Source organism: Schistocerca nitens, chromosome 4 (genome assembly GCF_023898315.1).
Source record: "Schistocerca nitens isolate TAMUIC-IGC-003100 chromosome 4, iqSchNite1.1, whole genome shotgun sequence".
NCBI lineage: Eukaryota > Metazoa > Arthropoda > Insecta > Orthoptera > Acrididae > Schistocerca > Schistocerca nitens.
The window spans coordinates 136,171,453-136,293,348 of NC_064617.1; the positions used below are offsets into that span (position 1 = coordinate 136,171,453).

The 121,896-nt window shown below is 40.4% G+C and overlaps 1 protein-coding gene across 2 annotated transcripts; it reads left to right on the plus strand.

Annotated features, from left to right (window-relative positions):
- The first annotated feature begins 40,697 nt into the window (after positions 1-40,697).
- On the plus strand, positions 40,698-120,217 carry LOC126251605 (ATP-dependent RNA helicase SUV3 homolog, mitochondrial). Of its 2 annotated transcripts, none has more exons than XM_049952138.1 (13): positions 40,698-41,138; positions 41,216-41,438; positions 44,501-44,669; positions 52,602-52,713; positions 58,912-59,081; positions 60,464-60,738; positions 66,787-66,928; positions 78,180-78,338; positions 88,136-88,315; positions 88,415-88,563; positions 99,590-99,789; positions 99,923-100,038; positions 120,030-120,217. In XM_049952138.1, exons 1-13 carry the CDS (start codon positions 40,808-40,810, stop codon positions 120,108-120,110), a joined length of 2,307 nt encoding a protein of 768 aa, XP_049808095.1. In that variant the 5' UTR covers positions 40,698-40,807; the 3' UTR covers positions 120,111-120,217. The 2 variants fall into 2 exon arrangements, with proteins under 2 accessions (XP_049808095.1, XP_049808096.1); XM_049952139.1 differs by having other exon boundaries at positions 120,033-120,217.
- The last annotated feature ends 1,679 nt before the right edge of the window (positions 120,218-121,896 follow it).

The window sequence follows — 121,896 nt, forward strand, 5'->3', positions numbered from 1 at the left end:
GACACTACATGTAGACAGAAAGACATTAAAAACAATGTAAAGAAGAAAACATGGCGGAACATAGAAACAAAAAAGGTGGAACATGAGGGCATAAAAAAGCAGCCACTGTAAAATGGAGGTAAAAAATCTGAAAAAAAACCACACACATTTTAAGGATTAAAAGGCACCAGGCAAAGTATGGCCAGAGCATAAAAAGTTGCAAAACAATGGAAACAACCACGTTCTCGGATGGCGTAGCATGGAACAATCATGGACTATATACAGGTTGAGCACACAATTAAAACCACAGCACTGATGACACTGTATAAATGGCACCAGACACAACACTAACACAGCACACTTGATGATGAATAAAAACCTGGGAGGGTCTGCCAGTCTTGGGGGACGAGGGAGAAGGGAAAAGGAGGCAAAAAGGAGGGGAGAGAAACGTGGATGAAGTGGGGGGCGCACTGAAGGGGGGCCGTGGAGGGAAGGGATGGGACAGGAAAACAGCCGAGGGGGTGCAGAGACTCAGGGGGGGGAGGAGAAAAATCCGCTACAGGAGAAGGAAAAGGGGGGCCCTGGGGAGGGGGGCAACAAGGCCAGGCTATGGTTGGTAGGAAGGGTAGTTTTCACAGCAAAGTTCAACATCCAGGAGGGGGGGTGCTGGAAATTTCCCTGATGAAGGAGATGGAGGGTGTGGAAGTGGAGAGAGGGAGGGATGCAGCGATAGAGGCGCAGCAACGGGCGAGGACTGGAGAGGAAGGAGGAAACCAGGGGGTGGGGGGAATCGAGCCTGTGGACAGTGTATAGGATACGGAGATGCTGGAGGAAAAGGAGGAGGTGGGGACAAAGGATTGCTTCGCCGCACAATATATAGTGTGTTGGGAGTATTCTGCGCATGAATCAAAATCAAGTTGATAGGCAGAACATACTTCCTGGCGGCAGTACCCTGTCTGGTGGAACTGCGGAACACTGTGTATTAGCACTCGCCAAGGGCGTTGCCGAACTCTGTCGTCTTCAATCAGAAGAAATTGTGGAGATGATGGGTTTCCATACACAGTCCTACTCTAGCCGCTTTGTGGTTTATCAGCTTTCTCGCCAGGCATATTTCTACATCTACATAGATACTGCGAAAGCCAACGCACCGCACCGCACTTGTCATTTCCTTTCCTGTTCCTATCGCAAATAGAGCGAGGGGAAAACGACTGTCTGTATGCCTCCATAGGAGTCCTAGTTCTCGTATTTTACCTTCGTGATCCTTCCGCGCAGTGCATGTTGGCAGCAGTAGAATTGTTCGACAGTCAACTTCAAATGCCGGTCCTCTAAATTTTCTCAATAGTGATTCTCGAAAAGATCGTCGCCTACCCTCCAGGGATTCACATTTGACTTCCCGAAGTTACTCCTTAACACTTACCTGTTGTTCGAACCTACCGGTAACAAATGTAGCAGCCCGCTTCTGAATTTCTTCGATGATTTGCTTCAGTCCGACCTGGTACGGATCCCAAATACTCAAGCAGTACTCACGAATAGATCACACCAGCATCCTACATGCGGTCTCCTTTACAAGTGAATCACACTTTCCTGAAATCCTCTCAATAAACCTAAGTCGACTATTCGCCTTCCCTACCACAGTTCTCACATGATGGTTCCACCTCACATCGCTTTGCAACGTTACGTCCAGACATTTAAACAACTTGACTGTGTCAAGCAGGACACTAGCAATACTGTATCCGAACATTACAGGTTTACAGGTTTAATTTGCCTACTCATCCGCATCAACTTACATTTGTCCACATTTAGGGCTAGCTGCCATTCATCACACCAACTGGAAATTTTGTCTAAGTCGTCTCACATCTTCCTACAGTCATTCAACTTCGACACCTTACCGTACACCACGGCATCATTAGCAAACAACCGCAGATTGCTACCCACCATGTCCGCCAAATCATTTATGTATACAGAGAACAACAGTGGTCCTATCACACTTCCATGAGGTACTACTCTGATGAACACTCACCGTCGTGGACAACATACTGGGTTCTATTATTTAAGAAGTCTTCGAGGCACTCACATATCTGTGACCTTATTCCATATGCTCGTACCTTCATTAACGGCCTGCAATGGGCCACCGTGTCAAATGCTTTCCAGAAATCTAGAAATATGGAATCTGCCTGTTGTCCTTCATCCATAGTTCGCAGTATATGATGTGAGAAAAGGATAAGCTGAGTTTTGCACGAGCGATGCTTTCTAAAACCATACTTATTCGTGGACATAAGCTTCTCAGTCTCAAGGAATTTTATCATATCCGAACTGAAAACGTATTCAAGTATTCTGCAGCAAACAGAAGTTAAGGATATTGGTCTGTAATTCTGCGGGTCCATTCTTTTACCATTCTTATACAGGGTGAGTCACCTAACGTTACCGCTGGATATATTTCGTAAACCACATCAAATACTGACGAACCGATTCCACAGACCGAACGTGAGGAGAGGGGCTATTGTAATTGTTTAATACAAACCATACAAAAATGCACGGAAGTATGTTTTTTAACACAAAGCTATGTTTTTTAAATGGAACCCCGTTAGTTTTGTTAGCACATCTGAACATATAAACAAATACGTAATCAGTGCCGTTTGTTGCATTGTAAAATGTTAATTACATCCGGAGATATTGTAGCCTAAAGTTGACGCTTGAAACATTGTCCTCACTTCATTGCAGGGGCCCAAACAGCTGCAACATACGAGGGCGGTTCAGAAAGTAACCTCCGATTGGTCACAGTGCGGGTTGTGGGGGGAGTAGCGACGCCATCTGTGCGTTTACGCACTCAACAGGTCAGTCGGCATCAAGCCGTGGTCGAGTGAACGTCGTACCTGCGCTAGTTTAGTTTTTGTGGCAGTTTGAAATGTGTGCTGCAATAGAAAACCCCGCCAAATGTGAAGTGCGTGCTGTCATAAGGTTTTTAACAGCCAAAGGATATTCTGCAGCAGCTATTCATCGTGAGCTTTGTGCCGTGTACGGACCAAGAGTTATGAGTGAAGGAGTTGTCCGTGAATGGGTACGTTTATTTCAAAGTGGACGAGAAAACGTTCATGATGAAGAGAGGAGTGGTAGACCATCATTGGTGACTGACGAACTCGTTCAGACAGTTGATGCAAAAGTTCGTGAAAATCGACGTTTCTCGATGTCGGAGTTGTCTACTGGTTTTCCACAGATTTCTAAGACTCTCTTGTACGAGATAGTGACAGCAAGATTGGGTTACCGTAAGTTCTGTGCACGATGGGTGCCCAAAATTCTTACCGACCACCACAAAACTCAAAGAATGGCCTCTGCATTAGACTTTCTGTCACGTTATGAGGACGAAGGAGAACCATTGTTAAACAGAATCGTGACCGGTGACGAAACCTGGGTTAAGTACGTGAACTCTGAGACAAAAGAACAATGAAAGATGTGGGCACATTCAAATTCGTCTACCAAACCAAGAAAAGCCTCGCAAGATTTTTCTGCCAGAAAACTGATGGCAACGGTGTTTTGGGATGCCAAAGGGGTGTTGTTGGTTGAATTCATGGAACGTGGTACGACCATTAATCAAGACGTGTACTGTGAAACAATAAAAAAGTTACGACGGGCTATACAGAACAAACGCCGTGGTATGCTGACTTCCGGTATCGTTTTTTTGCACGATAACGCCCGTCCTCACTCTGCTCGCAGAACAACGGCCCTTCTTGAGTCTTTCAAGTGGGACGTTATCAACCATCCACCTTACAGCCCAGACCTGGCGCCAAGTGATTATCACCTCTTCATGCATTTGAAGAAATGGCTCGGGTCACAGCGGTTTGATGACGACGAAGAGCTCAAAGATGCGGTCACAGGCTGGCTCCAGGCACAAGCGGGTGATTTTTATGCAGAAGGAATTTCAAAGCTTGTGAAGAGATACGATAAGTGCCTCAATCGCTATGGAGACTATGTAGAAAAATAGTGCAAAGATGTAGTTGTAAGATGTATATATTAAAATATTTTTATTTAACTTGGTGTATTTTTTTAAATCAACCGGAGGTTACTTTCTGAACGGCCCTCGTACATCGCGTTTCTACAGAATGATCTGCCAACGTTGCTCGAAAATGTCCCACTGGAAACGCGTCGACGTATGTGGTATCAGCATGATGGTGCACCTGCACATTCCGCAATTAACACTAGGCTGACCCTTGACAGGATGTTCGACGGGCGTTTCATAGGACGTGGAGGACGCATAAATTGGCCAGCCCGTTCTCGTGATCTTACACTTCTGGACTTGTTTCTGTGGGGTACGTTAAAGGAGAATGTGTACCGTGATGTGCCTACAACCCCAGAGGATATGAAACAACGTATTGTGGCAGCCTGCGGCGACATTACACCAGATGTACTGCGGCGTGTACGACATTCATTACACCAGAGATTGCAATTGTGTGCAGCAAATGATGGCCACCACACTGAACATCTATTGGCCTGACATGTCGGGACACACTCTATTCCACTCCGTAATTGAAAACGGAAACCACGTGTGTATGTGTACCTCACCCCATTTGGTAATGTACATGCGCGTCTGTGAAAAAGACCAGTAAAAAGGTTTAGCATGTTGACGTAATGTGCTGTTCCAGTCTCTTCTGTACCTAAGGTCCATCACCGTTCCCTTTGGATCCCTACGTAATTCGGTGCTCTCAGATACACACGATCGAACAGAGGAGGAGTGGCACTCAAGCGTCAACTTTAGGTTACAATATCTCCGGATGTAATTAACATTTTACAATGCAACAAACGGCACTGATTACGTATTTGTTTATATGTTCAGATGTGCTAACAAAACTAACGGGGTTCCATTTAAAAAAACGTAGATTTGTGTTAAAAAAACATACTTCCGTGCATTTTTTTATGGTTTGTAGTAACCAATTACACTAGCCCCTCTCCTCACGTTCGGTCTGTGGAATCGATTCGTCAGTATTTGATGTGGTTTACGAAATATATCCAGCGGTAATGTTAGGTGACTCACCCTGTATACCTGAATCACCTGCGCTTTTTTACAGTCGCTTGGGACTTTGTGCCAGGCGACAGATTCATGATAAGTAAAAGCTAGGTAAGGGACTTGGTGATTTATCTCCTTTAAAATCTTTCTGTTGTTTCTCTACGCCAGGGGTGTTTACTAATATATTGTCCATACGGTAGTCTGTCCAAAGATCAAATGTCGGTATGTTTGTACGATTCTCCTGTATCTACATCTACATCTACACTTACATTCCGCAAGCCACCCAACGGTGTGTGGTGGAGGGCACCTTACGTGCCACTGTCATTACCTCCCTTTCCTGTTCCAGTCGCGTATGGTTCGCGGGAAGAACGACTGCCGGAAGCCTCCGTGCACGCACGAATCTCTCTAATTTTACATTCGTGATCTCCTCGGGAGGTATAAGTAGGGGGAAGCAATATATTCGAACCTCATCCAGAAACGCACCCTCTCGAAACATGGCGAGCAAGCTACACCGCGATGCAGAGCGCCTCTCTTGCAAAGTCTGCCACTTGAGTTTGCTAAACATCTCCGTAATGCTATCAAGCTTACCAGATAACCCTGTGACGAAACGCGCCGCTCTTCTTTGGATCTTCTCTATCTCCTCTGTCAACCCAACCGGGTACGGATCCCACACTGATGAGCAATACTCAAGTATAGGTCGAACGAGTGTTTTGTAAGCCACTTCCTTTGTTGATGGACTACATTTTCTAAGGACTCTCCCAATGAATCTCAACCTGGCACCCACCTTACCAACAATTAATTTGATATGATCATTCCGCTTCAAATCGTTCCGTAAGCATACTCCCAGGTATTTTACAGAAGTAACTGCTACCAGTGTTTGTTCCGCTATCATATAATAATACAATAAAGGATCCTTCTTTCTATGTATTCGCAATACATTACATTTGTCTATGTTAAGGGTCAGTTGCCACTCACTGCACCAAGTGCCTATCCGCTGCAGATCTTCCTGCATTTCGCTGCAATTTTCTAATGCTGCAACTTCTCTGTATACTACAGCATCATCCGCGAAAAGCCGCATGTAACTTCTGACACTATCTACTAGGTCATTTATATGTATTGTGAAAAGCAATGGTCCCATAACACTCCCCTGTGGCACGCCAGAGGTTGCTTTAACGTCTGTAGACGCCTCTCCATTGAGAACAACATGCTGTGTTCTGTTTGCTAAAAACTCTTCAATCCAGCAACACAGCTGGTCTGATATTCCGTAGGCTCTTACTTTGTTTATCAGGTGACAGTGCGGAACTGTATCGAACGCCTTTCTGAAGTCAAGGAAAATGGCATCTACCTGGGAGCCTGTATCTAATATTTTCTGGGTCTCATGAACAAATAGAGCGAGTTGGGTCTCACACGATCGCTGTTTCCGGAACCCATGTTGATTCCTACAGAATAGATTCTGGGGTTCCAGAAATGACATGATACGCGAGCAAAACACATGTTCTAAAATTCTACAGCAGATCGATGTCAGAGATATAGGTCTATAGTTTTGCGCATCTGCTCGACGACCCTTCTTGAAAACTGGAACTACCTGTGCTCTTTTCCAATCTTTTGGAACCCTCCGGTCGTCTAGAGACTTGCGGTACACGGCTGTTAGAAGGGGGGCAAGTTCTTTCGCGTACTCTGTGTAGAATCGAATTGGTATCCCGTCAGGTCCAGTGGACTTTCCTCTGTTGAGTGATTTCAGTTGCTTTTCTATTCCTTGGACACTTATTTCGATGTCAGCCATTTTTTCGTTCGTGCGAGTATTTAGAGAAGGAACTGCAGTGCAATCTTCCTGTGTGAAACAGCTTTGGAAAAAGGTGTTTAGTATTTAAACTTTACGCGTGTCATCCTCTGTTTCAATGCCATTATCATCCCAGAGAGTCTGGATATGCTGTTTTGATCCACTTACTGATTTAACGTAAGACCAGAACTTCCTAGGATTTTCTGCCAAGTCTTCACATAAAATTTTACTTTCGTTGAACGATTTCTTTAAAGTGAAATTTAAAACTGCGGCTTTCGTTTTGCGGTCTTCAAGTGCCACACCAGACTGGTCAACAAGGGACTGAATGGAAGCCTTAGACTAGCTTAGTGATTTTACATAGGGTCAGAATTTCCTCGGGTTCTCTGCGAGATTTTGCTAAGATGTGACGTTGGCAGTTGTTGTATGCTTTGCGCATAGATATTTTTACAAACGCACGAATCTCTACTAACCTTTGCTTTCGGCATTTGTGCGTTCTTGTTAGAGCTGAGAATGCAACAACCTCTGCTTTCTCAGCATCATCCGAATTTCGTTATTAAATCATAGTATGTCTTTTCCATCCTTATCGACTTACTAGGCACATAAGTCTCCAGATCGCGATTTACAATCTGCTCAAACTTTGCCTATAATTCCTCTGCTACAGCTTATTGGAACTAAGTGATGTCAGTTTACTGTCTAAGTGAGATGTTAACATCTGCTTTTGTGCTCTAGCTAGCAGAAACGCTTTCCTATCCTTCTTGACTGATTTATTAACTTTCGGTACCATAGTTACTACAATGACTTCATGATAGCTAATCCTTGTTTCTATACTGACATTGTCGATAACGTCAGCCCTATTTGTAGCGACAAGGTCTAAGATATTTCCATTGCGCGTGGGTTGCCGAGCTGGCTGCTTAAGACAGATTTCAGAAAACATGTTGAAGAGTATTTCGCAAGACTGTCTGTCTGTACCCCCGCAATGAATCCATGACATCCCAGTCTACATTCGGTAGTTTGAAGTCGCCTCCAAGTAGTATTGCAGATCTGGAAAATTACGAGCTACCGACTGTAGACTATCTCTGAATGACTCTAGAACTGTTACAGCGGAATCTGGTGGCCGGTAAAAACATCCAACAATTAGCTTGGCTTCACCTACATCTGTTATACGCTACCAAATGACTTCACTTTCACACTCAACTTCGACCTCTACAGAGGCAATATTTTGTCAAGTGCTGAGAGAGAGATGTTGCAACGATTTCTCTCTCAAGCGATTCTATAGGGGCATGCGCGACGTGTATAGCCCGCGAGCACGCAAATGCAGACTTCACAGCGTCTAGCCCGCACGTGCATTCTGACGTCACAGATCGTCTTCTAGAAATATGCAAGCGATTCTACAATGAACACTCCCCCCTCCTGTGGCCCCTTAATTTGTCTTTCCGGTATATATTCCACGACTCACTAAATATCTCAGAGCCTTTCACTTTGGGTTTCAGGCAGCTCTCAGTTCCAAGAATAATTTGAGCACGAGAACTTTCTTGGAATGAAGTAATTCGGAAACTTTATTACTAATACTTCGATAATTTACTGATAAAATTGTGACAGAAGAAGTGACGTTATTCTGAACGCTGTCTGATTTCCCTTGTTGCGTATCGACTAGCGAGTGTCCATCAGAGCACCTCAAACTACCATCTAGCCTAAAAAACCTTCATATGCACTCCACAAGTACTCTGCTACCCCAGTAGGTGCTCCCTTTGGGTAGTGCGCTCCTGACCTATCAAGAGGAGTCTTACAAATCCCCACACGATAACACAGGTCTAGAAATCTGCAGCCAAGACCGTCAAGGAGTCGACGAAGCCTTTGCTTGACACCCTCCACTCGGCTCCAAACCGAAAGACCACTATCGACTCTGGAAACAGTGCTTTAAGTTGCGAATTCTACTTGCAACCCACGCTCGAGGCCAGCACTCTTCACAGCTGCGCCAGCCGCCTGTATGAACTGAGGATGGCCTCAGGACCCATGCGACATGTATCGTTAGTGCCAACGTGAGCCACAACTTGTACGTTCGGTAGGTGCAGCAAAGCCGCATTCACATCTCAGATGAGGCCCCCAACAGTTTTTACATAAGTTATGCCGGCTATTATTCTGTTCTTCACACCTTCTATGTGATAAACACAGTTTCCTTCACATATGCCATCGCATGGGGTCATGTCTAGCGGCCTTGGAGGCCAAGAATGCAGGACAGAGTCTCGGGGTCCCGTGCACCATTTCCAGCGTTGAGGCAGAATGTCACTGAGAAACTGCGTACGCTGATGTGCCAGTATGATGGAGCTCCATCCTATTGGAAAATGAATTCATTGGAGTCCTACTGAAGTTGTGGAAACATATAGTTCTGCAGCATTTGAAAACAGCAGATACACTGTGTAAAGTTTTTAACGAGTTTCACTATCGTCTAGATCTTTCTCCTGCTGCTGGTGGACACACAGAGCATTCGTAATAGCATAGCTAAAACTTTAATATTTTGTGAGTATTTTGCAGTTCATCGCATATTTGTAGTACGTTTTTATCAATAGATACGGAATTTAGAAATCAGGTCATTCTTTTTTAAAGTCCCTGTACTTAAATCACAAGAAAATTATCGCTACGAGCCTAATCACGTTCGGTCTGCAGTCGCATTCGGCACTAAACACTTTTTGAATAATGTTTGCCATTACTGGTATGTTCCTTACGGTCATCCATAATTTAAAGTCATCCCCCCTCTACCCAAATAATTTTAGTTCCGTAAATTAATGCCTTTGTATTCCCGATCACGTAATGCGTTCACACTCGCGATCCTATCTTTATGAAAGCTCAGGCGGAACTCTACATGTTTGCAACTTCACAAAACTAATTCACTCTCCCCTGCAGGCTTGCTCAGGCTCGACTAACTCGCTTCGCGCATAATCGAACAGCGAGCACCAAGCCGCACCTTTGTACTAGAACGGGGCTTCCCCCATCACCGACACTGATTGACAGGAGCAGAGACGCGTAAGAGTAGATTCGATCTGTCCGGCACAGGATCGATATCTGAACACTACACTGTAGCGACAATTCAGTATCTCGTTTCGTAATTTCTGTCTCTTCAAGATGTAGTCAGTTGATTTTTGGACCATATTGACACATTAGTTATAGTCTTACACCAGCAGCAAAATGTGCACGTGCACCACCATGCATACCCAACATTCTGCAACGCAAGGTAGACCATGGGTGAAATTTGAACACAATTAGATAAGAACTTAATCGAAAAGTTTACATTTCAGATACGTTTGTACTAACGAGGACATTATTGCTTAATGAAGTAAATGGCGGCTCATAAGGGCACATTTGCATTTATCCCACAAACAGTTTGTTTGCAGATCCGTGTTTACTGCAACACATTTGCTTTTCTTATCATTTACGAGGGTTACAAATATAATAGTGGCAACTATTTATTTACAGCTCGTACAAAATAGAAACGTGTTTAAAAGTTGTACTGACCATCAAAGTAGTCGCCAGCATTGTGTATAACCCATTGCACAGAGCAAGCTGCTACTGATTTGTTGGACTGATGGGGCTGCTAAGTGCTACATTACTTACTGCACTCCCCTGACTTAAGCCCTCTTAATTTCAACTCGATTTCTGAACTGAACGAGCTGTAAATAAATAGTTGCCACTATCAAAATTCCAACACTCGTATTTTCACATGTGTCACTTTTCGCTTTTAACTGTGATGCAATATACACTGAAGCGCCAAAGAAACTGCTTTAGGTATGCATATTCAAATACAGAGATATGTACATAGGCAGAATACGGTGATGCTGTCGGCAGGATCAGACATCAAGTGTCTGGCACAGTTGCTAGATCAGTTACTGCTGCTTCAATGGCAAGCTATGAATATTTAAATGAGTTTGGGCGTGATGTTTAGTCGGCGAACGAACGATGGGACACAGCATCTCCGAGATAACGTTGAAATGGGGATTTTCCCGTATGACCATATCACGAGTATACCGTGAATAACAGGGAATCCGGTAAAACATCAAATCTCCGACATTGCTGCAGCAGGAAAAACATCCTACAAGAACGGGGCAATAACAATTGGAGATAACCGTTAAATGTGACAGAAGTGCAACCATTTGGCAAATTGCTGCAGACTTCAGTGCTGCGCCATCAACAAATGTCAGCATGCAAATCGTTCAACGAAACATCATCGATGTGGGCTGTCGGAGCCGAAAGCCCACTCGTACACCCTTGATGACTGCATGACACAAAGCTTCACACCTCCCCTGGGCTCGTCAACACCGACATTGGACTGTTGTTGACTGGAAACATGTTACCTGGTTGGATGAGCCTCATTTCAAATTGTATCGAGCGGATAGACGTGTACAGGTATGGAGACAACCTAATGAATACATGGAAGTATTGGGGCTAAGTTCGTTCTGAGCCACTCTGCGTTGTTATCAAATGTATCCATGATGGCGACGAAGACGTCACCCAAGATGGCGGCGTGTAGACTTGGCAAAATCGCATGACATTGTCCAAGATGGTGGCTGTGACATCATCCAAGACGGCGGATTTTGAATTTTGGTGGGAAGGATATCAAATGGGCTACATCCACTAAACTAACCCCCCTCCCCTCCCCCCAGAAAAATGGTGGGAAGTTCAAATTCCAGCAGGATAATGCAACACACCTCTACTAACCTAAGAAAATGGTGGGAAAGAAAGGTCACCTCCACTAACTTAAGTCACCTGGCCACCACCTCTTCCTAGGGATTCGTGGGAAAAGGACACAAGTCTTTATTTTGCATGCACCAGTCTCTATTTAAACAATTTGATGCAGTACAGCCATCCAATGTGTTCACCATGAGGTCCGGACTACAACTGACCTAGTACACACTATCACCAGCAGAGGGCGCTGACGTCCAAGATGACGGACATAACATCAGCTGATGACGCGAGTACCGTTATTCAAGATGGCAGCAAACAGAGTGTGCACCACGAAGTCTGGTACACAGTAACACCACCAGAGCACACACCCAATATGTAATTGAGTTGTCTGAGACATATTCTTTTCTTTCTATATGGTTCTATGGATAAGGAGGGAGTTACTGAGGGTGTCATGCAATCAGAGTAAGGCAGGGGTGAAATCCCTGATTGGATTCATGAGATGACGGCCGATGCAGATGAAGAAGAATCTGAAAGCCGCAAGAGTATGACCCTTTTAGATGAGGCGGAGTAAATACTGGAATGGGTGGGAAACCTCACTGAATGTGCTGATGAGTTGCTCAAGCCATGGAGCCAGAGTGGAGAAGGTGAATATTTTTGAACTTTATCATTAGAACAAATATTTACCATTATTTAGTCTTATTATTTGTTGTTTAAAATCTAGATCATTGACCTTATTTTTTTATTTGTGTTACATGCATATAACACAAAGGACATCGTGTATGTAGAGCAGTGTTTAGTGGTTATGGGGGGGGGGGGGGGACTGAACATGCAGCACAGAGACACGCAGTGTAGTGTATAGCGCCAATCACAGCCGTGCAAGAGGCGGCAGCAGCACCTAACCCTGCACCACTGCAAGCCCTCTGGTGCCCATGGGCAACTCAACCTGTGGAAGAAGAAGGGCACCTGTCTCCCACCTTACCAGTCGGTAATGGGAACACCAGACCCTGGGAACCGTTGCTGCAACCCAGTTGTTCCCACCAACCATCACCACCTCCGCCTTTTCAGACAATTCGCCCCCGCCGTCAGCGAAAGATGTGTGTACCAAAGCACATACCCCTCACTACGGCAGACGCACCATCACCAGCTCTGTTATCGAGAGGATGGACTCCTAGATGTAATAGGAGTAATATTGATTATTCTATGGCTACCAGTATTGCTCTCCCCCATGCTATTGATAGTGAAGGACATCAGAATAACCCCTGTAGAATACTCAGCAGTTGCTAGGGCTTCTGAGGGGCGTATCTCATTCACAAGAATTGAGAATGTGGGAGGGAGGTATCACGACTCTGTCGGGATTTTAGAAGTGTGCCTCCCTGCCTTGGAGACCAAGCTCCTCAAAGTCCTAGACGATCCGAGATTTAATGCCATTAAATGCAGTACAGTACTCTGCTGTGAGTTGAATCACCCACCTAAACATGCTGGTGATGCAAAGGCTACAACTCTGCACTATGTATGGGGTGATAATGGCGTTATTTCTGGGAGTACATCCATTGATGAGTGATATTATGAATCCACCTTGAGCACTGTTATGACTCGGTTTTCTGAGACGGAAGTTCGAGGATCCACTAAGGCGCTCAGCAATATACGACACCTTGACGTCCATATACATATCAATGATCCGGTTAATGGAGGCTCTAGCTATATCAAGCTCCCTAAAGATATAGCTAACAAGAAGGTGTGCATTCATGTCGAAAATAGAAAAGATGAAGCTTGTTTTGCATGGTCAATCCTGGCTTGCGAGAGAAAGTACAAACACACAGATCATCCGCAGTGTCCGAACAGTTACAAAGTCCATGATATTAAGACGTATTATAGCTCTGATGGTATAGAGTTCCCTGTAGAGATCCAAGGCATACCTGAATTTGAGGTGCAGAATACCAGAATATCAGTTCACGTTTATGATCTGGAGAAGAAAAGCAAGTCAGATGAGCAAGACAAGCACACTGTCGTCGGCCCCCTCCATTTCTCAAAATTTGCAGGTGAGTTTGAGTTGCATGTAAATATGCTGCTCTTTTCTGAATGTGATAATTATCATTATGTCTGGGTCAAAGACATGTCCCGACTCCTTTCTCCCAACTATCAACTAATCATCATGTAAAACATACTTGCTTAAGGTATCTGCATTATTTTTCATCAAACGAGTTATTAGTGATACATCTACTAGATTGTGCTTCCACAGACCCGGTATGTTTTATTATGCCTACAGAGAAAAATAACTTCATTAAATTTCAAAATGCTCACCACCATTAGATTAGGAAATGAGACGCTTAAAGTAGTAGATGAGTTTTGCTATATGGGGAGCAAAATAACTGATGATGGTCGAAGTAGAGAGGATATAAAATGTAGACTGGCAATGGCAAGGAAAGCGTTTCTGAAGAAGAGAAATTTGTTAACATTGAGTATAGATTTATGTGTCAGGAAGTCTTTTCTGAAAGCATTTGAATGGAGTGTAGCCATGTATGGAAGTGAAACGTGGATGATAAATAGTTTAGCCAAAAAGAGAACAGAAGCTTTCGAAATGTGGTGCTACAGAAAAATGCTGAAGATTAGATGGGTAGATCACATAACTAATGAGGAGGTATTGACTAAAATTGGGGAGAAGAAAAATTTGTGGCACAACTTGACTAGAAGAAGGGATTGGTTGGTAGGACATATTCTGAGGCATCAAGGGATTACCAATTTAGTATTGGAGGGCAGTGCGGAGGGTAAAAATCGTAGAGGGAGACCAAGAGATGAATACACTAAACAGATTCAGAAGGATGTAGGCTGCGGGAGATACTGGGAGATGAAGAAGCTTGCACAGGCTAGAGTAACATGGAGAGCTGCATCAAACCAGTCTCTGGACTGAAGACCACAACAAAAACAACAACACCAGCAGAAGATGTCCGTTTGTAGTGTATGCCGACTTTGAATGCCTGCTGGCTCCTATTACTCGCTGTGAAGGGAACCCCTTAGCCTCACATACAACCTTCAACAAAAACATGTACCTATTGCGGCAATGTTCAAACCTGTATGTGGATGTGATTCTAAACTTAACCGCTAGGAGTCTTATGTCGAGGACGATCCTGCAATTTGGCTTGTCACTGAACTTGAAAAACTTTCATGGAAAGTTGATAAGCTCTACAGCACCAACATTCCCATGACCAAATCAAAGGAAGATGATGAATTGTATGAAAAGGTGGTTATAACTGTCATATTTGTGAGCTGCCTCTAGATAGAAAAGCGGAACCTCCTCATAGAGATTACTGCCATCTTACAGGAAATGAAGTATAAGTCACCACGGCACATACCTGACTTTTTTCATAATTTCAGTGGGTATGTGATAATTTTCTCGTTGTGCACTTGGCTAATTTTGGTATGAAGAATGATCAGGTCAGTGTCCTGCCTGAAAATGTTGAGAAGTACATTTCATTCTCGAAACGAATGACGCCAAAAATTACGCTCCGCTTCCTTGACTCTTTACGCTTTATGCAGACTTTGCTCCAGAAATTCGTTAAAACTCTACCTCAGAATGATATGCATATCACTCGATCTGCATTTCCTTATGAGGAAAAGTTCCAACCTGCGACTAGGAAAGGAGTTTTCCCATATGAGTATCTTGATAGTATGGCGAAACTCAATGAAACCAGGCTTCCTGACATATCTGCATTTACCAGTACTCTCACAGGCGACGCTGTAACTACAGCAGATTATGAGCATGCCATGAATGTCTGGTGGGAATTCAACATCCCCAGTTTGGGAGAATATGCAAGACTATACATGTACACAGACGTGCATTTGCTTGCAGATGTTTTTGAAAAGTTCCGGAGTGTATGTATGGACACGTACTCTCTGGGCGGCACCTGAGTTGTCCTGGGACGCTATGCTCAAAAAAACGGGGCACAGCATTCAACTTTTGGCTGATACTGCAATGCTTCTATTTTTTGAGCACAGGATCTGTGGGGGACTTCGCCAATTCCACAGGCATGCCAAGGCAAATAACCCATGGATGGGTGTTGGGTTTAATGCATCCCTTGATTCGAGTTACATTATGTAGTTACATGTGAATAACTTGTATGGGCAAGCATGATTCAGCCACTGCTGGTTGATGGGTTTGGATGGGTGCCCGAAGATGAATTGAAGGGATTAGGTGGAAAAATAATGTGTCTTGCAGCCGATTCTGATATAGGGTGTGTGCTTGAGGCAGACATCACATATCCTAATAATTTGCATGGAGAGACAAGTCACTTGCCATTACGTCCAGAGCAACAAATTGCACGAGGAAGCACCATCCCTAAACTGCTGGCTACTGTTGAAGATAAGCAGAGGTAAATTATTCATTGTCATAATCTCCAGCAGTGCTCAGGTTAGGGATGAAGCTCATTAGAATTACTTGGGTTATATTCTTCAGGCAATCCCCCTGGTTGAGGAGTATATTGAACTAAATACCGAAAAGAGGGCGGTCGCGAGTAATGATTTTGAAAAAGATTTTTATAAATTAATGAGCAATTCCATTTTCGGGAAAACTATGCAGAATGTAAGAAATGAACGCGATATTTTGACTAGAACATCATGGGAATGGCGTTATGGCGTGAGAAAGTGTACCGCCAGGCAAAATTTTAAGTGTGCCACAATTTTCAACGAAAACTTTGTTGCTGTAGGGATGTCGAAGACTGCAGTAGAGTTTATGAAGCCTGTTTATTGGGGAATGTGCATACTGGATACCTCCAAATTCTACATGTACCGTGTTTGCGAGACCTCATTTCGTAGAAGTTGCTTTATATGGATACAGACAGCTTTATCTACTGGATCAAGAACTGTGGTTCATATGAAGTAATTAGGTGCCATGATAAAGAATTCGACACATCTTCTTATGAGGCAAATAATCCTTACGGTATTGTTCCTAAGAACAAGAAGGTTCTCAGTCTCCTGAAAGACGAGGCGAATGGTTTACTAATTGTAGAGTTTGTCGGATTGAGGTCCAAAATGTATGCATATTGTACAATAGACGGGGGGCACCCAGAGGCAGGCAAAGGATGTTCGACATGCGGCATCTCGTATCTCGTGCCCTCACGGTCGAAGACGATTTGCAGTGCCTGTACGGTTGCAGTGTTCAAGACGCTCCTCCACACATTGTTCAGCAAACTAATATTCCATCACAAGGTCACGAGGTGTATACTGTATGGCAGTCTAAAGTCAGATTGTCTCCTCATGACGATAAAAGAGTCATTTGTGAGGATGGGGTGGAAACCCACCCATACTCACACAGTTTACTTGAAGCGAAAGTAGGGGTGGGGGACTCTGATTGAGGGATAGAGGGAGAATGAGTGTGTGAATGGGGTGGGGGGGGGTTACGTATCATAGCGTAATTATTGGTTGTGTGTGTGATGTGTGATGTGAGTTTGTGTGCCTATGTGGGAGTGTAAAAATATGTATGAATGTGTGTGTGTATGTATGTGAGTGTAAAATATCTATGAATGTGTAAATACATCTAGTTTTATATATAGATAAACACCAAGTGCTGAAAAAACTAAATAAGTACAAAAATTATTTCCATATATTTTTCCCACATATATAAGCTTATGTGTTATGTATAAATAAAGACACAATCACAATATTTTTTTATTTTTCAGCACATGGTGCGTATATATATATATATATATATATATATATATATATATATATATATATATATCATGTGCTGAAAAATAAAAAATTATTGTGTCTTTATTTATACATAACACATAAGCTTATATATGTGGGAAAAATATATCTAAAAACAAAGATGCTTTAACTTACCAAACGAAAGCGTCAGTATGTTGATAGGTGACAATAAAAAAACACACAAACACACACACAAATTTCGAGCTTTCGCAACCCAAGGTCGCTTCATCAGCAAAAAGGGAAGGAGAGGGAAAGACGAAAGGATGTGGGTTTTAAGGGAGAGGGTAAGGAATCCCAGGAGTGGAAAGACTTACCTTAGAGGGTAAGTTACAGCATCTATAAGCACATGCTGGAAAATTATTATGTCTTTATTTATACATAAGCACAACGTGCTGAAAAAATTATTGCCTCTCTTTCGTTATTTATGTGTATGTGTGTGTGTGTGTGTAAATAGAGTAGTGTTTAAGCTTCACCTACCACTAGCCATCCAGTCAAAGTAGTTTGAATTCCATCCATATCATTTCTTTTTTTTTTAGTACAGCTGTTTGGATTGGATGCTTTAGAGCCACCCAATTAATTGTTATTATTAAAATATTTCAGCTGTCTGTAGTGGAAAATGTCTAGAGCCACTCAGTTAAAAAAAAATTAGAGCTGCTTAGTTAAGTTGTTGTTATTAAAGTATTTAATGATAAATGTATATTTCAAATATATATGTATATAGAACTTCTCTCATTAAGTTGAAGCCACTCAATTAATTAATTATTTCATGGAAAACATGTGCTTAAAAATATTTAGAGCCATCTAGTTAAGTAGGAGAACGTTAATTCATGGAGCAGCTCGGTTCAATATAGTCTGTTTGGATGGAATTTCATTAGTAATAGTATTTAGTGTGTAAGTTAGTCTATACCTCTGCTCTAGTTTTGAGTAAGACTCTATAAGAAAAAAAAATTCCCTTCGAGAAATTTCCAACATGTGTTAGATTCTAGTAATAAGTTGAAACTATCTCTGTGTTGAACTGAACTGTATCTCAAGACCTATATATCTATTGCACATCACTAACTAAATTGTAAACTCAAGAACTGGATTGAATTGAATAAAGGAAAAAAATTCGTTACCCTACATCACTTTTGTTATTTAAAAAGTACCTAATCATTTTTTTTTTTTTGCTAAGCCATATCTGTGAACATTCTGCTGTCACATCTGCATTGCGCATGCACATCTACAAGATGTAGCGCCTTTAACACACACATTTTCGGAGAATTCACTGTAGGCAACGGGAATGGAATGTGAAAGCGTACATATTAATAGCACAGGTACTGCTAGTCCCGTGTTGACAGCACACAAAGCTCTGATAAGTGGGTCACACAGTTCCAGTGGAATGCACGTATAGGTGGAAGCAGGTATAGTATCATGGTTAAACTTACATGCTAGGGACATAGGTCTAAAAAAAATGTATACAAGCATTGTTAGGGAAAAAATTCATTTATTTCTTAAAAGTAATTTTACATTTTCATAAGCAGATACAGCAACATTTTTTTGGTACATGTTCTTGAGTCGATGGAGAGGACACCAGTACAATTCCAGGTCTTGAATAGCAGCAAACTTAAAGATTCGACACATCCATGGGATCTTCTCCTTCCCCTTCATGTGGATAATGGTATCCATACGATCGAATAATTTAAGCGCAGTCTGTGGTGTCACCGCCAGACACCACACTTGCTAGGTGGTAGCCTTTAAATCGGCCGCGGTCCGTTAGTATACGTCGGACCCGCGTGTCACCGCTATCAGTGGTTGCAGACCGAGAGCCGCCACACGGCAGGCCTAGTCTAGAGAGACTCCCTAGCACTCCCCCCAGTTGTACAGCCGACTTTGCTAGCGATGGTTCACTGTCTACATACGTTCTTATTTCAGAAACGACAGTTTAGCATAGCCTTCAGCTACGTCATTTGCTACGACCCAGCAAGGCGCCACATTCAGTTACTATAAGTAATATCTTCAAGAATGTATTCTGAACAGATAATATTGTGACTCATGTATCGTCAAGAGCGACGTTCATCATTAATGGATTAAAGTTAAGTATCAAACTAATTACGTCCGCTTTCTGAATTCTCATTCCTTGTCATGTTCCAGACCTCACGTCAGTATAGTTCTTCCCTCCTCACGCCAGCCTGCGTGAGCTAAAACGCGTGCATTTCGGCCTCCACTCGTAACACGGTGTTGGCTCTTCTGCTAACACAAAACAGTCAATATCTTTATAGGGTATGCCAGGATCATTCCAGTGAATTCCATGGTAGAAATGTGTTAACCAATTTGCACTCTTCTGTGTCTTAGCACACCTCACATACTTGAATGACCTTGGTAATGCAATGTTTGCCGAGAATTCCAGCATCATGTTTGTACACTACAAATGCAACATCTTTAAATATGAACTGTCTATGCTCATCATCATAGAAACCCTGAGCGTCCGCAATGATGTTCACACCATGGGATGTCATTATGAAATGCTCTACGTATGGTACAGCACCTATTCATTTATACAGCTCATTGCACGACAACTGTGAGCAGGCAGTAGTTGATCACACGGTCATGTACAACTAGAGCATACACGACAGTGTGTTCTGGGAAATTTTTGATGATTCAAATTCAATTCACACATCTATAGGACCAGACTTAATTATCTCATTCTGTTTCGAGCAGTCTATTACAATGATCGGTGAAAGCTCCTTGAACTTAAGGTGGGCTGAGTAGACACCCTCCACCCTCTCCTTCGGCAATTTCATAGTAAGAAGCACGAAACCTTGCATACATGCCACACACTAGACTGTATACATTTTGATTCCACTGCAGATGTAAATTGTCCTATGGGTAGAATTCTGAATTGAGGTAGACTTTGGCATTAGTTAACTTGCAGCTGTCGAACACGGCGGAATCATTTGCTATATTACCTCTTCTATCAGTCTGAAATTCAAGTATGATGAATCTAGGCATCTCTAGGTGACAGGAGGTTTTAATAGCCCATGTTTGTCTGCTCGCAGTCAGTAACACTGGGTACTCGAAAACCTCCCATGAGCGAAATGTCAGTGACAGAAATGTACCTGAATTCAGGACTTTTAAAAGATTAAATCGCTCCTCGTCTGATACACTGATGTGAGGCATTTTCCATATTATCTTGCTGATTGTGATCATATTCTCCTCTTCACCTCCTTGAATGTATGAGTTATTGTCTGTCGCAATCCGCACCAGAATGATTTCCTGTTTAGCATTCATAATAATCTGTCTCATGTCCTCCAAGTACCCCATAAGCATTTTTAGAGGTACGCAGGCAGTAAGTCGCTTGTACTCGTCAACTGTTCTATCCTCTGGGTCATCTATGAACCATCCTGCATCTTCTAAACTATGCAAATCTGCGGGTGATGCCGAGACGTAATTTTTAAGGGTTGCTGTTGTGCCGACGTTGGGGGTACCATCGATCTCAGATCCATTGAGTTATTGAGTTCATAGCGTATCTCTTAGGACAGGAATGCTAAAGCGTTGTCAGCTTCGATCCCACTGTATCGCTGCCATCGGTTTTTTTGAATGACACCTTAAGTTATACGAAACTCTTGCATGAAACTGTGAGTGCGTCTTGGTGCTGGATGACAATCCTGATTTCATCGTTCTTGTTAAGTGTGGTTGAAGCGTGAGGTTTATGAGAGAAGTATTCCTGACATATAATTCTCTCATCATACTCTACTGGACTGGTCATATTGAGTGAGAATGTCATTACGCGGTTTCAAGCCAAATGATTTAAGAAACTCGTAGCTCGCACATGTTATCACTTTGCTGTTCGGTAGTGAAGTTGCATGCTGTGGATTGCATGCACTTGTTTTATACCGTATACCCATCCTGCCTTAGATATAATTGTACACTGATTTCCTCACCACGAAAGTCAACAAGTTGATTATCCTGGTCCACGATATGCAGCTCCAAAGAGTCCAATATCCGAGCTGTCACTGGAAGGTATATTGCATTGGCAGAGGTTTCAACGATCTTATATCCCGTTGCAACTGAGGGGAAGAGTCCATAAATAGTGTGAATCAGACTATCGTTGCAATGTCACACTCGATACGGATTGTGCTGACGGGGAGTATGTCCACTGTCCGATCTGACTTGTAAAATTTACTTGGATCCTTCTTCAAAACCTGCCCTTTTGTGAAACCCAGCAGACGCCCTATTGAACCTTTCTGGTTAAAGTAAATCGTTGCATTTACAGTCCGTATTTCGCATTTAAGTGTATAGATGTTTGCACATAGTTCAATACCTTTTCCAGACTGTTTTAAGACTTTGTTTAAATCATCAATATTGTATGCACCCGGTTCTATTTCCACAATATCTTTTTCACCATTAATATCCAGATGCAGTTTATTGTTAGTTTCAGTGATATTTGAGATTCTGTTGTACATCTCCAGTACAATCAATGCAATACTCCATTCACCAACGCTCAAATCAATTGGTGAGAAGTAATTTGCATGCAATACAGGTGATCACTCTTTTAATGTCAACGTGTGCGACATTGCATCTGAAACTCAGCTGATGAATGAATGTTTAAACCTCTTCCTTATATAGCATGTCAAGAGAAACATGATGCATAGATGTCCACAGAGGTGTGTATTAAGGTCCTGATAGCATCGTTAGTTGTAGAATACATGTCTTCTGTGAGTGAAGTATCGTTGTAATTCTTCTGGTGGTTTCAGGTCACCAAATGAGTCGAAATAGTAGACGGTATCCGCATTTTTCATAACATATGATACCCAGTGGGTGTCGGGGCCTCCAGGAACATCTAAATTCACAGTGCCACATTCACTAGTTTTCCACATAGTCTTCGGTAATGAATCCTATATAAACACACCAAGGAATCTTGGTATCTTGAATTTCACTCTAACAAACTTAAGAGAATCTGTATTTATGAGTGGTAGATCTGGTAGGACTGCTAATGGGAGTTTTTTTATTTATGAATAGACCAAGTCCTTTCCTGTACGGCTTCAAGTATAGTCCTTTTCCGATGGCTGCGACTTCCATCATGTGGTTATGTCTTCTTGCCTCTTCTAACTGTGCTTGGGAGTTTTGCACGTTCTTGACCGTTCGAGCGATAGCTGCAGCACCACCATCGAGGGAACCTATCGCCGAGAGCGCGGAGAGGGCCGGGATGAGAAATGGAATAAAACCGCCAGATGTCTTGGGTATTGGTAGAACTCTACGTGCTTTAACTGATCCTCTTCTTCTTCTTCTTGTTCTTCTACCCCTTCCTGCATCTTTCTACTTCAGTGCATTTTTAGCTGCATACAACGCTGTCAAGGTACAGTTCTTCAAACAGCTCTGCTTCCAGCCCTTGTCCTTCTTCTTCTTGTTGTTTAGTGCACAACGTGCAGCATTCATAACTCGCTTGAAATTGATCACTCCTAAACCCAACTTAATTTTTCCGTGCATGGTTTTATCAACTGCAAGTGCTGCAATGCGTTGACCTATACCAATATCCTTTCTTCTCCATACTGCGTAGCCTTATCACCTAAAATCCTTTCTGCAATGTGGCGACATGACTGATCTTTATTTGCAGCATATGCAATGTCACCCGCATCTCGTGGTCGTGCGGTAGCGTTCTCGCTTCCCACGCCCGGGTTCCCGGGTTCGATTCCCGGCGGGGTCAGGGATTTTCTCTGCCTCGTGATGGCTGGGTGTTGTGTTCTGTCTTTAGGTTAGTTAGGTTTAAGTAGTTCTAAGTTCTAGGGGACTGATGAGCATAGATGTTAAATCCCATAGTGCTCAGAGCCATTTGAACCATTTTGAACCATATGCAATGTCGTGTCCATACTCGCTTTGTCAAGCAGATTAATCCCCTTATCACCTCGTGGCAAGCGTTTCTGAAGCTTTGTCCCAGGTCCACAGTAGTTACACCCTGGGATGTGTAATTCCACTGGCAGTTTGTTTAGAATACCACCACCTCCTCTAATGCATCTCCTAGCACGCATGTTATGCTACTGCAGTGGTTTTGGACTATGCACGCCCATTATATAGCAAATCATCAGCATCAATCCAGCTGTTTTGTGTAGCAGGAAAACCAAGCCATTTGATTAGTGCTTTATTTCCCCAACGTCTTATGACTCTCTCTACAAGAAAAACATCCGGTTCTGAGCTTTTCTGCAGCTCCTCGGTGTAGAATCAGCCTGCAATTTCTTCACCTTTACTATCCTTCAATATATAAGTTATAAGATTCGTTAGTTGCACCATTGAAACTGTAAATATTTCAGTCGACCAATTCGGTAGGTATGATTTCTCAGATGCTGTCTTGTGTTATGAGATACGCACCAAATCACCTAGATTAAATTTCTGTTTGTGTGGATCCAGCATCTTAATGCATGAGTCCATGAGTCCATTATCACGAACATCGATTGGTCTCATTTTTATTGTGGTATGTTTGGTTCGATTATACTGAGCAATTATTTCTGGGAGGATATCTGTCCATTTGTATGAGCCACGAAGGTTAAAACGCATCCACATTCGACCTTTTATTGTTCTGTGCAGACGCTCCACGATGCTTGCCTTCAGGTGAGTGAATGTTGAATAGTGATGTATTCCGTACTGCTGCATTGTGGTCTTGAAATACCTATTGCAGAACTCCCCACCGTGATCAGTTAGGAGGTTGTCTGGGCATCTATTCGTCCCTGTCTGTAGCATATGCTCAAAAACATAGACCACATTTCTACCCGTTTTTGTTTTGACAGGTAATGCCCAGGTAAATTTGGAATATGTATCAATAACCATTAAAGTATATTTGAATCCATTATTCTCATGAGAATGTTCCCTCATATCTACAAGATCAGCTTGCCACATGTCGTCCAACCCTTTAATCATAACATATCTACGAGGGTATGTTTTGCGTGCTGGTTTGTGCATTTCTCTGACTACTGTCTCCATTCTTAACAATGATCTCTCTCTCTCTCTAAGCTCCGAGATAACTGAAACAACCTCATTCGAATGAGCTGTATTACCTGCAGCAGCTGATGCCATGAGCAGCCGTAGTCGACCTATTAGCCCGTTGGGGTCATCATAACACATATACTGCAGGATTCGATTGTTCACTGCTTTATGCTCAATGTCAATACCATCACTGCTGCTGCTGTTGCTGTTATTGTTGTTTTCGCCTTCAAGTATTGGTTTTATAATGGTCTTATATTTCTTGTTGCTCAGGCTTTTCGTGATCTTATGTACGCCAGTCATGTGCAGTATTTTAAGGAATGTTTCCCTATCATTAACTGAATAATTTATAGGTTTTTTGGTAGGTCTTAGGGAAATAAGATTCATTAAGCCGGGTGTTCTCTCACCAATCTGTATTGTGTCATCAGTTACAGTTATAGGATAAATATCCAACATGTATGGTCTTCCCCTGCTAACATCGAATGTTCTATCTATCTGACCGGGGATGTAACGGATAATGAATTCGTCAATGACAACACCCTCTTTATCATGTGTTTTTGTTTTTGCAGAGAGCTGTCAGAGAGAGTCAGTAACCGGTCTCTCTTAGCGTTTGCTGTCAATCCATATGCCCTAACCTCAGCAACCAAAATTTCTCACGCACTGCTCGAGGCGCTTGAATCGCTTTCTGCTTCATCGACATCTTGGTGTAAACTAATCTGACATCTCCGCAGGATGAGGCTTTATATGAAGGGCTTATTTCAATAGTGGTACAAGTCCATTTTTGTTCATTCTGAGATACAGAGTCCTAAAGTTAAATGAACGCTGAAACATCTGCAGTTGAGGTACCAGAAATATTCAGGTGTATATACTTGAATATTTCTGGTATCTCAACCACTCATTTAACTTTAGGACTCTGTCTCTCAGAATGAACAAAAATGCATTTGAACCACTATTGAAATAAGCCTGTCATATATCCGGTCATTTTCTTCTTCCTTTTACTAGGTACCTGCTCCCCCTTTTCAACAACAAGGAAGTCTACATCTATTCTCCCCTCAATAGCCTTGACCTTTTCAGTTTAGTCGGCTACTTGGTTATCGACTTCATTAACTCATTTAATACATTCAACATTCTCAAAAGAGTCTGGTAATATGTCTCTAGTTCCCTACAAATTTATGCACAATATCCTCAATTTTCGCATCCATGTACAGGCGAATGTTCTGTCTGTGTACACCCATTCTCTCGGTTTGAGAGCTAGACATATGAGTGAATTTGTCCATGGTGCGGCGTATACTGATATGCTAACCTCTCTTACCATGCTATATAAGCAAAAACTCTTGAAAGTTTCGCCTGTACCTACCATCACGCAGTTTTTTTTTATCAGTAACGAGAAACCCATACTGTGAATGATTCCAGCAATCAGCTCATATCTTTACAAAATCATTGAACGATATCTCAGTTCCGACATATGCTGTTAAATGTGTTTTAAATTCAGGTTGTCTTGTTTGAAGCCTGTAATGAGGTTTGTGTTATCCCTAACCAACTGTTTGGTGATTCTGGAATATGTCTGTCTTAGGTGAAATACATCAACACCCATACGCTGACCGAAACAGAAATATTTTCGAATTTGGTCTTGGTTTTCCACAGCAACACCATCAAATAAGAGGACAATGTTTGGCTTTTCTTTTTCAGGTGGAGGGATATCACCGCTTTCACTGAATGTCATGTATGTAACACCATCTACACCACACAATATCTCCTGCAATAGCTGATACTTGGGTTGAAACATGTTCAAATCGGACACCATCTACATGTGTTATCAGAGTCATGAGAAAATTAGTCTTCCCACAATTGGATGGACCTACAATAATTGCTCGTATATTATCAAGAAGGAGAACTTCATTCTTCTTCTTCTTCTTCAGGTCTTCTTTTGCATCCTCACAGGACCAGTCACCTATGACAAAGTCCTTGTGATGAGGGTGTTTCACCCAGCCTGTTATGGTACTAACTACGCCAGGTACTAACAGGTAGTTGACATATATAGAAAAATACACTTGAAAGGATAATAATAGTATGTGTAGCCAGTATAGTTCGATCACTTATACGACTGAGCTACATTGTCTACACAGAGAAAACAGCTATATATTTTACCCATGAAGAGTAACTTGATCAATCACCATCTCAATAACTTGTATAGCTCTGAAAAAATTAATAATTGTTACTTTGACTATAATGAGAGAGGTATGGAATAAAACACAAACATGGTTTGAGATTATATATACATAAATTATTTATTTATTTTAATATCATACATGGGGTGTTGTGTTTCAGGAATATCATTACAATCTGAATGTATCTTCTTCTTTGTACCTGTACAGCATTTACCAAATAAAGCTTTTGGACATGCAATAAATTCAGCGTGTATCTCCCTTAAGCCAATAGATGCGTCACAGTACTCCAGTTTTTCACACACACACATTTAATGTGTTTCTCTTTAGGTTCAGCATTTATGCACAAACAAAGGTGCCGCTTAAGATCATCACATGTACATTATGTACATGTAGGGAGTTTACAACATCATTTTATGCAGAGTGTATGCTAGGAAAGCAATGGTTCAGTCTGTCCAATGCAAGATGTATGGCATTTTCAAGATCATATAACTTCATAACGGAGGCATGTCTTAGATAAACACAGTTGTCACCCGATTTCACACATAATGCACAGTCATAATACACTGTTGTAATAGAAAGTGTCACACGAATAAGACGAATGTCTAGGGAGAACGAGTTGAATAATATTCTGTAACCACTGGCTGATTGATATAGCGCTCTGCACGACACATTTTGTCCCAGTTGGACTCGGAAATTGGCACATTAACACATTTGGATACATTTCCAATCTCCATTCTCGCATGCAAGTCCCAGACATGATGCACTTCTATAGCAATGTTCACACGTTTCAATCCACTGGGAGTTAAATTGTATGTGGAGGTGAAAAGCTTAGGTGCACTCGGCGCCTTCTTATCAACAGTATCTGCACTCTGTGGTTGCACTATCACTGGGATGTTCTGCTGGGATGGATCATATGTTGGTGGCCAGTACTGATCTCCATCGTGGCATTTAACACCGCCAGCGACAGTATTCGATGTGTCGGGGGCAGATCGCGTGTCCTCATGACACAAATCGATGAGTGGGATGGACAACAGCAGCTCTTTGTTCTGCTCCAGCAAGTGGGCTAAGTGCGCTACAGGATCTCATGTGGCCGCTACTGGTTCAGACGTGTCGGAGGTTGTTGCCGCTACAGGTCTAGAGGTTGCTGCAGGTCTCGACTGGGTGGCACACAAGGTTGCTACAGGTCCAGACATGACAGCGGAGCTAGACATGATGGCGCTCGATCCTGCTGGCTTGGACACATCGAGGGCTACTGCTGCTTTTTTGTTTCAGTTGTTGATATTCTCTTCAGGACATCATTTTTGTTGAGTGAATAAATTCCAGTTGCCCTGAGACCAGCTTTCTCTTCTATAGATCCATTTCCACCTAAGCTGTCAAGACATGTCTTGATCAATCTGGGAAAGTTACCTGTAGGCACTGTTCCCCAAAATTTAGATTTCCTCTGATTCAGAACTCCCACCCACTTTATCCTTAATCTCGTAAAAAAGACAACATCAAGTGGTTAATAGATGTGAGTGAAATCAGGAGGTAGAAGCAGAAATCAGATGTTATTCTCACATTCTTGAATTACAGATGGTGAAATGTGAGAAACTCAGTTGTCACCAAGTATTACTTTTGGCAAATTGCCATCAAGACGACTACAATTAGGCAGCACAAGAGAATAAAAGTAATCTTCAAATATGGCCTTACTGAGCCAAGAGTACTTTGATCGATTGTACCCTGTGCCTTCAGGTCCCCCTTCGGCCCAGGAACATTATAAAAAAAATAATTTTGTTGTACTGTAAGATCTCTGACTCAGTAAAAAAATGGTTGCTCACAAAGATTACACAAGTGATGCATATTGTGCTTACCGACAAATAGTGTGGAAATCGTATCTCTTGATGCATCACTATTCTGCTATTACACCACCGCTACCCCATTTCCCAAAATTTGTTTTCTGCCAGGACCATCAATAATGTTCATTTCATCATGCACTGAAGAGCCAAAGAAATTGGTACACTTACCTAATATCGAGAAGGGGTCCAGCAAGCATGCAGAAGTGTCACAACACGATTTGGCATAGACTCAACTAATGTCTGAAGTAGTGCTGGAGGGGACTGACACCATGAATCCCACATGGCTGTCCATAAATCCGTGAGAGTACGAGAGAAAGGAGACCTCTTCTGAACACCACGTTGCAAGGCATCACAGATATGCTCAATAATGTTCATGTATGGAGAATTTGGTGGCCAGCGGAAGTGTTTAAACTCAGAAGAGTGTTCCTGGAGACACTCTATAGCAATTCTGGACGTGAAGGGTGTCGCATTTTCCTGCTGGAATTGCCCATACCGGTCGGAAAGCACAATGGACATGAATGCAGGTGATCAGACAGGATGCTCACGTACATGTCACTTGTCAAAGTCATATCTAGGGTCCCATAACACTCCATCAGCACGCTCCCCAAACAATTAGAGCCTCTACCAGCTTGAACAGTCCTCTGCTAACATGCAGGATCAATGGATTCATAAGGTTGTCTCCGTACTGGTACATGTCCATCTGCTTGATACAATTTGAAATGAAACTCGTCCGACCAGGCAGCATGTTTCCAATCATCAACAGTCCAATGTCGGTGTTGACAGGCCCAGGCGAGGTGTAAAGCTTTGTATCCTGCAGTCATCAAGGGTACACAACTGGGTTTTCGCCTCCAAAAGCCCATATCGATGATGTTTCGTTGAATGATTCACACATTGACGCTTATTGATGGCCACAGGCGCCGACTCCATGGGACCTGATGGGGGCCCAAGCCCCCTCAAAAATTCGTTTTGGGTGGTGGAGACCCGCAATAATTTAAGAAAATTATTAGTTATATTATGCTTCGTAAAATCACAAAATTATGTTGTAATTTTTTATTTTCCTTGTTTCACGATGTTTACCTTTTAAAATACATTCAGTAATAACTTAAAACAAATAATTATTATAGTAGTAAGCAGGTCAACTGAAAACGAGTAGTGTGAATCATGATAGTGTTATGGGGGTGTGGGCACAATTTAGAATTTGTCCCAGTGCGCAAACCTTTGGGTAAAGTCTAGCGTCAGCAGGCCAGCACTGCGGCCATGGCGACATCAAAAGGACTGGAGCAGAAGCGCCTGGAACCCTCCACCTCACGTCAACTTGACGCTTCAAGACATTACGATGCCGTGGCTATATAAAACCCACCTTGCTGTCACAGACATTCAGTGTGAATACTGTCATTCAGTGCATGTTGCAGACGAGTTTAGTGTTCCAACTTTAGTGTCTAGTGGACTATTTTATATGATTATATTTTATTCGTTTACTTTAGTCTCTTAGTGAATTAAGCTTGCAATGGATAATTTTGTTACCAAAAAGGCGAGCTTGGAAGTTGATGATACTGCAAGTCAACCTCCAACAATTATTGTGTCGTCAATTGCTTCATCGTCTTAAGGCGAGAACTGTTCATAGCTGAAATCTGGACAATCCAGTAATGGAAGATCATTTCAGAAGTCTTGGTTGATCAAATATACATGGCTAGAATATGAAGCAACTACTGAAAAAAAATTTTGTAAACCTGCAAAGAGGCAGATGCTAAAAATCTACACTCCTGGAAATGGAAAAAAGAACACATTGACACCGGTGTGTCAGACCCACCATACTTGCTCCGGACACTGCGAGAGGGCTGTACAAGCAATGATCACACGCACGGCACAGCGGACACACCAGGAACCGCGGTGTTGGCCGTCGAATGGCGCTAGCTGCGCAGCATTTGTGCACCGCCGCCGTCAGTGTCAGCCAGTTTGCCGTGGCATACGGAGCTCCATCGCAGTCTTTAACACTGGTAGCATGCCGCGACAGCGTGGACGTGAACCGTATGTGCAGTTGACGGACTTTGAGCGAGGGCGTATAGTGGGCATGCGGGAGGCCGGGTGGACGTACCGCCAAATTGCTCAACACGTGGGGCGTGAGGTCTCCACAGTACATCGATGTTGTCGCCAGTGGTCGGCGGAAGGTGCACGTGCCCGTCGACCTGGGACCGGACCGCAGCGACGCACGGATGCACGCCAAGACCGTAGGATCCTACGCAGTGCCGTAGGGGACCGCACCGCCACTTCCCAGCAAATTAGGGACACTGTTGCTCCTGGGGTATCGGCGAGGACCATTCGCAACCGTCTCCATGAAGCTGGGCTACGGTCCCGCACACCGTTAGGCCGTCTTCCGCTCACGCCCCAACATCGTGCAGCCCGCCTCCAGTGGTATCGCGACAGGCGTGAATGGAGGGACGAATGGAGACGTGTCGTCTTCAGCGATGAGAGTCGCTTCTGCCTTGGTGCCAATGACGGTCGTATGCGTGTTTGGCGCCGTGCAGGTGAGCGCCACAATCAGGACTGCATACGACCGAGGCACACAGGGCCAACACCCGGCATCATGGTGTGGGGAGCGATCTCCTACACTGGCCGTACACCACTGGTGATCGTCGAGGGGACACTGAATAGTGCACGGTACATCCAAACCGTCATCGAACCCATCGTTCTACCATTCCTAGACCGGCAAGGGAACTTGCTGTTCCAACAGGACAATGCACGTCCGCATGTATCCCGTGCCACCCAACGTGCTCTAGAAGGTGTAAGTCAACTACCCTGGCCAGCAAGATCTCCGGATCTGTCCCCCATTGAGCATGTTTGGGACTGGATGAAGCGTCGTCTCACGCGGTCTGCACGTCCAGCACGAACGCTGGTCCAACTGAGGCGCCAGGTGGAAATGGCATGGCAAGCCGTTCCACAGGACTACATCCAGCATCTCTACGATCGTCTCCATGGGAGAATAGCAGCCTGCATTGCTGCGAAAGGTGGATATACACTGTACTAGTGGCGACATTGTGCATGCTCTGTTGCCTGTGTCTATGTGCCTGTGGTTCTGTCAGTGTGATCATGTGATGTATCTGACCCCAAGAATGTGTCAATAAAGTTTCCCCTTCCTGGGACAATGAATTCACGGTGTTCTTAATTCAATTTCCAGGAGTGTATTATAATTTTCTTCACAAAAAGAAGATGCATTTACTACCATAGGGTTTTCTAACTGGAAAAAGACCTTGGAAAAATTCTGTCTTCATGAAAATACGTTTACGCATAAAGAAGGTGTTCTGAAACTAAATTCTATCACTAACCAAAGTGTGGCCTCCCAATTGAATGAACAGTTAGATAGTGATGTGAAGAAAGGCTGTTTAGCTCTTGAGACAATTTTTACTTCCGTGCAATTTCTATACCGACAAGGACTAGCAATTAGAGGGCATGAAGATGTAAACTCAAATTTTTTTCAATTGTTGGAACTTCGAAAGAATGACATACCTGAGTTTAAAGGTTGGTTAGGGCGTTCGGAATATAAGTGGACGTCCTACGATATTCAAAACGAGATCATTGATCTACTAGGAAAGTCTGTGTTGAGAAAGTTATTGGCTTCAATCAAGAAGACTCAACGTTTTTCTATTATGGTTAATGAAACAAGTGATTCTTCGATTCACGAACATATGCCATCTTGTATTTGTACTGTGATGATTCCTTAATCATCAATGAAGACTTTATTGGCTTATACGAGACCCCCAACACTGAATCACAAACTCTATTTAGTATTTTAAAAGACGTCTTTGCTCGTCTTGATTTGTCAATGGATAACTTAAGAGAACAGTGCTGTGATGGTGCCTCGAATATGAGAGGTAAATTCAAAAGACTAAGAAAAGTTAGTTTTGGATATACAACCAATGTTATGTGCACTGCACTGCACTGCTCACAGTTGAGACTTAGCTGTTGAAGATAGTCTCTGTCATTTTACGTCTATGAGGGATATTATGGCTTTAGCCAAGGACTTAATAAACACCACAAGTGAATCCAGCAAAAAGATGGGACTTTTCAGAAGCATACACTGTGAGAGTGCCAACGACCAAGCTGGCCCACAATCCCTTTGCCCAACTTGATGGACTATGTGAGCTTCTAGTATCTTGAGAATATTGAAAAATTTTGAAGAACTTTAGAGTTTTTTGAAACATTTTCTGCAGAGGACAAAACAGAGGTAAGTTACAAATGTGCAGGCGACCTTGAATCAATGTTACAGTTCAAGACTTATTTTTTTTACATCTTTATTGCCATGCAATGAACCCAATAGAGAATGTCAATGAAAAAATTCAATGCCCTCGTCTAAGTGTTGCTGATCTGCAAAAAACATATGAGGGCTTGATTTGTATATTGAGTTGGAGGTGTCATAGTTCTGAACACTTTTGGAAATTTTGTTTAAAAGAAAAACTTTCACAAGTTGATGATTCTTCACTTCCTCTGAATCGAAGTATACCAGAGAAGTATGAAAACAATGAAGCCAGCTCGCCACACTCTTTCGAAACCCCAAAGGAATACTACAAAGCTATATTCATTGAAGTTTGTGAAACAGTGCAGTCTTGCATTACTAAGTGGTTTACTTCAACTGGACTCTCACAGGTCATTGCAGTTGAACAAGAGTGCTTGCTTTTAGTAAACAGAGGTGAAACAAATTTAGAAAACTCAACTGGGTTTTTCAGAAATGATCTAGACATTGAGAGACTGCGCTTACACTTGAATATGTTAGCTGATATTGCTAATAAGAAACAACTGGTTTTAAAAAACATGCATGATGTAAGAAAGTACATTACACAACAGTCTGCAGTTGGAGAAATGTTATGTGAAGTAGTGCAGTGCAATAGGCTTCTCCAAGTAGTTTCACTCATGACAACAACAGCAGAACAGTCATTTAGCGCCCTTAGACGTCGGAAGTTATATCTCTGATTAAGAATGGGACAGAAGCGATTGAGCAACTTGGCTGTTATTCATGCCCACCAAGATGTTTTGGATGAATTGGAAATCCAACCAGTCATCAACGACTTCATATTCAGTAATGCAGTCAGACGGGCGACATTTACACCTTTCTAAAGACACTCTAGCCCTAATAATAGCATTTAGAGAAATATTAAAAATCTTTATAAAATAGATAATTAAATACATACATACTGGCAATGTTAAATTTTCAGTTTCGAAATGTTAGTACTAGTTTAGTATTACTAATTTTACTATAGTACCACAGTACTGTATTAGTTATTTTGAAATACTTAAATATTTTTAGGCTGTAAGACCCAATTATAACTCACTATTTACATACTTTTTGACTGAAAGTATTAGGCATACTCTATTAACTGTATTAAAGCATTTTTGACTGAAAGTATTAGGCATACTCTATTAACTGTATTAAAGCATTTACTTTAAGACATTGTTTTTATTTAATGAACCCTGAGATTTATTCAAAGTAAGCTTAAATTAGCTGTTTCACCTATTAATCGAAGTGCTATTACTGTGCCACAGCAAAATTTTATGTTTTATTCTTTCAATGATAGTTTATAATTTATTTAAATATAATTTCAGTCTTTTCAGAGGTATATGTTCACTGCTCTGTAATAGTCTATAAACGTGATTATTACTGTAAATTAAATTAGTTTTTTACGAAAATACCGTTAGTGCTTATGTTTTGTTTCTTTTTTCAAAGCCAAGAAATGTGTCAGGCTTGTCGAGTTTTCCAGAGGTTCGAGTTTTCCAGAGTATCGAGTTATCGAGAGTCCAGTTTTCGGGGTCCTAATGTTGTTCATATGTCTCTAAATTGCTTAAAAAAACTTTAAAACTCACTATTTTTCATCTAAAATTTAGAAAATTTCCTGGGGCAAGACTCCCAGTATGCCCGCCCCCCGCTAATATTTTTTATAAGTCGGCGCCCCTGCTGATGGCCCAGCATTGAAATCTGCAGCAGTTTGCAGAAGGGTTGCACTTCTGTCAAATTAAACGATTCTCTGCATATGCAGTTGTTACTGTTCTTGCAGGATCTTTTCCCGACTGCGGTGATGTCAGAGATATGATGTTTTACCGTATTCTTGATATTCACAATACACTCGTGAATTGGTCGTATGGAAAAATTCCCACTTCATTGTTATCTCGGGGAAGTTTTGTCCCATCGCTCGTGCGCCATCTATGACACCACATTCAAATTCACTTAACTCTTGATGACCTGCCATTGTAGCAGCAGTAACCGATCTAACAACTACGCCAGACAATTGTTGTCTTAAATAGGCGTTGCCGATCACTGGGCTATATTGTGCCTGTTTATATATCTCTGTATTTGAATACACATGCCTATACCAATTTCTTTGGCCCTTCAGTGTAGTTCATTATCAGCTCTGTAAGAACACTAGCCAAAAAAGTTTCTAATTCTTTGAAATAATCCTCTTTAGTTTCATTGCGAACTGATGCTGTATAACGTTTGATGTATTCACACAGGCTTTCAGATAAGCTTCCCGTCTGTCATTTGAGAAACCCCCAGATCTGTGCCCTTCCAGGCATACTATTCTTGAATCATGTTTCCACTACACCCTATCGATCATGAAAAGGATTTACTATCCAACAAATCTCAAATAATATGAAGGGAAAACGCCATTCTGAGAATATTTTGATGCATTCTGCCTATATATTTTCGTCTTCCTTGGTTAAAATGTGTGGTCGGCCAAATATCCTGGAACGATTTCCTTTTATGCGACTTTAAATTTTTGACCAAATGCCATATTTCTCAGCTTGTTTCCTATAACTTAATCCAGCTTTTAAGGTAAAGGCACCAGTAGTTGACACCTTAAGAAATGAAACTACTTTAATTTCATATTTATGAATACAAGTGGATGTTGGGCAGAAACACAATTAATCTTCAGGTCCTTTGATCTTTTGTGATTTGATATTAATTATAGTTCACTATGTTAAGATACATTAAATGGTAAACAAAAATTATAACAAAAGTATAAGTGCAGTTATCAGTAGTTGACACTAGTGAGACACGAAAGTTTCAGTAGGTGACAGGAAAAATATTCAGTAGTTGACACTAAATAAATAACTTTAGTCTACACATCACAGTCAATACTGTTTTGGAATTCATATTTCAAATGTTCATTAGTGATATTTGAGAGTGGTGGACTAATAACACTAACATCATTTTCATCAACATAAAAAACTTTTTTCTGTCAGTTGCAAGATTTTAGAGCCATTACTTCTATTTCACCATCCTCAAACACACACTGAACAATACAAACATATTTGAAATATCTCTTCTTTCCAGGAAAAGAAACAAGAAGAAATTCGCCATTTTTATAAAATTTATTCCTATTTTCTTCTTTGTTTGCTGTTTATTTTTCTGTTATAATTGTTTGGTCAGAATTGTCATCTTCCTTGCTATCAGATGTCTGCGAATCACTATCAGGGAGCATACTAATGTCATCCATACTGCTGCCTGACTCACTCCAGTCATCATCTTCAGAATCTGAGGGCACTCAAATTGTTCTTTTCTTGTGCACTTTCGGCTTTCTATGATTCTCTGCTTTAGTTTGCTTCTTGAGTATCTTAGCAATCTCAGACTGATCTTTCTTCTGTTTTTGTGCTTCTGCTCTCTCTCGCTTTTAGTCTTTCTCTTTGTAACTTCAGTTGTTCCCTCTTATAATGATATTTGTGCCACTGGTTGGATGTCACAACACTTGGTAGTTTTTCTCTTAATCTTATTTTCTCTTGTTTTCCTGTATTCTGTGGCCAAAATAATGCACGCTTGAATGGGGAGGGGATTAGTTGGTCCCATGATTTCCTATTAATATTTCCACTAGAAGCACACTGAAAAATATCAGAATTTTTCATTGAATTCTTGGGTGTGACATACTGATCTGTTACATTAGTCTCCTCTCTTTCATTATTTTGGTTGTTGCCTGCCAAGCTTTTCATGTCTTCCTGTTTTATTTTCGATTACTTCATTATTTTATTTTTCATCTTGGTGGACATTTCCTTCCTCCACTTCTTTATTTTGATTTGCCACACAGTTGTTTGTGTCATCAACAGATTGGGAAAGGATAGAATTATGACAATCATTTTTAATTTCCTTCCGAAACAAAAACAAAGACTGGACATTTATATTTCTTCCCACACATCGCTAGAAGATTCAAAACGTGAAAGTTTATCTTTCCCAATGTATGTTTCTAGAACCTCTAATCCAACTCTTAAATTTAATTTTTCAGAAGTGGTAGTTCTGTGAGTAGTAAGTATAATATCATCACTCACTTGGAATTTTTGAGTAGTCTACAGCCTCTGAATTCCATGGAACAAGCCCAGTTCTCCTAAATCCATTCTGCATGACAGACAGTTTGATGAACTCATCCAAAGTTTGTTCCAGTAAGGGTGCAAAATGGATCTTCTTAAGCATTGGTTGATCCAAATGTTCCACTCTCCACTGACGTATCTTGTTTTTCCAACTTTCCTTTAACAAAAGAAAGCACCATACATAGGTTGAAGAAGATGTGCAGAATTTGGAAGCAAAGCTACAAGTATTATCCCATGCTCATTACAAAGCTTACTAGTGTGTAAGGTGAGATGTGACACATGGCCATCAATAAACACAATGACTGGCAGTGGTATTTTCTTTTCTAGAAGGTAAGGATGGAAAACATTCGTTATAAATTCAAAGAATAATGGACCTATCACCAAACCTGTTTCAGATTTACTTATTCCCCAATGTTTTGGTACACTTTCTGCTAGTTCCTGTGGTATTCTAATGTACCGGGTGATCGAAAAGTTAGTATAAATTTGAAAACTGAATAAATCACGGAATAATGTAGATAGAGAGGTACAAATTGACACACATGCTGGGAATGACATGGGTTTTTATTAGAACCAAAAAAATACAGAAGTTCAAAACATGTCCGACAGACGGCGCTTCATCTGATCAGAATAGCAATAATTAGCATAACAAAGTAAGACAAAGCAAAGATGATGTTCTTTACAGGAAATGCTCAATATGTGCACCATCATTCCTCAACAGTAGCTGTAGTTGAGGAATAATGTTGTGAACAGCACTGTAAAGCATGTCCGGAGTTATGGTGAGTCATTGGCATCAGATGTTGTCTTTCAGCATCCCTAGGGATGTCTGTCGATCACGATACACTTGCGACTTCAGGTAACCCCAAAGCCAATAATCATGCGGACTGAGGTCTAGGGACCTGGGAGACCAAGCATGACGAAAGTGGCGGCTGAGCACACGATCATCACCAAACGACGTGTGCAAGAGATCTTTCACGCGTCTAACAATGTGGAGTGGAGCGCCATCCTGCATAAACATCGTACATTCCAGCAGGTGTTTATCAGTCAGGCTGGGGGTGATGCGATTCTGTAACATATTGGCTTATCTCTCAGCCATCACGGTAGCAGTTACAAAACCAGAACCACACATTTCTTCGAAGAAAAAAGGCCCAATAACGGTAGATGTGGTAAATCCAACCCATACCGTGACTTTTTCGTCATGCAATGGAGTTTCCATGACCTTTCTAGGATTTTCGGTAGCCCAAATTCTGCAGTTATGGGCGTTGACAGACCCTCGGATCGTGAAATGAGCTTTGTCGGTTCACAACACGTTACTCAACCAATCGTCATCTTCCGCCATCTTTTGAAACTCCCACACCGCAAATGCCCTCCACTTCACTAAGTCGCCAGGTAACAGTTCATGATGCCAATGGATTTTGTATGGATAGCATCGGAGGGTACGCCTCAGTGCCAACCAAACAGTAGTGTATGGAATGCCGGTGCGACATGAGACTGCACGAGCGCTGACTTCCCAGTGCATAGACATACCTGGTACAGTCTCCATTTCTTCCTGAACTGTCTCAGCAGCATTACACCTTGTGCTCGGTCGGCCACTACGGGGTCTATCATCTAAACAACCCGTGGCTTCGAACTTCGAAATCATTCTCGCCACAGCTGTATTTGTCAATGGACCTTTACCCATTCGAATCCCATTCCTATGGCGATAGGATCGTAACGCTGGACTAGCACATTCCCCATTCTGATAATACAACTTAACTAACAGTGCCTTTTCAGGTAACGTCAACATGCTGTGACCGCTGGCGCATCTAATTCTCTCTCTCATTACAGCTCATTTTATACACAATTGTCATGTGCAGTCACTGACGTTTTGCTGTCCAGCGCCATCTGTAGGACATTTTGTGAACTTTGTTTTTTTTTTTGTTCTAATAAAACCCCATGTCATTCCAAACATGTATGTCAGTTTTTACCTCTCTATCTACATTATTCCGTGCTTTATTAAGTTTTCAAATTTATACTGACTTTTTGATCACCCGGTATTTAAACACTGTCAATGGAGGTGCTAAATCACCATTTGCATTTCCAGTCAACAAAACCGTTAGACATTCTTTCTTGCCACTATTCACATGCTGCTACACATTTTTTTCTCCTTTCGGGGCCAACACTTTGTTTCTGCTGGGGTTCAGAAAGAAAGCAGTTTCATCTAAATTTAAAACCCTTTTGGGACTTTGAAGAATTGACTTAAAATTTTTCTCTGTTAAATAGTTATCTATCTCATCAAACCAGTTTCTTATAGCTTCCGGCTTTACTCCTGCCATGCTTGATGTCAGATTTTGTGACATTCTAATCCCATTATTGGGATGGCGCTTCAGAATAGCATTGCACCACGTTTTCCCTGGGCGGTTACAAAGAAAGGGATTTTTATGTTTCAGTTGTTCAATCAGGTGCTGCACACTGTCCAGAAGTTTGAGTTTTGTTATGGGGAATCCGGCCTTAGCCATAGTACTAATAAATCCTCCTCTTCTTTGGTAAGAACTGTATCAGGACCCATGCGACGATTTCTAGGCGTCTTCCCTATGGCTTTGTACATTAAAGTAATTTGAGGAACCGAGAAACTTTTTGCTGCTGTAGAAACAGGCATTCCATTAAGTACTGCATCGATGGCAAGCTGCCTTTGTTGTTCTGGATAACTGAGCATCTTCCCTTTTACTGGTGGCATTATAATGACACAAATAATATAAAACATAATGTCAGAAATTCACATTACTTGAATGCCAGTAGTTGATATGGTATGAGCTAGTGGTTGACGTAGGGTGTCAACTAATGGTTCTATACATGCAACGATAAATTTAACACAAACTCCACAGAGCTAAGCTTATGAGGATACAAGAAATGAAAAAGGTATTAAAAAAGTTGTTGGACTCAGTAGTTGACAGATGTGTCAACTACTAAAAATAAGGAACATATTAGCACCAGTACTTGACACCTGATCCCTGACCATACCATAACCTAAATTCACAAATATTTCACAAATTTGCTTACTTTGTTTAATACTGGAACCATCTAAAAAACTATACACAAAAAAAATAATATCTTATGTTTGCTTTGCCACATCAAAAAACTTACCTCCTTATCGATTTCGAGAAGAAAATCAATGAAAGCAGAGAAACACAAACACACTGTTACAAACAGAAGCACCCACTTCAAGATGGCTGCTAGAAAAATATGATAGTTATCAAAATACACTTTAGATGGCACCACCATACAACAGTCAAAACTCTATCTCTGAATAAAGCGATTTTCTTATTTTAAGAACTTTTATTTGAAAGCGTCTACTACTGGTGTTCTGTCGACTACCGGTGCCTTTACCTTACATCAGCCATTGCTTTTTCCAAATTTTCATCCAGAAAATCACTACAAGTCCTAGCACCAACATTTCTAGATCGTGGTAATATGTCCTGTTTGCCTGCAATCAAATTAAGAGTAACATTTACTTACTATGTGTCCTTTCAGCAATTCAGTAAAGAAAATAAAAAATATTTTATGCGTTTAACTTTTAACTTGGAGCAGGCATGTAACTTGGGACACACTGTACCAAGTTAGTATCAAAAAGCCAATTTAGAGATTTTTTTTGTTTCCCAGACAATAATAGGTTAGCACACATGAAAACTCAATGAGGCTACATTCTGTCATATAATAGCGGTTATGTTTGATGTAATCATAAATGTTGGAACTGTGGAGCAAAAGTTCTTCAATGATTTATTTTAGAGGGGTTGAAAAGTAAAAAATTTAATAATTATATTTGTTACTTAGTTCTAAAAACACCCAGTCAAACCGAGAAAATGTTCAGCTCTACTTTCGAGAGACATTCACATAAACACAACAAAACTCACCTAATATGGGTGCCAACTACGAAGATTTGAACATAACATATCACGTTTGCCCAAGTTAAGAGGTATGTTCCAAAAGCTCACTTCACGGTGTCGTTGGTAAAAATGTTAAGATTGTGGCAATGACACAAGCGTCGAACAATGTGGGCGACGATTATGAAGAAACACAGTACTTGAGCCACTCAGTTATAGCAATGTGGTAGATATAACATGGATATCTGACGTGACTCAGTTCGCCGATGTTGGCACGAAAATACACTCATTTTAATAAGTTTTTTTTCCGTTGGTGGTCTCGTGCCGTTGCAACAAATACCGACAGTCGTTTTAGTGAGTTCGGTTGTCGATTGTTTAATAGGATGCATGGAGCACGTTGTTACCCCTGCAAAGTGGAGTATCTCTTTTGTTCGTATGTTGTTTACAGGTGCCGCATTTGTTTTGAAAACATTTTTGAAGCTGAATATGTTTTGCTGTGATAAAAAATTGTAGTTATGTCGACTGGGATGCTTAGTTTTTATAGAAAGTTTCTCGTGACGTGCACCTCATCCAAAACAAATACCCGCCTCGTTACATATTCGGTTTTGAAATCAAGACGAAAATGTGTGAAAAGTTGTGTCATGTATTCTCAGATTCGTGGAAAGAAGGACGATACAAATTTATCACATTTGTTTGTGCCTGTACCTATAAAACCGAATCCAGATGACATCAATGTTGGAGAAGAGTTGACAGGCACTCTTAACAAACGTGATTTATTGAAAGTGTTAAACCAATTTTATCAGAAGAAAGAAATCAAACTACTCGCCTTAGAAAATGGGCTAGACAGTAAGTGTAAGCCTTAAAAAAAAAAAAAACCACATGCTGATGGCTTTGTAGTCTTCTGAAATAATTTTGTGTTTCAGGTTACCTCCTGCATCAGGCTTATGTTAACTTTCGTCAGTATTGCGTGGAAGCAGCTACACTGCCTGTTGACTTGCACGTTGTTATAAGTGATATTTTACAGGGCGCAGGACATATTGATGACATATTTCCATATTTCATACGTCATGCGAAACAAATGTTCCCACATCTTGACTGCATGGACGATTTAAAGAAAATAAGTGATCTCAGAACGCCTGCCAACTGGTAAAGCTAATGACATATTTTTATGTAGGTAATTTATGTGATTGCTATAGTTACCATACAATACAAATGGTGGGTTCGTTTGGTGGAGGACGGGTGCAGGTGGTGGGGAGAACATCAATGTTATGGCAGATGAATTATATATTGAATGATGTCGTGTGTGACATAAAGGTATGTCACATTTAACTTGCATGTAATACATCTTGTGAGAAATAGATTCTAATCTCCATTTTCAATATAATAAAAATGTTTTGTGTTCACAGTGTGACTATTCATCTTCTCATTTGTTAAGAAAGAAGGAAAAGTTTATGAGAGGCATGTTATTATTCCCTATGTAAAGAATTCTGTTTATTATATTTAAGACCTGCTACAGTTACAAAATCTTTAACAACGTGGAATTGAGCTTACTGTGAGGAAATTCTGCCTATGTGAGGGGATAGAACATATTAAGAGATTGACAAAAGTGAGATTTTGGTGGCATTCTTTCTGACACATTTTTCCATTTTTTTTAAGCTTCAAAATTGCCCTTTCACACATCACTACCTTTTGTTCTAAAGGAAGATTGTTAACAAGTGTTTAGCCTTTTGAATCACACATTATTTTCCTTATCATGTATGGAAATTTGTCCCTCTTCGTGTTATCCAAAGTGTTTTCCTTGTCTGTTAAGCTCATACATACAGACATCATCTTAATAAATCTCTCTCCTAATGCCTGTAACAGCCATATAGCATATCTTGGCCCCTTCTTTTTTCATTTAAAATTGTTTCCCACACATGATGCAGAAATACAGGAACTACGCATAAGTAGTGAGAGACACACTTCATGGGAGAGAGGACCACCCACTCTCACACACCACCTACTCAAGGATTAGCTTCCGTTTAAAGCAGTGCATGTTAAATATAACTGTTTCCTAACTATCATCATTGAGGTAGAATACTGCAAAATTTGAGTGCTGCTGAGAGAAGTGTGATTATTGATAGTGGTCAATTTTAACATTTAATTTGTCACAAAGTACGTTGGCTTTGTTGTACTGAAGAAATGGAAATGAAAGAAAATTGAGCCTCATAAGAGATTCCCATAATGTGGGAGATGGCTATTCTTGAATACTTTTATTTGTGTTAAAGTTGAACTAACTAGTGGTGTAACAGAAGTTACAAAATACTTCAATGATCAGGGGCTCAAGGTGAATGTCACCAAATCTCAACTACTGACATTTAAAACAGGCAGTTCTCATCACAACAATATTAATAGTGTATGTAATATCTCTGCAACAGAAAATGGTAACTGTAAATTCCTGGGTGTATATCTTGATGAAAATTGGCGGTGGACTTACCACATTAATTTCGTATGCGGAAAAGTCAGTAGTGCCATATATCTCCTCAGCCAGCTCGCGAAGATAGTTCCTAGCCAAGCACTGAAATTAGCATGTTATGGAACACTTTACCCCTTTCTGAATTACGGAATTGAACTATGGGCTGTGCAGCTGATGTACATTTAAAAAGAAAACTACTACTACTGAAAAGAGCAATAAGACTTATACATGGGATGGGACATAGAGATTCATGTCATGAAGTGTTTGTTCAGCACGAATATCTGGCAATATATTCTCTGTACATCTTCAAAATAGTTGTCTTTTTTATAAGTCAACCAACAGAAGCTACCAAGGGCAGTGATGTACATGATCACAACACTAGAACGAAGTGTAACTATTTCCGTAACAGAACAACGTTAAGAATGACTGATAGAAGTCCATATATCAGTGGTTTGATTTGGTATAACAAGCTACCAAACTCTCTAAGAACGTACACAGGAAATGTTTTTAAACAAAATTAAAATCTTTTCTAATAGAAAAATGTTTATATTCTTTCAATGAATTTTAAGTAAGTGATTGTAACATGAGGCATTAGCATATCAGTTGTAATGTGATAAATGTAAAAAATAGACATAAGAAGCAACAGCTACAGAATATAGTGTATTTTACAAGTATGAATATTAGAATAGTATTAAGTCTGACGTTTGCAAAAAGCCATCATTACGATGGCTCCACGCAAAGAAAATGTAAATAAATAAATAAATAAATTTCCTGAAAGAGTTATGTATAGTTCCGGTTGAACAGACAAGTATACCGTGTATCAGTGGCTGCAGAATTATAGAAACTGCGTATTATGAAATAAAGTGTGGACCTATGTAGTGCTCATAGCAAAATAGCTCCAGATCAGAAACTTTATACTGTTGGTCATGGGTGGTGACATGTATTATAAGCATGCCTGGTTTGGATGATTAGTTTATTGGGTAGATGACCAAATGTGTCAATGCTGCCATATAATAAAGTTAACACTAAATTACTTGCATTTGTTCTTGTTTTAGCATTTAGAACATATTTAAAGAGAAAACCAAATAGTTTGGTTGTTTACGGAAGTCTGAAATCGTATGTGAAAGTTTTAACACATCATGAAAGCTTCATAGAGGGTTTTAAGAGTATAGAAAAAAAGATTATAAAACATAATGTTCTGGTGACAAAAAATTAAGTAATAAAAACTGCACAATTTGTCGTAGAATGGAAAGTGCACTCATTGTGTTTGTAACATTGCAGAAACAGCTCAATTATTAATTTAAAATGCTTATAATAATTGCAGAGTGCTGCTGGTGGTCCATACTGCACAAGTGGTTTAAGTGCTGTGGGAGGGAATGCCATTTCTAAAACATTTAGGGATTGAAAAACATTAGAAACTGGATGATTACTGCTTTTGACAGAATTGTAGATGACCTTTACATCTGAACGTGACACATCTAGGCTTACCAACACTGATTAAATATGTAATTTGTTAGTGGTAAGATGCTCTTTTTAGAAGTTTTTATAGGATGGGAGGTGTTTCTTTTCAGTTTGTCGCACCACTTATTGACAAACTCCTATCCAACAATTTTTTTACGGTTCAACTCACTGCAGGAATCTTTGGGAAAAATATATTTTGTTGAACAAAAGTCATTAAGAGTTCTACTTCTTACAGAGCTAATGTGTGTTTGACTGTCAGGTAACCACTGACAATTTATTTTTATTTTGGAAGGTATCCAAATGCAAGGTCATTAACAAGGAGAATAGTATTCCACGCAGGGCCAACAAACAGTGGGAAAACGTACCATGCACTTGAAAGGTTCCTCACTGCAAAATCAGGAATATATTGTGGCCCCCTGAAATTACTGGCATCTGAAGTTTTCAAGAAAGCCAATGAAAGGGTAAGTTTTTACTTTTCTTATAAATTTATGTCAGTATACTTTAGTACTATGTATCAACAGGAAAATTCACTTGAGAAAACTTTGAAGAAACAGAACAGAACAGGAAAATTCACTTCAGAAAACTGTGAAGAGATGTAACAGTTGACGTACATTCCATCAGGAGGCGAAATTTTAAGGTCTGTCAATAAGACACATATTAAAGTATGAACAACTAACTTCCATGACGGGAGTGACTCAGCTGTTGTGAGAGCAGGGGAGACAAAGATGGAGCATCAGAGAGAATATTATGTACATTGCAAACACTCACCATAGATGACAGAACAGAGTGAGAAATGAATGCGAATTAAGAGGAAGAAAAATGAATTATTGCAGTTTACAAGTAGGACGAAATCAGAAAAGAAAGTGGGAAGATAACCAAAGGCCAAAGGTAGTGAGGGTGGGTGGGGGGCGGGGGAGGGGTTGCATGAAGATAAAAAAGTGAAAGGTTATAGAAAGAATGAATAAATAAATAAAATGTAAAAAAAATAATAAGAAAGTGGTGATTTGTGTTAACAGGGATTAAGTACAGGAGAGTAGTGGGATATCAACATACGCTAGATAGCAAGTTCCCATCCCCAGAGTACAGGGTGGTGGGAGGATCCAAATAGCATGTGTGGTGTAGCAGACTTTAGGATACCTTGATTCGTGTTACAGAGCATCCTCGGCAACTGTGGACTTGGTGGCCGCAAAGTAGACTGTTTGTTGCTTCGTACCTCTTCATGCACTCAACCAGCTTAGTGATTGTTATTCCTGTACAAAACATGTTGCAGGGAGCATGGGTTATTTGTTAAATGATGGCAAGGTTTCACCTGTTGTTCTGCCTTAACTGTTGTAATATTTATCAAGATCGAGGGTGAAGTAAGTGATAGTGGGTGATGGTATAGTGAGATGTAGGAGATGTTATGGAGGTTAGGGGGTTGACAGAAGGCGGACTATGGGTGATTGGAGAGGTATCTGGGACAGACCAAACTCTAAAATGAGGTAACCTCTCAACTGCCCAGTTTATCATCTATCAACAAGAGCAGTAGATATGGAAAACATTAACCTATAGTAACATCAACTTTTTCTCACCGCCTTCAAAATTTTGTATAACTGTGCACAAAACGAAATAAGTTTACCTCATGAACAAATCTCTGTATGACATTTAGGGTATACCTGTTTTTAGGACTCACCCATCTGCTTTGACCCATGATATAGTTGTGCTGTACTGTGATATGTTGTGTGACATCATCGAGCCATAGTGTGTTTGTTTTGGAATGGAAGTGAAATGTTGTTGTAGAGGATGTAGTGTATGAAGAGGTGACATGCTCTAGAAATTTAATTATGTGGTGGTGATGTGTATGTGAGGTATGCTCATGTGTCAGTTAGTGTGCTTTGGTCATCGTGATGTGGAGTGCACAAATTACATGGTGAACAATGGAGTATTTTATGTAGAGTATTATCATATAAAACAGAAGATGATGTAGGTTGTTGTTGTGGCCTTCAGTCCTGAGACTGGTTTGATGCAGCTCTCCATGCTACTCTATCCTGTGCAAACTTCTTCATCTCCCAGTACCTACTGCAACCTACATCCTTCTGAATCTGCTTAGTGTATTCATCTCTTGGTCTCCCTCTACGATTTTTACCCTCCACGCTGCCCTCCAATGCTAAATTTGTGATCCCTTGATGCCTCAAAACATGTCCTACCAACCGATCCCTTCTTCTGGTCAAGTTGTGCCACAAACTTCTCTTCTCCCCAATCCTATTCAATACTTCCTCATTAGTTACGTGATCTACCCATCTAATCTTCAGCATTCTTCTGTAGCACCACTTTTCGAAAGCTTCTATTCTCTTCTTGTCCAAACTGGTTATCGTCCATGTTTCACTTCCATACATGGCTACACTCCATACAAATACTTTCAGAAACGACTTCCTGACACTTAAATCTATACTCGATGTTAACAAATTTCTCTTCTTCAGAAACGCTTTCCTTGCCATTGCCAGTCTACATTTTATATCCTCTCTACTTCGACCATCATCAGTTATTTTACTCCCTAAATAGCAAAACTCCTTTACTACTTTAAGTGTCTCATTTCCTAATCTAATCCCCTCAGCATCACCCGATTTAATTTGACTACATTCCATTATCCTCGTTTTGCTTTTGTTGATGTTCATCTTATATCCTCCTTTCAAGACACTGTCCATTCCGTTCAACTGCTCTTCCAAGTCCTTTGCTGTCTCTGACAGAATTACAATGTCATCGGCGAACCTCAAAGTTTTTACTTCTTCTCCATGAATTTTAATACCTACTCCGAATTTTTCTTTTGTTTCCTTTACTGCTTGCTCAATATACAGATTGAATAACATCGGGGAGAGGCTACAACCCTGTCTCACTCCTTTCCCAACCACTGCTTCCCTTTCATGCCCCTCAACTCTTATAACTGCCATCTGGTTTCTGTGCAAATTGTAAATAGCCTTTCGCTCCTTGTATTTTACCCATGCCACCTTCAGAATTTGAAAGAGAGTATTCCAGTTAACGTTGTCAAAAGCTTTCTCTAAGTCTACAAATGCTAGAAACGTAGGTTTGCCTTTTCTTAATCTTTCTTCTAAGATAAGTCGTAAGGTTAGTATTGCCTCACGTGTTCCAACATTTCTACGGAATCCAAACTGATCTTCCCCGAGGTCCGCTTCTACCAGTTTTTCCATTCATCTGTAAAGAATTCGCGTTAGTATTTTGCAGCTGTGACTTATTAAACTGATAGTTCGGTAATTTTCACATCTGTCAACACCTGCTTTCTTTGGGATTGGATGTTGTAGGTACCTGGATAAAACTGAGTAAGTGGTCAGTGTTTTTAATTAAATCACGGGAGAAGGTATGTGGACCAATATTTGTTAATATGTCGAACATCTGACTATATTGTTTACAAACATTGATCCACCTGCCTTTTCCCTTGATTTAATTAAATAAATTATCCTAATTAAAACACAGTGATCTACTTACAAAGTTTATTAAAAACTATTTTCTCAAGGGTTGTGCCATCTTGTCCTATCTGACTCATCATTTGATTTTTTCACCTCCCATAATTCACACATACAGTTACCAACTGCAACATGCGACAGAAAAGCTGCGGACACTGTAATTGCAGTTTACCCTAGGTTGTGCTATATAGGTGAACGTGATATTGGGATACCAACTTTTGTAGTTGGGAGGGGGGGGGGGGGGGGGGGGAGGTGGACAGAACAGGAAAATTCACTTGAGAAAACTGTGAACAGTTGACGTTCATTTCATCAGGAGGCGAAATTTTAAGGTTGAACTGGAGACTGGACACCAGCTTTTGTAGTTGTGGGGAGGAGGGTTATTGGTATTTTGCTCTGAGGTTGAGCCATGCAGGTGAACTGGAGATTTGGATACTAGCAATTGTAGTTGTGGGGGGGGGGAGGAGGGGGGCTATGTGTAGGGTTGAGCTATATAACTGGAGATTGGAATACTGTGATCTGATAGTGTGTTTTGTATGGTTTTGTTGGGTTTCATTTTTTGGCTGTTTCAGGTGTTCTGTTTTTTGTAGTGTTGCATCTTGAATGGTATTGTTTTTATTATTGAATTTTTGGTTTGACCCTGCCCAAAACCCACTTTTTCTGCAGTTTTTGTTCTAATTTTATTGGTTTTAGTCTGCACATTGTTTCGCATGGTATTCATATTTTTGTGGGCATTATTATCAGTGTTTTGATTGCCATGTTTGATGCATTTGAAGCAGGGATTTTTGGCATGGTGATGACGTCATTGATCAGACCTTGTTGCTGACAGGATCTTAAATTCTGCCTTCCTTACTTTTTTCATATGATTTATCAACAAACCTATTAAGTTCCACCATCATTATTTATGAGTATAACTGTTGCCAAAGTATTAGCCAGAATTTGCCTCCTGAGATGCCAACTGGCTCCCATAATGATATTTGATACTTTCAAAACAGTATCAATTTGCACTGATTTATTTGCTGTTGCTTCTCCATTCTCCTCCTCAGTTCACTTTCCCTAATTTTCTCACTTATGATCTGCATTGTATACATCTCTTCATCAGTGTTATACTTCTATTATTATTTCCTCTCTCATATATTTCAATTCCACATAATATTTTTCTTATTATTTATTCTCATTAATTTTAAGGTTTTTTGGTTGCATATTATTATTCTGGTATCTTGCACAAGAACTCTCTTGATCCTTGTTTTAATATGATTTATTATTTTGTGGAGTGTTTTTGAAACATCATGGGACCAGGAAAGACCAAACAGTTTTTGAATGTACAGACTTGTTTCATTCAGTTTTAAAGAGTCAGAGATTATGTAAGTATTGTCCAGAAAGCTGAATGAAAACAGCAAATCCAAAAGGCACTATAAATAAAGGCAGGATTCGGCATGGTGTAACAAATTAAGGCACACTACATAGGGAAAGGCAGCTGTTACCTTAAGAACCAATTGAATAAATACACGAATCGACTTATGTGAAGTTACAGCATTATACTGAGACAATGACAATCAGTATAATAGGGACTGTGTAGCAAATAAGTGCCAGCATAATTTTGAGAGTTTCACACAGTTGCTGTAAGCCAAGAGATAGATTGCCAAACAAGAGCTGACACTGGCTGTATGCACAGTAAAATTTCACATTTCAGCGTCGTGTCCAGTTTTATAGCTGTCAATGGAGAAGTGCTGCCTGTGGTAGTGGAGCACAGGATGCAGTTGCTCTCTGTGGGCATTCATCCCTCTCAGTCCTCAAAATGTATGGGTACTAGAAGCATCTGCAGATCTCATCAATTTCATTTGTTCCCATTTTCTTGTGGTGAAATGCTTAATATTTAGAACTTCAGTGGTGATGGGTCATTCATGAGTCTGTCAGATACTTCCTTTCCTATGTCTAATAAGTGGATGCTCCTCTTCTTTCTTACATATTAATAATATTTGTCTGTGAGTCTTGTCCATATAACTGTTTCACTTGGAGTTAATGACAAGAGATTGCTGGAAAAACAGTATCTGTTCTCTCTGCAGTAGTTCTCTTCATTCTTCACAGGAATATTTAATAGAAAACTATGATCTTCTGTATTGTTGATCTAGCAGTGAAAAATCAATCGTATATGTCTTCATACAGTAGGAAAGCTCTGCTAGAAAGTAAATAATTTGGGTGTAAAGCAGACCACTCACCAAATAGCAGAAGCTTTGAGCCATCATCAGATGCATACGAATGTGGTGGCGGGTCGTGCAAAATATGCCAGTGTGCTATAGTGAGGTGGCTATAGCGTTATCTCTTACAGTAGTAGTAACTGTAACTAAATTGAATATACTAATTTTGTGTATACAGATTGAACTATTTGAACATATTTAAAGTCTATGATTGATAGTTTACCATTTTGGGAAATTAAGAAGGAAAGAAAATGGCACCTGCAGAAATCGAACCCAGTCCGCAAATTACCAGTCTATGCTATAGACAACTTGCCAAAGATGGAGTTCTGATAATGGCACTCTAAAAATCACTCATACTATACACTTACACGGTACGCTAATGCAATTTCAAAGAGAGATACTGACCTTTGAATTCAGTCACATGAGTTAAATGATTGACTTCAGATTAAATATTTGTTCAAAACATGATCTGTCCTTCCTAAAACCACCCTGATATTCACATAAATTTCTCTCCAGCATTGTTTCTACTCTGGTATAATCTTGGGAAATTGTTATATGCAACTGGTTGCAAAGAAAACCCTCTGTTGTTAACATCTTGTTCATTGACTTTCTGATGTGGAAGATGTATCTCCTGTGAGATTTTCTGTTTTCCAGGTTTTCTCAGAGATTAAGTTTAGCTCTTTCTTTTAAAAATTTTTTTGGTAGAGACCATTTCAAAAGTTCTGCTGTAATAGAATCTTCTCCACTAACTTTATAAGGTTTTTATAACATCTTCAATTTTTTTTTTTATAGTTGGGGGTATATCTTCGTATAGATTTTTACGGGTGAATTGGTTCTGGACAGTTAAGAAGTTGATCAAAATTATCTTGCAAGCATTTCAAAATTATCAGTGTTATGTAAGCCAAAGTGGTGAGCCTTACCCCATGCTCTCCTGTTGTTAGATTTCCTTTTAAAGTACATCTACCTTCTTTTTTAAATCTCACTTTCTCCTCTAAGGGACTACTGGGAAAGGACCTCTTTAGTAGATCACCTAACAGTCATACACGGAAAACACTGTCATACTGCCATAGCGTTTGACTATTAAAAGTAGTAATTTAACTACATTGAATATATTAATTATACATATGTGAGTTGAACTAATATTTTTAAATTTTGTAACTAATTAGGAGGAATGAAAGAAATTGAAAACAGAATGACATCAGCAGGAATCGAACCAGGGTTAACAATTACCGATAAGTGCTTTTTGCCACTCGCCCACAGTGCCATCATGACAGTGAGTCTTTAAAAGGTCATCACACTCTATGCTTGCACAATATACTACATGTAACTTCAACGAAAAATACTGACCTGGTACAGTGAGCACTGTGGCACTAGTAGTGCCACCAGGGATGATATCACAACAAAGTATGTGCTGTAGAAAACAGACAGCTGCAACCCATTCGCTGAGTTGATCGTACTGTGGCTGAATATTTCAGAACTCAACATTGGTTTCTAGTTATTGCAGAGAGTGTGCTACAAAACATTTTTTTATCCATTTTATTTGCATACCAGCGTGCATTTGAAGAGAACTGACATAATTTACGTGCAATTTTCAGCTTGTATTCGAAATAAAATGGCATAATTTTGGTACAACATTTACAGTGTGCTCTAGTAGATCAGCACACAATAACCGGCCGCCACGGCACAAAGAAACTTGCTTGCTTCCCTTTCTCAAGCTAGAGACATGACCCCCCCCCCCCCCCTTCCCCGACCCACATGAGGTGTGTGTGTGTGCGCGCGCGCGCGCACACACACACACACACACACACACACACACACACACACACACACACACACACACATACCCTGTGCTCCTGTATAGTGTTGTTACCTTTCTTTGACGGCATAACCCATTAAAATTTTCAAAAAATCTGTGGGTCTTCTTAAAATACTGTCCTAGCGTTGGAAAAGCATTCTCTTGGTGTCAGAGATGGGCTGCAACATACACTGACTGGTAATGTCTTAATGTCAGCTGATGGAGCAACCAGAGAGAACTTAGGAATATTGTTAGTAAATGTTACCATTAGCGGAAGTATTTGCTTCAATTTTCAAAACTCAGCATTCATATCTGACACATCACACAACGATATGTGCTGCAAATTTGTTTCCATCTCCAGACAACTTGCTATTCCCATGTTTTATAGCCAAGACAGTGTTGTATAAAGTATGGTAAAGGTTCACATGTGCTGACAGTTTTGTTTTAATCTAAATGATACTAATTACAGAGTTTTTGTTGTTTGCAAAATTCTCAGAGGAAGCTGGGAAATGATCATCTAAATGTTGCTGAATGAAAGAGTAGTCTGGTTGCACTTGGAACCGCAACACTGCAGTCCCCGGCCCTGCCTTGAACTGCGCAACTTGTTCATGAATCAGTCTATAGTAATTTGAAAATTGTCAGATCTTCCTGTTCTTCAAGATACATGTTATAAAGTATGGGTGCAACTGCACCATTAAATACGTAAAAAAGCTTTACTCCAGTACTAATATATTTTTTTTACTTATAATTTGCGTAACATTTCTTTAACAGCTGAACTTAGTCTACTTGCATATGCCAGTGAATGTACTTTATGTAGGCTACATAAGTTTCCTTCTTTAAAAATCTGCCCTTGCAGCAGAATCTTTTATGACATTCAACTGTCACTGCTTACTTAATCATATAGTACTATCACTGCATGGAAAATTTTATTTGTGTTGGTTCCAGGGAACACCCTGCGATCTTGTGACAGGAGAAGAAAGAAAATATGCTGATCCAAATGGAAATCCTTCTGGTCACGTTGCATGCACTGTGGAAATGTCTTCAGTCACTACACCTTGTAAGTTTAGCCACTTCAGCAATGTTGAAAAAAATATTTAAAGCCCACTAATATTTAGAGAAAAAGTTATTGTTGTGAAAGACACAAATAATTTACCATAATGAGGCTGTCGAGGGAATTGAATTGGTTCATTTGGAAAGGACCTCAGTCACAATTTTATAGCAAATAAGATATAGTCAGAATAACACTCCTTCAATCAGCATAACATGCTGTGATGAAAGGACCTCTGTCCCTTGCCTGTGTGTGTGTGTGTGTGTGTGTGTGTGTGTTTGGGGGGGGGGGGGGTGGAAGAAAAACGAAAGGGTCTCTATCACTGACCCAGGTTCTTACTATGTATGCCTGTGGCAACTCTGAAGACAGTTGTTTCGCATACGTAATTCATCCATTTTCTTATCTCCTGGACAAAGAGTAAACCCATGCTTAGCAATGGAAGAAAGTGATGTAAAGTCCAAAAAGCTACTGGGAAATTTGTCTTATTGAAAAAAATTAGATCAACTGTGCAAGAGGGATTGACGTCTTATGTACAAAATACAAGGGCTTTGTAGACCCAACGAAGGAAACAATCTTCTTGTAGGTAAATAGCATCAGTGTTCTTCAAAGAGTTTCTACCATATAGTCAATGTCTCAGTGTGAATGATGTTATGGAGTTTCTGAGTCACAGGTAGACACTACAAAAAGACTGTCACAATATAAGCTGTCAGCCAACAAGGCCTTTGTCGAAAATAGATGACACACACACACACACACACACACACACACACACACACACACACACACACACACACATGGGCGCGCGTGCGACTGCAGCCTCTGGCAGTGGAAGCCACATGCAACAACTGGGTGGCGGTAAGGTTGGTTGGTTGGTTTAGGAAGAGGGGACCAAACAGCGAGGTCATAGGCCCCATAGGATTAGGGAAGGATGGGGAAGGAAGTCAGCCATGCCCTTTCAAAGGAACCATCCCGGCATTTGCCTGAAGCAATTTATGGAAATCACAGAAAACCTAAATCAGGATGGGCGGACGCGGGTTTGAACTGTCATCCTCCCAAATGTGAGTCCAGTCTGCTAACCACTGTAGGTGGGGGTAAGGAGGAGCCTGGGGGGGGGGGGGTGGTAGCTGGGTATGGGTGGGGGACAGTGAAGTGCTGCTGGGGAGTGCACAACAATGAGGTGGAGAGAAGGTAGGGCAGCTAGGTGCAGTTTGGGGGTTAGACGGTGGGACGGTGGACAGGGGAGAGGTGGGAAGGGGGGGGGGGGTTACCAGAAAAGGAGAGAAGTAAAAAGACTGGGTGTGTTGGTGGAATGAGGGTTGTGTATTGCTGGAATGGGAACAGGGAAGGGGCTGGATAGGTGAGAAAAATGGCTAACAAAGGTCGTGGCCAGGAGTGTAACGGGAACATAGAATATATTGCAGGGAGAGTGCCCACTTGTGCAGTTAAGAAAAGCTGGTGTTGGTGGGAAGGATCCATATGGCACAGGCTGTGAAGCAGTCACTGAAATGAAGGATGTCATGTTGGGCACAGAGGAGCATTCCCTTCATAACTTAATACCACCCAGGAATGGAGCAACTGAATTACATTCTCCACCAGAGTTTTGAGTACCTCTGGTTTCTTTCTTTCTTACTTTTTTAAAAAGGAACCATGTTTTGGAGCTTTTCAATGGCCAATTGTTTGGTGGGAATATAGTTTATAGTAATGCAATTGTAAACATGTAATTTGCTTTACGCCAAAAACTGTTAATTTTAGTAAAAATTATGTTATTTTAAGTTCTTAATTTTAAACAAATAAATTGTACTGGAAACTTTATGGTGATGTTAGTTGTGTGGAGGGTGTTGCTCCACCCATATGACGTATACTGTGGCTGCTTGTACTGTCCTGTAAACAGCAGCCTCAGATGGAATCTGTCCATATTTGTCATAAAGTCATGCAGTAATATATGTTGTCACAAAACTGATGAGCCTATATGACTGTTAAGTGGTACGGTACCACCTCGATCTTCTCGAGAAGATCCATAAATCTTCCTTCTCCCCAGCAATTTCACATCTGATTGGAAGGGTGGAACACAGTGTCTGCTCTAAACTAGGTGGGCAACAAAGTTTGATTTTTCACCTATATCTTAACCATCTGATCTAATCTACTAATAACCTTGGGCATATTTTAATTAACAGTGTTGTCGGAAGAAGTATTTGGCCACTTGCTTAGTGGCTGAAGATGTCAAGACACAGGAGGGATATATCATGCCTACAGTACACCTTTTTATATGATAGCACCTGGCAGTTCACCATGTGAGAACAAAATTTATTATTATGTATGGCTGTTATTTGTCTTCTAACTTTTAATGTTATCTTGCATGTCAATGTTTTTAGTGTCAGTTGCACCCAATATGATTTAAATTGATCATTTATTAGTTGAAGTATAAGGCAGTTTGTACACATCTTTCCTTCACTGCAGCTAAGGCACTGCAATTCAAACAATGTTTTTACATCAGAATTTCTAAAATCATTTGGGGAAGTGGCAACAAAACGACTATTCACGTTGGTGTGTAGAATATATGAGTCTGGCGACATACCATCTGACTTTCGGAAAAGCATCATCCACACAATTCCAAAGACGGCAAGAGCTGACAAGTGCGAGAATTATCGCACAATCAGCTTAACAGCTCATGCATCAAAGCTGCTTACAAGAATAATATACAGAAGAATGGGAAAGAAAATTGAGAATGCGCTAGGTGACGATCAGCTCGGCTTTAGGAAAAGTAAAGGGACGAGAGAGGCAATTCTGACGTTACGGCTAATAATGGAAGCAAGACTAAAGAAAAATCAGGACACTTTCATAAGATTTGTCGACCTGAAAAAAACGTTCGACAATACAAAATGGTGCAAGCTGTTCGAGATTCTGAAAAAAGTAGGGGTAAGCTATAGGGAGAGACGGGTCATATACAATATGTACAACAACCAAGGGGGAATAATAAGAGTGGACGATCAAGAACGAAGTGCTCGTATTAAGAAGGGTGTAAGACAAGGCTGTAGCCTTTCGCCCCTACTCTTCAATCTGTACATCGAGGAAGCAATGATGGAAATAAAAGAAAGGTTCAGGAGTGGAATTAAAATACAAGGTGAAAGGATATCAATGATACGATTCGCTCATGACATTGCTATCCTGAGTGAAAGTGAAGAAGAATTAAATGAACTGCTGAACGGAATGAACAGTCTAATGAGTACACAGTATGGTTTGAGAGTAAATCGGAGAAAGACGAAGGTAATGAGAAGTAGTAGAAATGAGAACAGCGAGAAACTTAACATCAGGATTGATGGTCACGAAGTCAATGAAGTTAAGGAATTCTGCTACCTAGGCAGTAAAATAACCAATGACGGACGGAGCAAGGAGGACATCAAAAGCAGACTCGCTATGGCAAAAAAGTCATTTCTGGCCAAGAGAAGTCTACTAATATTAAATACCGGCCTTAATTGGAGGAAGAAATTTCTGAGGATGTACGTCTGGAGTACAGCATTGTATGGTAGTGAAACATGGACTGTGGGAAAACCGGAACAGAAGAGAATCGAAGCATTTGAGATGTGGTGCTATAGACGAATGTTGAAAATTAGGTGGACTGATAAGGTAAGGAATGAGGAGGTTCTATGCAGAATCGGAGAGGAAAGGAATATGCGGAAAACACTGATAAGGAGAAGGGACAGGATGATAGGACATCTGCTAAGACATGAGGGAATGACTTCCATGGTACTAGAGGGAGCTGTAGAGGGCAAAAACTGTAGAGGAAGACAGAGATTGGAATACGTCAAGCGAATAATTGAGGACGTAGGTTGCAAGTGTTACTCTGAGATGAAGAGGTTAGCACAGGAAAGGAATTTGTGGCGGGCTGCATCAAACCAGTCAGTCAGACTGATGACCAAAAAAAAAAAAAAAAAAAAAAAAAAAAAAAAAAAAAAAAAAAAACGATATGATGTTTACCTTATTTTAAAAGATAACACTGTAATAATAGTCAGGGAGTATAGCTGATTACTCTAGTCTTTTATCAAGGTATAGTCTTCATATAGAAATAGTTCACAGTAATTAAAAGTGTTTTCCACATTTGCTCTTTCGGTTAATTTTCCACTAATTCACTGCTTTGTAATTGTAAACATGTAATTTGCTTTAAATCAAAACTGTTCATGATAACAAATGTTACCTGGTTGTAGCTTCTTAACAGTTTTGTACATATAAATTGTATGGAAACTTTATGTTGTTGTTAGTGGTATAGAGGGCATTGCTCTACCCGTATGAGGTAAATTGCTGCTGCTTATACTGCTCTGTAAACAACAGCTTCAGTTAGAATCTGGTCATGTGCATCTCAAAGTCGTATAGTAATATGTGTTTTCACAAGCTGGGCAAGTCTGTATGATTCTGTTAAATGCTACGTTACTTAATATTAGGTCATGTTAAAATGTATGTTACTTAATATTTTGTAACTACTGTATTTTCTTGTAATTTTTTTTTTTTTAGCACAGAAGATAGCTACTCAATAACTAAAATCTAGACCTGCAATGAAAATACATATTGGATTTGTGAACTCCTTTTCCTTTTATGAAATACATCACGATCATTGTGTTTACTTCGTTCCTCTCGTATTTTCTGCTCAGCTGCTGCCACCTTCAGCAGTCTAATACCAAACCTTTTGTACCATTTCTTTACAAGGCAATGTCTTTGAAACCACATGTGTGGTTGAGTAAATTAGGGTCCCAGGTATTATATTACACCCTGCATCAGTTATCTTGGTGACCCTTGTTTGCGAATAATCAATAAAAATTTATTTCCCCTGATTACTAAATAACTAAAGCTACAATAACAATATCAAATTTTGAACCCCCTCCATAGTGTAGTGGTTAAGGTGTTTGGCTAGTACGCTGAAGGTAGTGGGTGTGAGTCCTGCCACGTCAACTTTTTTTTGCACCATTATAGAAATGACTGTCATCATTATTTTTATTCAGTTAATTTTGGCTTCATTGCAATGAGACCATGAGGTGGCAGGATCTGGTCTCTTTAATTCAAGAAAATTGACCTTCTAAAACCCGTATGTGGTAGAGGAAACGACTAAAGAGAAAGGCCACACAGTTGTCTACTTGCTGCCCTATAATTTTGATTTAGGTGTGGTGGAACTAACATGGGCAAGATGGAAAATGTTTAAGGAGTGCAACGTTTAGTGGGACATGTCTAGACTGCCCTTCTTTTAGTAATTGCTAATGATTGGTAAGGGTACTGCAGGAATGCCGAACAACTGGAAGAAGGTACTGGACATCATTGGAACTCACAGTGAACAAAATAATTATTTATACTGCTGAATCAGATAGTAACAGTGATTATGAATTATGCACAGATGAGGACTATAATGAGCCTGTTTCTAAGTGATTACAATTCAGCATTACATGTATTAATAAATGTTCAAAATTTTAATCATTGTTGTGATTGTCATAATATAAGTTTCACTACTGGCTCTTTTTAATTTTGAATTGTCATTGAGCACTGATACAGAATTAGTAGCAACAAGCACCATCATTCAGCATGAAACTATCAATTTCGATTTCACAAATCCTGTAAGCTTTCGTTATGTCCCAGTCTCAGTTTTTATTCTCATAGATGCACAATATGTAGCAGTTGACAGCTAGTGCCACTTGGACCATCAATTGATACATGAACCCAATTGTAGTGCCAGCACTGGATGACATAAGCAAGGTGATTTCTCCTGCACCACCCTCCACCGCTTGCTAGCCTGTGCTGAGTGTTGGTGAGCAGAGCTTGCTTTCTCCAATCCCACACCCCTGTCAGAATTCGCCCATCTTCTTGTAAACAGACTTCACAGTGTATTAATGTTAATCTTTCAAAATCAAGAGGGTTTCACAAAAAGACGAATATCTAGAGAAATAGACTGTTTTGCGACCTATCTTAAAGAAGAATTTACTTCTTATGAATCGCACACCTATAACATTAACGTAAATGTTTTCTGGCTGTGGTGTCATTTCTCAACATTAAGTGATCAAGCTACAGATGACCATGCAATTAGCCTAAAATTTTGTTTATTTAAAGATGTATATATTTGTCTTGCAGACAAAGAAGCAATAGCATATGTAACACTTAAAATGAATATCCTTTTGGCGGTAGTTTCATTTTGGACTGTTTCTTTTATACATGTAAATGTTTGCTTTATAGATGAGGTGGCCGTGATTGATGAGATACAGATGATACGTGATATGGGAAGGGGTTGGGCCTGGACAAGAGCTCTGCTTGGCTTAGTTGCTGATGAAATCCATGTATGCGGTGAGGAAGCTGCCGTGGAACTGATACAAGCACTGATGACAACAACTGGTGAGGATGTTGAGGTGCGAGTGTAAACTGCTTCTTTAAAAATTGGAACTACTGTGGATGTATTTCATTAAATCATGTTTCATTTTCACTGAATGGTAAAATTCGTTGTGTAATTCATAGGGAATAATACCTTAAAAGGGTGATTTTACCCAAAGCATGATGACTGTGGTTGAGGCTCCTCACTAACTAAAACAGTGGGCCAGAAACAGTTTTGAATCCTGATCAGTGCCTTTCAGTAGCAAAACTAGTGACTGAACCATATGACCCCAATTCAGGGACTCTGTTTGTCAGGTCTTTTCTGCTACAGTTCCCAGCTGCATATAAATTTAACCTTACAGGTGGACTTTTTTCAGCAAACACTTTTTGAATTGAAGGGGTTGGCAGAATAAACTGTTTACTCTCAATTTAGTAAGTATTAGTGTGATTACATTATCTGTTGTGTTTTCGAATGCACAAGGTGTCAAAAAGTAGTTCCATGTGCACTGCTAAAAATGCTGTCTGGTATATAAATTTCTTTGATTTATCCAGGATGGAATGTAACAATATTGTGAAAAGGAAAGTTGCTACTCACTATATAGCAGAGGTGCTGAGTCACAGATAGGCACAACAAAGACTGTCACATGACTGCATTCATTTGTGTGTGAGTTGCGTTTGCGTGAGTGTGTATGTGTGTGTTTGCCGTCTAATTCTGACAAAGGCCTTCTGGTTGAAAGCTATATTTGTGACAGTATTTTTGTTGTGCCTATCTGCGACTCAGCATCTCCGCTATATGGTGAGTAGCAACTTTCCTTTTCACAATATTGTTTCTGTGATTTATTGTATTCGTTTGCTTTCTTTGACACATATAACATGTAGTAGGGCAAAATACACTGGTTTTGTTTAGTATTTTCTACCACTGACTCCTTCAAATACTGAATGTTTCAATTTATAGAACAATTTTAAGAGTTTTTTACAAGCTCTTCCCAGGACACTGAGATAAAATTTGGAACTGTAAGAGAAAAGCACTAGCACACTGAATCTATTCGATGTTCTCATGTGTTTCAGTTGTCAGAACATTGCCCAAGAAAGACAAAAATCACATTTGAGATATAGTCTAACAAAGGACTGTTTCTATTTCTTAGATGTCATAACTTTAAAGCCAGTTTTCAAAATGATAGTTTTTAGAAAATTACTTAAAAAGCTTTAGTTTTTACTGACCTGTGCACCTCTCTCTTCCCCCCACCTACCCCCAACCATTTTTCAAAAGGAACTCAATCTGTGAGCTGAAAGTGCTACTATGCTTCTGTTATGAATAATGAAGCTGCACCTTCTGAAGATAGGTACTCTGCTGCCCACATTTCTCTTGGTGATTTTTACCGTTTCTAGAAAATTCACATAAAACTGATGAAAATTGTAGGTCCGGAGATACAAGCGACTGACTGAACTGGAGGTACAGGACACTGCAGTGGGTACTCTGGAAGCTGTCCAACCTGGAGACTGTATAGTTTGCTTCAGCAAAAGTGACATTTATGCCGTGTCCAGAGGCCTGGAAGCCCTTGGCAGAGAGGTTGCAGTCATTTATGGTGGTCTTCCTCCAGGCACAAAACTTGCCCAGGCACAGAAGTTTAATGATCCAGAAAACCCTTGCAAAATACTAGTTGCAACTGATGCTATTGGAATGGGACTTAACTTGTAAGTATTACTAAAAAACTGCTATGTAACTTGTGATCAGCTAAATAGATGTTTTCTTTTTTACAGAGCAATTTATGAAATGAAGCCTCCTATGTAAATACTGAAATTTAGAGCTAGGAAAAATGTATGACAGCCTAGTTTAATGACAGGAGCATCACTGACTGAATAAACAACCAGTATCTGTCTTTGGATCCATAAATATTAATTCTTGCTTATTAATCAATGAATACCAGCAGAGCGTGCATTCCATCAGCTTGCAGAAATAGCTCAAGTTTGTGAATGGATGTGGATGATGCTTAGTGGGTATGAAAACAGACTTAAAATTCATCTGCTGAAGAAAACTGATGCATCCAAAATGTACACTTAATTCTTGACAGTGGCTTGACCTCGTAAAATCAACAGTAGAGCACTGTGACTGGCTGCCGAAACTCTGCTTTACAGCTGTCGAGAGACAGCCTGTATCGCAAAGGAATAGTGTGCAAGACACTTCGTCAAATCAGATAATAATACACAGTTCATGAGTGTGAGCCTGTGGTCTGTTTCTGGTATTCATTTGGCCCACCAGTAGCCTGGCAGCTGCGCCTTAACTATGAATGTTTTGTGTGTGAATTTCTTCTGTACTGTTTTACGGATACTGGTTTGATGCACTTTGGTTTAATTCAACACTTTTCCTTCTTTTTCAGTACTTGTTTTATTTTGCTTAATTACAGCCAGTATGTTCTGGTTTTTAATTCATATGGTATTAACCACATTTTAGTCATGCATTAATATTGTTCCAAATAATTAATTCGTGTATACATTACTTCACAACATCAATAGTGGACTGCATCTAACTTGGCAAGAAACAAGGAGCAGTGCACTGGCACCTACTATGGAGCAATTATTTGATTTGACAGCCATTAGTCATTTGCTGATCAATGTTCACTTTGCTCTGAACTAGTAAGGCTGTTGTTCTTGTGAATGTTGCCACTAATATTCTCAGTTCCTCCTCCATTGTAAATATACACTTTGTGATCAAAAGTATCTCGACACCTGCCTGAAAATGACTTACAAGTTCGTGGCGCCCTTCATCGGTAATGCTGGAATTCAATGTGGTGTTGGCCCACCCTTAGCCTTTGACAGCTTCCACTGTCACAGGCATACGTTCAATTCGGTGCTGGAAGGTCATGTGACTGATCAAACAAGATCAGTACTGTATGAAGCCCTTCTGCATATCAGGAAATCTCGAGCCTATTCGAATGAACGTATTGTTTGCTAAACTCTACCCTTTGTAACTCTTCAAAATAAATTTTGTAAATGTAAGGTGACCCCTACATTAACCTATTAAACACTATAAAAACATTTACCTCAGCAGCAATAGTTTAATTTGTGAATGTAAGATGATGCCGTATTTTTCAAATGAAGAATTTGGGAAAAAAACCTCGTCTTATAATTGGGTAAATACGACAGATTGTTCATCACTTCAGACAAACTTTCTGCAGGTGATTAGACTATTCTAGAGAGCCCATTTAGTATAAAAGGGCTGGTAACTATGAAAGTGGAGGTGCTGTTGGTGGTTGGTCAGTTTGATATGGGCAGAGGCTTTTATTAAGCTGCCAGAGAAGTGGTTGTTAATGTCCAGAAAGTTGGCACACTAAGCTGAAGAGGTTTACATGAAATAAATGGGAGCTTGTGTCAATGATTCCAAGCAGGGAGCTGGATGATAACGAGCTAGAAGTGGTGGACAGCCAGTTAGTAGTTGGCATCCTTGATATAGGGAGATAGCCTGTGGGCAATGAGGTCATGATGTTTTTGGCTAAGGTGGAGATTCTTTTGATGAGGGCACAGTAATCAGAAACTGTGGACCATCAAGTGGGGTTAGATTTTCACATTTTGCTAACAATGTTGAACATTGTAGTACAGGGGTTGGGGGAGGGAGGTGGGGCTGGGGGTGCACTGAGATTTGAGGATGACGATGGGGGGAGGTTCTGGTATGGACGCAAGGAATTGAGTAGAGATTGGATCTTATGCAGGACTTGTGAGATGAGATTATTATGGCAGGTCATGCGAATGAAGAAGTCAGATAGCTGCTGGAGCCATTCTGCAAGGTAACCACAGTTTCCTCACCACAGCGCTGGTGGTTAACCTGCATAGAAAGTGATCAAGTTAATGGCTGTCTTAAGATTGTGGGTGTCTGCTCCATTTTTATTATAGAAAAGGGACCTGTAAAAGGAAGGTGAAGGAAGATAGGTGAGGATTTTCCTGGATGATAACCAGAGTGGTTCCGGAACAGTTGCCTCAGTTTCCATGAGTCCCTTTGCTACCCTCATCCATCTTCCCGTTCCCATCGCTTCCTTCCTCCCAGTCCTCAGCAGCTCCCCACCACTTAACTTTAGCTCAGGTTGTCATTCTGCACTCACATTGTTTTCTCTGTTGTCTCCCTCTTCTTCTGTTTTATCCCAGTCTTCCTTCCCACCCTCCTTTCTCCGCACAATATGAACTTTGTACCTCATTGAATACCATAGGCACTGGGTCTGTGTACAGCAGCGTGTAGGTGCGTGCATGCACGCGCGTGTGCATGTGTGTGTGTGCGCGCGCACGTGTGTGTGTGTGTGTGTGTGTGTGTGTGTGTGTGTGTGTGTGTGTGCAATTTGTTACAAAAGATATAGGTGTGTGATTTTTACAGCAATTTTGTGTTTACAGCAATTTTGTGTGATTCTGCTTGCATCTGGAAGCTGTCACCTGATTGCACATTTTCATGGGCTTGGCAGTGATGTTTTAGCCTAATTTCACATTTGCTTATGGCACTATATATTTTCTAGGCATAAAAAACAATGGAATATTGCACCACTCATGTTTGTGTTTTCCTGGATAAGCATGTGTCAAGTGTTTTGTGTGTGTATTGCTGCCAGCTTGCATATAGGCACTATAAGGTTGTAACATAATCTACTGGTACAGGTAAATGGATGAAATAATATCCATGATAATTAAATCTTTGACCAAAATAAGACAATTACAGAAAGACATAAATACAATAAACAAGAACATCAACTACATGTTAGAAAGAGAGTTCCTGGATACAGCCATAAGAAAGGAAAATTACAGCCACACCTTTAGCATATACAGCATGGCCACAACAATAAACACCATAGAAATGCAGCCTCAGGCCCCTCACAGAATCACAAACAAACCACACTCAGATATGTGTTTAAAAGACTCAGTAATATTCCCTTAAACACATTTGACTGCCAAGTAGAGATAAGCCATACGAAATAGAGAGGATTAAATATAGATACAAAGAAACAGTAGATAAACTTAACAGAAAATTAAAGAAGCAGAGCACAGCACAAAACATGAAAGAAGCAAACCAAACCACACAAACAAAAACAAATATTCTGACAACACACACATGTAAACAATGGTAAAAGTAAAGCAAGCAGCACAGTCACAAGAAAATGGCACATAATGATCTGACACTATAAACTGACATACAGAATATGTAATATATTAAAAAACAAGGTATAAACATTACAGGCAAGAAACACATCCTGAAACTAAAACGAAAACCAAACGGTTACCAACAGTCTGGAACCTACCAACTCAAATGCACACACTGTGACAAAATGTACATCAGGATGACTGGTAGAACCTTTCACACAAGGTATAAGGAACATATCAAGGAATGGAAATACAGTACAAACCACTCGACATTTGCAGACCACTTGAAACAGGGCTATTGTACACCAAGCACAATAGTAAAGGGTATGAGCAACATAAATGTCAGTAAAACCAGACATTTCCTCGCTGTCTAAGGAAACTACCACATACTTAAGGCACTAACAGGTAATAAAAAGCTGCATAATGACCAGATAAATACTGGAAACCAGATGTTATACAAAATCACTGGGCACATAAGAATCTTTCACCCCTTTATTCCCCCCCCCCTTCCCTCTCTCCCCCTTTCTCTCTCCCTTCCTTTCTCACTCCCCTCCCCTCTTTCCCAATGTTTCTCTCTTTCTCTGACACACACCTTCGTCCGTCTTATTCACAACCCACTCTCCCTTCCTCTAGTAAGTTACTTTGCATTCACTGCCCATTATCTTGTACACATATTTGTCCCTCTACTCACCAACTCTACTTTTAGTTCACTCTCATACTACTCTGTCATTCCCACTTACGTATTGAAATAAAGGCTTATGAACATAAATAAAAGAATATGGTAAACATGTGACAAACCACACAGAAAAAACTATTTTATTTAAAATAATAATCAGAACTATTGGATAAGTTTATGACAGTACACACACATAAAACACAAAGACCTTCATTTAGCCAGGAGAATATAAATAAAAGTTAGTACTGGAAGATTTTGTCATGTTTCATGTCAAAAAAAGTGTGTTCTGCTGCAAGCTATTAGTCTAAAGACATCAGTGCCAAACCATGGAAAGCAAGACAGTGGTACCTCCAGACGTAAACGAAAAATCAGACAAAATGCTATAACTAAAAATCACACTCCTATATATTTTGTAACAAACTATTTTCAGGTCTAGAAGCAAACCAAAATTGTGTATATTTTTCTTTCCGAACTCCTCATGATGTTTTAAATGAATGAAACAAAACGCACATGCTAACATAACTATGAATTTTTCGTAGTAGTTGCAAAGGCAGATTTCAAATACCCTTAATAAGTGTAAAGCAACTGCAAACACTATAGCTGTGTAAAAAAAGGAATTTTCCTCAGAAAACACTTTCTGAAAGCTTACTTTCAAGCTCAGTCTTGTGTATATGCTGTACACTGCTCAGTTCCTCAGCTGTGTGATGCATCTTTACTTTTGTGTGTGTTAGTTTGCAACAATAGGCTTAAGACTCAAACTTTCCCCTCCTTTCTTTCATTTATTCAATTTCTGATTCCTCACCATTACTAAAATTAATCTATGAATACACTTAGGATCTTTTCTCCACTTTGGTTGGTTGATTATGAGACTAACTTAACATCTTCTGTTTTTACAGCCTATCTCTGTTGATGGACTGAAACCAAAACATTTGTGTACATTTGTTCGAATTTAACTCTCACACTTTCATTTTCAACTGTGTTTAGAATATTTAACGCCAGTGCTCTTTATATGTTCCACTGTTGTGGAGAGATATTTCATAATTAAGACAGTGCATTTTAAGCATAGTTTTATGGTTCTATACTTTGAATTGCACCTAACAGTGGAAAAGGCAGCATGGAATAATGACAATATTATGAAAAGGATAGATTGCTACTCGCCATGTATAGGAGGCTTTGAGTCACAGAGAGGTACAACAAAAAGACTGCTAAACATGTCAGCTTTCAACCAGAGCTTTCTTCTAAAGTAGACAAAACAAACACACACACACACACACACACACACACAGAAGTACAAATAACACACACGTGACCACTGTCTCTGGTCACTGAGGCCACACTGCAAGCAAGCAATCTGGATTGTGGGTGTAATGGGGGGGCTGGGATGGGAAGGGGGTGGGATGGGAGGGTGTAGTTAAGGAAGGGTCAGGGAACAGCAAAGTGCTGCTTATGGTAGCATGCAGGGACTGGTGAGGACAGGGTAGGGCTACTGGGTGCATTCGGGATGTTTGAAGGAGGAGGAGGAGGGGGGGGGGAGCAGGAGCAGAAAAGGAGAGAAGTAGAAGAGGGGTTTGTGGAATTAAAGGCTGTGTAGTGCTGGAGTGGGAGCAGGGAAGGTGACAGATGGGTGAAGGACAGGGATTAATGAAGGTTGAGGCCAGAGGGTTAGGGGAACATAGGATATATTGCAATTCTGAATTGCGTAGATGGGAACTCACCCTCCAAACTCCCATGTTAAGCAGTCATTTTGTTGAACCTGTCTTTGACTCAACGTCTCCTCCATATGGTAAGTAGCAATCTATCCTTTCCATAATATTGTCATTGAATTACATCTATCAATTCTGGATACTTCTAACTTGTATCTTAAATTACAAATGCATGAATTAATAAAACACACACACACACACACACGCACACGCACACGCACCTATAATACCAGATAATTTATTATATTACAGGAGCATCCAGAGAGTTGTATTTTATTCATTAATCAAACCTTCAGTGAATGAAAAAGGAGAGAAAGAAATGGATACAATATCCGTCTCACAGGCATTGCAGATTTCAGGACGGGCTGGTAGATATGGCACCCAGTTTGATAAGGTAATGTATAAATTATTTTCAGACTGATTGTTTCAGTGTTTGTATGTTTAGCATGTCATCTTTGTGTAAAACACACTGGCAAGATGAATCCACAGAAACACAATTGGTATCCTGCTCAGAAGATGTTTTCAGTGAAATGTAGTGTAGCCAGTGAGATTGGGAGAGAGTGGGTGTGATGAGAACCTTGTAGCCTTTCAGAAAGTGAGAGTGAAATGTTACCAAATTATTAGGGAGAGCAAGAACAGATCATGACAACAGTTTATGACCACATAAACTGTTCCACTAAAAGTACAAATGTATGAAAAGCCATCAGGAGAATTTCTGGGAGAGCTGGGAAGTGCCCAGTGGCTTCTGTTATGGGGAATGGAAGTTGGAAGTCTCTAGACCACCCTGTGAGACACTGCCCAGATGATAGTGACCTATGTTGCCACAATTACCACCACTGCCAGACAGGGTTCAGCTTTTCATTGTTACAGAGAGGCTGCTGAGAGGGGCAGTTGGGACTTCAGTTCCACCACTGATGAAGAATACAACTGCCCCTTCTCCACATGAAGAACACACACACACACACACACACACACACACACACACTCTTATGAAATTTGAATATCTATTGAACCAGACATGAATATTAGTGCCCTGTCTTACACATGCATGAGTGGTACTTCATGTCATTCATACAAAAGGCCTAAAGATGATGTGACTGGAATGTTGAAACTGATTAGCTAATAAAACTGTATGAAAATAATGGCTGTTGATCAGTACAGTGGAACCTTGCCTAACAAGCATCTTACAATTCACACAACAAGCAAAACAAATTGTAAAAAAAGGACTCGATAATGAGTGATGTTTTGCATAACAAGTTTGAGGATTTAGTATGACGTCATCACCACCCACTCATGTGCGGTGGGCGAAATGTTCAACAATATGAACACCTTCCATTGTTGGCAGCGGCACATGAACAAAGTCTTTAGCAAATACTGCAGTTGGGGTTTAGCGCTCTTTCTGCTACCATATTAGTGCAGCTTGTGATCACATATTTTTCTAAACTTGTGTTCACATAATGTTTTTTTGTCTGCAGATTTTAATAACTTTGTTAGAAATGTCCCCAAAGATAAAGCCTTTCCATAAGAGAAAGAAAATTACCTTAGAAATGAAACGTAAGATCATTGAAAAATGCAAACGTGGTGTGAGCGTTGCTGATTTAGCACACACCTTCAGTCGGCCTACATCAACTATTTGCACTATTCTCAAGAACAGGACCAAGATTGAGGTGACAGATGCCTTGAAGGGAGTGAGAAGAGTATCTAAACAATGGTTTCGTGTTCTGGACGATGTCGTAAGGTTACTCCTTGAAAAGCAATTGCCAGGAACTGTTGATGAGAACATCATGTGTGAGAAGGTGAGAATGATTTTTACCGACCACCAAGATAATCAGCAGCTGAAGAAGTGTTTAAGGGAAAGTGTGGGTGGTTTGAAAAGTTTAAGAGAAGAACCGACATCCAATGCGTTGTGAGGCACAGCAAAGCTGCTAGCTCTGACACAAAGGCAGCAGAGAACTTCATTGGCAACTTCAAGGTGCTTGTAGATTCTGAGGGTTATCGGCTGCAACAGGTTTTTAATTGGGACGAGACAGGTCTATTCTGGAAAAAGATGCCGAAGTGTACCTTTACAGCAGCAGAGGAGAATGCATTTCTGGGTCACAAGCCAATGAAAGACCATCTAATACTGCTATTATGTGCCAATGCAAATGACAATTTGAAGATTAGACCACTGCTTATTTGCCATTCAGAAACTGCATGAGCTTTCAAGAAGTCTAAAGCCCAGAAGAGAAAGTTAAATAAGATGTGGAGGTTCAACAACAAGGTTTGGGTGACATGTGATCTTTTTTGTGATTGGATCAATGAAATATTTGGTCCTTTGGTGAAAAAATATTTGCTTGAGATGAATCTGGTACTCCATGTCTTGCATGTTATGGACAATGCTCCCGCCCATTCTCCAGGCCTGCAAGATCACCTCCTTGAAAAATTTCAATTCATCAAGATCCAATTTCTGCCTCCCAATGCCATTCTGTTACTCCAGCCTGTGGCCCAGCTGATCATTTCTAAATTTAAGAAGCTTTACACTAAAGCACCTCTCAAGCATTGCTTTGAGTTGATCGAAGCTACCAATTTCACTCTCAGAGAGTTTTGGAAATATCACTTTAACGTAGTTGCCTGCATCAGTATGACTGAGGCATGAGTAGGAGCTACTGAGAGAACTGTCATTTCTACTTGGAAAAAGCTTTGGCTGGAGTGTGTTGTTGAAAGTGATGCTGAGGCATTTGAGTCAGTACCTGTGGAATCTGTAGCCAACGAGATTGTGTCTTTGGTCAAGAGCGTGGGACTATAAATGGATAACAGTGATATCAATGAGCGTGTGGAAGATCTCAGCTAAGAAATGACCACTGAAAAGCTTATGGAGTTGCAGTGCATTTCACAGCAGCAAGTTGTGGAGAGTTCTTCAGAGGAGGAGGAGTTGGTGATGGTGGTGGTGGTGGTGGTGGTGGTGGTGGTAACAGCAAAGCAGCAATCTTCTGGCACAATAAGAGAAGTGCGGAAAATATGGGAATCATTTGCACCATACATTGAAAATCATCATCTCAATAAAGCAGTGGCTATGCGCGTTAGAAATTTATTTGACGATAATGCTGTCTCACATTTTCGCCAAGTGTTGAAGCCTCGGCAGAAACAAATGACTATAGAAGGCCTCCTAGTGAAGAAGGATTAGTTATGTATTGTGAATAACAAAGTAAATAATAATTTTCTTTGAGCAAATGGCATGAATAAGAAAAAAAATTTAGTACTTTCTCTGCATTGAATGCATTATTGTATTTTACATTAATTTATATGGGATAAATTGTTTCGCTTAATGAGTTTTTCACACTGCTAGTAAGATTCTGGAACAAATTATGCTCACTACGCGAGATTCATCTGTATTATCGTATTTCAAAATGTACATGGTTGCTTCACCTTAGGAATCTGAAAAGATGGTCCCTGCAAGTGCTAAGCATTTTAAAATGTCTTATCCACAATCCATTTGGAGTAGATCAGACTTATCTGCCCCAGATTTACAGGGCCGCTATGTGGTCTCAGCTTGATTATGGGTGCACAGTGTATGGGTCTGCATGAACATCATATATAAAGATGTTGGACACGGTACCTGGCTGCTGGAGCCTTTCGAGCCAGCCCTGTGCCGATCTTCAGTGTTGAGGCCGGTGAGCCACAGCTTCACATCAGGCAACAATTCCTGGCCTTCAAAAAACACTCTATGTCAAGCTCATCTGCATACCATACTGTTGATCACCAAGCAACTAGACCTTATGGGATTGCGTTAAGGATTGCCTTTACAAGATGGATTTGGCTGGTTTTAACATTTTACTCCAAGACTGGATCAGATCGACACCTTGTCTCCTACAGAGGCCCAAAATTATTTTAGACTTGATGAATTTTAGGACAGATTGCGCTCCCAATTGTATGTTTCAGCCTTTGTTTTTTAACATTTTAGATAGGCATCATGATTCTACAGTTGTGTACACAGATGGCTCACAACAAAGGGGCTCCCTTGGCTATTCAGTTGTATTCCCTAGACGTGTCTTCAGGATTTGCCTTCCTCATACCGATACTATTTTTTTCTGCAGAGCTCCATGTGATCATGAAGGCATTGGAGCAGAAAAGGCATCTTAAGGGCAAACAGTTTCTCATCTGCTCCAATTCTATTAGTGCCGCACAATCATTGCAGCACATTTACTCAGCTGCAAAATTCTTCTAGCTCATACATGACCAACTGTACTTCCTACAGCAGGGGTGGAAGAAGGTGACATTTTGCTGTGTATCAGGGCACAAGCCGACAAATCTGCCACGGAGGCCTGCAGGGAACATAACATTACAGAAAATGCCATTCCCTGCAGGCTGTCATTTTGCTGGTTGGTCACAGATCCATACCCATACAGTGGCTGGTTGCGACAGACAGTAAGCTGTGGTTAGTGAAGGCAACTATCCATCTGTGGTAGTCCTTGTGACTGTCACTCTGGCAAGGTGAGGTGGCTCTGACCCACCTCCGTAATGGGCACTGTCCCATAACACATGGCATATGGCTTTTTACTCCAGTGAGAAGGCTCCACCCCCCACCCACCCTCCCTCCTGTGTGGTGCTTGTGTCATGTAAGTCACTGTATGCCACATCTTAAATGAGTACATTTTATTTTTTTACAGGTGGGGGGGGGGGAGGGGGGGAGAAGAATTAGGTCGGTATCTGCCCTCTATTTTATCTGATGACGAGATGAGAGTGGTTGAGCTCGTAAGATTTTGTGATATATCTGGACACTGTTCAGGTTTTAGTGTGTTGAAGAGTGGCTGGATCATCCCCTTTCATTCCATTGATTTTTCTTTTTTTAATCTTCTTAATTTGTATACTTTTGATTGTATCAGTATTACTACTTGTGCAGTTTATAAGTGAAGTTAAGTGTACTTTCTTTTGAAGGTACCAGAATAACTCCGTTTTTTAAGCCATTCATCAGAAAATGTATGTTCCAATCATACTAAAAATCTTGATTATTAGTATTATAAACCATTTAGAAAAACTAAATACATCATTGCAATTAAGGCAAAATGAAGCCTGAAGAATGTTGAAGTAGAATTTGGAAAACTTTATTTTTAAAATTGTTCAAAGTTTGTGTGTTACTACTTTTATAAAGACGAAAGGGAAAGTAGAGTGAAAGGTTTATGTTAAATGAAGTATTGTGGACAAATTAACACCACCAGTTTGCAATGTTTCAAACTCATTAAAAACAGTCGGTGTTTCTCAATTTCATGCGGCAGACTACTGTCTTCCAGGCATTCAGACTGACTTGTCCTCTATTTTGTAACCCTCTCATTCCATTTTTTGTTGTTGTTTTTCTCTCTCCATAGCTCCAAACTGGAAACCTGAACATTAGTATACAGGGTGTCCCCCCCCCCCCAAAAAAAGAAGAATTTTAACTTCTAATAATATTGAGACAGATGTCACTAGGTAAATGAAACAGCACTAGATGTAATCGGCATGGTCTAGTTTCAGAAAAAATCCACTAGATGTCGCTACGAGCGCTGACCTGGAGCGTGCAGCCAGTCTCACGCAATATGGCATCCATGCAACAGAAGGCATATTGTGTTATTGAATTTAGTCATAGTCAATGATCGCAGTTCAGTGGGTGTTCCATATTCGATTTAGTGATAAACCACCATCACCAAAGAACATTCAGTGGTGGTATGAACAGTTTGAAGAAACGGGGTGCCTCTGTAAAGGCAAAAGTGTTGGCTGGCCACGCGTTCCTGAACAAACAGTGGAACAAATACAATGAGCGTTTAAGCAGAGCCCCCGCGAGTCTACACGTTGTGCTAGCTGAGAACTTTCGTTACCGCACATAACAGTGTGGCGTGTGTTACGGCATCATTTAGCCCTCAAACCATACCAATTACAACTGCTACAAGCTCTTTGAGATACTCACAAAGTGAAGCGAGTGGACTTTAGCAACGCTATTCTAGAGGACAAGGAAGATGACACTTTTATGTCACGGTTGATATTCAGCGATGAGGCAACTTTCCATATTAGCAGTTAAGTTCACTGTCATAATACGCATATATGGGGGCTTGAAAATCCTCATGAAACAATTGAACACAAATGTGATTCACCAAAAGTGAATTTTTTTGTGCTGTTTCGCAAAGCAAGGTTTATGGACATTACTTTTTTTGAGGAAGAAACCGTAACAGGACAATCATATCTTGCAATGCTATGTAACTGGTTATTCTCACAACTTGACTCTGACAGTTTCATCTATCAGCAAGATGGAGCACCACCGCACTGGCACAACAACGTGCACAGTTTCCTCAAAACCAATGTGCCTCAACGTTGGATAGGGCATACAGGACCGCGAGACCAGGCTTTCCACTCTTGGTGTCCTAGGCCCCCTGACTTAACACAATGTGGGGATATGTTAAGCAATGTGTTTATGTTCCTCCCTTACCTTGTGATATCAGCTGCTATAGCTTCAGTGACAGAAGACACCCTACGCTCAGTTTGGGATGAATTCGGTTATCAGCTAGATGTCGTTCGTGCAGCCAGTGGAGGACATATTGAACATTTATGATGGATTTTTATAAACTTCTGTCTTTTCTGAGTAATTTAGTATGCAATTTATTGGTGTTAAGACTTTCTTCCTAATAAATAATTTTATTTAAAATCGGGTTATTCTTTTTGGGACACCCTGTATTATGTGTGATTTTCATCTGCTTGGAGTGAATTATTGTACTTTACAGATCAGTTGTGCATGTCTTGATGGTTCAGTGTGTAATAGGCTGCAAATCCTTGTAGTCCTTCAGTTTCTTTATAGTACTTAACAGGTGGTAACAGGATTTCCATTTGTGGCAGTGATGTATGTGGACAATGCCAAATTGTATAATGATTATGATTTTACATCAAACATCAAGTTACTCCGATAATTGGTTGGTTGAATTCATTTATTCATCCCTAGCAAAATAGATACGAAGCCCACACCTACTACAGTAGTACAAGTTTATATGCCAACTAGCTCTGCAGATGACGAAGAAATTGAAGAAATGTATGATGAAATAAAAGAAATTATTCAGATAGTGAAGGGTGACGAAAATTTAATAGTCATGGGTGACTGGAATTCGGTAGTAGGAAAAGGGAGAGAAGGAAACGTAATAGGTGAATATGGATTGGGGCTAAGAGATGAAAGAGGAAGCCGTCTGGTAGAATTTTGCACAGAGCACAACTTAATCATAGCTAACACTTGGTTCAAGAATCATAAAAGAAGGCTGTATACATGGAAGAAGCCTGGAGATACTAGAACATATCAGATAGATTATATAATGGTAAGACAGAGATTTAGGAACCAGGTTTTAAATTGTAAGACATTTCCAGGGGCAGATGTGGACTCTGACCACAATCTATTGGTTATGACCTGTAGATTAAAACTGAAGAAACTGCAAAAAGGTGGGAATCTAAGGAGATGGGACCTGGATAAACTGACTAAACCAGAGGTTGTACAGAGTTTCAGGGAGAGCATAAGGGAACAATTGACAGGAATTGGGGAAAGAAATACAGTAGAAGAAGAATGGGTAGCTTTGAGGGATGAAGTAGTGAAGGCAGCAGAGGATCAAGTTGGTAAAAAGATGAGGGCTAGTAGAAATCCTTGGGTAACAGATGAAATACTGAATTCAATTGATGAAAGGAGAAAATATAAAAATGCAGTAAATGAAGCAGGCAAAAAGGAATACAAACGTCTCAAAAATGAGATCGACAGGAAGTGCAAAATGGTTAAGCAGGGATGGCTAGAGGTCAAATGTAAGGATGTAGAGGCTTATCTCTCTAGGGGTAAGATAGATACTGCCTACAGGAAAATTAAAGAGACCTTTGCAGATAAGAGGACCACTTGTATGAACATCAAGAACTCAGATGGAAACTCAGTTCTAAGTAAAGAAGGGAAAGCAGAAAGGTGGAAGGAGTATATAGAGGGTCTGTACAAGGAAGATGTACTTGAGGACAATATTATGGAAATGGAAGAGGATGTAGATGAAGATGAAATGGGAGATACGATACTGCGTGAAGAGTTTGACAGAGCACTGAAAGACCTGAGTCGAAACAAGGCCCCCGGAGTAGACAACATTCCATTAGAACTACTGATGGCCTTGGGAGAGCCAGTCCTGACAAAACTCTACCATCTGGTGAGCAAGATGTATGAAACAGGCGAAATACCATCAGACTTCAAGAAGAATATAATAGTTCCAATCCCAAAGAAAGCAGGTGTTGACAGATGTGAAAATTACCGAACTATCAGTTTAATAAGTCACAGCTGCAAAATACTAACGCGAATTCTTTACAGACGAATCGAAAAACTAGTAGAAGCCGACCTCGGGGAAGATCAGTTTGGTTTCCATAGGAATGTTGGAACACGTGAGGCAATACTGACCCTACGACTTATCTTAGAAGCTAGATTAAGGAAGGGCAAACCTACATTTTTAGCATTTGTAGACTTAGAGAAAGCTTTTGACAATGTTGACTGGAATATTCTCTTTCAAATTCTGAAGGTGGCAGGGGTAAAATACAGGGAGCAAAGGGCTATTTACAATTTGTACAGAAACCAGATGGCAGTTATAAGAGTCGAGGGGCATGAAAGGGAAGCAGTGGTTGGGAAGGGAGTGAGAGAGGTTTGTAGTCTCTCCCCGATGATATTGAGCAAGCAGTGAAGGAAACAAAAGAAAAATTCGGAGTAGGTATTAAAATCCATGGAGAAGAAATAAAAACTTTGAGGATCGCCGATGACATTGTAATTCTGTCGGAGACAGCAAAGGACTTGGAAGAGCAGTTGAATGGAATGGATAGTGTCTTGAAAGGAGGATATAAGATGAACATCAACAAAAGCAAAACGAGGATAATGGAATGTAGTCGAATTAAGTTGAGTGATGCTGAGGGAATTAGATTAGGAAATGAGACACTTAAAGTAGGAAAGGAGTTTTGCTATCTGGGGAGCAAAATAACTGATGATGGTCGAAGTACAGAGGATATAAAATGTAGACTGGCAATGGCAAGGAAAGCGTTTCTGAAGAAGAGAAATTTGTTAACATCGAGTATAGATTTCAGTGTCAGGAAGTCATTTCTGAAAGTATTTGTATGGAGTGTAGCCATGTATGGAAGTGAAACATGGACGATAAATAGTTTGGACAAGAAGAGAATAGAAGCTTTCGAAATGTGGTGCTACAGAAGAATGCTGAAGATTAGATGGGTAGATCACGTAACTAATGAGGAAGTATTGAATAGGATTGGGGAGAAGAGAAGTTTGTGGCACAACTTGACCAGAAGAAGGGATCGGTTGGTAGGACATGTTCTGAGGCATCAAGGGATCACCAATTTAGTATTGGAGGGCAGCGTGGAGGGTAAAAATCGTAGAGGGAGACCAAGAGATGAATACACTAAGCAGATTCAGAAGGATGTAGGTTGCAGTAGGTACTGGGAGATGAAGAAGCTTGCACAGGATAGAGTAGCATGGAGAGCTGCATCAAACCAGTCTCAGGACTGAAGACTACAACAACAACAACAACAACAACAACAACAACAGCAAAATCATCTGGTTTTCAAAGTATCCTATGGTTTAGGGGCTACCATTGTATTTCATTTTACTGCAGCTCTGTCTTTGGATCACAGTATTTTGTTCTCTGTAGTACTTTGTGAAGTTATTGTACTTACCACTTCATTAATCTTACTTATGTGTGAAATGAACAATTCTGTTCCTGTGTACATAGTTTGTTAAGAGGGCAAGAGATTGCTGATACAGAGTGGATAAATTTATTTATATATTCATATTTTCTCCTCATTTTAAAGATGATAATAGAAACATGCACTTTTTCTGTCGTGTAGAACCAAATAAATAAAGAAATAAAATAAATTAAATAAGAAAAAAAAGACATGACATATATACCTGCTATGTCAGTCTTTCAGAATTGAAATAGAACAAGTAAATTTGAATACTTAGCTCTTGACCTTGTAATCTAACCTTCCCACACATCGCTATTAAATGTTTCTTAGTGTCTTCATTAGTTTCAAAAGCTTCAAGAGGTGTAAGATATACAAAAGAAAAACTTTTTACCTATCTTCATTTTCTCTTGTTGTTGGCTCCAGTTTTTGCATCTAGAGGTACATTCTTGTGGTTGAAATTTTGGTTTATAATGTTTTGGGTTCCTGATGACTAAATAACCGATGAAGATTTGCCTATATTATTCTTGAATTTTATTCTTTGTCACATTTACCAATATCACACCGTCCTTACAATTTCCACTTCTATCCACCACAAATTACATTATTAGTGCCACAATCAAAAACAAGTCTGATTACATCAGAGGCATGCCCACTACTACCACATTCTGTGGTACTCACAATATTCCAAAGAGTGTAAAAAGCAACAGTGTTTACGAACTTTCTTGACAAAAGAAGAATCTTTACTAAGCCACATCATTATTTTATGAATGAATCCAGAAATAAATTTAATAATTAGCATTAGATTGTGCAATTAATAATATGAATTTTAAGTATGCCAGAATTTCTAATTTCAAATATTTCTAAGACAAGAATAATTTTAACCGTTAGTACTATCGATATATATAAAAGGGGTAATGTTAGAGGAGGGTGTCCCATTACAACCTGTTATATGTGTATTTACTTTTGTTCTGTTAAGACTGTAGTTATCTATTGAGTGAGATTGTAACTACTACTATTTGATTTTCTTCTGAATGAAGTTTAAGATTTTAATATAATTATGCTGATTGTTGGTATTTGAAATAACTGATTTTGTTACTGAATTGTGATAAACCAGTCCATAAGTACTGCCTTAAATGATATTTAATTATTGATTTTTGGTTGTTTGTATGGGGGAGATGATGACTGGTGATTTTAATTACCAGATTGCTGTTAAGTGTGTCATGTCCCACAGACTTTGCGGCAAATGTGAACTGATTTCCACTACAGTATTTTTGCTACCTTTTGTCCATCCCACCACTAAAACTTAATAACTAATATAGGTGATATACATTCATCATATTGATCATCTTACTCATACTCATGAAAAACGGTAATGTTGGAAACTAACATGAGTGAGTGAGAGAGAGAGAGAGAGAGAGAGAGAGAGAGAGAGAGAGCAAACGTTGCCTGTTTGTTGCCTGTTCTCGCACTACAGACCTTTGAGTTTCTGCTTCTCACTGTTTTTTACAATATTGATATACAGAGAACACTATCATACTTGCTTATTTCTGTAATAAACAGTTCTTTATTGCTGCTCATTATGACCACTGCAGTAGCCATCACAATATAAGCACCACCACAAAAATCAATGCTAAATGTTCACCAGGGATCCTGAAGTGTACACAGAATCAGCAGAATGTCAGTCGTGGCTGTGGTATTTTTCCTCTTTCTACTGCACATGTCTCAGCCATCCTCGTCTTTATATACACACAATTCAGCTGTGGTAAATTGCTGTTTCTTTGAAAAATTTTAATAATTTTGGTTTAATTATTTACTGTGAGTCAAATAATTGTTATCTGAATGTCTATGTGAAGCTATTAAAAAAAAAAAAAAGCAAGTAAATTCTACTATTTCTGTGTGCAAATATTTTTCTTTATATTCCATGTTGTGACTAATTCAGTATTTATTTAAATTTTTCCCAGGGATATGTTACAACATTCAAACCTGAAGATTTGATCACACTGAAATCCCTCTTAGCTCAGAAGCCAGAAACGATAACACAAGCTGGTTTACACCCCACTGCTGAGCAGATAGAGCTGTATGCTTATCATCTACCAAATTCTACATTATCTAATCTAATGGTGAGTAGCTTTCTTTGCATAAAATTTTGTATTCCTATTGTTGCATGATGTTGTAACAATTTAATGTATTGGCCCAAATATAAGCTGCACTTTTTCCCTAAAATTCAATGATGGGAAATCTGAGTTTGACTTTCTGCACAACCCTACAAATACTGGTATTTTTTTGCATCAAGAAAACTTCAAGTATAGTGCTCATTACTTAGTTTGAAATGGAGCAGCAATATTGCTATTGTGTGAAAATTTATTGCTGTATGTGAGGGAACAGTGTAACTTGCTGTTGGTCGTTGATATTTTATTTAGGTAGTGACTTATTATCATGTTAACGGGGCAGGCTAAAGAGAAAATTTTAGTCTTAACTTGTTAATGTCAAAAGAAAATAGTCAGCAAACTTCAGAATTCGGTGGAGTTTTTTGGCACCAGTTTCAAACTTGCAGTTGTCAGTTATGCAACACATACTTCTAATAAAGAAGCTGACCAATGTATGGTTTGGATGAATGTAATGTGCGGCATTGGAGAATATGCAGCAAGTTGCCATTTCATGAAGGAGATTGTACAGATGGCCAAAAGCCAGGAAACATCCTGAAGTTGAAGCTGAGGTTCTTTCCTTTGTGCAAGATAAAAGGAAAGCTCTCTTGACAAGGAATCCAGTTAAAGGCCTTGGAAATTATGAAAACAGGAGTATGTAGGAATATCTGTCAGTGCCACGGGTTTATACGTAGAAGTGGTTTCTCTATCTGATGTAGTACTTCAGTAGCACAGAGACAATTTTACTGATATACATGTCACCTTCCAGAGACACATAATCCAAAAGCAACAGTGGCACTTTTATTCTCTTCAACAGCAATGGTGGCGAGATGTCCATCTGTAGGGACATGTTAATTAATGTAACAGTGAAACTTCCTGGAAGATTAAAACTGTGAGCCGGACTGAGACTCAAACTCAGGACCTTTTCCTTCCACAGACAAGTGCTCTACCAACTGAACTACCCAAGCCAGGGCTGCCCCAAGTTCTGGAAATCAGGGAATATCAGGAAATTTCAAACATGTCAGGGAAATCAGGGAAATATCAGGGAAATTTGAAAAAAAGAAACACTGGAAAAATCTTGTTTTTGTCTCAGCAGATGAAATGGTGTGTTTACTGAGATGTCGTGCGTTGTCACTGGCTGGGCACAGCTGAGTATGTGTGCCTTTTTTCTACTCCCTCATTCTTACTGCTTCTCCCCTTCCTATCACTCTCCTCAGCTTGCAGTCAGTGATGCCACCACTTCCTGCCACTAACCTAGCAACTGCCGATGAGAAGCAAGAGGCGGGAAGAGTGGTTTGTTTGAATCTGATTCTCAGAGATTGTTGGCACAGTGGTCAGAGATAGCATTCATGCATGCATGAGTTGTGTCTGAGGGACTGTGTGAATGTCTGTATGTTCTTGTTTCCTGACAAAGGCTATGGCTGAAAATTTAGTTGTGCGAGTGTGATTGTCTTTTCTACATACCTGTCTGCGACTCGGTGATCATCTTTACGATGAGTTGCTGCCTATCCTCATTAGTATTGATTCTAAGAGTATTTGCACAAGTTATCTGTTGCATGGACTGATCAACGTGATCTAATTTCGTCAACATAGTGTCTCTGACATGTAAATAGCTGACCACACGAGTGGACTTCCACGACAGGCTAAAACCGTAAGCCATTTCTGTGGGTGTATCTAACGGATCGGGCCTGCCGATCTGAAGCCCATTATTTCCCACTAATGTGCAAGCCCTTTCCATTGGATCTAGTCTCAACAATCTGCCTGCAGTCTGGGTCTGTGTGTGCATGGCATAATGTGGCGGATTTTCATGGTTTATCCAAGGACCCAGGACTGCAGTGCTCCTCAGCAGCCCAGAGGCCACTGGCAGTACATTGTACAGTGCAGCATTTTATAGACATTTTATTTATTCTACTGCATTTTGACACTTTGAAAATAACTTGTATATTAAAAACTGTCATTGATGGTTTGTACACTATGTTCTAATATGTTTCTCAAAAGAAGAATCACACAGTACCTGTAGACATAACATGGTGATTAATAACTGACAATAAGAACATAGTAAAACCAACATTTTATTGTTGCTCACCTATAGTGTTGGGTTACACAACTGTTCCCTGCTTTACACACTTCTTTCAAGAGGTCTACTTTTTTTGAGGCTATTTCTAAAATCAGTGAAGGTATTTTAAATTTGTCTTGCGACTCAATGGAGATGCATATTTTTGTAACAAATGTGTTTTACTTTATTGAAATAAAATAACAACAGTGGTCCTAATGAAACACATTACTATTTGCCATGCTTTCTCCGTCTAAAAACACTTCTTTACAAAAGATGTTGATGTTAGTACTTATGATTTTTGCTCACACGGGGGAGAAATCTTCCATGGACCCTAGCCTTTGCAGCATCTTCTCCCTTCTGTGCAGCATGTCTATACTCTTGCTATTCTTTTTGCCCTCCCTTGGGAAACATGTCTGAGGTGGTTTTGGGAATGTTCTGCACTGTCCGTAGCTGACATAAGAACAGACTCACCACTGTTTTTTGTTCCTTTTTCCTTTCTTAGTTCACCTTCTCCTATCCTACCTTTGCATTGGTGTTTGAGGCTCCTCTTTTTTCTTCTTACCCCCTATGCGCTCCTGATGCGTAACACGTGACTGGGTAATGCGTAATTCCCAATCCCGGGTCTGTAGGTGGGGTTCGCACTTACCCCCTGACACAGGCCAGGCCCAGGGAGGGGCGATTGCCTGAGCTGCTACCTCCCCAAATTGCCAATTGGTCCCTCTGTCAAGTGTTTGGGAGGTGTGACCTGAGGTGTGAACAATCAGCTAAGGTAGGTGTGCCCTCTTGTGAAGGGGTCCCCCAGTTGTAAGGAGCAGGCTGTCGGAGATGCTGACAGTTGTGGGGGGGATTTTCTCACAATGAGTCAATCATCTTCACAATCAACGTCTACAAAACGTAAGTGGAATGAGGCCAACAATTCAAAGACCATCCCAGCTGCACCATGGTTCATCATGGGGTTTCACGTACTGAAGGCAGTCAGTCTTTTGCAAAGGTAAATCCATTTATTATTCATAATGGTATTGATGCAATTGCCAGCCCTGTGAAATCCTGCTCTCATGTACAGAATAGCACTTTGCTTTTAGAGACTACTTCTGATTCTCAAGCTCAACAACTGCCTGCCACTTCACTTCTCCACAGCTATCTTGTTCTTGTTGAGGCCCATAGAACACTGAATTCTTCCCATGCTGTTATTTACACAAGGCTGCTCTGCAGTTTGACCGAGGCCGAAATCCAAACATACCTCTCTGATCAGGGTGACATTGCTGTCCATTGGGTGACGAAAAAGTTAGATGGCTCCTTAGTGCCCACATCCTCTCTTTTTCTCACCTTTGATAGAGTGGTGCTTTTGTCCAAAATCAAAGCAGACTATGAGGTTCTTACAGCCTGACCATACATTCCGAACCCAATTCACTGTTACCAGTGTCATCGTTGCATGAGGGCAATTGTCCACCTCCTTTTTCGTGCTGTATCAACTGCAATGGTGACATGCCGCCTCGTCTCGAAATTGTCCCGTGTATCTCGATGAGCTGGCTGTCCAGTAGATCTGGGTAAAGGAAAAAGTTCCTTACCTGGTCACTTGCAAGTTATTGGCTAGTTGCAAACCCTGTGTTCTTCCATCTGGCACTTACAGGACTTTACTTGCTATATCTCGCTCCATGAAGGACATGGCAATGCAGACATGCAACCCCAAATTCATCTCTGAGATTGTGAAATCGCCCAGTGTCATGGTAGCATTATAGTCCTCTCATCCAGCTGTGCAGCAAGCCGTCAAACTCTTGCCTCGTGGAGTGAAGTCACCTGCTACACAACCAGCAGGCTGGAAAGGACAGAAGGAATACTCCCTTGAAGATTTCCTATATCCTTCCAATCACCAACACTTGAATCTTCCTCTGACAACCGGAAAGGCTCAAAGAAGTCCAACATAGGAAAAGGGAAAATGGTCTTCTACTTTGCCGGCTCGAAGTTGCTTTGTAATACCTTCACCCGGATGGCCTCTGTGTTGCCATTGTGCACCACCAACCGTTTGTCTGCATTGGACTCCACAGGCCGACACTTCTGTGGACCTCATGGAGCGGGATCCTCCTGCCTCTGTTTCCTGTAGCAGCGAGTCTTCGGAGGCTGGCACTCGGCAGCTGCCGAGGTGACACCCCTCCATTTTGTTCCTCATAATGACTCTCCTCCAATGGAAGATTTGCAGCCTATGATCAAGCAAAGAGGATTTATGGTTGCTTTTGGAATCGCAGCGTCCACTTGTACTCTGCCTTCAGGAAACAAAATTGCATCCTCACGACTGCTTTGAGCTTTCGCATTTCTTCCCAATCTGTTTTGACGTTCCGCTCGAGGTTGGCATTTCATCTCATTGGGGTGTCATGCTGCTCATACAGGATGATGTTCATAGTCAACCCATCTCCCTGACTACCTGTTTTCAAGCTTTGCAGTTTGCCTTTTCCTTCCTCACTTAATCTTTTCCCTGTGTACCATTTACTTCCCTCCGTCATTCGTTGTCACCAGCTTATTGGGCAGATGCCTCACCCATTTCTACTGCTCGGTGGCTTTAATAAGCACCATCCCATTTGGGGTTCTCCCAGAACCTGTCTGAGAGGTGCAGTCTTGGCTGACCTTAATCAAATTAACTTTTTCTGCCTTAACACAGGAGCACCAACGTTCCATTCAGACCCCTCACACACCTATCCCATTTGGACCTATCATTCTGCACTGCCCATCTTGCCCATCGCCTTGAGTGGTCCGTTCTTTCAAACACCTGCTTGACTGACCATTTCCCATGTGCTATCTGTTTGCTGACTCCTATCCCACCTCCTTGCACACCCAAATGGCAGCTTACTAGGGCCAACTGGTGGCTTTACTCCTCCTTCATGACCTACAATGAAAATGATTTCCCCAGTTGTAATGACAAGGTGGAATATCTTACATACGTTATCCTTACCACTGCAGAACATTCCATTCCTCACACTTCCTCTTTACCTCACCGTGTCTCGGTCCCTTGGTGGACTGAGGCGTGCTGCGACACAATTTGCACTCGGAGACGTGCTCTCTCTGTTTTTAACCATCATCCTATGGTGGCATTCATTATAAACAGGTGCATACACGGTATCGTTGCAGTCTTTGGGATAGCAAGAAATCTAGCTGGATTTCATTCACTAGTTCTTTTCACAGTTCCACTCCTTCTTCCGTCATGTGGGCCAACATCAGTCGGCTCTCTGGGACCAATATCCATTCCCCTGTTTCCGGCCTGACAGTAGCAGACGATTTTATCGTAGACCCTATTGCTATCTTCAACACCCTAGGCCACCAATTTGTGAAAATTTTGAGCTCCTCCCAATATCTCCCTGCCTTCCTCCACAGGAAAAGAGCAGAGGAGGCGTAAGCGATACCCTTCCCTTCTCAGAATTGTGTTTGATACAGTGCCACCTTTATTATGAGGTAGCTAGCTAATGTTCTCACTTCATCCCTATCCTCTGCCCCGAGGCCAGACACTGTTAACATTCAGATGTTGCAGTGCCATTCTCTTGTGGGCAAGCAGTTTCTTCTTCATACGTTCAACCACATCTGAGCAGAGGGCACGTTTCCCAGATGCTGGCGTGAAGCCACTGTCGTACCCACACCTAAGCCCGGTAAGGACAAACATCTTCCTTCTAGTTACCACCCCACCTCTCTCACAAGCTATCCTGCACTGTGTGTATTTCAAGTATGCCGTTCTGCTGTTGACCATCTCGCTACTTTGTTGACCCATATCTTGAATGGTTTCCTGTGGAAATCCCAGACCATAGCCTCGTTTTTCAATTTAGAGAAAGCCTACGACACCTGCTGGAGGACTGGTATCCTCCGTACTCTCTACACGTAGGGCTTCTGTGGCCACCTGCCCCATTTCCTTGAGGAATTTTTAAAAGATTGAGTTTTCAAGGTATGTGTGGGTTCTGCCTTGTCGGACACCTTTACCCAGGAAAACAGTGTGCCTCAGGGTTCCGTCCTGAGTGTCGTCCTCTTTGCTATTGCTATTAACCCTGTAATAGCCTGTCTCCCACCAGGCACCTTTTTGTTGACGATTTTGCCATCTATTGCAGTTCTTCACGGACGTGTCTCATTGAGTAGCATCTTCAGCGACCTCTCAATCATCTTTACTAGTGGAGTATCGACACTGGCTTTCGTTTTTCCTCTGACAAAATCGTTTGTATAAATTTCTGGTGCCGCAATTGGTTTCTCCCACCATCTTTACATCTTGGGCCTGTTTCTCTTCTGTTCATTGAAACTACAAAATTCCTGGGGCTCTTACTCGATAGGAAACTCTTATTACTCCCACATGTCTGTCCTGGGAGCCTGCTACTGTACGTGGTCCCTCAATGTCCTATGTGTCCTCAATTGTACTTTCTGGGGTGCAGATTGAACCACTCTCCTTCATTTGTTCCGATCCCATGTCCACTCAAAACCAGACTATGGATGCTTTGTTTATGTAACTGCATATTCGTCCCTCTTATGCTGTCTCAATACTATCCACCATTGTGGCATCCGTTTGACCACTGGCACCGTGTACACTAACCTGGTTGAGAGTCTGTATGCAGAAGCTGCCAAACTACTGCTGTCCTACTGCTGTGACTTTCTCCTCAGCAGATATGTATGCCATTTGTCTGCCACGCGTGACCACCCATCCTATACCTCCTTCTTCAATGATTCCTTTGATCACCATTATGGGGCACGTCCCTCTTCTCTGTTACCTCATGGAATCCACATTCGGCTCTTGTTCTGGCAGATTACCTTCACAGTCCCTGCAACTTTCCCGGTGGGTGTGAACCCTTCACCACCTTGGCTTTGTGTGTGGCCCATGTTCACCTTGGCTTTTATTTGCTTCCTAAGGACACTACACAAGGCTTGCTCTATCGCCTCCAGTTTCATGACCTTCTCATGGAGTTTTGCGATAGTACCTTTGTGTACACTGATGGCTCTTGGACTGACAATGGTGTCAGGTGTGCCTTTGTCATTTGCGCCGACATTTTTTGGTATCGGCTTCCGGCACACTGCTCAGTATTTACAGCAGAGCTCTTCGCTCTGTATCAGGCCACAGTGTACATCCGGCAACAGTGTTTTCAATTGTGTCATCTGCTCAGACTCTCTCAGCACCCTTCAAAGTCTCTGTGCACTGTACACCGTCCATCCCTTAGTGCATTGGGTCCGAGAAAGCTTTCAATTGCTCACTCTTGACAAAGCACTGTGGTGTTTATGTGGGTCCCTGGTCATGTTGGTCTGATAGGAAACTAGGCTGCTGATGCCGCTGCAAAGGCTGCAGTCCTCATACCTCAGCCCACTAGTTCTTACATTCCCTCTGATGATCTCTGTGTTGCCACCTGTTAGGCGGTGGTGTCACTTTAATATTGCCACTGGTCCTCCCTTCATAGAATAAGCTCCAGATTATTAAGCCTCTCCCAGTGGCATAGTAGCAATATGGCAAAGGCCATTTAATTATTAGTTCTAGACCTCCATTTCTCTGTTGCATATTTTATAGACCTTTCTCCACATCCTCGTTATTACCTGCCTTCTCTTCCATCATTGGGGATTGACATGTAGTTGTTTTTAACTCCTCTCTTTGTTTTTGTGTTTCACAGTAGTTGTTTTTGCACCCTAAAACAAAACAAAACAAAACGCAGGAGAAATATGGAAGTCCTTACTTTTTTTTGTCAACTTATATCTTTATCCATTCTTGAGATTTCAAAATTTGTTAGGGGAAAATGCTAAAACTTGTCTGGAAATCAGGGAATCCTGCTTGGGGAAACTTGTGGCATCCCTGCAAGCACAACCCACAACGTGTCCTCACAACTTTACTTCTGCCAGTACCTCGTCTCCTACCTTCCAAACTCCACAGAAGTTCTCCTGTGAAACTTGCAGGACTAGCTGTTCTGGAAGAAAGGATATTGGGGCACATGGCTTAGTCTTAGCCTGGGAAATGTTTCCAGAATGAAAATTTTCACCCTGCTGCAGAGTGTGCGCTGATATGAAACTTCCTGGCAGAGTAAAACTGTGTGCCGAAAAACTGCTTGCCGGACCGAGACTCGAAATTGGGACCTTTGCTGTTCACGGGCAAGTGCTCTACCATCTGAACTACCCAAGCATGACTCATGCCCCGTCCTCACAGCTTTACTTGCACCAGTACCTTGTCTTCTACCTTCCAGACTTCACAGAAGCTCTCCTGTGAACCTTGCGGAACTAGCGCTCCTGGAAGAAAGGCTGTTGGGGAGACATGGCTTAGCCACAGCCTGGGGGATGTATCCAGAATGAAATTTTCACTCTGCAGCAGAGTGTGCGTTAATATGAAACTTAAGCAGAAGTAAAGCTGTGAGGATGGGTCGTGAGTTGTGGTTAGGTAGCTCAGTAAGTAGAGCACTTGCCCATGAAAGGCAAAGGTCCCGAGTCCGAGTCTCGGTCTGGCACACAGTTTTAATCTCCCAGGTAGTTTCATAACTGCACACAGTCCACTGCAGATTGAAAATTTCATTCTGGAATGTTACAGTGAACTATAAACAGAAAATATGTATATCATTATGAACCACTAAAAACAAAAACAAAGAATTACTATTATGCTAGCAGCTGTTGCAGGAGAAAAAAACGTGCTCCACCCCTTCTGGCACCCGCCCCCCCCCCCCCCCCCACACACCTTTACACACATACACACACACACACACACACACACACACACACACACACACACACACACAGACTTTACTCTGGAGCTTATAATTTGGCCAGTAAAAATTTTCCTAAGGCGTTTGTGATTCTTTGCCAAGAAAAAGGCTGGATGACAACAGAATTATTTACGTGTGCACTAGCTACTGCTTGGAATCGCAAACCTGGTACGCTGGTGTGTAAGAAAATTATGCGTTTGGATAACTTTAAAGGTTACCTCACACCCGAGGTAAAGAACATAGTCACTTTATTTAAGATAGACTTATTCATTATATTTAGAAGTGTGGCTCCAAAACTACAGGTGCTTGATATTAGTGTAAACAAATAATTTGATGACAATCTGCTAAATACACTTTTCCAATTGTTTTTTAGAAGCAGATCATGCACTGACTTCAGCTGGCAAGATTAAAATTCTGTGAGTTAGTCTTACATGTGAGTGGATTCTCTCTTTATGGCCCACAATATCACAATATTCTGTAAATAGAGCATTCAAGAAGTGCTCCATGTCTTGTGGACTGGATGGTAGCAAGAACAACACTCTTTGGGAGGAGAGTGACAAAAATACTGACAATGATGAAACAAGTACCAGCAGCGAAGTTAACAGTGAAGACTGGAACTAGAAGGATTATATTTCTGTGTGTAATTTACATTACAGCATTAAAAAATCTGGTTAAGAGTGACCATATTTTGAACAGCTTTTGTAATGGCTAATGTGATATAAATATTTCTCCATTTAATTTCTCTCTTTTTTTCCTCATCGAATTTCAGGGTGCAGCTTGTATTAGTGTCAATATGGTGTATTTTTTCTGTAATATTCTTTGAGATTTTTAGAGTTCAGAAGCAGGATAAAGATCCTACAGTGCAGAAGATTTATAAAATATGCTGTCACTTCATTTGTTATAAATAATTCAGTAAATTAATATTTCGTGGACATTATGTATAATGAAACGAAAATGTGTTAGATTTGAGGTTCAGTGTGTGGAGAGTGAACCCATGAACTACTAAGTTTCCTTTATTGTCTCACCAGGATATATTTGTAACACTGTCAACTGTGGATGATTCTTTGTACTTCATGTGCAATGTGGAAGATTTCAAGTTCCTGGCAGACATGATACAGCATGTTCCTCTTCCACTCCGTGCACGGTATGTTTTTTGCTGTGCTCCAATAAACAAGAAGATGCCTTTTGTGTGTACAATGTTCCTCAAGGTACACCAAACATAACTTTCTATTTCTTGTAATTTTCTTTGTGAAGATGTGTTTTTAAGAGAGAGTTCAATTATATATGAAATAAATGCATTTTTTCAGTTTGCAAGGCAGTATAGCAGAAATGAACCTCTAACATTTGACTGGCTGTGTCGAAATATTGGATGGCCAGTTATGAAACCAAAGACTATTATAGATTTGGTTCACTTGGAAGCAGTATTTGATGTCTTAGATCTTTATTTGTGGCTTAGGTAAGTAAAACAATAACTGCAGTCATATATGTGCTTTGTTATCAGATGAGTCCGAGAAAATCACAATCAGTATTTTATGATAATTTTCGAAATGAAAAACGGGTTTCAATCAGTTTGCGGATGTAACCAGTCACGTTGTACTTTAAGTTAAGTTAAGTACAGAGAAGGTTGTGTTATGGTATGGGGGTGTTTTTCATAGTTAGGGTGGGGTTTCCTTACGGCACTTAAGAAAATGCTAAACGTAGAAGGATATGGATACGTCTTACTGCATTGTGTACTGCATACAGTAGAGGAACAGTTCGTACTTTATGACTGTTTGTATAAGCATGACAATGCACCCTGCCATACAGGAGCATCTGTGAGGCAATGTTGTTCTCCATGGGGAGAACACCATTTCTGAAATGGTCTCACCTGCCCAAATTCCTCTAGAGTCTCAGTTCCTTCATGTATGCTAAACCAATTACAAGTTACACTGCAATATGGGAGCCATGTTGTTTTTGTTTTTCCCTTACCCTTCCGCTAATTTGGGGGACATGACTGAAGGAGTGAAGGAGGATTGGCTGAGGGACTGCGTGCTTCTGTTAGATAGGCTTCATAGTTCACAGTGTCTGTTAAAGACACAAGCAGACATTTGTAAACGGCCTTTGCGGAATATTTGTGTATAAGGAAGTGGCATCAATGGTTAGTTTCCGGGGGCCACTTTCTTATACACAAATATTCCGCACGTCCAGGGCCTCGCTGCGATGGAGCACTTCCTTTCACGCCGATCACCTGCCACCCTACCTAAAACCTCTTTCCTCATTACCTTAGCCAGCTTCATCCTGACCCACAACTTCTTCACTTTTGAAGGCCAGACATACCAACAATTAAAGGGAACAGCCATGGGTACCAGGATGGCCCCCTCGTATGCCAACCTATTCATGGGTCGCTTAGAGGAAGCCTTCTTGGTTACCCAGGCCTGCAAACCCAAAGTTTGGTACAGATTTATTGATGACATCTTCATGATCTGGACTCACAGTGAAGAAGAACTCCAGAATTTCCTCTCCAACCTCAACTCCTGTGGTTCCATCAGATTCACCTGGTCCTACTCTAAATCCCATGCCACTTTCCTTGACGTTGACCTCCATCTGTCCAATGACCAGCTTCACACGTCCGTCCACATCAAACCCACCAACAAGCAACAGTACCTCCATTATGACAGCTGCCACCCATTCCACATCAAACGGTCCCTTCCCTACAGCCTAGGTCTCTGTGGCAAACGAATCTACTCCAGTCCGGAATCTCTGAACCATTACACCAACAACCTGACAACAGCTTTCACATCCCGCAACTACCCTCCCGACCTGGTACAGAAGCAAATAACCAGAGCCACTTCCTCATCCCCTCAAACCCAGAACCTCCCACAGAAGAACCAAAAAAGTGCCCCACTTGTGACAGGATACTTTCCGGGACTGGACCAGACTCTGAATGTGGCTCTCCAGCAGGGATACAACTTCCTCAAATCCTGCCCTGAAATGAGATCCATCCTTCATGAAATCCTCCCCACTCCACCAAGAGTGTCTTTCCGCCATCCACCTAACCTTCGTAACCTGTTAGTTCATCCCTATGAAATCCCCAAACCACCTTCCCTACCCTCTGGCTCCTACCCTTGTAACCGCCCCCGGTGTAAAACCAGTCCAATGCACCCTCCCACCACCACCTACTCCAGTCCTGTAACCCGGAAGGTGTACACGATCAAAAGCAGAGCCACGTGTGAAAGCACCCACGTGATTTACCAACTGACCTGCCTACACTGTGACGCATTCTATGTGGGAATGACCAGCAACAAACTGTCCATTCGCATCAATGGACACAGGCAGACAGTGTTTGTTGGTAATGAGGATCACCCTGTGGCTAAACATGCCTTGGTGCACGACCAACACATCTTGGCACAGTGTTACACCGTCCGGGTTATCTGGATACTTCCCACTAACGCCAACCTATCCGAACTCCGGAGATGGGAACTTGCTCTTCAATATATCCTCTCTTCCCATTACCCACCAGGCCTCAATCTCCGCTAATTTCAAGTTGCCGCCACTCATACCTCACCTGTCATTCAATAACATCTTTGCCTCTGCACTTCCACCTCGACTGACATCTCTGCCCAAACTCTTTGTCTTTGAATATGTCTGCTTGTGTCTGTGTATGTGCGGATGGATATGTGTGTGTGTACGAGTGTATACCCGTTCTTTTTTCCCCCTAAGGTAAGTCTATCCGCTCCCGGGATTGGAATGACTCCTTACCCTCTCCCTTAAAACCCACATCCTTTCGTCTTTCCCTCTCCTTCCCTCTTTCCTGATGAGGCAACAGTTTGTTGCGAAAGCTTGAATTTCGTGTGTATGTTTGTGTGTCTATCGACCTGCCAGCACTTTCGTTCGGTAAGTCACATAATCTGTATATATATATATATATATATATATATAGAGAGAGAGAGAGAGAGAGAGAGAGAGAGAGAGAGATCAAACTTTAGTGCAAAGAGAATAAAGATTTTCAAAACACATCATACAGCATAACAAAAAAGAATGGACAATAGTCTATGGTTCTGAATAAAGATATCAAAACTATATATGTAGGCAGGCCATTATACATGATGTATTAGGAGAGAGAGAGAGAGAGAGAGAGAGAGAGAGAGAGAGAGAGAGAGAGTGTGTGTGTGCGTGTGCGCGTGCGCGTGCGTGTGCGTGTGCGTGCGTGCGTGCGTGTGCCAAAAGGTGACAATAAGATCAATCTCTGTCTCTCATCACGGGAACTGACTGAGGGCATATATATATATATATATATATATATATATAGCGATGACATCACGATCGACGAAACTCTCCAGACCACCAACTGCAGGAACACCAGATCCACCTCTTACGATGGCTACTGTTAGCCATCCATTGCCATGTGAAAACGTATCATTCAAGTCAATACTAAAATTGAGTCTGCAACCACGAAACACACAGGGTCCTTCGACGAGTTCACTGGCAGAAATGTTCTTCAACTTGTTACTCTTCTTGTCAGCAGCAGAAGTTGTCATTTCAATGTTCTCGATAGTTTTGTAGACAGTTTGACGGGAACGTCGACGGTATCTTCTGTAAGGCATCGTGGCAGCGTTCAATGCAGTTGCCTGTGCAGCAGCAGCAGCGCGAATGAGCAGGCTGTGGCCTGTTCGCTACAGGCCTTACAGAAGATACCGTCGACGTTCCCGTCAAACTGCCTACAAAACTATCGAGAACATTGAAATGACAACTTCTGCTGCTGACAAGAAGAGTAACAAGTTGAAGAACATTTCTGCCAGTGAACTCGTCGAAGGACCCTGTGTGTTTCGTGGTTGCAGACTCAATTTTAGTATTGACTTGAATGATACGTTTTCACATGGCAATGGATGGCTAACAGTAGCCATCGTAAGAGGTGGATCTGGTGTTCCTGCAGTTGGTGGTCTGGAGAGTTTCGTCGATCGTGATGTCATCGCTTTCCGCACCTACCATATTGGAGAAGTGGCTAATAAAGACTTTGGAAAATCTGTATATACCTCACCTTCCTCACTATCCCTGTACACTAGAAGTAGATGTAAGGTTTCTGTACGCTACAGAATACAGGGCTACGCTAGGAATCACTTTATTTATGGAAATATACAGTACAGTCTCCCACAAACTTTATATATTCACAACATCCTTTACCTTTAATCCAAATATATACAGATTCATTAACAGAAACCTTACGTCTACTTCTAGTGTACAGGGATAGTGAGGAAGGTGAGGTATATACAGATTTTCCAAAGTCTTTATTAGCCACTTCTCCAATATGGTAGGTGCGGAAAGCGATGACATCACGATCGACGAAACTCTCCAGACCACCAACTGCAGGAACACCAGATCCACCTCTTACGATGGCTACTGTTAGCCATCCATTGCCATGTGAAAACGTATCATTCAAGTCAATACTAAAATTGAGTCTGCAACCACGAAACACACAGGGTCCTTTGACGAGTTCACTGGCAGAAATGTTCTTCAACTTGTTACTCTTCTTGTCAGCAGCAGAAGTTGTCATTTCAATGTTCTCGATAGTTTTGTAGACAGTTTGACGGGAACGTCGACGGTCTTGGACTTGACGCACAACGGACGGGGCGTACCTAGTGCTACTAGTACGCCCGTCCGGGATAACGCCAAAAATTGAAATTTGCAAAATTCAAATTCTGACAACGGCAATCTGTTGAAATACACTACAATAACATGTCTACCAAATATTATATATATTGACCAAGAATTACCAAAGTTATTGAACAACAAGAATTTCAGAAACTAAGTCCCATAGGGAACTCAATGTATAAGAACTTTAACTTTCGACACTTAATCTCAACCCAACTTTTCTAAGTCCAACATGTAGAAAAACTGACTGAGGGTATATATATATATATATATATATATATATATATATATATATATATATACCCTCAGTCAGTTCCCGTGATGAGAGACAGAGATTGATCTTATTGTCACCTTTTGGCACACGCGCGCGCGCACGCACGCACGCGCGCGCACACACACACACACACACACACACACACACACACACACACACACACACATCCATCTACACATATACAGAATATGTGTGGATGGATATGTGTGTGTGTGCGAGTGTATACCCGTCCTTTTTTCCCCCTAAGGTAGGTCTTTCCGCTCCCGGGATTGGAATGACTCCTTACCTTCTCCCTTAAAACCCACATCCTTTCGTCTTTCCCTCTCCTTCCCTCTTTCCTGATGAGGCAACAGTTTGTTGCGAAAGCTTGAATTTTGTGTGTATGTTTGTGTTCGTTTGTGTGTCTGTCGACCTGCCAGCACTTTCATTTGGTAAGTCACATCATCTTTGTTTTTTATATATATATATATATATATATATATATATATATATAGAGAGAGAGAGAGAGAGAGAGAGAGAGAGAGAGAGAGCAGAAATGCTCTGAAGTCGGAGTTAGGGGACCTATAAACAACAATTAGAAATTTAGTTTCACTAAATTCAACTGCCCCTTTACAACATTCAGATATCTGTTCAGTGCAGTGTCATGATACGTCTATGGACTCAAATGGAATACTGTTTTTTACATACATAGCCACTCCCCCTGCTCCGCAAGGAACTCCTTGAAAAACAGCCAGCTAATCTGTATCCTGGTAAAGGAAGCCTCTGGATTGTCAAATTATTTTCAGAGTCAACATCTATAAGCAGGTCACTAACTTTATCTCTAATACCTCTTATATTTTGATGAAATATGCTAATTCCTTCTCTACTTGGAAACATTACATCCTCAGAAGGTGAGCCCTTTGTTAGAGGGGCTTCCTTTAAGCAGGTATACCTAGCAGCTGACTTCAATTTAAAAAACTACTAATGGAATTTTTCCATGTATGATCCCACTACCACCACCACCCACTACACTGTCACCTATAAGCTTTACAAGCCTCTCCTTCCCATACCTATTGAGGTACAGGCCATGCCTAGTGAATCCCAATCTACTGATAGACCCAACTGGCACCACTGAGATGTGACCCATGCCCTATGCCATCAGTGCCCTCCCCAGCCCCATGTTAACATGCCTAACAGCCGCATTAAGGTGAGGCCGATTATGACGCATGACGCTGAAACAGCTGCGCAAAATGCACATTAGTGCCACCAGTTTGAGTAGCTATCTTTACAAGGTCACCACCTACATCATATTCCCTGTCCATATCAAGACTGTTCCCTGCTCCACCCACTATCATTACCTGATCCTCCTTCGTAAAATTCCTACATAACTTCCCTATGCTGTCAGTCACTTGAGCCAACCCTGCACTAGGCTTCACAATGCTGGTGACCTGGTACTCACTCCACAACAATTTCTGCAACTGCTGGCCTACACCTCTGCCATGAGAACTACCTACCAGCAGAACATTCTTCTTTCTGTTAGACTTTGTAACTGACCTAGGGCTCCTAATTGCTGAGGACTGCTGCATTTTGCCTACATCTACAGCTACACGAGGCTCCTCTCCACTCAACTCCGACAGTCTATTGCATATATGCAACGTATAACTGTCTGAATACCTCCTATTCCTATCTGCCTTCTTGGCAACTGCCAGTTCCCATTCCCCACCACGCTCCACCCTCCTCAACCTATCTAGTTCCTCCTTTGCACGCTGTAACTGCACCTGAAGAACACGGATCTTACGCTCCTCCTCCTCTATGAACTTATTTCTACTACACATTCTGCTTTCCCAGGAGAGGATCTCGCTAGAATGCCCACTGGCTTGCCCACTGCATTCCTCCCAATGAAAATACTTTGAACAAATCCCACACCGTAACCCACTACTCACAAACCTACAACAGAGCCCACACTTCTCACTCATAGTAAAATTTTACAGTTACTGAAAAAACTATACATCTACGTTACCAAAGTTCAGTTACCCCAGTAGAACCATTTATAGAACTAACAGCAGTGGTCTCGAAATTCTCTGTCTTCTAAGATAAGAAACGTCAGTTGAAAACTGAAGCACGAAATTTACTAAACAACTTCAACGACAAGAAAACTCTAAAAAAACACAGGAGCGAACATTTCCTGAAGTTCATTAAATCGTTATTTCACCACAAACGGCATGAAACACCACTGAAAATTATTAAATTTAATAACTGTATAACAATGCACAAATAAGTTTGTCAGTACTGAGCTTTATACCCACTACAGCTGCAGTGCACACCACAAAATGTAAACACACTACTGAGGCGTGAGGCTTAGATGAAGGATGTAAGCACACTCACGAATAATAGACCACTCAAGTCAATGACAAAGGAAGGAAGACAGTGTAATGAAACTCCACTAATAAGTTACTTTTACAGCAAATATTAACACAAATAAACTTTAAAATAAGTAACTGATGTCTAAAATTTTATGAAATATTGAAGAGCAATTTCAACAGCACTCCAGCACAAGTGACATCACACTTTTGATCAGATAGTGTATGTTGGCAAAAGCATGTTTTAAACCCAGTGAGACCTATATGTAAATGGCTATACTCACCATAGCAAAGATAATCTTGCTGGAGAAAGTGCTAAAGGAGGAGTTGCTATGTTTGAAAATAACACATACTATTGTATACATGTTGTTATTGACCTTTAAGCAGCTGCTGTTAAAATTAATGTGAAGGATTACAGTGTTACTAATGGGAGATTACGATATTCACAATTTGTTATAGGGCTCATTCTCTCTTTGCCCTGGGTGTCATGTTTCAGAGAGCATCTTGATTTCTCAGAAGCAGTGTATTCTCAACAGTGGCAGACATAATCATTTCAGCAGTGCCATTGGATCATCCTCAGCCATAGACCTTTTCCCTAGCCCTTGCAGATTATGCTCAGTTAGAAGTCAGTGATAAACTACATTCCAGTGACTTTTTGTCACTCTAGATCCCTCTATCAGATGAAGAAGTTTCTGAAAGATACTAGCAAAATAGGTTATCAGCAGAGCACAGTGTACTCCATGCTGCCAGTTGGCTGTTTTTTTTTTTTAAAAAAAACACTGGGACGGCATCCAGTACCACCATGCCACTGATTTATCCACCTTGGTGGTCAAGCATTGTAGACTGGTGCAGTGATGAGTGACACACAGCACAGATGAGACTCTCAAGCAGTTTAAATATTACACTATTAGGTTTAAATACAGACCAGGAGTGAAAACCTAGGCAGCAATGGCCAAAGCTCGATGTACAATCAAAGAGAGCAAGAAAAGTTAATGGCAGATGTTCCTGCTTTCTCTCCATTCTCCTAGTTTTTTGTTTCTAAACTCTGCCTGAGCACTTGATAATACCAGAGCATTTTGCATTGGCTATAATCTGTCGGTAAACTGAAGAGCGAGTGAGCGAGTCCACACTCTGCCTACCCAGCTACGTCACGAGGCGCTTCTACAGGCTGTTTCACAATGTAGTACTGGCCCTGCTGCGGCGCGTGCTTCAAATCTGTGGCGAAGCCGCGTACAGATACGTCTCGGCTGCATTTATTTTTAGACAAATGCATTAAGACCATAAGGAATACAAAAAATGATAGCTTCTTCCGAAACACAACATCATAGAGTAAATAATAACATAAGAACGGAAGTCAGGATTCTACTACAAACATAGAACCAAATGCCTGTTCAAAAAAATTGGTTCAAATGGCTCTGAGCACTATGGGACTTAACATCTATGGTCATCAGTCCCCTAGGACTTAGAACTACTTAAACCTAACTAACCTAAGGACATCACACAACACCCAGCCATCACGAGGCAGAGAAAATCCCTGACCCCGCCGGGAATCGAACCCGGGAAAATGCCTGTTCATGTGAATGTATGTTCCTCTATTTCTGTTCGTAAATCGAACCCCATATAATGCAATCAGTTTGTAGAACTTAAGGCTTGTTATTATTTTGTGTCTCTACTAAAAGACAGAAGTTTTCTTTGAAGGATTGCATTGAAACTTAACAATTATTGCTACACAAAGAGTGTTTAAAAAGTAAGCAAAATTTTATAATTTTGTGTGTTGTATTAGTCCGATTTGCACTAATTTTTTGTCACTGTCTTCGTAAACATGCCTCAAAAGTATGTGTTCAATGTTATGCATATTGGATATTTACTCTTGTCAGCTGTCAGAAAGGTTACATCAACGATTATTCGTTTTGTATAAAAATAAATTAGAGAACCTGTATTAAATTTTTTTATAAGAATGGAATAAAGTGCATGAATTTTTTAGAATGGTGAATATTGCTTTTGGTGAGCCTGTTATGAGTAAACCAAGGGCAGACAAGTGGTATAAACATTTCAAAGCAGGCCTTAAAGGACAGCGTTTTTACAAGCATGGATGGGATTAAAAATGCACATTTGGGAGACCTATAAACTATCCCGAAGAAACAGTTCCTAAAGTGTTTTGGGAATTGGAAAAATCACTGGCATAAGTGTATAGCATGTAATGGGGAATATTTTGAAGAGGATAACATTGCTGTAGATTAACAAATGAAGTTCTTGCCAAAAAATAAAAATTAATATGTGAACGTACCTCGTATGTCAAGCTTTTTGCTTAGAAGTTCAGAATCGGTGTACATGTTTCGCAGGAAATTTCAGCAGTGTTTAGAATAACTATTGCGCACTTGTTTTAAGCAATATGTCTTAGAATCAGGTGAACAGTGACCGAGATAGAGATGTAGTGTTCCATAAGCATTAAAGGTCTTACATGATTTTGAAACTGTCTATAACGATGGGTTTCCTACCAAAATCATTAGTTTTCGTTCGTGGCGATTCCAGTAAACCATGCGGCTTATTTTTCCATTTCTTACTTATGCGTCCTATTAGGTGAGGTTAACGTTTGCATAAATTGCAGCCCTTTGATTGGGACTGGTAATATTAGCCAATAGTTCTTTTTGGGTCGCCTCTTTAATACACACTGTAATAACATTAGAGACGATCGAACGCTCGTTACTTCCCAAATACCTTCTCTTCTTTGTATCCTGTACATTTTCTTGCAATGCTAGACGATTATCCATCATTTCCGGATATCGAAGTACACAACGTTAATTTACTGACACTTTCAACTAAGATCCCACAAACAGAAACGACGTATATGACTGCATGCCGATCTACACTGTTAGCCAGATATCGGGAAACAGATTTTGGGTGCCCCTGTAGGCCGGTGGCAGCGTTCTTCCAGGAAAGGCCACTTCCCCCACCAAAAGCGCTACTCGGTCTTCAGTTTACAGACAGACTATAGTGCCATTGCAAGCAGAAATCCAAGAGAGAGAGAGAGAGAGAGAGAGAGAGAGAGAGAGAGAGAGATTTTGACCATTGTCATCATATTTTTAATTTATGTGATTTACAAATAATTTACATGCAGATCTGTGCTCCATTTTAGGTGACAATGAGATGAATGTGGTGCAGATTTAAGATTCTGTAAAATGTAGAAACCTCATTACTATTTTAGGCTTCGTCTTGTATTATCCATCTTTAAAAAACTTTTGAATGTTTGGCAAAATTGCAGTGTTTTGCAGTTTCTATGATAATTTAAACATGTGGCTGGAGGTGAGTGAGATTGGGAAAGAGTGAGTGTAATTATAAACTTAGTTGCTTAAAGTCTTGGGAAGGGCTGTCCTATTTGAAGATGCAACATTTATGATACCTAGTGTACTTTTTTAATGTTTTACAAAAATCAAACAGTGTAAACTCCAGGTAGGAATATCAACATTGTAGGAAAAGACAGATTGCTGTTTATTGTAAAGAAGACATGTTAAGATGTAGACAGGCACAATGTCCTTTAATTGTGCCTGTCTGCAAATTGACATGTCTTCTTTATGGCAAGTAGCACTCTGTCTTATCCTACATTGTTGTTTTTAATGTTTTGAACACAATTAGCTCTAATTTTTAATAAGGGTACTGGTAACCTTGTTGAGCATGTGGAACTCCTCTTCCCCTCCCCTACACTCACAAACTATTGCAAGCAGTAAGCCCTTAGTTTCCCTGTATTGTGGAACTACTCATATAGTGCATAACAGGTTGCTTTATAGCTTAACAAGCAGTGCAAACGACATTGTAACTTAAAGATTTTTTTCAGGCATAAAACTCAAGTTAAGTTGGAGAACAGTTCTCATATCAAACAGTGGAAACTCGAGGTTGGAAAATAGATAATATAAAAATATAGGAAAACAGATTGCTACGTACTGTAAAAATGACATATTAAGTTGCAGACAGGCACAATTATGTGTAAGTGTCTTTTAATTGTGCCTGTCTGCAACTTAATTTCATCTTTATGGTAAGTAACAATTCTTATATGTGATCTTTAGAACATTAATACAAGGGGACTCTCTCTCTCTCTCTCTCTCTCTCTCTCTCTCTCTCTCTCTCTCTCTGTGTGTGTGTGTGTGTGTGTGTGTGTGTGTGTGTGTGTATTTGTTTGTTTGTTTTTATATATTGGTGCACATTAATTGCTAAGGACTTCACTGAGAAACCTTTTGCTTTTCTAGTTATCGCTTTATGGACTTGTTTCCTGATCCTGTGCTTGTTCGAGACATTCAAAAGGAACTGGACGCTGTCATCCAGGAAGGTGTTTTCCAGCTTACGCGGTTGCTTCGAAACTCCGAGACATCTGTGAGCAGTGGCTCTGCTGCAGCAGCAGATGAAGATGGCTTCGCTATTCATCAACAGAAGCATTCGTATTTACGGGGTATGTATGTGTTTCTTTTAATTTCATTCAAATTATGTATTAAGTGTTGATTAAATCTGTAGTGACAATAACAATTGTGTGCATGAAACTGCTCTTATGTACCTTGTTTTATAGCCTCTTTATGTTGTTTTAGGGCGCAAAAGTGGGAGTTCTCAATTAATGGGTCATGGAAAACTAACAGAAAGGCTACTAGCACAAGGTCTGCTTACACCAAGTATGCTTCAGGAGCTGAAAAAAGAATGGAGTCAGGTATGAGAATGGAGACAAAATAACATTTCCATAAAATCTTCTGTGTTGTAAAAGACATGGCCTACAGTCCAGAAAGGTTTTATCAAAATTGACACCTACCTCAAAAATTTACGAATATGCATAAATTATGTTATAAATAAATGTGATGGTTTGTTGCCAAGAAGTATCCAACTGAATTTAGAGCATCCTCTTTGCATGAAACAGATTTTGCACAAACCTTTAGCCCCTTATACATTAATGGCTTTCTTGTCTCAGTTGACTCTCAAGAGAAGTGCATCTACTGCAGTGCCTCTGGCATTTTGTTCCCATACTCTTCTGTTTGGAGTGGTCATTTTCATTTACAAGTAAGCACAAAAATATCCTGTGTAGTTGGTGAAAGTGAAGTCATGAGGGACTATCCTATACAGAAAAATAGAAATATGGTAACAAAATATAGGAACAGTCAATGACAATGTAGTTTATTAATGATCAAAGCAGAAGTCATAGTGGAAGTTCTTATCAAAATTTGTATGGTAAATTGTTCTCATTCCTGAAAACTGAAAAAATAGGAAAAATGTCATACAAACATTTCAAAAAATACACATTTATTTGCTGGATAAAATATATACTTGCAAACACATCAGACAATATGTGGAACACAGTAAATAGCACCGGTTTGCCTTATATTTTGTATCTTGTTTTCTTGCCAAGTGCCAAATAACAACAAAAATTTTCTCTCTTGTTCAGTGACTCTGACATTTTCACTGTTGAAATACTATTCGATAAATACGTTTATTTACATTCTTATTTATGCATAGTGCTGGTGTTTTCTCTTTAAACTGCAAATACTTTTTGCTTTCAGATATACTGTCCCTCTTGTAGGAGAAAACTAGTAGGAAAAAAATACCAATGTAACTTTTAAGCTTGCCACGAAAACAAAGCAAACAACATGATTAACATTAAGTAGACACAAAAGTGCAAAATCTTTTTCTACAACAGGAGAGAGCTTGACAAGAATAACACACTCTTGTCATGGTTGATTGCTGGCTTACATGCAAGCACGAAAGGCGTAAGCACTTTGAGTAGTCGTGGACCAGAAAGCCACTCGTGCAAAACGGACCTTTCAGGTCCACTGAGTGGCCACAAATTACTCAGATTGTCTCTCCCTCCCCCCCCCCCCCCTCTCTCTCTCTCGCTCTCTCTCCCACCCTCTCTCCCCCCTCCCTCCCCCCTCCTCCTCCGCCTCTGCTCTCTCCCTCCTGTGTGTGTGTGTGTGTGTGTGTGTGTGTGTGTGTGTGTGTGTGGGCGCGCGCAAACTGTAACATCATTTTAGCATTTCCTCTGACATCCCATCAGTATGGTATAACTGCTTTTCATCAGAATCTCATACTCTGCTGTTGGATTTTGCTGAACACTTCCCTAAATTCCTGAGAGTAAATGGTTGATAAATGAGACGTTATTGAACTAAGTTATTCTTTGTATTACTGTTCCCCAAAAATCTTGGACTCTGTCCATTCTTTTGGTCTGATGGACAGAGGTAACACACCACAATGATCCAGGATCTTACCTTTGTTTTTGATGGGATAAGTCATATCTCAACCTTGAGAAAATGTGTGGTTGTTGAGGAAAAATTCCAAATATGCCGAGTGAGGTGATGCTGTTGTAAAGAGTATTCAGGATGGTAGCAATTCAAATTCACATCTCACTACGCACATTTAGGTTTTCCATATTTCCCTGTATCATTGATGACAGATGGCAGAGTGGTTTCTTTAAAAAGGCACAGCTGATTTCATTCTTGAGTTTTCCTTAACCTGAGCGTGTGCTCTATCTCAAACAACATTGGCAATGGGATGTTAAGCCTTGATATTTCTTCCTTTCTTTCTGAATACAACAAAATGTCTGTGGCCCTTGCTGGGGCTGAGTTGCATTATACTTATGCATATGAGCCTTTGTATCAATTAAACAACCCTACTCTTAATTTCCTATGGGACAAAAGTGAAACCCACTACTTCAATTAGTCAAACTACAATTAATTTCAGTACTAAGTTAAGAAGCAGTTAGATGCAATATTACCTCTGCTTGCATTGAGAAAAGGGCTTAAAGAATTACAGGGTGTAATAACTTGCGCAAAAAACTGTGGTCTAGTATTCTCCTTAATTAATTAAATAAGGCACACTATTAATACATAACTATAATCCCAGAGCTTTACCATCATAGTCTAAATTTCAGTATGGATTTTGTAATATGGTGAGTTTAAGGGTTGCTATAAGAGTTATAAAATGAAGCAATAACGGATGGCAATAAGGAAACTAAGTAAGTGAATCAGGATTTGAAAAATAGAGCTAATATTGCCAGAGGATATTAAATGCACAAGTCATTAATGTTTTTCAAAAAGCACCATTGGAAGGGTGGACATTACTACAGACTTAGGGTGCTGACATGAGTTTGCTGTAGAATAAGGGAAATCATGTTTTGCTTTTGTATTATTGCCTTTTATAGGGACTTTAAAATTCTTCTGTGGGAGAGAACATGTATTTTGTATGCAGTGTCTCTGTGAAACTCAGCTAGCACAGTTTATTCACGATATCGATATGACTGTAGATAAAAATGTCCAGTTTGGTAATCTGTTCCGTAACTTCCCAAAGCGATCCAGTACGATTTCATGCTGTCACGTAATGGATAAAATAGAGCTTATGGAATATTTGACTATCTTTTTCAATGAACTGAGGACTTCCTTGCAAACAAAACTCTATATGTTGCCCAAAATGTGGGAAAATTGTCATGGGGGAAGATTGTCAGAAGAGAAAGCTGTGAGCATGCCCTGGGGACTGTTACTGTTCACAGTACACAGGATAGCAAACAATTAATGAAATTTGTTGGAGTCTTCTTCAGGCTGTTTTGGGGTGGTGGGATGCTGATGTATATCAAAAATTGCTGTTATCAAACAATGGAAACTCCAGGTAGGAATATCAGCAGTGTAGGAAAAGATAGAGTGCTAGTTACTGTAAAAAAGACTCATCAAGTTGCAGACAGGCACAATTAAAAGACACTCACATGTAGCTTTTGACCACAGCCTTCATCAGTAAACACACACACACACACACACACACACACACACACACAGCAAGCAAGCACACGTCGTCCAACACAATTGCCAACTCTAGCATTCAAGCCCGAGATGCTGGAGTTGGCAGTTGTGTGTGCATGAGGTGTGCTTGCTTGTGTGTGTGAATGCAGTGTGTGTATGTCTCTCTTTACTGACAAAGGCTGTGGCCGAAAGCTACATGTGAGTGTCTTTTAATCGTGCCTGTCTGTAACTGAGTGTCTTTTAATTGTGCCTGTCTGTAACTTGGCGTGACTTCTTTACAGTAAGTAGCAATCTTGTCTTTTCCTACACTGTTGAAAATTGCTGTGAATTAGAGTAGTACTTGCTACAGGTACTTGGTACAGGGATTGGCAGTTTTTCATTAATGTAAACAAATGTGACATATTTTTACTTTGTATAAAGGCATGAAGATGCATTCTTATCTGATTGCATCCCTACCAATCAATCAGTGGAAACAGTCACTAATAAAATATACAGTGGTACGTGTTGGAGACAATTTGATAAAACTAGTTGCCCAATTGATATTCATTGGGTGGATCACAATTACACTTAATTCATCTGTGAAGATCACTGTGACAGTAAAATTAGCTAAATAAAATCTTAAGTACGTGTTAGCTGAATAAAAGTATCTGGAAAGAATAAAAGCAGATCCACTGGCTGAAGAAAAACCACATAAATTGTGCAGCTTCACAAAAACTGGGAACGAAGGAGGCCTACTAATGCAAAGAGAGGAAGGAAGAAGGAAACGTTCAGGTAAATGGCGTTAAAACACTTCTCATTCGTTGTCAACAAAAAGTATTACCCAGATTCTTGTGCTCCACCTTTCTATTACTAATGATATGCTTTTGAGAGAAGTATAATGTGTATTGTAGCCACATATAGTATTATTTCTGTCAATTCGTAAAGTAATTTAAATTCCAATTAAATGAATGATTCAGCATTCATTAGCTCTACATGCCAGTCGTGACTTTTGTACAAAGAAAACATGGATTCTCTGCATCTTGCAATTGTGTAAAGTGTCATAATTCGAGGGGGAAGTGATGTGTGTAAAAGCAAAACTACCCTTGCAGTAAGGACACTGAGAGAATTTTTATGAAAAATTTCACAAGTGAAGGTTTATGTTGTATTCCCATGGAGAGAACTTTATTGAAAAGTCTGGTGTAAATAGAGAAATCATTGCACAAACTGAAAAATCAGAAAGATTTTTAGCAGTTTTGTACATACAACTCTCAGTGAAGTAACTAATTCTGTCAGAGAGCATTTTGATAGATAAGGATGGCACAGTAACCTCCTAGACAAAGGAATGCTGGCCAAAGAAATTTTGCAGGTGATAAAAATTTCTGGAGTGGACACCAACATAAAAATTGCTGTGCCTGCAACAGATTTGCTACCAATTCCAAATGAAACAGAGGATACACCAGCAGTATATCAGGAAGAAGAATCTATGGTCACTCCTACTGAGGAAGTAGTTACATTAGCACCAGTGTGTGAACCATTACTACGACATGCAGCATCATCAGTAGCACCAGAAGCAGCAGTGGAAAATTTAGAAGCAGCAGAACAGATATCGATATTGGAAACAGCAGAGCAAACATCAGCAATGGGTCTTCAGTCAGCTGCTGGCGTAGCGCCTGAATCGATGGAAAGAAGCATCAGAACGGGAAGTGCACACAAGTGGACCAGATTTTTTTGGTATCCAGAGGTAGAGGAAAAGCTACATAACAAACAACAGATTAAAAAAATAAATGTCCAGTATGCATCTAAAATCAGAAGAATTGAAAATTTTATTAGCCTCATAATGACAGAGCATAGTCTAAAAGAGATGAAATAGAAATATGAAAGTGAGGGAGTAGCAATATATATGGAGAGCAAGGTAGGGGACTACACTCCACAGCAGATGTCGACTTGCACAAAATTTTGCTTTGAAGTTGCAGCAGTAGAAATAAAATTAATAGGGGGGGGGGATGACTTCTAGTAGGCATATGTCAATCACATATCTCAAATGTTGAAAACCATTTACTGGAAGTTGATAGGCTACTACACAAAGTCATGAAGAAACACAATTTTTTAATAACACATCAGTTTTAGGACATACAACATACAGTTTCATGTAAAAAATCCTAAAAGATGTAGGACAACAATATAGAGGTGACATTGAGTAACAGACAGGCATGACAAAAAGGCAACTATACGTTTGAGCTTTCCAGTGTAAGGACTTCTTTTGATGTAGAAAACACACACACACACACACACACACACACACACACACACACACACACACACTGTCTCTGCCTGCTGAGGTCACAGTGCATATAGCAACTTTGCCCGATGGGAACACATTCTATGGGTGATGGCTGCAAGAAAGAGGCTGGGACAGGGACGGGGAGGTATAGCAGGATAGAGGTGCGGGAAGTTGTAGTGCTTCTTGTGGCTGTGGGAGCATGCAGGGGGTTAGGGTAGAGATGTTTGATGCAGTTGAGTGGTTTGAGAGAGAGTCGGGGGAGGGGGGGGGGGCTGAGCAGAAAAGGACAGAAGAAGAGAGGAAAAAAAAGACCAGTGGGTGTTGGTGGAATAGAAGGCTGGGTAGTGCTGGTGTGGGAGCAGGGAAATTGATAGGTAAGGGAGGGACAGGGAGTAGTGAATGTTGAGGCCACGTGTGTTACAGGAATATAGAATATATTCCAGGGAAAGTTCCCAACTGTGCAATTCAGAAAAGCTGGTATTGGTAGGAAGGATCCAGATGGCACAGGCTGTGAAACAGTCATTGAAGTGAAGCACACTGTGTTGGGCAGCATGTTTAGCAACTGAGTGGTCCAAATGTCTGTTGGGCACAGTTTGTTAGTGACCTTTCTTGTGGAAAGACAGTGTGTTGGTTGTCATGCCCACATAGAAAGCAGCACAGTGGTTGAAGCTTAGTTTGTAGATCTCACAACTGCTTTCACATGTGGCCCTGCCTTTGATGGGATAGGAGATACCTGTGACCAGACTTGAGTAAGTAGTGATGGGAGTATGTATGGGACAGCTCTTGCATATAGGTCTGTTGCAGGGAGATGAGCCATAAAGGAACAACAAAATGTATAGAAACATCAAGCACATAAACAGACCATGTATAGACAAACAAAAACTTCACTTGTGAATACTGTTATCACAGATCATTTTGGACAAACAGTTGAATGGTGAGATGATATAAAAGATGAAGCAAATGTAGTAGCTGAATTTTTACGAACTAAACTTAGTAATTTGCTAAAAGTAGATAAATTGTATGAATAAATAGAGGATACTGCAGAAAATAGCTGGAAATCTTTTTGTGAAGTATTAAGACACCACATAAATGTAGCTTGTCATTAAGTGCACAGAACTGTTACGGTAAACTAAACAAGAAATGGGTCACCATGGAAATTAAAAATGATATGGCCTTATGAAAATCACCAGAAAGATGAAGGACAGACCAGTCATGAGAAAAGCATATACTATGATGATAAGAAAAACCAAAGGCATTGTCTCCAAAAACTGGAAATATAAACTTCTTCTGACATCTCTAAAACAGCCTGGAATTATATATATAAAAGAGGAAAGAAAAGAATCATGTCCTGAAAGATACAAATATTATATTGACAAGGAAGGGGAATGAAGTTGCCGATTCATGACAAGTGTCTAATAGTTTCTATCAGCCCTACACAGCTTTAGTTGACAAACCTGTAAACAAAACGTAGCAGTACCAGAGAGCAGGGAAGTCCCAAAGGGGTATCTAAGAGTTTATACTTACTCCCAGCAGATGAATTGGAAGTTTGAGAAATGATTGGAGCACCAAAATATAAAAATACATAGGGCATATGAGCAAAACTGGTTAAACAGTGTACTAGATATCTTGCAAAATCTCTGACATTCTTGATTTAGTTGTGAAGGAATGAGTATTCCCAAAATGCTTAAAAAGGAGCGAACTGGGACCAGCATTTAAAGGGAGGGTTAAAGGGAAGGAGATCTGGGAAACTATAGACCCATCAAAACTTTTATTTCTAAAATAGTAGAAACAATGATTAAAGACTAAGTACTGAACTTAATATAGAAGTGAAATTTTAAATGAAGCACAGCATGGGTCTAGAAAATGGGGCTCAACAAGACTGTTGTGGCAAAGTTCATGACAAACATAACTGAGGCTGGATGATCTGTTGGAAGTATCTGAAATATACCTAGATCATTCGAAAGCTTTTGATAGTTTGTATCCATAATTCTTCTAGAAAAACTGCATTGCTATGGCATAAGACATGAATCTGCAGATATTATGAAAATCTTTGTTGAAGATAGGTAGCAGCGTACAGAGATAAAAATTTGAATATGGAAATAATGCTCTTTATCTTTTTTTTACATCGATGCACCAAAGAAACTGGTATAGGCATGCATATTCAAATACAGAGACACGTAAACATGCAGAATATGGTGCTGCTGTCGGCAATGCCTATATAAGGCAACAAGTGTATGGCGCAGCTGTTAGATCGGTTACTGCAAATACAATGGCAGGTTATCAAGATTTAAGTGAGTTTCACACGAGCGATGGGACACAGCATCTCCGAGGTAGCGATGAAGTGGGGATTTTCCCATAAGACCATTTCGCAAGTGTACCGTGAATATCAGGAATCCGGTAAAACATCAGTCTCTGACATTGCTGCTGCTGGAAAAAGGTTTGCAGGAACGGGACCAACAATGACTGAAGAGAATCGTTCAACGTAACAGGAGTGCAACCCTTCCACAAATTGTTGCAAATTTCAGTCTGGACCATCAATAATTGTCAGCATGTGAATCATTCAACGAAACATTATCGATATGGGCTTTTGGAGCCGAGGGCCCACTCTTGTACCTTGATGACTGCACAACAGAAAGCTTTACGTCTTTCATGAGCCCATCAACACTGATATTGGACTGTTGATGACTGGAAACATGTTGCCTTTTCGGATGAGTCTCGTTTCAAATTGTATCGGGTGGATGGACGTGTACGGGTATGGGGATAACCTCATGAATTTGTGGACCTTGCATGTCGCAGCGGACTGTTCAGGCTGGTGGAGGCTCTGTAATGGTGTGGGGCATGTGCAGTTGGAGTGATATGGAATCTCTGACACATCTAGATATGACTCTGACAGGTGAAAAATACATAAGCTATCTACCTGATCACCTAGATCCATTCATGTCCATTGTGCATTCTGACGGACTTGGGCAGATCCAGCAGGACAATGAGACACCCCACATGTCCAGAATTGCTACACAGTGGCTTCAGGAACACTCTTCTGGGTTTAAACACTTCTGCTGACCTCCTAACTCCCCAGACATGAACATTATTGAGCACATCTGGATGCCTCGCAACATGTTGTTCAGAAGAGATCTCCACCCCCTCATACTCTTACAGATTTATGGACAGCCATAAGGAGTGTCAGTTCCCTCGAGCACTACTTCAGACATTATGATATGAAGATGGTATCTGTTCTTTCGGACGTGTCTGAAACAAAAGATACCATTGGTGATCTTGCACCTCTCGAAGAATGAAATTACAATGAAATCCAGACCATTTTGAAATTAAAAAAATACGTGCTAAGATATCTCAATAATTTTATTTTTACATGAAAGCCTGTACCGGAATCTACTTTTCTACATAATTTCTGTCAATATTGAGGCACTTGTCATAACATTGTACCAGTTTTTGAATACCCTCCTCCTAGAAGTCTGCTGCCTGACTTGTTAACCACTGCATCACCACTGTTTTGACTTCACCATCGTCTTGAAGACGCTGACCGCCCAGGTGTTTCTTCAAGTGCAGGAACAGATGCTAGTCACTGGACGCAAGATCGGGGCTGTACGGAGGATGATCTAGAGTTTCCCATTGAAAAGATGTGCTGAGATCTTTGGTCTGATTCACCACATGCGGACGGGCATTGTCTTGCAGCAGAACGATGCCCTTGCTCAACTTGCCACATCTTTTGTTCTGAATTGAATGGCGCAGATTGTGCAATGTCTTACAGTAAGCTGGCTGCATTGATTGTCTCATTACGAGGCAGAAATTCCACAAGCAATACTCCTTTTCTGTCCCAAAAAAACTGTGCACATGATTTTCTGGGCAGAAGTTGTTTGCTTAAACTTCACTTTTCTGGGTGAATCTGAATGCCGCCATTCCATGGACTGTTGCTTTGATTCTGGTGTGACGAGGCCACCCATGTTTCATCGCCCGTAACAATTTGGCTTGAGAAATCATCACCGTCGTTGTGGTACCGCTCAAGGAAAGTCAATGCACTGTCTAAACGTTTGGTTTTGTGCACATCCGTCAACATTTTTGGTACCCAATGTGCGCACAATTTTCAGTAATTCAAGTGCTCAGTCACAATGCCTTAGAAAACACTACGAGAAACATTAGGAAAGTCATCCCGCAAGGTGGAAGTGGTAAAGCGTCTCGTTTTCTCTCACCTTATTGTCCACTTCCTGCACCAAACTTTCATTAACGACCGAAGGACACACACTCCGTTGTCAAGCATGCACATTTGTGCAGCATTCTTTAAATGCTCTCACCCACTTCCTTACCATTCCAACACTCATAATGTTTTCTCCGTAAACTGCACAGATCTCACGATGAATAACGATCGCTTTTAGGCTTTTAGCACTAAGAAATTTTATAACAGCCTGTACTTCACAGTTGGCGGGACTCACGATTACCAGAGGCATCTTAAACAATCAGTACACAATGTAAACAAGGAAGAATCAGACTGTAATGGCATCAGTGCGTAGACAACAGTTGCGCAGAACGCCGACCGCAGCGCTGTGTGGCAAAATGGTACTTATTTAAAAAACACGCCTCGTATCTGGCACGCTCTCTGTGAGACCTACATCTCCAACTTACTGTCCACAAACTACATTTGTTGTGCCCCTACCTACTATACCCATTACTCACAGCAGTCAATCTACCGATTCCCGTAAGAGTTCAGGCAATGTGAGTGCATCTGCACTGTATAAGATCATTGGCCGGTAAGCCTTATCTGTATGAAGATGGTATCTGTTCGTTTGGACATGTCCGAAAGAACAATACCATCTTCATGTCTGATAGAACAATATCATATTCATGTAGATAAGGCTTACTGCACTTCTTCAGAGCAGATTCACTCACATTGCCCAAACTGTTATGGGAATCGGTAGATTGACTGCTGTGAGTAATGAGCATAGTGGGCAGGGGCACCACAAATGTGGTGTGTGGACAGTAAGCTGGAAGTGTGGGTCTCATGGAGAGCGTGCCAGAGATAAGCCCCAGCAGTCGCACTATCCTCTGTGCCCTTGGTGGTTCAGATGGATAGAGCATCTGCCATGTAAGCAGGAGTTCCCGGGTTCGAGTCCCGGTTGGGGCACACATTTTCAGCTGTCCCCATTGATATTTATCAACGCCTGTAAGCAGCTAAAGGTCTGGATTTCATTGTAATTTCACTTCAGATGTTAGTTGAGTTCACACCATGTCATGTTGCGGCACTTCTGCGTGTTCGTGGAGGCCCCATACGTTATTAGGCAGGTGTACCAGTTTCTTTGGCTCTTCAGTGTTTAGTGTAAATGACATTCTGACTGCAGTAAGTGAAAAAGTGGTCATGTCTGTAGATGACACAGCTTTACTAGTATGTAGCGACTCAGTAAAGATCCGGAAAAGAAGGCTAGTGAGAACATGCAAATGGCAGAAAGATATTTTAGAGAAAATAATCTGTTGGTTAATAGGAAGAAAACAACATATACAAGATTTGAAACAAACAGATCTCAACATTGGTGTTGCAGACCTAGAAGAAATGAAATGTAATAGGTATCTGGGAATAGAGGTGCACAACTTTCTACCATGACAAAACCACTTTGATAAGGTGTGCACAAAAAATAGTACAAATATATTCTTAATGAAGAAAATGCCTTATACAATAGATGCAGAATTCTAGTTAAAAATGTACTATCGACTAATCTTCCCACCCGCATTGTACTGTATACCAATATACAGAGAAGCAACAAGAGTAAGTATTCAGAGAATTTTAAAACTTAAAAGAAAGCCATCAGATTCATTGCTAAATTTAACACCATGGGAACCCTGCAAAGACAAATTTAAAATATTAAGTGTACCTAGTTTGAACATATATGAGACAATACTCCTTTTAACAGTAAATTGTGCAGCATATTTAAACAGATAGTTTCATGACAACAACACACTAGATAAAATTACCGTATCAGCAGCAAATGGCTGCAGATGACAGATAGGGACCCTAGTAATGCAAGTAGCTCATTTTATAACAGAATATCATAAAGAGCATAAGGGAACTCAGCACCTTCAACAGAAAATTGAAGGAAAACCTCTGTATGTTGATATAAGGTGAAGCAATACATGCCAGCAAATTCATATAGCAGAAGTAAATCTAAAATGGAAAATGGTGTAGAACACTTCTTCCTTATGCGGATGCAAACTTCCTGAGGAACGAAACTAAACTCAACAAACATGACAGCACAATCAGAATATGTGCAGGATCTCTTATTCCGGAAACTGATAAATTACTAATACGAAAGAGAAAACTGGGTTTTTAAGGTTGGAAAAACAAAAGGAAGAAGAAAGAAAAGTTATGAAAATTTATTGATTTTTAATCCATCTGTTATAAAAAATACCATTGAGTTCATTTTAAAACTGAGAATCAAAACAGCCATTTGAAGTAATAATGATGCTTCCTGTGAAATTGTCTCAGGTGGCCTTCTTTTGAAAGTCACCTAACAGATTTTTGTATGACACCTGCCATTTTCACCATGTAGGATATTAATCTTTATCGTAAGATTATTAAACAGTGGTAACGGGCAACAGCTTCCTAGAAACTATCCATTCCCTAATAGATCAACTTCCAGTAGAATTTATCCTTCGGGGCGGAAAATTATTTGCAGTGTCTGGGGTTCTATTCCTCATGCTTCTTTTCTCTGCGCTGTTCCAAGTAAAACACCACTTGCCTTTGCTTGTTGCTATGTGCAGTGCTGTAAAGAGTTTCTCTCTCTTGGTATCCTCTTTGTCAGGAAGAAATTTGTACACATTGCATGTGACTTCCATCATTTGAACCAGCACGTCTTGTAAATGAGTCTTATTAATCCAAGGTAAGTAAACAACACAGAATATGTAAGTACACTTTTAAATTAATGGGATGGAAATATATATGTGCAGACAAACAAATAACAGTTTCAGAAAAATTGGATAAATTATTCAAGAGAAGGAGTTTTATTAATTGAGCAAGTCAATTATGCGTTGGTCCACCTCTGGCTCTTGTAGAAGCAATTATTCAACTTTTTTGGTGTTGATTAATAGAGTTGCTGGATGTCCTCCTGAAGGATATCATGCCAAATTTTATCCAATTGGTGTGTTAGATTGACAAAATCTCGAGCTTGTTGGAGGGCCCTGCCCATAATGTGCCAGACATTCTCAGTTGGGAGAGATCTGGAGTTCTCTCCAGCCAAGATAGGGTTTGGTAAGCACGAAGACAAGCATAGAAACTTTTGCCCTGTGTGGGCCGACATGTTTTGCTGAAATATAAGTCCAGGATGGCTTGCCATGAAGGGCAACAAAACGGGGCGTAGAATATCATTGACATACTGCTGTGCTGTAAGGGTGCCGCTGATGCAGCCAAAGGGGGCCTGCTTATTAAAAGAAATTGCACACTCCTGCTCATCGGGCCGTATGGTGGGCAACAACCAGATCTGTATCCCACTGCCGTCCAGGGTGTCTCCAGATAATCTTCGCTGGTCATCGGGGCTCAATTCAAAGCTGAACTCATCACTGTAAACAATTCTACTCCAGTCACTGAGATTCCAGGCTAGAGACCAATGCATTATTGATGATGTACTCAATTTGTGAAACTCTTTCTTATGAATAAATCATCAATTTATTCTGAAATTGTAATTCGTTTTTTGTCTTTACATGTATATCAGCTCTACCGAATGCCATCCCATTTGGATGATTCCTTCATGGTGCACTGAATCGGTTGCAACATAACAGCAAAGCCTTACTGCTGGAAGATGTATGAATCAAACATAGTATTGCTACATAAACCATGACATTATTTCTTTAATATTGTTTCTTGAACAATGTAATCAGTAGAAATGCAAAAGTATGCATTTACAATCATGTAGTGAGTTAAAGACTTTTCATTGGCAGTTACAGAAGTCGTGAATACGATGTGGGAAGACTGACATTCTGTTCATGGCTGCCTCTTTCACTTGTCTCTCATATAGTACCATCAGTTTTGTTTGTTTTTCAGCAGCTATAATTTGGCAACACAAAGGAACTAGACATAATATTCTGTACTGTAAGAACTGTAGAAATCTCAATAAGAATAAAATATAAAATGAAAGTAAATACCTGGTAGCCTAGAAGTGAGTTGTGTTCCGATAGTGTAATTCATGACTTGCATAGCAACTACATAGGTAGCAGCACAGGTTTCTGGTGTAAGCAGGGACATCTGTGTGTTGACAGCTGAAGTAGTATAGTTGGGAGTTACACCACTGTGCTTGCTATTGTTTTGAGTTTTCTCTGTTCACTATGAACACTTGATCTTCTGACTGTTCCAATAATAGGATTTTACGTATTTAATTGTTTGAATTGTGATTCGCCAAGTGTTATAATGATAAAGACAGCAACAGGAAGCCAATTATTTGGGATGACAATGGATCCAGTGATGAATATTTTCCTTCACAGACTCAACCAGTGCTAGTCAGTGTCCTTTATTTTCTTGTTATCTTGTTACTTTACATCAAAATTAATAGTGTGCTGTGTTTACTTGCTTTGACCAATATAAAGTACAATATCTTAGACTTAATAGCTGTAGATAAATTTTACACTGATACGTGGGCTGATAAAAACGGAAAACTCCACCGCATCATCAACCAACAAATGGTAGTAACAATAAAAATGCTGCAATTATCATATTGCATGTCACCATTGCTGGAAGAAATGACACAGCATGCAGAAAAGAGTGTGAAGCTAAGCAAATTATATATTGTAGAGGGGGCTGGGGGGAAAAAATAGGCAGGTCAGAAAATAAAAGACACGGAAAACTAAAAGGGAGTGAAGACAGGAATAGATACTGAGAAGAAAAGCTGAGACTGAAGAATTTAATGAAAATTAACAACAGATGGATGGATAGAGAACTGAGGACATGTAGCAATGATGGTTCCCACCTGTGGAGGTCTGAGAAACTGGCACCTGGGTGAAGAATCCGGATGGCCCATTTGGTAAAACAGGCACCAAGGTAACAACTGTCGTGTTGTAGAGCATGCTTCGCAGCAGGATATTGTGTTTTACCATTATAGACCCTCTGCAGACACCCATTCATTCTAACTGATGACTTATTGTAATCATACCAATGTAAAATTCTGGGTGGTGTTTACTATGTATGTGGGTTTACAACAATGTGATGTATCACAGGTGGCTTACCTTTGATAGTATATGTTTTCCCAGGGTTGAAGGGTGCATTGGGCAAGTCTTACAGACAGAGCAGTCACAGGGGTGGGAGCCGTAGAGTAGGGAAATGGGTGCAGAAGAAGCATAGGCTCTGAGAATGGTATTTTAGATTTTGAGAGCCAATGAAAAGCTGTTCTAGGTGTGGCGGGCAAAATGTTCGACCGAAGAGGCCTCATTTCAGGACATGGTTTTAGGAAGACATAGCCTTGTCGAAGTAGCTGATTAATACATTCAAGAAGTGGATAATATTAAGTGACAAATGGTATATTCCTAAGTTGTTTTTTGAAGGGATCATCAGAACCAAGATTGGATGTGATGTCCTGGGATATCTGCTTTTGAGGTAGCTGGCGGGTTAATTACATCCAGTGATCACTGAGGTGAGGTGAGAATTGTTGTGTACTACTGTAAAAAGTCTGGATATGAACAAATATGTTTGCCTTGAGTGCCAAGGAGGAATGTTTGACACTGAAAGGATGGCAACTGTCAAAATGTAAGCACTGCTGTTTGTTACTAGCTTTAATGTGAATGGAAGTTTGTAGCTGACCCACAGTGAGGATGAGGTCGGCATCAAGGAAAGTGACATTTGATTAAGAATAGGGCCGTGTGAAATTTAATTGTAAGAACATATTTCCATATTCCATGAATTTTAAGAGGTCAACCCCATCATGATTTCATATGGCAAAAATTTCACCAGTGTATCTAAACCAAACCAGGGGCTGCTTATGGATCCCAGAAAATCCCCCTCCGACTGACCCATGAAGAGGTTGGCACAGGGCGGAGCCATCCTGACACCATTGGCAATCAAGGCATACATATTTGCTCATATGCAGACTCTTTAGGGCAGTACAACACCATTCTCACTTCAGCCATCACTGGACATAATTACCCATCGGCCTAGCTCGAAACCAAATATTCCAGGCCATCACATCCAACCTGGCACTGATGATCCCTTCAAAAACAGCGTAGGAATACATTTCTTGTCACTCAATATAATCCACATCTTGAATGTATTAATCAGCTACTTCGACAAGGCTGTGTCTTCTTAAAATCATGTCCTGAAATGAGGCATTTTGTCCACCACACCTAGAACAGCTTTTCGTTGGCCTGTCAATATCTACAATACTGTTGCCAGACCCTCCTCCTGCACCCATTTTCCTACCCTATGGCTCTCACCCTGGTGACTGTCCCTCCATAAGACTTGCCCTATGCACCCTCATATCCTGAGAAAACATACCATCAAAAGCAGAGCCACCTGCGAAACATCACATTATTGTGTACCCACTGTTATGTAAACACTACTCAGCCTTTTACATTGGTATGACTACAACCAAGTTATCAGTTAGAATGGATGGGCTTCAGCAGATGATCTGTACTGGCAATACACAATAGCCTGCTGCAAAGCATGCTCTGCAACAGCATAGTTGTGACAGTGCCTGCTTCACCACACATGCCATCTGGATTCTTCCCCCGGGCACCAGTTTCTCAGAACTACACAGGTGGGAACAGTAGATTAGATTAGATTAGATTAGATTAATACTAGTTCCATGGATCATGAATATGATATTTCATAATGATGTGGAATGAGCCAAATTTTCCAATACATGACATAATTAAGTTAATTTAACAACATACTTAAGTTAATATAACAACTTTTTTTATTTTTAAATTCTTTTTTTTTTTTCTTTTTTTTTCCTTAATTTATATCTAAAAATTCCTCTATGGAGTAGAAGGAGTTGTCATTCATAAATTCTTTTAATTTCTCCTTAAATACTTGTCGGTTATCTGTCAGACTTTTGATACTATTTGGTAAGTGACCAAAGACTTAAGTAGCAGTATAATTCACCCCTTTCTGTGTCAAAGTTAGATTTAATCTTGAATAGTGAAGATCATCCTTTCTCCTAGTATTGTAGTTATGCACACTGCTATTACTTTTGAATTGGGTTTGGTTGTTAATAACAAATTTCATAAGAGAGTATATATACTGAGAAGCTACTGTGAATATCCCTAGATCCTTAAATAAATGTCTGCAGGATGATCTTGGGTGGACTCCAGCTATTATTCTGATTACACACTTTTGTGCAATAAATAATTCATTGCAACACGTCCTTGGTTTTCTATCCCCCCACCTGTCCTTAATTTACGTTAATTTCTTCAGTCTCAGCATTTTTTCTCAGCAACTATTCTTGTCTTCACTACCTTTTAGTTTTCTGTGTCTTTTATTTTCTGACCTGTCAAATTTTTTCTCCGCTCCCATCTCTACCACATACAATGCTCTTAGCATTGCACTCTTATTACATTGTGCATTATATTTTGTTGGTAATCTGTGCCTTACTTATTACGATATCTTCCACCTTTAAGTTCTCAGGTTTTAAAATCTTGTCTTTCCTTCTTATCCCATCTGGTAAGTCTCCCCTGACATTGGTTTCTGGGCGAACATAAAACTGCAGCAAGCTCATAACAGATATTTTGTCATAGTGATTGATGCAATATTATTACCAAGTCCTGAAAAAAATAATTTTTTTTCATTTCATTGTAATGATGGACAATGACTTCTTGTATGTGGAAAACTACTTGAAGTCAGTCACAAAAAGGAAGACTGACACTGAAAAACATCAGTGTCATGGCTAAAGATGCAGTGGATTTGGTACCAAGAGAATGATACAGTCATACTCTTTTTTTAAGGAAACTCTTTCAGCGGACATGAGATTTCACAAGTTGGACTTCAAGCTCTGATCTATTAAAGGGCACACAGTCTCTCTAACACAGCCCAGGGTAAATTGTACCCATGACCGTGGGTTGTTACAGAAGAGAAGAAAGACATGGAAGAATTTTGCCCTCATTTCACCTGTTCTCTGGCACTACTTTTCTGAAAATGCTGAAGACATGGGGCCACTGAATGGAATTGATAATACTGACAATGAATAACCGAGATTATGTAAATTCAGTGTTGTTGACTGCCATGTATACTTTCACAATAATTAAAATCCTCTACCGGTTTGTGTCACAAGTGGTGGATATTCGTTTGGGCCCTTATATCAGGTCTGTAACTTGATAAAATTATTTAAATTCTTAATTCGAGTTAGAAGATCTACTCTGATAGCATATATAATAAAAAAATAGTACAAAATACTGTTCAATTTTACATAACAATCCTGAATTGACTATTGTTCACGACAAAGGGAAGTAGAAACATAGGGCACATTGTTACGGTTTTATGTTTCAAAAGTGATGGAAGCAGTGGTTAGAGGAATGAAACCTCAAAGCTCAACTGAAGATGATTAACCAAAGCATTAAAAATCCAGTAAGCAAAATGTCTTCTTAAATGCAAAGGCACATCACACTTTACAGCATTAATGATGTTGTAACCTATAATACATTAAATCAGTGGATGTATTGAACTGAAAAAGATACGCTCCTATGTGGCAATAAAAACTTCAATAATGAGAGAGAACAGGGAGCTGGAGACAATGGCCAAATTATTACAACTTTTGACCATCAAATGTTGTTACAATACATTAAGGCAGGAGGGGATGTGTGCTATGTACTCACTCCTACAAGGTTGTAAAAATTCATCAGGTATTCATAAAACACAGAGTCATGCTCAGTGGTCACTGAAGAAACCAAAAGTTTATTTTTTTTCCTCAGATTCTGCAAGACCATCTAAGCAAAGCCTCCCAGTAGTGGTTTAAGTCACTACATAGATAGGTGTCATATTGCTGATTTAAAAACAAAACACAAAAAATTAATATTTGTAGTAGACTGTGTGTATGAGTCAATGCAGTAATAGCCTATAAACTGCTGTGAAGAACTCCTGTCCAGAACACCCTGTAAAACAAAATGTTTCACTTTAAATATGAAGATCTGTGACCAGTTTAAAATGGAGCCTGTAGAATAATGTGTGCCTTTCTGTACAGTGTCCCTGTATCCAGCCAGTGCCAGGTCAGGATTGGTGTGGGACCGGTTCAGTTTTGCAGAGAATCAACCTGACCTGTATTCAGGCTATTATTACAATGGGCTCACCTCTCCCAAAGGCATTTTAAAGTTACTTGCAGCGCTCCTGCCCTTCTCCCTCACAGCAGGGAGGAATCAGTATACTCCTTCGGTATGTGTCTAGAGTACTTTGCAAGTGAGAAAGTTTTCTCATTATGCAGGGTGTAACAGTGATGGGACTTAAGAAACAGCCCATTATTTACTTTCGGTAATGTGAAAAACTGCTTAAAAACCACATCTAGGTTGGCCAGTGCTCCAGCCTCCATCATTAATACACAAGACAAATTTGATCTGAGGCCGGTGTGCCTTCCCATGTCCCAGAAGTGGTCATCTTTATGCACTCAGCTAACTGATATTGTCATGATGAAGTTTGTGTGCGAAGAGGTAAAATTCTTAGACACCCGCACTACAGTGTGTTCGGTTGCCCTTTTTCTGACCCCAAAATATCTTTTTTGAAGGCACAGACTTCCCTAAAATATATCATTGAACATGTTGTTGTTGTGGTCTTGAGTCTGAAGACAGACTGTTGGTTGGTTGGTTGTTTTGGGGAAGGAGACCAGACAGCGTGGTCATCGGTCTCATCGGATTAGGGAAGGATGGGGAAGGAAGTCGGCCGTGCCCTTTCAGAGGAACCATCCCGGCATTCGCCTGGAGTGATTTACGGAAATCACAGAAAACCTAAATCAGGATGGCCGGACGCGGGATTGAACCGTCGTCCTCCCGAATGCGAGTCCAGTGTCTAACCACTGCGCCACCTCGCTCGGTAGGACAGACTGTATCTTCAAATAGTCTACCTGTGCATAGAATTTTGCATTGAACATAATAGAGTGGCTTAACTGGACATGATGAAATGGAAATAAAGATTAGTGTAAATCCTTCACATTTCAGTTGATATTCTTCTTATGTTCCAGTCCACAATGAACAATTTATGTACAAGATTCTGAATGAGATACTTAAAAGAAGACTATATCTCTGCCGTTAGATGGACTTCACTGATTTTTATTTTTATAAGAATTATATTCAGAGACTGTGTTGACTTATTTTTGTTGCATTTAAGCCACTCTCATCCACAATCCACACATTGAGGTTACAAACTGTTTTATTTGATGAATCATGTATATTATGTTTCACATCTATCACAAAGATATTTATGTCATCTGTAAACATAATAATTTTAGAAACATTTATGATGTTTATTGGGAGATATATCTCATATTTGTAGTATGGAGTTGATGCTCAAATAAATAGGGTTGTCTCATCAAGATTGGTAAACATTTAATTTTGATCACAGACATTACTTACTGTACAAAACTATGAAATTGTACATTATAAGTGAAATCATTTTTCAAAACAACAAATCTGTACTTGACTGTGTCATTATGTTTCTTTGTCTTATATGTTTAAACACACATCATTTGATATTTTGTTTCACAGCAGACCTACGATGATGATAGCGATGATGATACCACAGGCAAGCAACCGACCAAAAGACCTAGGAGGAAAAAAAAGAAATGAAGATACTGAAGATACCAGTATTTATATTTATGTGTGTTAATTGCTCATTACAAATTGAAATGAATTTTTGTGATTTGTAAATAAACATGATACTATAAAACTGTGAACTTAAATATGTTTTGTTGTGATACCCATCAGTATTTACTGCCATCAGAAAGAAATTGCAAATTTTCACATTCAGATGAGTGACTTAGAAATTTCGTGAGCATAAAGCAGTTTGAATGTTAACCGATCATTTAACCTGCATCTCTTGTAAAAGGAAACCACTTATATTACTCACTCAGAGATGTCCCAACACATCTCATACTCAAATACGATACCAAAATTAATGGAGAAGGAACAAATAAATTATGTGTTTGGGACTCAGTTTCATATTTCTACTGTACTCTCAATAGTGGTGTACTAGTTTCATAACACATTACCTAGTTTGTTTATTGTTATTGTGTTGTTATATCATTTGCACAATATAACTTAGCAAATTTCTGGTAGTGTAGGAATCAGTGGAAGCCATATGACATTGGGCCAGTACAAAATGTTTCTGCTCATTGCCAATCTTAGGTAGAAAACAATATGGTGTGTCACAGCAATGTAGCATGCCTTGTGAATACAGTGTTGATTCCAGGTACTATTTGCCTTGTGAGCAGGGGATGGGGCTATTTTCTTCCACAAGTCTCTTCCCAAACCAGCAGCCCATGTTCGTTGCAGAAGTCGTGTACTTAAGCTCCCAGCATCCCCTACAAAAAGTGCCAAAGTATATTGTGCATGTAGTAGTTATAAAGCTGACAAGTTTTATTCCAACTCATATTTTCCGGCCTAAGCACATTACAGGCAAAAATTTTAAAATGTTTAATACACGATAATAGTATTTGTCTCCCCTTGTCCTCATACGAGATGGGTTGCTCTCTTCCCAGGATGTGAGTGAGCTGCCCTCCCTTTTTAAATGTCCACAACCTATCTTCCTTGAGGAAGGAACCAATACTTCCAAAAGCTAGGGTAGTATTCTGTACTTTTATACATGTGTACTGGCAGTGCTAATAATTTCATCTCTTGAATGTACAAAGGGGGGGGGGGGTGTAGACAAAAATATGGAAACACCAAAAACACAACTCATTGCCATGTGTAATAAGGTGGAGGAATCTTGTTGGCATTCAAAACAATTTCCAGTCATCCCGGACTGGATAAACAGACATCCTGTATAATTTTAAAGGGAATCTCGTACCATCCTTCCTGCAAAATAGTGGCAAGTGCAGGTGATGGTCATGTTGGCAAGTAGCTATCATGCACCCTTCTCCCCAGAGTAGGCTACAAAGCCTCAATAATACAGGGGTTTATAAATTAGTAGTACAAAAGTAATCTTTACTTGTGAAAAAGGTAAATAATTTGTAGAAATGTTTGATACGAAGCTGAATGCAGTATATATTCAAGTTTTATTTACAAATGTTCAATGTGGCTATCTTTTGTAATACAACAAATGTCACATCTGTAATTAATTTCCTGCCAAATCCTCTGAAGTAAGTCTTGTGTTACCCATTGTGGCAACTTGTCGACGTTTCCCAGAAGTGGAAGAATAAAGACTCTGCCTTTAATGTAACCCCATACACAGAAGTCCATTGGGATTACATCAGGTGACCGTGGTGGCCAGGGTATTGTTCCACCATGTCCAGTCCAAGTCGGCACATTCCTATGGAGGTAGCAACTTCACAATGATAATGTGGGAGTGCAGCGCTTTGCTGGAAAACAAATTCTGTTTCCTTATCCTGTTGTAATTGAGACATTAGACAATGTT

Coding starts and splice junctions, on each gene's coding strand:
- LOC126251605 (XM_049952138.1), top strand. CDS start 40,808: ATGTCGACTGGGATGCTTAGTTTTTATAGAAAGTTTCTCGTGACGTGC. Junction 88,316..88,414: donor TGTGTACAATGTTCCTCAAG/GTACACCAAACA, acceptor GCATTTTTTCAG/TTTGCAAGGCAGTATAGCAG. Junction 99,790..99,922: donor GAAGCATTCGTATTTACGGG/GTATGTATGTGT, acceptor ATGTTGTTTTAG/GGCGCAAAAGTGGGAGTTCT.